The 144,179-nt window shown below is 43.7% G+C and overlaps 5 protein-coding genes across 9 annotated transcripts in view; 1 reads left to right on the top strand and 4 right to left on the bottom strand.

The window, feature by feature from the left end:
• LOC110531237 (low-density lipoprotein receptor-related protein 1) overlaps positions 1-14,366 on the bottom strand; it is a 247,203-nt gene extending 232,837 nt beyond the window's left edge. For all 3 annotated transcript variants that reach the window (XM_036988705.2, XM_036988706.2, XM_090185209.1), the window contains exon 1: positions 13,692-14,366. In XM_036988705.2, the coding sequence (XP_036844600.2) occupies positions 13,692-13,869 (178 nt within the window). In that variant the 5' untranslated portion in view covers positions 13,870-14,366. The remainder of the gene's footprint in view (positions 1-13,691) is intronic.
• A 32,781-nt stretch (positions 14,367-47,147) lies between these two features.
• On the top strand, positions 47,148-87,815 carry LOC110532684 (RNA-binding motif, single-stranded-interacting protein 2). 2 transcript variants are annotated; one of them, XM_036988703.2, is made up of 13 exons: positions 47,148-47,775; positions 58,776-58,948; positions 75,422-75,480; positions 75,978-76,069; positions 79,116-79,273; positions 79,647-79,726; positions 79,841-79,950; positions 80,410-80,456; positions 80,575-80,668; positions 84,537-84,590; positions 84,797-84,907; positions 85,086-85,166; positions 85,271-87,815. In XM_036988703.2, the coding sequence occupies exons 1-13, from the start codon at positions 47,704-47,706 to the stop codon at positions 85,325-85,327; spliced, it is 1,188 nt and encodes a 395-aa protein (XP_036844598.2). In that variant the 5' UTR covers positions 47,148-47,703; the 3' UTR covers positions 85,328-87,815. The 2 variants fall into 2 exon arrangements, with proteins under 2 accessions (XP_036844598.2, XP_090041334.1); XM_090185208.1 differs by having other exon boundaries at positions 85,250-87,815.
• Positions 87,816-90,281: 2,466 nt separating this feature from the next.
• Positions 90,282-106,512, bottom strand: LOC110532682 (sentrin-specific protease 1). 2 transcript variants are annotated; one of them, XM_021616775.3, is made up of 17 exons: positions 105,873-106,512; positions 105,375-105,439; positions 105,014-105,237; positions 104,665-104,746; positions 104,385-104,580; positions 103,993-104,143; positions 103,624-103,742; positions 99,404-99,681; positions 99,107-99,170; positions 98,976-99,014; positions 98,705-98,789; positions 98,336-98,479; positions 97,705-97,836; positions 92,906-93,109; positions 92,503-92,667; positions 92,294-92,389; positions 90,282-91,734 (listed from the first exon to the last, which is right to left on the bottom strand). In XM_021616775.3, the coding sequence occupies exons 1-17, from the start codon at positions 106,013-106,015 to the stop codon at positions 91,672-91,674; spliced, it is 2,250 nt and encodes a 749-aa protein (XP_021472450.3). In that variant the 5' UTR covers positions 106,016-106,512; the 3' UTR covers positions 90,282-91,671. The 2 variants fall into 2 exon arrangements, with proteins under 2 accessions (XP_021472450.3, XP_021472449.3); XM_021616774.3 differs by having other exon boundaries at positions 104,385-104,746.
• A 186-nt stretch (positions 106,513-106,698) lies between these two features.
• LOC110532681 (protein lifeguard 2-like) lies at positions 106,699-122,689 on the bottom strand. The gene is made up of 12 exons (XM_021616773.3): positions 121,122-122,689; positions 119,979-120,099; positions 119,755-119,861; positions 115,928-115,992; positions 114,866-114,919; positions 114,726-114,776; positions 114,564-114,603; positions 114,360-114,397; positions 113,765-113,852; positions 113,515-113,610; positions 113,203-113,256; positions 106,699-111,564 (listed from the first exon to the last, which is right to left on the bottom strand). Exons 1-12 carry the CDS (start codon positions 121,134-121,136, stop codon positions 111,412-111,414), a joined length of 882 nt encoding a protein of 293 aa, XP_021472448.2. The 5' UTR covers positions 121,137-122,689; the 3' UTR covers positions 106,699-111,411.
• On the bottom strand, positions 121,934-133,198 carry LOC110532679 (solute carrier family 61 member 1). Its single transcript, XM_036988699.2, has 3 exons — positions 133,047-133,198; positions 127,071-127,462; positions 121,934-125,703 (listed from the first exon to the last, which is right to left on the bottom strand). The coding sequence occupies exons 2-3, from the start codon at positions 127,380-127,382 to the stop codon at positions 124,564-124,566; spliced, it is 1,452 nt and encodes a 483-aa protein (XP_036844594.2). The 5' UTR covers positions 127,383-127,462; positions 133,047-133,198; the 3' UTR covers positions 121,934-124,563.
• Between the last annotated feature and the right edge of the window lie 10,981 nt (positions 133,199-144,179).

Below are 144,179 nucleotides of genomic sequence, written 5' to 3'. Positions count from 1 at the left end.
AAATTAAACTCAAAGACACTCACTGCAACACACCGTACATACTAAGACTTATATCCACACTCTGTGACAAGCAGACACACAAGCACGCACGCACGCACACGCACACTACCCAACCCTCGGTCCCAACTTATTCAATGGAGGCTCTGTGCAGTGCCCATCCAACAGGAACGGCCCCTTAGCTTTGTGCTAAAGAAGCTGAGAAACCTCTGGCCATGCAGTACCTGACTGCAGCTATCTAGCTAGCAGAATTAACCAGTTTACTGCCCCCAGACAATATCCATGGGTCATTCAAGCTCATTCTAATGCCTAACAGCAGGCATTTTTCAAAGTAGTTGAACATGCATACAAACAACAGCTGGGGGGAGAGAGAGGGAGGGACAGGGAGAGAAATAGAAATAGATAAGGAAATTGATAGACATACAGAGAGGAGCTGTCAACGATTACGAGTTGCTGTCAACTCACTCTGTCCAGCAGCCCCTGCATACGTAACACAACACAGCAGGCTACATACACTTCACTACACTGCCTTCCACATGGGGAAAGCCAACCAAGGTTCAGCTGTTATGAAAACAGAACATGGGAGCCACAAAATGAACCAACTCTAGACCACATAAATGGAACTGAGGCATTCATTCATTGCAGCTCTACAAAAGCCATAAACAAAAGCCTCGCTGCATGGCTTCTGAAACCAAATCAGCAAACAAAGACTGTGGGAGGAATTATATAGTAAATCTTTTAGAAATACACTACCGTTCAAAAGTTTGGGGTCACTAAGAAATGTCCTTGTTTTTGAAAGAAAAGCGCATTTTTTGTCCATTAAAATAACATCAAATTGATCAGAAATACAGTGTAGACATTGTTAATGTTGTAAATGACTATTGCAGTTCGTAACGGCTGATTTTTAATGAACTATCTACATAGGCGTACAGAGGCCTGTTATCAGCAACCATCACTCCTGTGTTCCAATGGCATGTTGTGTTAGCTAATCCAAGTTTATCATTTTAAAAGGCTAATTGATCATTAGAAAACCCTTTTGCAATTATGTTACCACAGCTGAAAACTGTTGCGCTGATTAAAGAAGCAATACAACTGGACTTCTTTAGACTAGTTCAGTATCTGGAGCATCAGCATTTGTGGGTTCACTTACAGGCTCAAAATGGCCAGAAACAAAGACCTTTGATGTTATTTTAATGGACAAAAAAATGCGCTTTTCTTTCAAAAACAAGGACATTTCTATGTGGCTCCAGACTTTTTGTCACGTTCGTAATAAGGGCGGGACCAAGGCGCAGCGTGGGTTGAGTTCCACATCTTTATTTGCAGTGAAACTTCTCAAAAACCAATAAACAAGCAACGAAACGTAACCTCAGTGGTGCTACAAGCACATACACAAACAATATCCCACAACCCAGGTGGGAACAATGGAGAATTTAAATATGATCCCCAATTAGAGGCAACAATAATCAGCTGCCTCTAATTGGGAACCATACCAAGCACACCAACATAGAAATAGGAAAACTAGAACACCCCCATAGTCACGCCCTGACCGACAATACCATAGAGAACCAAGGGCTCTCTATGATCAGGGCGTGACACTTTTGAACGGTAGTGTATGTTTAAAAAAACAAGAGAACTTATTTCAGTTCAAAGGATTCTCTTTGTATTCAAGGTTTATATTGTTTAATGTGTAGGGATCTCTCTGGATCTCTGCTAGCCCAAACCACTCAGAATCACATTAAAGTGGTGTAGGTTGAGAGGAGTGAGTGTGTCTGGCTCAATAATAGCCAGGAATGAACCATAAACAATGTATAAATGGGCTGCAACCTACATTTAAATAGATATTCTTCTTTCCCTTGGTTAAATACAAAGACTTGCTTTGTAAAGATGAAAAAGTCACTGACAAAGTTGTCTGACAAAGTGTATCTGCACATGCATGCCCAGTCAAGGATATCTAAACAAAAAGCTTTTAAAAGGCAGGAATCACCTCTGTGAAGTCTACATTGCCCACCACCTCCTCATCAAAGAGCTCAGTACTGGGATAGTGATTCATTTTGATCCTAATGTGTGCCACATGCATAGCCAGCCAAGCCTCTTATCACAGAGTGGTTAAGTCCCGAATGGAACCATATTCCCCATAGGGCTCTGGTCAGGGTCAAAAGTAGTGCATTAGATAGGGGAAGGGGGGCCATTTCGGACACATCATGAATCTGAGTTCAACAGCTGTGACTAACAAAAGCAGACAGGTTTGAAACATGGCAGCAGTCACATCAGCTACCTCTCTCCTCATCTGGCCAAGTGTGAAAGCAGGCAGCAGAGTGGAGGAACTTGGGGCCTCCTGTTAAATTGATTCTCCAATTGAGCGCAAACACACACACACACCCAGCCTTGGAACAGCCTAGGTGTTTCTGGAGGTGGAACTAAGACTGCAAAACTGGAAGACTGGAAGAGTGCTCAGAGTAACGTCACCAGAGATCAACGTGGTCCAGCGGCCTGTCTGCCTCACCGAACCCCCCGGGCCAGCTCCAGAACCAGCTCCTGCACTAGGTGCAAAGTTCTCCATCAGAGATAGTAAAACTACAAGACAATGTTCAGTCACAAAGCCAGGATTCACACGTTTGTGTCGAATGTCAGGCAAACGTTACGACCAGTTATGCTTAATTACTCCTTGTGTAAAATGCATGGAAAAGACAGATAAGCATTTCATTTATCTGAATTAGGAAGCATTGGGTTGTATACTTGTTTACATGTCTAGCTCTAGCGTTTTTTTCTGGGAACTCAAATCAAGTGTGCGTCAATTTAAAAAGAACTGCCTGAGAATGTTGCTATTTGTGGTTTAGGCAATGATGAAGCATACCACAACTGACAACCAAAACAGTGAGGCAGAAAGAAAAAGAGAGACAAAGCCTAGTTTCTATAACCTAAAGAGATATCCAAGACATCTTCTATCCTTCCCTTCCACATCAACACCCACACAGATGTTACCCCCATTCTGTTCAATAAACCGATCTGCTCCCTTCCAGGTCTTATAGGAGCTAAATAGAGTAAACAGTTGTGTAGCTGCTACCAGAAAACACCAATTAGAACACACCCCTTCTACTCACCATCAACAAACACTCATCTGTGAGCCTCAAGCTTTCGTACGGGGAGATAGTAGTGCATTATGGCAGTGCCACTTGGGAAACACCCTGCCTCTAGCCTCCAGTCTCAGCTCAGGCTGAATCTACAATGCTATAGAGGAAAGGATTTTATAAAGTTATTGTCAAGGCTGTCTCCACATTATTATTTCACTAACAGTTCTGTTAATGTTCAAGCTGCATTGTCTCCTGAAAGGAAGTATTAGTTAACACCCACCGCCATAAGCTCTTTATTACAAGCTATTCAAAGGCTAAACTGCTACTTTGTGAAAACATGGAGACCTGTTTGCATGTTAGTTCCAAAGGGCACAGCTCCACTTCCCTACACTTCACATACAGTACTTAAATTGGAATTATACATCACTTTTTCTCAAATCTCACTACAGAGAAAATTATTGCAGAGAACTTGGTGTGCCACCTGAGAGAGTGTAAAAGCTGACTAACTAAATGCTTCAGTTGGCAGCTGCTGCAGGCCAGGCAGCATCACAATCAATGGCCATTCCTATGTGACTGTATCAGTGCACATGTCCCTCCCACCTGAGGATCTGTTTTCTTTCAGACATCTATTTCCTGTGTTTGATGGGTGCAAAATCGACTTGTCACTTAAATCTCGCGGGATTGATTGCTTTCATTTTACACTTGTGACTCTTTCATAATCTTGCTTGTGTCTTCTGGTTTTTCCCTTTAACATTACCACCAAGGAAATGTTAGCAATGACCTGTCAAACACCCCTTTAATGGCGGAAAGGGGCTCAGTGGAATAAATTGTCTTTCCGCGGCATCTATAAGACTGCTAAAGCGTAATCTGGAATTTAACGCTTCACAAGAAAGAGAAGAAAGATAACTTTAGTTTGATGGGTGTATTAATGCAAATGTGGCACATATAATTGTCTTTCTTACAAAATATTTTGTAAATACTTGATATCATTACAAAATTATATCGCAATTCAATGGCTCAAGATCTACAGACAATCCCGGATTACAAAAAGAAAACCAGCTCCGTCGCGGACATCGACGTCTTGCTTCCAGACAAATGAAACAATTTCTTTGCGTGCATTGAGGACAATACAGTGCCACCGACGCGGCCCGTACCAAAGACTGTGAGCTCTTCTTCTCTGTGGCCAACGTGAGTAAAACATTTAAATGTGTTAAGCCTCGCAAGGCTGCCGGCCCAAACGGCATCCCTAGCCGCAGACCAATTGACCGGTGTGTTTACGGACATATTCAATCAATCCCTATCCCAGTCTGTTGTCCCCACATGATTCGAGATGGCCACCATTGTTCCTGTTCCCAAAAAAGCTAAGGTAACTGAACTAAATGACTATCTCCGCGTAGCACTCACTTCTGTCATCATGAAGTGCTTTTAGAGACTAGTCAAGGATCATATCACCTCCACCTTACCTGTCATTCTAGACCCACTCGAACTTGCTTACTGGCCCAATAGGTCCACAGACTATGCAATCGCCATCACACTGCACACTGCCCTATCCCATCTGGACAAGAGGAATGCCTATGTAAGAATGGTGTTAATTGACTACAGCTCAGCATTCCACACCATGGTACCCTCCAAAACTCATCATTAAGCTTGAGACCCTGGGTCTCAACCCGCCCTGTGAAACTGGGTCCTGGACTTCTTGACGGCCGCCCCCAGGTGGTGAAGGTAGGAAACAACATCTCCACTTCGCTGATCCTCAATACTGGGGCCCCAAAAGGGTGCGTTCTCAGCCCTCTCCTGTACTCCCTGTTCACCTACGATTGCGTGGCCATGCACGCCTCCAACTCAATCATTAAGTTTGCAGACGACACTACAGTGGTAGACTTGATTACCAACAACGACGAGACAGCCTACAGGTCGGAATGTGGTGTCAGGAAAATAACCTCTCACTCAATGTCAGCAAAACAAAAGAGATGATCATGGACTTCAGGAAACAGCAAAGGGAGCACCCTCCTATCCACATCGACAGGACAGCAGTGGAGAAGGTAGAAAGTTTTAAGTTCCTCGGTGTACATATCACCGACAAACTGAAATTGTCCACGCACACAGACAGTGTGGTGAAGAAGGCGCAACAGCGAGGCTGAAAAAATGTGGCTTGTCACCAAAAACCCTCACTAACTTTTAGAGGTGCACAATTGAGAGCATCCTGTTGTGCTGTATCACCGCCTGGTACAGCAACTGCTCCTCCCACAACCACAGGTCTCTCCAGAGGGTGGTCCGGTCTGCACAACGCATCACCGGGGGCAACCTACCTGCCCTCCAGGACACCTACAACACCCGATGTCACAGGAAGGCAGAAAATATAATCAAGGACAATAACCACCCGAGCCACTGCCTGTTCACCCCGCTATCATCCAGAAGGCGAGGTCAGTACAGGTGCATCAGAGCTGGGACAGAGAGATTGAAAAACAGCTTCTATCTCAATGCCATCAGATTGTTAAACAGCCACCACTAGCAGTGAGAAGCGGCTGCCTACCTACAGACTTGATATCATTGTACACTTTAATAAATGGAACACCAGTCACTTTAATAATGTTTACATATCTCACAATACTCATCTCATATGTATATAATGTATCCTTCACTATCTATTCTTCCTATCTATTGCATATTAGCCGCTCTGTCACTACTGATCCATATATTTTATACTTATATATTCTTATCCCATTCCTTTACTAGCTTGTGTGTATTAGGTTTTGCTGTGGAATTTGTTAGATATTACGTGTAGAGGTCGACCGATTAATCAGAATGGCCGATTAATTAGGGCCGATATCAAGTTTTCATTACAATCGGTAATCTGTATTTTTGGACACCGATTTGCAGATTTTTTTTTTTTTTACACCTTTATTTAACGAGGCAAGTCAGTTAAGAACACATTCTTATTTTCAATGACGGCCTAGGAACGGTGGGTTAACTGCCTTGTTCAGGGGCAGAACAACAGATTTTTGCCTTGTCAGTTCGGGAATTCGTTTTTGCAACCTTCCACTTACTAGTCCATTGCTCTAACCACCTGCCTTACATTGCACTCCACGAGGAGCCTGCGTGGCAGGCTGACTACCTGTTACGCGAAGGCAGCAAGAAGCCAAGGTAAGTTGCTAGCTAGCATTAAAAAACAATCATTCTTAACATAATCACTAGTTAACTACACATGGTTGATGATATTACTAGTTTATCTAGTGTGTCCTGCATTGCATATAATCGATGCGGTGCCTGTTAATTTCTCATTGAATCACAGGCGATTTCCACAAACTGGTGATGATTTAACAAGCTCATTTGTGAAAAAAGCACTGTCGTTGCACCAATGTACAGGTATATATACACTTTTATTTACAATAAATTGAATACCTGAATTCCCCACCATAATTTGCAAATAAATTCATTAAAAATCCTACAATGTGATTTTCTGGATTTTGTTTTCTCATTTTGTCTGTCATAGTTGAAGTGTACCTATGATGAAAATTACAGGCCTCTCTCATCTTTTAATGTGGGAGAACTTGCACAATTGGTGGCTGACTAAATACTTTTTTGCCCCACTGTATATGTACACTTTTATTTACGATAAATTGAATACCTGATTTCCCCAAAAAATCCCTAAATCCATTCATTATTTATCAAAATAAAATAAAATTGTATTTTGTCACATAGACCTTACAGTGAAATGCTTACTTACAAGCCCTTAACCAACAAATCATTTTGAAGAAGAAAAAAATATAAGTTTTAAGTACAAAATAGATATGTAAAAACTTTTAAAAATAAAAGTACAAAATAATTGAAGAGCAGCAGTAAAATAACAATAACGAGGCGATATAAAGGGGGTACCGGTACAGAGTCAATGTGAGGGGGTACCGGTTAGTCGAGTTAATTGAGGTAATATGTACATGTAGGTAGAGTTAAAGTGACCATACATAGATAATAAACCGAGAGTAGCAGCAGCGTAAAAGAGGGGGGGGAATGCAAACAGTCTGGGTAGACATTTGATTAGCTGTTCAGGAGTCTTATGGCTTGGGGGTAGAAGCTGTTAAGAAGTCTCTTGGACCTAGACTTGGTGCTCCGGTACCGCTTGCCCTGCGGTAGCAGAGAGAACAGTTTATGACTAGGGTGGTTGGAGTCGTTGACAATTTTTAGAGCCTTCCTCTGGCCCCGCCTGGAATAGAGGTCCTGGATGGCAGGAAGCTTGGCCCCAGTGATGTACTGGGCCGTACGCACTACCCTATGTAGTGCCTTGCGGTCGGAGGCCGAGCAGTTGCCGGTCCAGGCAGTGATGCAACCGGTCAGGATGCTCTCCATGGTGCAGCTGTAGAACTTTTTGAGGATCAGAGGACCCAAATCTTTTCAGTATCCTGAGGGGGAATACGCGTTGTCGTGCCCTCTTCACGACTGTCTTGGTGTGTTTGAACCTGCTCCACTACAGCCCCGTCGATGAGAATGGGGGCGTGCTTGGTCCTCCTTCTCCTGTAGTCTCCTTAGTCTTGATCACGTTTAGGGAGAGGTTATTGTCCTGGCACCACACGGCCAGGTCTCTGACCTCCTCCCTTATAGGCTGTCTCATCGTTGTCGGTGAACACTGTTGTGTCATCGGCAAACTTAATGACGGTGATGGAGTCGTGCCTGGCCATGCAGTCATGGGTGAACAGGGAGTACAGGAAGGGACTGAGCCTGCACCCCTGAGGGGCCCCGTGTTGAGGATCAGCATGGCGAATGTGTTGTTACCTACCCTTACCACCTGGAGGCAGCCCATCAGGAAGTCCAGGATCTAGTTGCAGAGGGAGGTGTTAAGTCCCAGGATCCTTAGCTTAGTGATGAGCTTTGAGGGCACTATGGCGTTGAACGCTGAGCTGTAGTCAATGAATAGAATTCTCACATAGTTGTTCCTTTTATCAAGGTGGGAAAGGGCAGTGTGGAGTGCAATAGAGATTGCATCATCTGAGGATCTGTTGGGGCAGTATGCAAATTGGAGTGGGTCTAGGGCTTCTGGGATAATGGTGTTGATGTGAGCCATGACCAGCCTTTCAAAGCACTTCATGGCTACAGACGTGAGTGCTATGGGTCTGTAGTCATTTAGGCAGGTTACCTTAGTGTTATTGGGCACAGGGACTATGGTCTGCTTGAAACATGTTAGTATTACAGACTCAGTCAAGAATAGGTTGTCAGTGGGTCAGCGCATGCTCGGAGTACACGTCCTGGTAATCAGCCTTGTGAATATTGATCTGTTTAAAGGTCTTACTCACGTCGGCTACGGAGAGCGTGATCACACCGTCGTCCGGAACAGCTGATGCTCTCGTGCATGTTTCAGTGTTACTTGCCTCGAAGCGAGCATAGAAGTTATTTTGTCTGGTAGGCTTGTGCCACTGGGCAGCTCGCAGCTGTGCTTCCCTTTGTAGTCTGTAATACTTTGTAAACCCTGCCACATCTGAAGAGCGTCGGAGCCGGTGTAGTACGATTCAATCTTAATCCCGTATTGACACTTTGCCTGATTGATGGTTCGTCGAAGGGCATAGCAGGATTTCTTATTAGATTCCGGGTTAGAGTCCTGCTCCTTGAAAGCGGCAGCTCTACCCTTTAGCACAGTGCGCATGTTGCCTGTAATACATGGCTTCTGGTTGGGGAATATACGTACAGTCACTGTGGGGGCGACATCATCGATGCCCTTATTGATGAAGCCAGTGACTGATGTGGTATACTCCTCAATACCATTGGTAGAATCCCAGAACATATTCCAGTCCATGCCAGTAAAATGTTTTATGTGCTATAATTCTGTCAATATCTGGATTAAAAAAACTGAAAACGTTTGGATAATCTTCATCAATTGTCCAACTGATTAGAATGATTTTTATTAGAAAAACCTTTTAACAATTTTGATGACCATTGCTAGTGATAGGCTAGCCTTGGCAGAGATAACCTGGTCCCAGATGTCTTTGTGATCTTGCCAACTCCATTGCTGTCATTGCCCAGACAAACATGACAATTCCATAAGGAGAGGGAGGGTAAGAGAGCAGAAACAAAATGGCATCCAGGCTAAGATAGAGTCTAAAGAGAGTAATGTAAAAATATATGACCTGTTGAATGTGTGTGGAGGATGCAGAATGTTCTAGAATGTTCCTGGTAGATGTTTCCAGTGCTGGTTATGAATGTTCTGAGGAGCGGCCATGAAACAGGGCCCATTTCAGGGTCAGGAAAACAGAGTCTAGGCACCTCTGGAATTCACCCTCTCTCTTCACCTCCTGACCCACAGAAAACATCAAAAGAAAATAACCGTGGATGATCATAGGGACCTTAGGACCTTTTCTTCTTATCTTTTTTACTACAAAACATAGACAATCAAAGGTTTTAAAAGTGTAGAGAAAATCGCATCTCCACTATTATGGTGCTGGAGATAAGCAATATAATGTAAAAAAAAAATGGTGAAGTGCCCCTTTAAAGGCTTGGGTATACAGACGTCTCTGGAATTTACCCTCGCTCTTCACCTTGTGAACCAAGTCTCCACAGCTGACCAATAGTTGGCTGAGCTGAGCCTTTACCTTTGTTGTGGTCAAGTAAGTCTGCTCAATGTCAAAGGGACATAGAAATACTGTACATCCTACACATGATGGGTTGATCTGTAGGAGGCATCCCATCTGTATATTTTTCTGTAAGATATGAGTCATACAGTACGAGGACTGCTATGTGTTTTTAGTGGTGGTGAAATGAACTAGAAACACACAGAGAAGAACACTACACATAGGCTACCGTATATCCTCTCCCTTAATAACATACGGGATCAAATGTAACATGATACAATTGCTATTTGCTAAAACCGTTAGCCACGATTACAACATTAACATGTGATCATCAAGTGTCCAATGTTTCTGGATTTGCATCTTTGATATCTAAACAGAGTTGTTTGACTGTGCAGCTAAAGATAGATACACCATCTCCAGCTAGCCAGGATAGTCCTGGAACAGAACAACTAAAGATAAATCATCTCCAGCTAGCCAGGATCGTCCTGGAACAGAACAACTAAAGATAAATCATCTCCAGCTAGCCAGGATCGTCCTGGAACATAACAACTAAAGATAAATCATCTCCAGCTAGCCAGGATCGTCCTGGAACAGAACAACTAAAGATAAATCATCTCCAGCTAGCCAGGATCGTCCTGGAACAGAACAACTAAAGATAAATAATCTCCAGCTAGCCAGGATCGTCCTGGAACAGAACAACTAAAGATAAATCATCTCCAGCTAGCCAGGATCGTCCTGGAACAGAACAACTAAAGATAAATAATCTCCAGCTAGCCAGGATCGTCCTGGAACAGAACAACTAAAGATAAATAATCTCCAGCTAGCCAGGATCGTCCTGGAACAGAACAACTAAAAATAAATCATCTCCAGACCAGAACAGTGGTTAGCCCTAAACTCTGACCTCTGACCTTGGCTTCCTCAATCTCCTCTTTTCCTAAATCCTTAATTCACGCTGCATCCAGCCAGCCGAGCCCAGTGGTGATCCGTATTGTGTTTCAGCTTAAGTGCCTGACCCTGGCCTCTAGCATAGTAGCATAGCAGCATAACTCTCTCACTCACACACTCATCTCCTTCCTCCTGTCTCCTCTGGACTCTAGCATAGCATCCACTCACTTACTTACTCACTTACTCCCTCACCCCCCCACCCCCCTCCCTCCCTCCCTTCTCTCTGCCCTGGACTCTAGCATAGCATCCACTCACTTACTCACCCCCCCCTCCCTCCCTTCTCTCTGCCCTGGACTCTAGCATAGCATCCACTCACTTACTCACCCCCCCCCCCCTTCCCTCCCTTCTCTCTGCCCTGGACTCTAGCATAGCATCCACTCACTTACTGTGCCATTGGTCATCATCATGCTGCTTGCAACATGAGATCAGATTATGTCCCCAACATTTCCCATCATTGCTCTGGTCGTACATACTGTTACCCAAACATCAACGGAGATTGATTCCTGCTGCTAATGTTTGTTTAGTATTTCTAAGATCAGATGCTGTACTGTCCTGTGATTGTCCAGTGTCTCCCAACATTTCACCATCACTGGTCTGGCCGTACATAATGTTACCTGAACCTCATGTGGAGACTCACAAGGGTCTCCAGACGGATTGATTCCTGCTGGTCAGTGGTGTAAAGCACTTATGAAAAAAATACTTTAAAGTACTACTTAAGTAGTTTTTGGGGTATCTGTACTTTACTTTACTATTTATATTTTTGGCAACTTTTACTTTTACTTCACTACATTCTGAAATAAAATAATGTACTTTTTACTCCATAAATTTTCCATGGCAGCCAAAAGTACGGGTTAGATTTTGACAGGAAAATTGTCAAATTCACACACTTATCAAGAGAACATCCCTGGTCATCCCTACTGCATCTGATTTGGCGGACTCACTAAACACAAATACTTTGTCTATGGTGTTGGATTGTGCCCCTGGCAAAAAAAAAAGCATACAACTGGTGCAGTCTGGTTTGCTTAATATAAGGAATTTTAAATGATTTACACTTCATCTTTTACTTTTGATAATTAAGTATATTTAAAACCAAATACTTTTAGACTTTTACTCAAGTAGTATGTTACTGGGTGACTTTCACTTTTACTTGAGTCATTTTCTATTAACGTATCTTTACTTTTACTCAAGTATGACAATTGAGTACTTTGTCCACCTCTGCTGCTGGTAAAGTGTGCATTTCCCCATCAGTGGCGAGTGCTAGCAACACGATCAGCTGCTGTACTGTTTAGTACTGTCCAATGTTTCCCAACAGTCCCCAAATTGTGAGCCTGCACTGATTGACTGAAGTATTGTCTCTTTCTTTAATGTTCATACCAGAGCATCATTGTTAGCTTCTACTATGGAGTAGTCTACATTTGAACAATATGGATTATATGGAGGATTATGAAGGTGAATAGAAGGAAACCTACTGCTATCTCAGTATCCCTAGTTTCAAGAACTAAATGAGTGGATGTAGGCCAACTGTATTATTCAAATTGGTTGCTAGGGACCTTTATAAACATGCCTTCAATGCCTTGGAAACCCAAAGCATTATTTATGAGCATCACTAAAAATCATTTGGGGTATTTTTGCAATAGTGGGTTGTTTAGTAAGAGTGTATTTTGTAACGCACATTGTGCTGCCTTACTACTGCACTATTGAGTGACATTAGGTTTTAAAACACCAAAACAAGTAAAGTCCATCTCTCTATCACAACAAAATGTTCATGAGGAAAACTATTCAGTCCAATATCTGGTTGTGGCTTTAGATATGCATAGCCAATGTGGTATGAGTTATCTATAATACAAGAGCAGCCTATTCATTCCCTTTAAGTCAAATGAACTATGACAGTGACACTATATGACAAATGCTGGTCTATTTGACACTGTATAGCAACAATGTTGCCAGACGTTTCAAATCATTGTCTACAATGTTCTCGCTCTGAAAGTGCATGGCCATAATGTCGCACGAGATAGTATAACTGTTGCAAGAATGCACTTTAGAATGTAGCTGATCATTATAGTCAATTACTCGAAAATTACTCGATTATTTAAAGCAGTTCTCTATAGGCTATATGATGTTGTGATGAATGCATAGTTTCCAATACATTCTAAACTTAGCTGCTCGTCCGGACAAGTCACGACAATAGCCTATATTTATAAAGATTACAACTGACCAACCGCAACATAGTTGTTTTTACATTCTAAGCGCATGCAGCTCAAAACAAACATGAAAATTGATATTTCAATAGGATTTGGTTTGAAGTGAACCCGCGAAGGTGTAACCTGATCACCGCAAAAAAAACTCCTTAGCCTACAGCCATATAGATTCTGACCCATAAATCAGTCACACGCATAAATACGCCATAGTCATATTGATCGGGTCCGTATTAGCCTACTGATCGATCCAAGGAAAAGTGTACTGCCGTGTCTGTCTAGCCTACCTAGAACTGGGGACACGCAGGCCTTTCCCTTTCACGGATGTGCTGTGATATATGTATCGTCTACCTGCTGAATAACCTTACAAGACAACATTGAACGAGCATGTCAACAACAGCACAAGAACAAAGGGCATACAGTATTTCGAATCATTCGTGGGGCTACATCTCATCTGTGAATGGGAATCAAACCGAGTAGCTGGCATTACAACACTGTCCGTGTAGCCATGCATGGCTTTGACTCCCCTTTGATTTAAGAAAAAATGAACCCATATGAAGCTCAACACATCTGTAGTTTAGTTGACAGTTGTTTTATGTCAATAACACCCTAAATGAATCAGGTATGCCAGGCTATAGACAGGTGGTTATGAAATGCTCATTTGACAAAAGGTGAGCAGGCAAGATAGCCTATATCCTATGAAGTCTGTCTCACAAACATGGCACCTATATGATCAGCCCTATTGTTCATATCGATCACTAGCAGACTGGTTGAGTCTAAAGCCTATAGGTGTTATGAAGACATTTGTCCTGGGCCAATAGTAGGCTATGTGGTGAATAGACTACATTCCATGTTAGACCTATATTGCTAAAGAGTGGGCATGCAGTTTCACAAAGCAATAGGCTACAACACACTAGACTGTCACTTACCATCAATAGATGCTGTAGGAGATAGGATCTCCAAACTGAGCAAGAATCCCACGAAGAACAACCTCATTGCCAACACCTTTGCAATGCCAGATGTCATTGCTTTTTTAAATATATATAAAATACTGGATATAACGCTGGCTAGAATTCTAAGATCAAAAAATATATTCAAACACCTCATCCAAACACCCCGAATGGTCCGGTGCGATTGTCCGTTCTCTTTGCGCCCTGCAACCACGCACTGAGAATAGCTAAGGTAGCTTCACTGGCAGAAGTAGGCAATGGATACAAATGTAGAAACATTGAAAGGCTTGCTACAACCTAGTGAGCCTACGAGTTGTTCTCATGCAGTCATGTATATGTTTTATACAGTATCAGCATGCGTGATCCATATAAGCCCACACACTATTTTTCAAAGGAAAATATATTGTGAACACCATTCATCTAGAAATGTCCCACTAGTTCACAATCTCCTCGGATTTCCGTCACTGCAGCAGTGTTGAAAATAACCCATGCCATAAAATAAAAAATAAAAGCGCCTTTTTCTTTGGGAGCTCCACCGCTCTGTTACTGGTGGTTACAACACGTTGAGTGGATGGCGGTGAGTGTGAAGCGCCGACACACACAGCACTCTGGAACCAGTGGATGACGTCACCAATTCAATTCTTACAGAAAACCGAAAAACTACGCGGCAAGCTCCCTTTGCGCAAGCGCGGAGACGCTTTTCTGCGCATTAAACTGGCGCCCATACACCAACCATATTGGCACAAGGACAGTTGTTTTCTGCAGTTTCAATTTGATTGACAAGTGTACACCCTCAAATCTGTCTGTCATTAGAGTTGAACAGGTCCGAAATATTATAACACATTGGCCTACTGTACATAACACAGAATTTATTTAACGTTTATTTAATATTTTAAAACTTTTTAAAGAATGCCACACTGGGTCTTCCAACACTGGAAGCTTTTCCCTAGCTTTGTGCACACACAGCTACTTTTAACTTCAGCACTGATAGGTATGCATGGTAGAGCTCCCAAGAATCATACCAGTATGCTTCTATGTTACTATGATGACAGATGAGATCATGGGAACCCTGTTCCAGCCAGGGTTCCAGAGAGGAAGGATGTGCTATATTCAAAACAGGTTTTTGGACTTTCTATGACATCCCGCTCAGAGAACATTCTCTGACTCAGACCGATGATGTATCTAAACCCTTGATTGCTGATGCTATGTTTGTGCCATTGAGAAGTTTTGAAGCCACTGGTCGGCCATATTGGCAGTGGCACTCCCCTGTAGGAGCAGTACTCCATAGGAATGAATGGAATTCTATAGTATTTCAATTAAATGTAGTACAACCCACTACAACAACAAAAAATACTTAAATAATGTTGTCCTTTAATTGAAATAAAATAGAATTCCATCAATTCCTATGGAGGACTTTGCATACTCTCAAATGCCAATATATGGCATCAGTAATTGAGGGTTTATATACATAATTGAACCCAGTCCACTGCATTTCTCAGGAGAGAACCTCCTCTTGTGGTAAATGAAGGACATGGCATATAAACTCAACAGTAGTAGCACAGAGTTTTCCTAGTAGGCACATTGCAATAGTCTAACATGGCAACATCTCATAATAACTGTAGAGTATATGGGCTGGGGGGGAAATGAATGCAAAAAAATAAATACAGCATTTTAGGCAAATGTACTGAACAATAACTTTAAGCAATGCAATTCATATGCACAGAATAGCCCATGAGTTAGGCTATAAAATAGTTACACATTTCATTGACCTTAGACAAAGTCAATGAAAGACCCAGCCATAGCCAAACTGCACGTAACAAATGGACTCTGGACTTTGACATGAAACCTGACTTCATGATCAAATCATCTGTGACATATGGATTCTGATCCTATGAATGTCAGCTCAGTTCACAATGCTGCATAGTAAAAAGCTCTGTTTTCTCCCCAAAGCAGCGGAGTTGTATTATAGCTTTGTTTCCAAAGTGAGTCCCAAATGGCACCCTATTTCCTATAGTGCACTGCTTTTGACCAGTTCTTTGTCACAGGGATTCCTATCATAAGGATATCTTAGGGCCCTGGTCAAATGTAGTGCAATACGGTACATAGGGAATAGGGTGCTAGTTGGGAAGCAGACAAGGCTGGGGGTAGTAAGATGTTTTTCATCTGGAGCAGTAAGACAATGAAACTGTCTGTGACCCCTCAGAGAGGGACAGAGATTTGAGGATGGCTTAAATCTCTCTTAAATCTCCCCTCTCTCTTAAATCTCTCTCTCTTTCCTGCCTCTCTCTCTCGCCCTCTCTCCGTACTCCCTCCCCCTCGCTCCCTCAGTCTAGTGTGAAGACTGATACTTAAGAAGAATGTGAGTGACATAGTCAGGGGGAGGGTCCTCTAGCTTTCTCATCCAATGGGTTTTGAGAAGGAGACGAGGAGCGAGGACGCGAGGAGTATGCAATTAAGATTCTCCCTATGAGTCTAAAACACATAGACGGTTTGTCAAAACGTATATCGATCTAACAAACTTTGGCCCATTCATAATCCATTATCACGGACTTAGAAAACATAGAGAGGGATTTGGTGTGGTTTCAAGGCCTGAGGAGAGGGGAAGTCCGAGTACAAACAAAGATCCTATCTAGATCTCCCTCTGAGAGAATTCCCTATATAGTGCTCTGGTCAAAAGTAGTGAACTATGTAGGGAATAAGGAGCCATTTGGGAAGCAGACAATATAAGGCTGATTCCTACTGTTGTAAGTAATAAGCAACTATTACAAATATGGAGTGGGGGGATTTGGATAGCACAGTACATTCAACCCAGAGAGGCATACAAAGGACAGATCATTCACAACACACATCTTTTATATGCCTTCAGTGATGACTTCTGTGCACAGGGATTGACCTGGCTTGTTGCTATAGTCAAACTACAATATGAAACTTCGAAAGTACATGACTCAAAAAGGTACTTCTATCGCGACCTTACATGATATCATGCCTTCTGTTGGATTTTAGATAGACAGCTTATAGTAGTTGATTTTAGAATGAAAACCAGAAACTAAAATGATCTAACCCTTCCAGACCTGTAGAGGGCACTGAACACTGAACATGGTGTAAATTGAATGCTTGTTGTAGTATAGAGTTAGACTTTCAATGTACTGTATATCAAGTATCAACCATCAAGATAAACTCAGCAAAAAAGGAAAGGTCCCTTTTTCAGGACACTGTCTTTCAAAGATAATTAGTAAAAATCCAAATGACTTCACAGATCTTCATTGTAAAGGGTTTAAACACTGTTTCCCATGCTTGTTCAATGAACCATAAACAATTAATCAACATGCACCTGTGGAACGGTCGTTAAGACTCTAACAGCTTACAGACGGTAGGCAATTAAGGTCACAGTTATGAAAACTTAGGACACTAAAGAGGCCTTTCTACTGACTCTGAAAAACACCAAAAGAAAGATGCCCAGGGTCCCTGCTCATCTGCATGAATGTGCCTTAGGCATGCTGCAAGGAGCAATGTGGACTGTAGATGTGGCCAGGGCAATAAATTGCAATGTCTGTACTGTGAGACGCCTAAGACAGCGCTACAGGGAGACAGGACGGACAGCTGATCGTCCTCACAGTGGCAGACCACGTGTAACAACACCTGCACAGGATCAGTACATCCAAACATCACACCTGCGGGACAGTTACAGGATGGCAACAACAACTGCCCGAGTTACACCAGGAACGCACAATCCCTCCATCAGTGCTCAGACTGTCCGCAATAGGCTGAGAAAGGCTGGACTGAGGGCTTGTAGGCCTGTTGTAAGGCAGGTCCTCATTACTGACGAGTCGCAGTTTTGTCTCACCAGGGGTGATTGTTGGATTTGCGTTTATCGTTGAAGGAATGAGCGTTACACCGAGGCCTGTACTCTGGAGCGGGATCGATTTGGAGGTGGAGGGTCCATCATGGTCTGGGGCGGTGTGTCACAGCATCATCGGACTGAGCTTGTTGTCATTGCAGACAATCTCAACACTGTACGTTACAGGGTAGACATCCTTCTCTCTCATGTGGTACCCTTCCTGCAGGCTCATCCTGACATGACCCTCCAGCACGACAATGCCACCAGCCATACTGCTCATTCTGTGCGTGATTTCCTGCAAGACAGGAATCAGTGTTCTGCCATGGCCAGCGAAGAGCCCGGATCTCAATCCCATTGAGAACGTCTGGGACCTGTTGGATCGGAGGGTGAGGGCTAGGGCCATTCCCCCCAGAAATGTCTGAGAATTTGCAGATGCCTTGGTGGAAGTGTGGAGTAACATCTCACAGCAAGAACTGGCAAATCTGGTGCAGTCCATGAGGAGGAGATGCACTGCAGTACTTAATGCAGCTGATGGCCACACCAGACTGTTACTTTTGATTTTGACCCCCCTTTGTTCAGGGACACATTATTCAATTTCTGTTAGTCACATGTCTGTGGAACTTGTTCAGTTTATGTCTCATTTGTTGAATCTTGTTATGTTCATACAAATATTTACACATGTTAAGTTTACTGAAAATAAACGCAGTTGACAGTGAGAGGACGTTTCTTTTTTTGCTGAGTGTATATAGGATAAATTATTATTGTTGACAAATTATTATTAACTAATATTTAGACATCTTATGTTTACTGGGGTTATTTCATTTAAAAGCACAATAACCATTTAATCATTGTAATAATAGCAAAGATTCATTTTAAAAGATTGAATATTGAATAAGTAATTGCTGCAGCTTTCAAATGTTACATTTCAGCTTACTATCACAACCAAAAGCTGCAGGGTACGGATGTTAGTTTTCAGTGTTTGGTTCAGAAAACACCCCAGCCTGCAGAAGTCTTCCGACATACACTCTTAGAAAAACCACACTAACTAGAACATAAAAAGGGTTAGGGTTATTTCACTGTCCCCATAGGATAACCCTTTATGGTTCCAGGTAGAACCCTTTTGGGTTTCATCTTGATCCCTTCCACAGAGTTTTTTTTAACATGTTTTTATTTATCCATTATTTAACCAGGTAAGTTGACTGAGAACACATTCTCATTCACAGCAACGACCTGGGGAATAGTTACAGGGGAGAGGAGGGGTATGGATGTGCCAATTGTAAACTGGGGATTATTAGGTGACCATGATGGTTTGAGGGCCAGATTGGGAATTTATCCAGGACACCAGGGCTAACACCACTACTCTTACAATAAGTGCCATGGGATCTTTAATGACTTCACAGAGTCAGGACACCTGTTTACCATCCCATCCGAAAGACGGCACCCTACACAGGGCAGTGTCCCCAATCACTGCCCTGCGGAATTGGGATATTTCTTAGACCATAGGAAAGAGTGCCTCCTACTGGCCCTCCAACACCACTTCCAGCAGCATGTGGTCCCTCATCCACGGACTGACCAGGAGCAACCCTGCTTAGCTTCAGAAGCAAGCCAGCAGTGGTATGCAGGGTGGTGTGCTGCTGGTTCTACCTGGAAACAAAAAGGGTTCTCCTATGGGTACAGCCAAAGAACCCCTTAGGAACACTTTTTTTCGGAGAGTGTAGATGTTTGTTAAGAGACAGAAGCATAGAATGGTAGAATGTAATGTCGTGGAGAATCTGTGAAAAACAGCGTCTGGGTATCCCTAGACACCAGCAGAATGTCTAGACAATCACTCCTCAGCCCTTAGCTGAGAATTAACAAGGTTGGGTAAATTGAAGTGGATGAACCTCATTACAAAGCAATATATCTGACTGGATTTTATGTTCAGTTTTGTATATACTTGAATTACTTTTAGAGACATAGAATCTTATTAAGTATGAATTTGTTCTGTCAATACAATTAATCATCAATTATACTTGGTAACAACTCAACCTGATAATCTCAACCTGAAATTCTCATCCTGATAATCCCCCTAGAGGAAGTAGACAGGGTGTTCAGCCATTGCTAGTACTGTGAATCTGGCATGGACACATCATGGTGTGTGGGAGACAGTCTGAAAGGGTGCCAGGGTAAATAGTCCATGACCACATGTTATCCCAGGCAAGGCAACCTGGCCTCTCTCCAGACTGTACATCTGCAGCAGCACACAGTCAATCCCCCTGCTTTACTGACCCAGCCAAGGGGAGTGGACAGGGGAGGACATGAAAGTAGAGAGGGAGGGAGTCTAGGGGGGATGGTCTAGGCATGGAGGGAGTCTAGGGGGGATGGTCTAGGCATGGAGGGAGTCTAGGGGGGATGGTCTAGGCATGGAGCGAGTCTAGGGGGATGGTCTAGACATGGAGGGAGTCTAGGGGGGATGGTCTAGACATGGAGGGAGTCTAGGGGGGATGGTCTAGACATGGAGGCAGTCTAGGGGGGATGGTCTAGGCATGGAGGGAGTATAGGGGGGATGGTCTAGGCATGGAGGGATGTCTAGGGGGGATGGTCTAGGCATGGAGGGATGTCTAGGGGGGATGGTCTAGGCATGGAGGGAGTCTAGGGGGGATGGTCTAGGCATGGAGGGAGTCTAGGGGGGATGATCTAGGCATGGAGGGAGTCTAGGGGGGATGGTCTAGGCATGGAGGGAGTCTAGGGGGGATGGTCTAAGCATGGAGGGAGTCTAGGGGGGATGGTATAGGCATGGAGGGAGTCTAGGGGGGATGGTCTAGGCATGGAGGGAGTCTAGGGGGGATGGTCTAGGCATGGAGCGAGTCTAGGGGGATGGTCTAGACATGGAGGGAGTCTAGGGGGGATGGTCTAGACATGGAGGGAGTCTAGGGGGGATGGTCTAGACATGGAGGCAGTCTAGGGGGGATGGTCTAGGCATGGAGGGAGTATAGGGGGGATGGTCTAGGCATGGAGGGATGTCTAGGGGGGATGGTCTAGGCATGGAGGGATGTCTAGGGGGGATGGTCTAGGCATGGAGGGAGTCTAGGGGGGATGGTCTAGGCATGGAGGGAGTCTAGGGGGGATGATCTAGGCATGGAGGGAGTCTAGGGGGGATGGTCTAGGCATGGAGGGAGTCTAGGGGGGATGGTCTAAGCATGGAGGGAGTCTAGGGGGGATGGTATAGGCATGGAGGGAGTCTAGGGGGGATGGTCTAGGCATGGAGGGAGTCTAGGGGGGATGGTCTAGGCATGGAGGCAGTCTAGGGGGGATGGTCTAGGCATGGAGGGAGTATAGGGGGGATGGTCTAGGCATGGAGGGATGTCTAGGGGGGATGGTCTAGGCATGGAGGGATGTCTAGGGGGGATGGTCTAGGCATGGAGGGAGTCTAGGGGGGATGGTCTAGGCATGGAGGGAGTCTAGGGGGGATGGTCTAGGCATGGAGGGAGTCTAGGGGGGATGGTCTAGGCATGGAGGGATGTCTAGGCATGGAGGGAGTCTAGGGGGGATGGTCTAGGCCTGGAGGGAGTCTAGGGGGGATGGTCTAGGCATGGAGGGAGTCTAGGGGGGATGGTCTAGGCATGGAGGGAGTCTAGGGAGGATGGTCTAGGCATGGAGGGAGTCTAGGGGGATGGTCTAGGCATGGAGGGAGTCTAGGGGGGATGGTCTAGACATGGAGGGAGTCTAGGGGGATGGTCTAGACATGGAGGGAGTCTAGGGGGGATGGTCTAGACATGGAGGGAGTCTAGGGGGATGGTCTAGGCATGGAGGGAGTCTAGGGGGGTTGGTCTAGGCATGGAGGGAGTCTAGGGGGATGGTCTAGGCATGGAGGGAGTCTAGGGGGGATGGTCTAGGCATGAAGGGAGTCTAGGGGGGATGGTCTAGAAATGGAGGGAGTCTAGGGGGGATGGTCTAGACATGAGGGAGTCTAGGGGGGATGGTCTAGGCATGGAGGGAGTCTAGGGGGGATGGTCTAGGCATGGAGGGAGTCTAGGGGGGATGGTCTAGGTATGGAGGGAGTATAGGGGGGATGGTCTAGGCATGGAGGGATGTCTAGGGGATGGTCTAGACATGGAGGGAGTCTAGGGGGGATGGTCTAGGCATGGAGGGAGTCTAGGGGGGATGGTCTAGGCATGGAGGGAGTCTAGGGGGGGTGGTCTAGGCATGGAGGGAGTCTAGGGGGGATGGTCTAGACATGGAGGGAGTCTAGGGGGGATGGTCTAGACATGGAGGGATGTCTAGGCATGAAGGGAGTCTAGGGGGGGATGGTCTAGACATGGAGGGAGTCTAGGGGGGATGGTCTAGGCATGGAGGGAGTCTAGGGGGGTGGTCTAGGCATGGAGGGAGTCTAGGGGGGATGGTCTAGACATGGAGGGAGTCTAGGGGGGATGGTCTAGACATGGAGGGATGTCTAGGCATGAAGGGAGTCTAGGGGGGATGGTCTAGGCCTGGAGGGAGTCTAGGGGGGATGGTCTAGGCATGGAGGGAGTCTATGGGGGATGGTGTAGGCATGGAGGGAGTCTAGGGGGGATGGTCTAGGCATGGAGGGAGTCTAGGGGGGATTGTCTAGGCATGGAGGGAGTCTAGGGGGGATTGTCTAGGCATGGAGGGAGTCTAGGGGGGGTGGTCTAGGCATGGAGGGAGTCTAGGGGGGATGGTCTAGACATGGAGGGAGTCTAGGGGGGGTGGTCTAGACATGGAGGGAGTCTAGGGGGGATGGTCTAGGCATGGAGGGAGTCTAGGGGGGATGGTCTAGACATGAGGGAGTCTAGGGGGGATGGTCTAGGCATGGAGGGAGTCTAGGGGCGATGGTCTAGGCATGGAGGGAGTCTAGGGGGAATGGTCTAGGCATGGAGGGAGTATAGGGGGGATGGTCTAGGCATGGAGGGATGTCTAGGGGATGGTCTAGACATGGAGGGAGTCTAGGGGGGATGGTCTAGGCATGGAGGGAGTCTAGGGGGGATGGTCTAGGCATGGAGGGAGTCTAGGGGGGGTGGTCTAGGCATGGAGGGAGTCTAGGGGGGATGGTCTAGACATGGAGGGAGTCTAGGGGGGATGGTCTAGACATGGAGGGATGTCTAGGCATGAAGGGAGTCTAGGGGGGATGGTCTAGGCCTGGAGGGAGTCTAGGGGGGATGGTCTAGGCATGGAGGGAGTCTAGGGGGGATGGTCTAGGCATGGAGGGAGTCTAGGTGGGATGGTCTAGGCATGGAGGGAGTCTAGGGGGGATGGTCTAGGCATGGAGGGAGTCTAGGGGGGATGGTCTAGGCATGGAGGGAGTCTAGGGGGGGTGGTCTAGGCATGGAGGGAGTCTAGGGAGGATGGTCTAGACATGGAGGGAGTCTAGGGGGGATGGTCTAGACATGGAGGGAGTCTAGGGGGGATGGTCTAGACATGGAGGAAGTCTAGGGGGGATGGTCTAGACATGGAGGGTGTCTAGGGGGGATGGTCTAGGCATGGAGGGAGTCTAGGGGGGATGGTCTAGACATGGAGGGAGTCTAGGGGGGATGGTCTAGGCATGGAGCGAGTCTAGGGGGATGGTCTAGACATGGAGGGAGTCTAGGGGGGATGGTCTAGACATGGAGGGAGTCTAGGGGGGATGGTTTAGGCATGGAGGGAGTCTAGGGGGGATGGTCTAGGCATGGAGGGAGTCTAGGGGGATGGTCTAGACATGGAGGGAGTCTAGGGGGGATGGTCTAGGCATGGATGGAGTCTAGGGGGGATGGTCTAGGTATGGAGGGAGTCTAGGGGGATGGTCTAGGCATGGAGGGAGTCTAGGGGGTATGGTCTAGACATGGAGGGAGTCTAGGGGGATGGTCTAGACATTGAGGGAGTCTAGGGGGGATGGTCTAGACATGGAGGGAGTCTAGGGGGGGGATGGTCTAGGCATGGAGGGAGTCTAGGGGGATGGTCTAGGCATGGAGGGAGTCTAGGGGGGGGATGGTCTAGGCATGGAGGGAGTCTAGGGGGATGGTCTAGGCATGGAGGGAGTCTAGGGGGGATGGTCTAGGCATGGAGGGAGTCTAGGAGGGATGGTCTAGAAATGGAGGGAGTCTAGGGGGGATGGTCTAGGCATGGAGGGAGTATAGGGGGGATGGTCTAGGCATGGAGGGATGTCTAGGGGGATGGTCTAGACATGGAGGGAGTCTAGGGGGGATGGTCTAGACATGGAGGGAGTCTAGGGGGGATGGTCTAGACATGGAGGGAGTCTAGGGGGATGGTCTAGACATGGAGGGAGTCTAGGGGGGATGGTCTAGACATGGAGGGAGTCTAGGGGGGATGGTCTAGACATGGAGGGAGTTGGCATGGTGCTTGCAACACCAGGAGAGTGTGTTTGACTCCCTGGACCAACCATATGAAAAGAATGTATGCACGCATGACTGTAAATCGCCTTGGATAAAAGCGTCTGTGCCTTCAGAAATTATTCATACCCCTTGACTCATTCCATGTTATGTTGTGTTACAGCCTGAATTCAAAATTAATTACATTTTAAAAAATCTCACCCATCTACACAACACACCCCATAATGACAAAGTGAAAACATGTTTTTAGATTTTTTTGCAAATGTTGGGAAAACAAAATACAAAAACACCTCTACTTGCGTTTGCTGGATGGAACACTAGTCACTTTAATAATGTTTAGATATTTTGCATTACTCATCTCATATGTATATACTGTATCCTATTCTATTGAAATATTCTGCTTTTACAAACTGTTATGCTGTTTTCAAATGAAACACAATACCTTGCTCTTGTTAAAGCTTTTAGAATGTATTAGTTTTTGTATCTCTGTATCTTAGTCTCTGACATTGCTCGTTCATATATTTATATATTCTTAATTCCATTCATTTTCTTAGACTTGTGTGTATTGTGTATATGTTGTGAAATTGTTAGATATTACTTGTTAGATATTACTGCACTGTTGGAGCTAGAAACACAAGCATTTTGCTACACCTGCAATAACATCTGCTAAACATGTGTATGTGACCAATATGATTTGATTTCTACTTCTATCCACATTATTCTTTTTTAAATTCTTTATGCTCTGTCAAGTTGGTTGTTGATCATTGCTAGACAGCCATGTTTAAGTCTTGCCATAGATTTTCAAGCCAATTTAAGTAAAACTGTAACTAGGCCACTCAGGAACATTCAGGGTTGTCTCTTGGTAAGCAACTCCACTGTATATTTGGCCTTGTGTTTTAGGTTATTGTCCTGCTGAAATATTAATTTGTCTCTCCCAGTGTCTGTTGGAAAGCAGGTTTTTCTCTAGGATTTTGCCTGTGCTTAGCTCAATTCCGTTTCTTTTTATCCTAAAAAACTCCCTTGTCCTTGCCGATGACAAGCATACCCATAACATGATGCAGCCACCACCATGCTTGAAAATATGAGCGGTACTTAATAATGTGTTGTTTTGGATTTGCCCCAAACAATGGTTTGTATTCAGGACATTTTATTGCCATATTTATAGCAGTTTTACTTTAAAGCCTTATTGCAAACAGGATGCATGTTTTGGAATATTTTTTATTCTGCACAGGCAACCTTCTTTTCACAGTCATTTAAGTTTGTATGGTGGAGTAACTACAATCTTGTTGAACCATCTTCAGTTTTCTCCTATCACTGCCATTAAACTTTTAAAGTTAACTTTGGTGTCATGGTGAAATCCCTGAGTGGTTTCCTTCCTCCACAGCAAGAGGTAGTGGCAGAGGCGACCCATCAGTTTGTGGGTCTGTTTGCATGTTATTTTGGCATTAATACGTGTCACATATAAGTTCGCAAACAATGTTAAAACAAATCATTTAGTTAATAAAACCGCATACAAACATTATGCTTTTTGCTTTCTTGGGCAAGGCAGCTCCAAAATGCAGGTGTTTCAGCCTAGCTCAGTGCTATCTGTGGTGGTGGGGCAGCCAGTGTAAAATACAACGTGTAGGGGTTGGTAACGTTCTCAAGTTGTGCGGTGATTGGCTCAGTGTTCTGTCACTCATGGGGACACAACGTCGCTGAAAAATCTACCGGGTGTATAAGAAAATTCAAGTCCATTGGGTGCTGCCATAGATTTATATTAGAAGTGCCTATCCAAGAAGACTCAAGGTCATTGGCCACAGATAAAATTACTTAAAATCACGTTATATCTACCGTTGCTTTGATTGGACTGATGTCAACATCATATTTTCAAAATCTTAGCTAGCAAGTTAGACAAGCAGTCATCATCATGAATCAAGTCGACAATCTACGAGCAAATCCTTTTCAATCCTTGTCATATGAAGAGAAATTATAGATAGAACTATAATAATAGAGAGTTGCTCATCAGCCATTGGACAATAACATTACACATCACAGAACAAATTAACAGGATGTAGTTTATAACCCAGCCCTAGCCTGTGGTTGACCAATTAGAATTCTTTGCAATAAAACTGTGCCAATGGCCAAATAACACGCATCCTATTTCAGACTCAATATATAGACACATTCCTCCCATGTCTCTGCATTAATCCCCTATTACAGAGGAAACACTATTTCCATTGATGGTTAGTACTCCATTGACTTTTAGTCTTCTGTCTCTGCGTTGTGTATTTATCTTCAAAAAATTCTTATACTCCCCCTAGACCATTTTAAAAATAAATATACTTAAAACATATTTTTAGAGAACAATTGAAAACATAAAAAAATAGACAGTCTAAAAAACATTAGCAGTAAGCATAAAATAATTCTATAAAACACAAAGGGCATATTCTACTTGCTTTTACAATAAGAAATATTTGTCAAACAAAGTTATAGAAAATAAGTATTAACAGGTGTAATAATGATGTCCCTTACAGTACCTACCACATCCTGTATTAGGAGGAAGCTCACAAAAAAAATGAAAGTGACCAGCTCCTCCACATCAGTATCAGTCTCATATAGATAACTATTAGAAATTATGTTCTGACAGTCTGCCAGTAGTGAGGAATTCTTCCGTTCCACTGGTTGCACTTCACCGGTGATCTTGTGTCGTTTCAGGTACAGTCCTTGAATCGAAGGATATTGCTTCAGCTTCAGACTGTAGATTCTCATAACCTGTAACGAAGGAAACAAACAAGTGAACGCAACATGTCCTGGTTTCAAGAGAAATTGACATTTCACATAGATTTCCCTAAGTAAGCATGTCCTAATTTTCAGGAAAAAGTTGGACATTTCACCTAGATATCCATAATATGATGACTGCAATGTACAACATAGAAACTTATCAGGTTCTGATCATCTTACTATGCTTCTTCACCTGAGATTGGCCCCCGATTGCTAATCAATCAGTTCTTTATTCTCCAGGCTCTGCTTTGTCATCAAAATGGGCAACCTTGCAAACATGTATCCATCGTGATTTTCCCCTGACTTCTACTGCTGACCTCGTTATGAGCAAAACTTGATAAGGACCTTCCCATTTTGTCCCTAATGTGTCTGTTACATATTTTTTACCATCACCGACTTTCCTGGTACTACGTCATGTCCCCTCTCGGGACTTATTTCCCTGGCCTCTTTTACTTATCTGTCTGCTTCCCCTACTGCATTAGTGAGTTGATTGCAATAGTTAAACATTGTGTGTCACTCATAAAGTGAACGTCTGCTTTTCTCAAGTGTAACGTATCTGGTAGTGGCATTGCTCGACCTGTGACAATCTCAAACGGACTCAATCCTGTGGTTGTATTATGTGTTGTCCGTATAATACATAATATGGTAGGCAATGCATCTGGCCATGCCATCCCTTCTTGATGCATCTTTGAAAGTCTCTCTTTCAAAACTAAATTGGTGCTTTCTACCTGTCCACTAGATTGAGGATGATAAGGGCAATGTAGTTGCCAGTCTATGTTCAGAAGATGAGCTACATCCTGATTGTGAAATGAGTGCCTTGGTCGGAATCTACTTGTTCCGGAAATCCCCATCGGGGAATGATTTCTCGAATCAGAATTTTAGCTGTGTGTTGTGCAGTTTCTTTCTTAGTAGGGTAGGCTTCAACCCATCATGAGAAACTATTAAAATAAACTATTCATGTAAAGGACATCTTGATTTCCTTTACATTTGGGCAGCATGATGTAATCAAGCTGTAGATGTCTGAAGGGTCCTCGTGGGGCAGGCGCTCGTCGTGTCCGTACTTTCACTAGTCCCTTGGTGTTGTTTTCCATACAAATGTTGCAATTCACCTCAACAGCCTTAGCCTCTTTCCGCACACTTGGATTCCACCATTTGCCCACAAAACTATAAACTATCTTGTCCACACCAATGTGTCCCAAAGAGTGGATCTGTGTCACCAAGTAGGGTAAGAGTGCATTTGGTGCTACACATCTCAGGTTGTATTTCCACACACCTTCTTGACTGAGTTTGCATCCTGCAGCCATCCATTCCCACACTTCATCTTTTGGTGCACTGCTTTGCATATCTCTAATGTGTTGCAATCTGTCCAAGTGGTATCTCCTAATCAGTTTAGGTGACAGTGTTCTCTTGGCAGCCGCATTGGCAGCTCTGTCAGCCAAATCATTACCTTTAGTCTCGTCTGTAAAGATTCTTCCATGTGCTTCCATTTTCAAAATTGCAACTTGTCCAGGTAACTGGAGAGCATTCAGTAGAGCCATCACCTCTGGTCCATTCTTCACAGGAGCTTCCAGTTATGATATGAATCCTCTGTTTTTCCATATTTTTTCCAAAATCATGGGTAACACCAAAAGCATACCTTGAGTCTGTGTAGATATTATCTGTTTTTCCTTCAGCTTATTTACATGCTTCTGTCAAAGCCACCAATTCTGCAAACCTGTGCTGATGTTCCTGCAGATAACGTGCCTGTCACTATCACATTGTCCATTGTAGCAACTGCCCAGCCTGCCATCCTCACACCCCTCTCTAAAATGCTTGAACCCTCTGTGTAAAAGATAAACTCAGGGTTTTCCAATGGATGACTCTTAATAAACCCATCAGATCCAAAACCAACTCACAACAGTCGTGTTCAAGTAATGTGGTATCTGTAGGAAGCATCAGAGTAGCTGGATTACATGGTGTGCCACGTTGTATAATGATGTAAGGAGCCTCCACTACTTTAGTAGCAGCCATAGCTTTCTTTGCTAGCACACTGGTTCCATATCCAAAGTTCCACACTCATTTTTCTGTGTAATCCAAATAACATCAAAGCCTAAAATAGGTTGTTCAAATGAACCTATCCACACCCCTGCACCAGTCTTCATTGGACAAATAGAAATTGATAAAGGTTTGGTTTGTTTCATACACCCCCCCCCCCCCCCCCCCCCCCCCACCACTCTTGTTGCTCTCATCTTCTTGCCGTGTGCTGAGAACATATATGTTTTGCATTAGATATGGGCAATACAGCACCCGTAGATACTACATAATATACTGAAAAGTTGTTAACCATCATGTTCACATATATTTCATCCAATTTCATATTTACACCAGCTGAGATGGGACGTAAGAGGGGGTCTACTAGTTTCCCTCCACAGAATCCAGCAAACTGGATGCTGAGCCGCAGAGAGCTTCTTAAATTTCTGCATCAACATTGTGTCATTGGGGGGCCCCCCGGGTGGCGCAGTGGTCTAGGGCACTGCATCACAGTGCCAACTGTACCACCAGAGACTCTGGTTTTGAGCCCAGGCTCTGTTGCAGCCGGCCGTGACCGGGAGGTCCACAATTGGCCTAGCGTTGTCCGGGTTAGGGAGGGTTTGGCCGGTAGGGTTTGTCTCATTTGTCTCTAGCAACTCCTGTGGCGGGCCGGGCGCAGTGCGTGGTAACCAGGTTGCCAGGTGCACTGTGTTTCCTCCGACACATTAGTGCGGCTGGCTTCCGGGTTGGATGTGCGCTGTGTTAAGAAGCAGTGCGGCTTGGTTGGGTTGTGTTTCGGAGGACGCATGGCTTTCGACCTTCGTCTCTCCTGAGCCCGTACGGGAGTTGTAGCGATGAGACAAGATAGTAGCTACCAAAACAATTGGATACCACGAAATTGGGGAGAAAAGAGGGTAAAATAAAAAATAAAAAACATTGTGTTGGCTGTTGTCTTGATTCTATTTTCCCTTAGACGGACCTTGCTTCTCCTGGCCATTCCTCACAAGAACACGTTTTATTTTCCAACATTCTTGTTGCCAGTGACCAGAAATCCCGCAATAGTGACAAACACCAGGTTTCTCTTGTGCTGAATGAATAATGTTGTTGGTTTCACTCGGAACCTCTGATAACAGCCGGTTTATTATGTTGATTGATGTCTCTGTCCAGTAGTGACAACCTGTCGATGATGTTGCCGTAGTTTTGTCTCTCCCAGTCATTAGTTGTGGAAACAAAAGTTTTTCGCAAATCATCATGTATGGATTGCATCAGCTGATGAGTGATTGCCCCCTTTTTGGAGGAATTGAGTGTATCTTCATCTTCCATGTCAGGTAACCCACTGTGTCTAACCACCTCTGCTTTCTACCTTTCTTCAAATTCAACAAACGGTTTGTTTGGTTTTTCTCTCCCCAATTGGTCGGACCCTTAATGAAAACATGTATGGCTCTCCATCCATCGGCCACATCTTGCTCTTCTCCACCCACGGCTCTATAAACCTTTTCTTCAAGTACACCATGTTCACGGTTGTTCAAAACAATGGCTAAGAACTGTAACCCATCATAAGGATGGAGATTGTAGAGTTTCTTATAACACTTCAAATGGTCCCATGTTTTCATACCCACTTTTCAGGGATGTTTCAAAGTTTTCGATCATCCAACTGTTTTGGAGATGCTGAATTATTATGTGTGATTACTGTCACCGGTGGGTTTGTCTTTACCACATTTTACAGCCAGTGTTGTGGTTGGCCTAAGACATCGTTCGTCACCGCTGTCAGTATCTGTTGACTCAAAGCTAGGCAGTGCTGACCAGATGCTTGAAACCCGATCATCCTTGAGCAACTCAGCCTGAGGGTGGATTGAAGGAACAAAGGGTCCTCCACATGTTGGAGCCAAGTCTGGTTTTATGACCCTTGCCTGTAATTGTTGAATTTCTTCTTTCAAGGTTTTGATCTGTCCACCAAGAGTTTCCAAACTTTCTTTATCTCTCTGCAGTGTCCTATCATGATTCTCCAGAAATAATTTCTCATCCCGGTTTCTTACTTCGGCTAATACAGTTAAAGACCTTTGTGTCTTTGTCAAGGAATTAGACATTCTCTGTACTTTTCCCCAAGCTTTTTATATATCAGAATAAAAATAAAATAAAAATGTTACCTTTATTTATTCAGGTTTTTTCTCATTGAGATAATATCTCTTTTATAAGAGAGACCTGGTCCAATAGCAGCAGGGGGAACAACGTTTCAGACAAAACAACTTACATACACTAACACAACATTAAACAAAACTATAAACACACATACAGTACAACAATTACATATTACATTAAAAACACAAACATCTTAACTAAAAATAGCTGGCTTAAAAACAATTACACTATTCTATGATATATACATCGATCAAGTGTTTAAACTCCACCAATTAAACTAGATCATCACATTTTTGTAACGAATGTCGTCGGGAGAAGGAGAAGAGGACCAAGGTGCAGCGTGGTAATTATTCATCATGCATTTAATAAATATGAACAATTGACCAAAAATAACAAACAAACAGTTCTGCAAGGTACAAAACAGAAAACAACTACCCACAAACACAGGTGGGAACAGACTACTTATGTATGGTTCTCAATCAGAGACAACGATTGACAGCTGCCTCTGATTGGGAACCATACCAGGCCAAACACATAGAAATACAACACACAGAACAAAACATAGAAATGAAAAACATAGAATGCCCACCCCAACCAAAATAGAAACATAAAAAAGGAACTAAGGTCAGGACGTGACAATTTTAAAATGTTCAGGAGAGAATTCCAGGACCATGGTGCTAAAACTAAAACTATTTCTACCATGACCTGTTCTAATTTTTGGTACTTTTAGAAGCAAATCAGAATGGGACCGTAACTGATATTTATTTACTGACCTGACTAAAAAAGAACAGAGATAAAATGGCATTTTTAACCAAAATGGCCTTATAAATCAGTGTATACCAGTGTTTAAGCCTACACAAGGTCAATGATGACCAGCCGACAGTAATGTACATCGTACCAGCTCCTTCCTGGCCATAAAAGAAAAACAAGCCTTATGCCGGTAATAAAATCCTATTTTCAGCTTGAGCTTCCTTATCATGTTCTCTACATGCACAGTGAAGCTCAGCTTATCATCAACCCACACACCCAAATATTTGTACACTTTAACTTGCTCTATAGTATGTCCAGCTAATGTAACAATGATTTGTAACATGCCTGGCATTGGAAAGCACCATGCATTTTGTTTTACCCGAATTTAGAATCATACAAATTCTGTTGTAAGATGTTAAATCTTACATGATAATCTTACGATATGATTGATGTCAAGGCTTTGTGATGGCCACTCCAATACCTTGACTTTGTTGTCCTTAAGACATTTTGCCACAGCTTTGGAAGTATGCTTGGGATTGTTGTCCTTTTGGAAGATCCATTTGCGACCAAGCTTTAACTTCCTGACTGATGTCTCTAGATGTTGCTTCAATATAGCCACATTATTTTCCTCTCTCATGATGCCACCTATTTTGTGAAGTGCACCTGTAAAATGATGCTGCCACCCACATGCTTCACGGTTGGGATGGTGTTCTTCGGCTTGCAAGCCTCCCCCTTTTTCCTCCATGGTCATTATGGCCAAACAGTTCTATTTTTGTTTCATCAGACCAGAGGCCATTTCTCCATAAAGTACGATCTTTGTCCCCATGTGCAGTTGCAAACCGTAGTCTGGCGTTTTTATGGCAGTTTTGGAGCAGTGGCTTCTTCCTTGCTGAGCGGCCTTTCAAGTTATGTCGATTTAGGACTCGTTTTACTGTGGATATAGATACTTTGTACCGGTTTCCTCCAGCATCTTCACAAGGGCCTTTGCTGTTGTTCTGGGATTGATTTGCACTTTTTGCACCAAAGTACGTTCATCTCTAGGAGACAGAACGCGTCTCCTTCCTGAGCGGTATGACGACTGCGTGGTCCCATGGTGTTTATACTTACGTACTACTGTTTGTACAGATGAACGTGGTACCTTCAGGCGTTTGGAAATTGCTCCCAAGGATGAACCAGACTTGTGGAGGTCTACAAAATGTTTTCTGAGGTCTTGGCTGATTTCTTTTGATTTTCCCATGATGTCAAACAAAGAGGCACTGAGTTTGAAGGTAGGCCTTGAAATACATCCACAGGGACACCTCCAATTGACTCAAATTATGTCAAGTCGCCTATTAGAAGATACTAAAGCCATGACATCGTTTTCTGGAATTTTCCAAGCTGTTTAAAGGCACAGTTAACTTAGTGTATGTAAACTTCTGACCCACTGGAATTGTGATACAGTGAATTATATGTGAAATAATCTGTCTGTAAACAATTGTTGGAAAAATTACTTTAAAAATTAAGTCCTAACCGACTTGCCAAACCTATAGTTTGTTCACAAGAAATTTGTGGAGTGGTTGAAAAACGAGTATATATAAACCTTTTTCAACCAGTCCAAATTTGTGGAGTGGTTGAAAAACTAGTATATATAAACATTTTAATAGAGAACTTGAACCCCTATAATAGAGAACAAATAAAACAGTGGACTCTAACCTTATACATCACTGGATTTAACAAAAGGACTCAACCCTTATATAGAGGACTCAAACCCCTATACATCACTGGATTTAACAAAAGGACTCAACCCTTATATAGAGGACTCAAACCCCTATACATCACTGGATTTAACAAAAGGACTCAACCCTTATATAGAGGACTCAAACCCTTATACATCACTGGATTTTACAAAAGGACTCAACCCTTATATAGAGGACTCAAACCCCTATACATCACTGGATTTAACAAAAGGACTCAACCCTTATATAGAGGACTCAAACCCCTATACATCACTGGATTTAACAAAAGGACTCAACCCTTATATAGAGGACTCAAACCCCTATACATCACTGGATTTATCAAAATGACTCAACCCTTATATAGAGGACTCAAACCTTATATAGAGGACTCAAACCTTATATAGAGGACTCAAACCTTATATAGAGGACTCAAACCTTATATAGAGGACTCAAACCCCTATACATCACTGGATTTTACAAAAGGACTCAACCCTTATATAGAGGACTCAAACCCCTATACATCACTGGATTTAACAAAAGGACTCAACCCTTATATAGAGGACTCAAACCCCTATACATCACTGGATTTAACAAAAGGACTCAACCCTTATATAGAGGACTCAAACCCCTATACATCACTGGATTTATCAAAATGACTCAACCCTTATATAGAGGACTCAAACCTTATATAGAGGACTCAAACCTTATATAGAGGACTCAAACCTTATATAGAGGACTCAAACCCCTATACATCACTGGATTTAACAAAAGGACTCAACCCTTATATAGAGGACTCAAACCCCTATACATCACTGGATTTTACAAAAGGACTCAACCCTTATATAGAGGACTCAAACCCCTATACATCACTGGATTTTACAAAAGGACTCAACCCTTATATAGAGGACTCAAACCCCTATACATCACTGGATTTAACAAAAGGACTCAACCCTTATATAGAGGACTCAAACCCCTATACATCACTGGATTTAACAAAAGGACTCAACCCTTATATAGAGGACTCAAACCCCTATACATCACTGGATTTAACAAAAGGACTCAACCCTTATATAGAGGACTCAAACCCCTATACATCACTGGATTTAACAAAAGGACTCAACCCTTATATAGAGGACTCAAACCCCTATACATCACTGGATTTAACAAAAGGACTCAACCCTTATATAGAGGACTCAAACCCCTATACATCACTGGATTTAACAAAAGGACTCAACCCTTATATAGAGGACTCAAACCCCTATACATCACAGATACCTATCACTTATTCCATGCATATATTTTAACCTAATTTGGATATTTTAAACTTATATTGGTCTAGACTCACCCAGCACTTCTGCCATCAATCAGGAGATTAAGAGTTGACTCTCCCAAGGTGGGTTGTGCTCAGCCTTCACTCTTTCTTCTGGATCAACACACCGTTGGGTTTTTCTTGTTGTTCAGACCAATTCACACGGTCACGACACCAAATGTTAGCAGCTGATGTTATTCTTTTATTACACTGACCCCAAAGCAAATCAGGAGGAGGAAAATTGGTTTATTCAAATACGATAAATCAAAGATATTATGCTGAGAGGTAGATGGCAGATGTTCATGTTCCCCTGTCCTCAGTGATTCTCCCCACAGAACAAATGAACAGGATGTAGTTTATAACCCAGCCCTAGCCTGTGGTTGACCAATTAGAATTCCATGCAATAAAACTGTGCCAATGGCCAAATAACACGCATCCTATTTCAAACTCAATATATAGACACATTCCTCCCATGTCTCTGCATTAATCCCCTATTACAGAGGAAACACTATTTCCATTGATGGTTAGTACTCCATTGACTTTTAGTCTTCTGTCTCTGCGTTGTGTATTTATCTTCAAAATATTCTTATAAGTGCAACACGATGGGCCAGAAAATGTTGAATACAATGACCATGGGGGGGGGGGGGGGGTACTGTCACGCCCTGACCTTAGAGAGCCTCTTTATGTCTCTATTTGGTTTGGTCAGGGTGTGATTTGGGTGGGCATTCTATGTTCTATATTTCTAGGTTTTGTATTTCTATGTTTTGGCTGGGTATGGTTCTCAATCAGGGACAGCTGTCTATCGTTGTCTCTGATTGAGAATCATACTTAGGCAGCCTTTCCCACCTGTGTTTGTGGGTGATTATTTTCTGTTTTGTGTTTCTGCACCTGACAGAACTGTTCATTGTCGTTTTGCTCTGTGTTATTTTGTTCAAGTGTTTTGACAATAAATCATGAACTCTTTGGTCCACTTCTTCCACTGACGACAAGAGTCGTGACAGCAGTACAATACCAGTCAGATGTTTGGACACACCTACTCATTGGCAGCCCTGCTGGTTAAGTGTGCCTTGAATTCTAAATAAATCACAGACAGTGTCACCAGCAAAGCACCCCCAAACCATCACACCACCTCCTCCGTGCTTCACGGTGGGAACCACAAATGTGAAGATCATCCGTTCACCTTCTCTGCGTCTCACAAAGACACGGCTATTGGAAACAAATATCTCAAATTTGGACTCATCAGACAAAACAACAAATTTCCTCCATGTAATGTCCAATGCTCATGTTTCTTGGCCCAAGCAAGTCTCTTCTTCTCATTGATTACCTTTAGTAGTGGTTCTTTGCAGCAATTCGACCATGAAGGCCTGATTCCTCTGAACAGTTGAGATGGGTCTGTTACTTGAACTCCGTGAAACATTTATTTGGAGGTGGGGGGATGCCAGTGTAGAGGAGGTGCAGGGATGCAGGTGGAAGGGGGGGGGGGGGTTGAATATAGGGGGGAGACAGTGGAGAGAGGTGTGGAGGGGGGAGAGGGGGGGGGTTATAGGGTGGTAGGGAGAAGTCTTTCTGCTGGTGGGTGCATGCTCTACATTCCTCAGGTGTTGTCAGCCTGCTAAATAATTACCTCAGTGATAACAGCAGACTCCCTTTACCAGGCTAGATACCTGCAAGACAAACACGCATTCTCACACACACACACACACACACACACACACACACACACACACACACACACACACACACACACACACACACACACACACACACACACACACACACACACACACACACACACACACACACACACACACACACACACACACACACACACACACACACACGACTCCTTTCACTAGCTATAGCTACCTGGAAGGCAGCCTAGCAGAAGCAGCTCAGGAGATATAAAATATAAACGCAGCATGTAAGGTGTTGGTCCCATGTTTCATGAGCTGAAATAAAAGATCCCAGAAATGTTCCATATGCACAAAATACGTATTTCTCTCCAATTTTGTGCATAAATTTGTTTACATCCCTGTTATTGAACATTTCTCCTTTGCCAAGATAATCCATCCACCTGACAGGTGTGGCATATCTAGTAGCTGATCAAACAGCATGATCATTATACAGGTGCACCTTGTGCTGGGGACAGTAAAGGCTACAGATGTCTCAAGTTTTGAGGGAGCGCGCAATTGGCATGCTGAATGCAGGAAACTCCACCAGAGCTGTTGCCAGAGAATTGAATGTACATTTTTCTACCCTAAGCCGCCTCCAACATTGTTTTAGAGAATTTGACAGTACTCTCACAACCACAGACCATGTGTAACCACACCAGCCCAGGACCTCCACATCTGGCTTCTTCACCTGCGGGATCATCTGAAAGCATCCGGACAGGTGATAAACCTGAGGAGTATTTAAGTCTGTAATACATCCCCTTTGTAATACATCACCTTCTCTCCCCCTACACTGGTATCCCTCGACCTCCTCTCCCCTACAGTGGTATCCCTCCACCTCCTCTCCCCTACAGTGGTATCCCTCCACCTCCTCTCCCCTTACACTGGTATCCCTCCACCTCCTCTCCCCTACATTGGTATCCCTCTACCTCCTCTCCCATTACACTGGTATCCCTCCACCTCCTCTCCCCTTACACTGGTATCCCTCCACCTCCTCTCCTCTACACTGGTATCCCTCCGCCTCCTTTTCTCTACACTGGCATCCCTCCACCTCCTCTCCCCCTACACAGGTATCCCTCCACCTCCTCTCCCCTACACTGGTATCCCTCCACCTCCTTTTCACTACACTGTTATCCCTCCACCTCCTTTTCACTACACTGGTATCCCTCCACCTCCTTTTCACTACACTGGTATCCCTCCATCTCCTTTTCACTACACTGGTATCCCTCCACCTCCTCTCCCCCTACATTGGTATCCCTCCACCTCTCCCCGACACTGGTATCCCTCCACCTCCTCTCCCCTACACTGGTATCCCTCCACTTCCTTTTTACTATACTGTTATCTCTCCACCTCCTTTTCACTACAATGGTATCCCACCACTTCCTTTTCACTGCACTGGTATCCCTCCACCTCCTTTTCACTACACTGGTATCCCTCCACCTCCTCTCCTGCTACACTGGTATCCCTCCATCTTCTTTTCAATACACTGGTATCCCTCCACCTCCTTTTCACTTCACTGGTATCCCTCCACCTCCTTTTCACTACACTGGTATCCCTCCATCTCCTTTTCACTACACTGGTATCCCTCCACCTCCTCTCCTCCTACACTGGTACCCCTCCACCTCCTCTCCCCTTACACTGGTATCCCTCCACCTCCTTTTCTCTACACTGGCATCCCTCCACCTCCTCTCCCCCTACACTGGTATCCCTCCACCTCCTCTCCCCTACACTGGTACCCCTCCACCTCCTCTCCTCCTACACTGGTACCCCTCCACCTCCTCTCCCCTTACACTGGTATCCCTCCACCTCCTTTTCTCTACACTGGCATCCCTCCACCTCCTCTCCCCTTACACTGGTATCCCTCCACTTCCTTTTTACTATACTGTTATCCCTCCAACTCCTTTTTACTACACTGGTATCCCTCCACTTCCTTTTCACTGCACTGTTATCCCTTCCACCTCCTCTCCCCCTACACCGGCATCCCTCCACCTCCTCTCCCCTACACTGGTATCCCTCTCCCTCCTCTCCCCTACAATTGGTATCCCTCCAACTCCTCCCATCCTACACTGGTATCCCTCTCCCTCCTCTCCCCTACACTGGTATCCCTCCAACTCTTCCCATCCTACATTGGTATCCCTCCACCTCCTTTCATCCTACACTGGTACCCCTCCACCTCCTCTCCCCTACACTGGTACCCCTCCACCTCCTCTCCCCCTACACTGGTACCCCTCCACCTCCTCTTCCCCTACACTGGTATCCCTCCACCTCCTCTCATCCTACACTGGTAGCCCTCCACCTCCTCTCCCCCTACACTGGTATCCCTCCACCTCCTCTCCCCCTACACTGGTATCCCTCCACCTCCTCTACCTTACACTGGTACCCCTCCACCTCCTCTCCCCCTACACTGGTATCCCTCCACCTCCTCTCCCCTACACTGGTACCCCTCCACCTCCTCTCCCCCTACACTGGTAACCCTCCACCTCCTGTCCCCTACACTGGTACCGCTCCACCTCCTCTCCCTTACACTGGTACCCTTCCACTCCTCTCCCAAAAACACTGGTACCCCTCCACCTCCTCTCCCCTTACACTGGTATCCCTCCACCTCCTCTCACCTACACTGGTACCCTTCCACCTCCTCTCCCCTTACACTGGTATCCCTCCACCTACTTTTCACTACACTAGTATCCATCCACCTCCTATCCATCTACACTGGTATCCCTCCACCTCCTCTTCCCCTACACTGGTATCCCTCCATCTCCTTTTCACTACACTGGTATCCCTCCACCTCCTCTCCTCCTACAATGGTACCCCTCCACCTCCTCTCCCCTTACACTGGTATCCCTCCACCTCCTTTTCTCTACACTGGCATCCCTCCACCTCCTCTCCCCCTACACTGGTATCCCTCCACCTCCTCTCCCCTACACTGGTATCCCTCCACCTCCTCTCCCCTACACTGGTATCCCTCCACCTCCTTTTCACTGCACTGGTATCCTTTCACCTCCTCTCCCCCTACACTAGTACCCCGCCACCTCCTCTCCCCTACACTGGTATCCCTCCACTTCCTTTTTACTATACTGTTATTCCTCCACCTCCTTTTCTCTACACTGGCATCCCTCCACCTCCTCTCCCCCTACACTGGTATCCCTCCACCTCCTCTCCCCTACACTGGTATCCCTCCACCTCCTTTTCTCTACACTGGTATCCCTCCACCTCCTCTCCCCTACACTGGTATCCCTCCACCTCCTTTTCACTACACTGGCATCCTTTCACCTCCTTTCCCCCTACACTAGTACCTCGCCACCTCCTCTCCCCTTACACTGGTATCCCTCCACTTTCTTATTACTATACTGTTATCCCTTCAACTCCTTTTTACTACACTGGTATCCCTCCACCTCCTTTTCACTACACTGGTATCCCTCCACTTCCTTTTCACTGCACTGGTATCCCTCCACCTCCTTTTCTCTACACTGGTATGCCTCCACCTCCTCTCCCCTACACTGGTATCCCTCTACCTCCTCTCCCCCTACACCGGCATCCCTCCACCTCCTCTCCCCTACACTGGTATCCCTCTCCCTCCTCTACCCTACACTGGTATCCCTCCAACTCCCCCCATCCTAGACTGGTATCCCTCCACCTCCTCTCCCCTACACTGGTATCCCTCTCCCTCCTCTCCCCTACACTGGTATCCATCCAACTCCTCCCATCCTACACTGGTATCCCTCCACCTCCTCTCCCCTACACTGGTATCCCTCTACCTCCTCTCCCCTACACTGGTACCCTTCCACCTCCTCTCCCCTTACACTGGTATCCCTCCACCTACTTTTCACTACACTAGTATCCATCCACCTCCTATCCATCTACACTGGTATCCCTCCACCTCCTCTCATCCTACTCTGGTATACCTCCAGCTCATCTTCCCCTACACTGGTATCCCTCCATCTCCTTTTCACTACACTGGTATCCCTCCACCTCCTCTCCTCCTACACTGGTACCCCTCCACCTCCTCTCCCCTTACACTGGTATCCCTCCACCTCCTTTTCTCTACACTGGTATCCCTCCACCTCCTCTCATCCTACACTGGTATCCCTCCACCTCCTTTTCTCTACACTGGTACCCCTCCACCTCCTCTCCCCTTACACTAGTATCCCTCCACCTCCTTTTCTCTACACTGGTATCCCTCCACCTCCTCTCCCCTTACACTGGTATCCCTCCACCTCCTCTCCCCTACACTGGTATCCCTCCACCTCCTCTCCCCTTACACTGGTATCCCTCCACCTCCTTTTCTCTACACTGGTATCCCTCCACCTCCTCTCCCCTTACACTGGTATCCCTCCACCTCCTTTTTACTATACTGTTATCCCTCCACCTCCTCTCCCCTTACACTGGTATCCCTCCACCTCCTCTCCCCCTACACTGGTATCCCTCCACCTCCTCTCCCCCTACACTGGTATCCCTCCACCTCCTTTTCACTACACTGGTATCCCTCCACCTCCTCTCATCCTACACTGGTAACCCTCCACCTCCTCTCCCCTTACACTGGTACCCCTCCACCTCCTCTCCCCCTACACTGGTATCCCTCCACCTCCTCTCCCCCTACACTGGTATCCCTCCACCTCCTTTTCACTACACTGGTATCCCTCCACCTCCTCTCATCCTACACTGGTAACCCTCCACCTCCTCTCCCCTTACACTGGTACCCCTCCACCTCCTCTCCCCCTACACTGGTATCCCTCCACCTCCTCTCATCCTACACTGGTATCCCTCCACCTCCATTTCAATACACTGATATCCCTCCACCTCCTCTCCTGCTACACTGGTATCCCTCCATCTCCTTTTCACTACACTGGTATCCCTCCACCTCCTTTTCACTACACTGGTATCCCTCCACCTCCTTTTCACTACACTGGTATCCCTCCATCTCCTTTTCACTACACTGGTATCCCTCCACCTCCTCTCCTCCTACACTGGTACCCCTCCACCTCCTCTCCCCTTACACTGGTATCCCTCCACCTCCTTTTCTCTACACTGGCATCCCTCCACCTCCTCTCCCCCTACACTGTTATCCCTCCACCTCCTCTCCTCTACACTGGTATCCCTCCACCTCCTTTTCTCTACACTGGTATCCATCCACCTCCTCTCCCCTACACTTGTATCCCTCCACATCCTTTTCACTACACTGGTATCCTTTCACCTCCTTTTCTCTACACTGGTATCCATCCACCTCCTCTCCCCTTACACTGGTATCCCTCCACCTCCTTTTCTCTACACTGGTATCCCTCCACCTCCTCTCCCCTACACTGGTATCCCTCCACCTCCTTTTCACTACACTGGTATTCTTTCACCTCCTCTCCCCCTACACTAGTACCCCGCCACCTCCTCTCCCCTTACACTGGTATCCCTCCAACTCCTTTTTACTACACTGGTATCCCTCCAACTCCTTTTTACTACACTGGTATCCCTCCACCTCCTTTTCACTGCACTGGTATCCCTCCACTTCCTTTTCACTGCACTGGTATCCCTCCAACTCCTTTTCACTACACTGGTACCCTTCCACCTCCTCTCCCCTTACACTGGTATCCCTCCACCTACTTTTCACTACACTTGTATCCATCCACCTCCTCTCATCCTACACTGGTATCCCTCCACCTCCATTTCAATACACTGGTACCCTTCCACCTCCTCTCCCCGTACACTGGTACCCTTCCACCTCCTCTCCCCTTACACTGGTATCCCTCCACCTACTTTTCACTACACTTGTATCCATCCACCTCCTCTCATCCTACACTGGTATCCCTCCACCTCCATTTCAATACACTGATATCCCTCCACCTCCTCTCCTGCTACACTGGTATCCCTCCATCTCCTTTTCACTACATTGGTATCCCTCCACCTCCTTTTCACTACACTGGTATCCCTGCACCTCCTTTTCACTACACTGGTATCCCTCCACTTCCTTTTCACTACACTGGTATCCCTCCAACTCCTCCCATCCTACATTGGTATCCCTCCACCTCTTCTCATCCTACACTGGTACCCCTCCACCCCCTCTCCCCTACACTGGTACCCCTCCACCTCCTCTCCCCCTACACTGGTACCCCTCCTCCTCCTCTCCCCCTACACTGGTATCCCTCCACCTCCTCTCATCCTACACTGGTAGCCCTCCACCTCCTCTCATCCTACACTGGTAGCCCTCCACCTCCTCTCCCCCTACACTGGTATCCCTCCACCTCCTCTCCCCCTACACTGGTATCCCTCCACCTCCTCTCCCTTACACTGGTACCCCTCCACCTCCTCCCCCTACACTGGTATCCCTCCACCTCCTCTCCCCTACACTGGTACCCCTCCACCTCCTCTCCCCCTACACTGGTATCCCTCCACCTCCTCTCCCCCTACACTGGTACCCCTCCACCTCCTGTCCCCTACACTGGTACCCCTCCACCTCCTCTCCCTTACAATGGTACCCCTCCACCTCCTCTCCCCCTACACTGGTACCCCTCCACCTCCTCTCCCCTTACACTGGTATCCCTCCACCTCCTCTCCCATACACTGGTATCCCTCCATCTCCTTTTCACTACACTGGTATCCCTCCACCTCCTCTCCTCCTACACTGCTACCCCTCCACCTCCTCTCCCCTTACACTGGTATCCCTCCACCTCCTTTTCTCTACACTGGCATCCCTCCACCTCCTCTCCCCCTACACTGGTACCCCTCCACCTCCTTTTCTCTACACTGGCATCCCTCCACCTCCTCTCCCCCTACACTGGTATCCCTCCACCTCCTCTCCCCTACACTGGTATCCCTCCACCTCCTCTCCCCTACACTGGTATCCCTCCACCTCCTTTTCTCTACACTGGCATCCCTCCACCTCCTCTCCCCCTACACGGGTATCCCTCCACCTCCTCTCCCCTACACTGGTATCCCTCCACCTCCTCTCCCCCTACACTGGTATCCCTCCACCTCCTGTCCCCTACACTGGTATCCCTCCACCTCCTCTCCCCCTACACTGGTATCCCTCCACCTCCTCTCCCCTACACTGGTATCCCTCCACCTCCTTTTCTCTACACTGGTACCCCTCCACCTCCTCTCCCCTACACTGGTATCCCTCCACCTCCTTTTCTCTACACTGGTATCCCTCCACCTCCTCTCCCCTACACTGGTATCCCTCCACCTCCTCTCCCCTACACTGGTATCCCTCCACCTCTTTTTCTCTACACTGGCATCCCTCCACCTCCTCTCCTCCTACACTGCTACCCCTCCACCTCCTCTCCCCTTACACTGGTATCCCTCCACCTCCTTTTCTCTACACTGGCATCCCTCCACCTCCTCTCCCCCTACACTGGTATCCCTCCACCTCCTCTCCCCTACACTGGTATCCCTCCACCTCCTCTCCCCTACACTGGTATCCCTCCACCTCCTTTTCTCTACACTGGCATCCCTCCACCTCCTCTCCCCCTACACGGGTATCCCTCCACCTCCTCTCCCCTACACTGGTATCCCTCCACCTCCTCTCCCCCTACACTGGTATCCCTCCACCTCCTGTCCCCTACACTGGTATCCCTCCACCTCCTCTCCCCCTACACTGGTATCCCTCCACCTCCTCTCCCCTACACTGGTATCCCTCCACCTCCTTTTCTCTACACTGGTACCCCTCCACCTCCTCTCCCCTACACTGGTATCCCTCCACCTCCTTTTCTCTACACTGGTATCCCTCCACCTCCTCTCCCCTACACTGGTATCCCTCCACCTCCTCTCCCCTACACTGGTATCCCTCCACCTCTTTTTCTCTACACTGGCATCCCTCCACCTCCTCTCCCCTACACTGGTATCCCTCCACCTCCTCTCCCCTACACTGGTATCCCTCCACCTCCTTTTCACTACACTGGTATCCTTTCACCTCCTCTCCCCCTACACTAGTACCCCGCCACCTCCTCTCCCCTTACACTGGTATCCCTCCACTTCCTTTTTACTATACTGTTATCCCTCCAACTCCTTTTTACTACACTGGTATCCCTCCAACTCCTTTTTACTACACTGTTATCCCTCCAACTCCTTTTTACTACACTGTTATCCCTCCAACTCCTTTTTACTACACTGTTATCCCTCCAACTCCTTTTTACTACACTGTTATCCCTCCACCTCCTTTTTACTACACTGGTATCCCTCCAACTCCTTTTTACTACACTGGTATCCCTCCACTTCCTTTTCACTACACTGGTATCCCTCCACCTCATTTCACTACACTCAACCTTTTTTCCCTCCCTACACTCACCCCCTCACTTCCTCCCCGCTACACTCTCCCCCCTTTCCCTACCTCTCTCAACCCCTCCTCGACACTCTGTTCGCTTTCACAGAATTCATAGATTACCTGTAAAATACACAAAACTTGTTGGTACATGTAATGACATTACTTTGGTACAAGTCTGAATGGAATGTGTTTGGGGCAAAGACAAAATTGTATATTGAGGGGTGAATGTAAAAAGTACATCATTGCACAACACAACAGAGTTTTTCCCAAAGACTGAAAAACATTTTTTATGAATAAGTCTGCGTCTGGAATTTGTGTCCTAATCTTTACCCTCCATCCTGACCTCAGTCACTGTAGCTAGGCCCCTTTCTTGAATACGTTCCCGTTACTGATGATGAGGACACTTCTGCTGAAGTCACAGGTTGTGTCCCAAATGGTACCCAGAGCTCTGTAGGCCCTGTAGGCTCTGGTCAAAAGTAGTGCCCTATATAGAGAATAGGGTGCCTTTTGGAACCATACCCAGTGTGGGCTGTATGCTGGCCCTGACACAAACTGACTGAGTCACTCTACAAATTGTTCTTGGGCAGAAGGAAACACACCCTGTCTGGCCAGGACTGAACATCGACACTGCAGGTCCACTTTTTTCTCACTTTACAACAAGTGTCCAAACCTACAGTTCTGGTCCCACTTTACAACAAGTGTCCAAACCTACAGTTCTGGACTAACTTTACAACAAGTGTCCAAACCTACAGTTCTGGACTAACTTTACAACAAGTGTCCAAACCTACAGTTCTGGTCTCACTTTACAACAAGTGTCCAAACCTACAGTTCTGGACTAACTTTACAACAAGTGTCCAAACCTACAGTTCTGGACTAACTTTACAACAAGTGTCCAAACCTACAGTTCTGGACTAACTTTACAACAAGTGTCCAAACCTACAGTTCTGGACTAACTTTACAACAAGTGTCCAAACCTACAGTTCTGGTCCCACTTTACAACAAGTGTCCAAACCTACAGTTCTGGACTAACTTTACAACAAGTGTCCAAACCTACAGTTCTGGACTAACTTTACAACAAGTGTCCAAACCTACAGTTCTGGTCCCACTTTACAACAAGTGTCCAAACCTACAGTTCTGGACTAACTTTACAACAAGTGTCCAAACCTACAGTTCTGGACTCACTTTACAACAAGTGTCCAAACCTACAGTTCTGGTCTCACTTTACAACAAGTGTCCAAACCTACAGTTCTGGTCCCACTTTACAACAAGTGTCCAAACCTACAGTTCTGGACTCACTTTACAACAAGTGTCCAAACCTACAGTTCTGGCCTCACTTTACAACAAGTGTCCAAACCTACAGTTCTGGACTCACTTTACAACAAGTGTCCAAACCTACAGTTCTGGACTCACTTTACAACAAGTGTCCAAACCTACAGTTCTGGTCCCACTTTACAACAAGTGTCCAAACCTACAGTTCTGGACTAACTTTACAACAAGTGTCCAAACCTACAGTTCTGGACTCACTTTACAACAAGTGTCCAAACCTACAGTTCTGGACTAACTTTACAACAAGTGTCCAAACCTACAGTTCTGGACTAACTTTACAACAAGTGTCCAAACCTACAGTTCTGGACTAACTTTACAACAAGTGTCCAAACCTACAGTTCTGGTCTCACTTTACAACAAGTGTCCAAACCTACAGTTCTGGTCCCACTTTACAACAAGTGTCCAAACCTACAGTTCTGGTCTCACTTTACAACAAGTGTCCAAACCTACAGTTCTGGTCTCACTTTACAACAAGTGTCCAAACCTACAGTTCTGGCCCCTCTTCAGCTCACAACAGGTGTCAAAAACCTGTGTATTCACATGGTTGCCGGTAGTTACAATTTAACAACCATAGATATCGAACATTGTTATATTGTCTGTGGAAATAACATTGTAGGTACATACATTAGTCTGCTTACAATTGTTATTGCCTACATGTCCCCCCATGAAAATAAAACAATATAATCTAAAATATGTTCAATATTCCTGTGTTAATTCAAGTCCAAACTATAACTCAGATCAAACTGCAATGCTCCTGCACCCATCCGGTAACAACATTTCCTTGATTTGGTATAAGTCACTTTACTCACACTGTCCTGGAACTTTACAGACGGAACACAATTATTATACATTCCGCTCTGCTTCTACTCTGTCTGACTAGACACTATGATGAAATCTGGGTGAAATCCCAGTTTTCCTAATATGTCAATGAGATAAATGGGAGCCTATTTCTGTGTTCTGCCTAGTCCAAACTGGCCTAAACTGGCCTTTAAAGGAGTTTTTAACTGTCATTTGTTGCGGTGCATTTCAGTATCTGAAAGAACATTTGCAGTTGAATCTGTCATGTGAATGAATTCATTGTGTTTACTATCTAATCCGAATGCCGCAACCGAAGTTCTCTCTGGAAAAAATCGAGGTATTCTATTTGATTTGATTCTGCTCTGTTCTATTCACACTTATACTACTATGTAGATGAGAGTGAACACTTGCATACACATGTTGTGCACCCTTGAGGGCTAATCAGGGTAGATACACAAGGAGCAAAGGCAGAGAGAGGGTTGAGGGACTGACTGTGTTGCCAAGCGACTTGCAGTTGACTATAAAAACACTGTCATTACATAATTATAAGAGCCATCCAAATACATCAGTGTCCTGAACATGACATGAGGTTTAGAGATCATTCATGACCCACTGCCATACTTTATAGTGATTGTGATGGTGTAATGCCTTGCGCCTTTGGTAAAATATCAGTTGGGCCATGGTCAATATTAGTAACCTATAGGCCTATTAGACTTTTAGTCCAAATGTTAGATATCATTTAATGATATGTATTTATAGTGTATAATATTTTTGAGGACTATACAAGCCTTTATACAATACCAATGAAAGTGAAATGTGTGTACAGACAATAGGAACATTAAAAAGTTATTACGTCTAAAGCCTACATGTTATCTGTCTGGTGGTGTCCAGGTTTACTAAATAGCCATACATGGAAAAAGGAACACAGAAAGCGCGCTCTTCAACGCACATATACATAGGCTGCCGCTACACCAATGGCTGAGAGCTGGGAGAGCGCCACTCAAATCACAACCCCAGTCAGTTTCCAATCTGAATTTCCTTGGCTGACGTCAGCTGATGACTGCCTGCTTGGCTGTGCTCTCCGCTCCGGACACAGTGCTGTAAAATGCTGCTCTCTGTGCCGCCAAGGACAGGATTCAACCCATACAACGGCTATACCAGCAGACTTAGTAAAAAGGTAAAGCGATACTGTATTATATTTACTCCATCTGAATGTTATGCCAATGGTAGTGTATAGTATATGCCGCTATCATTCCTGGATCGGCTTTGGCAGTTAGGTTGCTCGGCTATAAACTGCAGTGTCCTTGAAAGTGGACCATATAGAAATTAACTGTAGGCTATTTTGTAGATTTAACATTGTTTTGAACTGTTTTCTATCCTCCAAATAAGATTGGGAAAAGATAATAGAATAGGATACCGGTATAATTAATTAATTATAGTCTATGTGTCGGGGGCGATCCGAACGTTAGTGTTCTTCCTCTCTTTATCCATAGGCACAGAGAAAGTCAATGCACGGATTAAATTTGCGCTGCGAATATCCCAGAGATCATTTTGCGCTCATTCTCTCGTTTAATACAAAAGGCTAATTGTAAACCCAACGACCAATTGTTGGATGTGTCAAATCAGTTTTACATATTGATGAGAATAAGGTCTCTCTTTGAAAAGATCGCAACGTAAGTTAACCAAATATAATAGCTTTCTTTATTTGCCCCACCCCTTGAAATGGCTGGGAACGTTGGCTTTGTTTTCCTAATATAAAACAGTTACTCTTACAGATATAGAAATGCTGAATATATACCGAACAAAAATATAAATGCAACATTCAACAATTTCGATGATTTTACTGAGTTACAGTTCATATGAGGAAATCAGCCAATTGAAATACATTCATTAGGCCATAATCTATGGATTTCACATGACTGGGTAGGGGCACAGTTTCATCAGCTGTCCGGGTGGCTGGTCTCAGATGATCCCGCAGATGAAGAAGCCGGATGTGGAGGTCCTGGGCTGGCGTGGTTACAAGTGGTCTGCGGTTGTGAGACCGGTTGTATGTAATGCCAAATTCTCTTAAACTACATTGGAGGTGGCTTATGGTAGAGAAATGAACATACTATTCTCTGGCAACAGCTCTGGTGGACATTCCTGCAATCAATGGTGGACATTCCTGCAATCAGCATGCCAATTGCACGCTCCCTCAAAATTTGAGACATCTGTGGCATTGTGCTGTGTGACAAAACTGCACATTTTAGAGTGGCCTTTTATTGTCCCCAGCACAAGGTGCAACTGTGTAATGATTATGCTGTTTAATCAGCTTCTTGATATGCAACACCTGTCAGGTGGATGGATTATCTTGGCAAGGGAAAAATGCTCACTAACAGAAGTAAACAAATTTGTGCACAGAATTTGAGAGAAATAAGCTTTTTGTGTGTATGGAACATTTCTGGGGTCTTTTATTTCAGTTAATGAAACATGGAAACAACACTTTACGTGTTGCATTTATATTTTTGAATCAATATACACTACTGGTCTAAAGTTTTAGAACACCTACTCATTCAAGGGTTTTTCTTTATTTTTACTATTTTCTACATTGTAGAATAATAGTGAAGACATCAAAACTATGAAATAACACATATGGAATCATGTAGTAACCAAAGAAGTGTTAAACAAATCAAAATATATTTTAGATTGGCGGTTGGAACGAAAAATCTCTAATTTGGACTCCAGACCAAAGGACAAATTTCCACCGCTCTTGATGGTTTTTGCGACAGCACTTGAAGAAACTTTCAAAGTTCTTTACATTTTCCGTATTGACTGACCTTCATATCTTAAAGGGATGATGGACTGTCGTTTCTCTTTACTTATCTAAGCTGTTCTTGCCATAATATGGACTTGGTCTTTTACCAAATAGCCCTACCTTGTCACAACACAACTGATTGGCTCAAATGCATTCAGAAGGAAAGAAATTCCACAAATGCACCTTTAACAAGGCATACCTGTTAATTGTAATGCATTCCAGGTGACTACTTCATGAAGCTGGTTGAGAGAATGCCAAGAGTGTACAAAGCTGTCATCAAGGCAAAGGGTGGCTATTTGAAGAATTTCAAATATAAAATATATTTTGATTTGTTTACCCTTTTTTGGTTACTACATGATTCCATATGTGTTATTTCATAGTTTTGATGTCTTCACTAATTTTCTACAATATAGAAAATAGTAAAAATAAAGAAAAACCCTTGAATGAGTAGGTGTTCTAAAACATTTGACCGGTAGTGTATATAGATCTACTATTGGCATTAGTAACCAATAATTATCTAATGTTGCATCCACATTAGAGTTGTCTGAATGTAAAATGCTAGTGCACAGCTGTAAATACTGTAGCCTACTGAACTAGTTCAATTGAATATGCTGATGGATTATTATGTAACATATTTGCAACAGTTGAAGCAGTTTGTAATGATACTGATGTTGATTGGTAGTTGATAAGATGTATTTTATTTTAAAATTAACCATTTAAAAGTGCAATCTGCAGGTGCTACATCCAATTCTTGACTTATAAATTAATTATATATACCCATTGATTCTTGAAGTATAAATGCCTCATGAGCTTAATTCAACTGTCGTACCCCATCAGAACACAAAATGTAAGCTTGTTTTACTCCAATGTTTGTAAACAAAGTAAATGTAAACAAACACTGTACAGCCTCAAAACATGATTTAAACTATCCTTTTGATATCATGGATGGTCCGTCCTTGCATCCATAGCTCTGTCTGTCTATGAATTTGACGGTGGTTACATTTCTCCAGCCTCATCGGCCGTCTTTTTACAGAAATAGTGGCGGGGAAGACGCTTTGTTATTGTTTCATCTGCTGATTGCCACTTTAAAGACGTACTCTGATGATTTTGCTATGGAACATCCAAAGAACAGAATATAATGCTGAAGTTGAATATGGGGTGTTAGATGGTGAGGTATTAAGGGAATTTTAATGAAGAAACTATAAAGCATATGTTTTTCCACAGATAGTTGTACAATTCAGAATTAGAATGAACTTTTTTGTGATCCTAGTTTTCATCCTGATGTTTTCACATGTTACTTGTTTCTGAACATTGCTGAAACAGGCCTAGGTAGTGTTTAACTTTCGTGAAACATAACACTAGCTCCCTCCTCCCGGGCTGTGTTATTCCTTTCCCTGCCTCATGGTTGGCAGGAATTCAGATTGCTCAGATTAATGACCTGGAATTCATGGAATTCTGTTTATGTCCCAAATGGCACCCTATTCCCTGTAGTGCACTACTTTTGACCAGAGTGCTATGGGCCTTGGTCAAAAGCAGTGCACTACATAGGAAGTAGGGTGCCATTTGGGACGCTCACTCTGGTTTCAAACAATGTGCTCATTTCAGGATAGAAGGGGTGTCTGTTACTCTGCTTTTGCAAACTCAAGCCTTTTTTTGCCAGGAAAACGTTTAGTCTCATTGTGAGAGCTCAAAAGTTACTGGGGGAAAACTTGTAAAACCAACGTCAAGTGGTAAACTCTGCTCTGTGTCTTTTTACTACGAGAAAAAAGGGTCCAGCAAAGAGAAGAATTCACAGATTTTTTCTCTTTCTTTCTCCTGCTTTTGATTACAATCCCTTCCCCTTCTCTCTTCTCCCATTTTCTTCTTTTTTTCCACACTCTGTTTTACATACCTTGACTTCTTTGGCTGTCAGTGGTTCTGTTCCCATGCACAAGGGAGCCAGCAAATATTTCCTTTCTCTGTACAGACTGAAGTTAACCCCTTTTCTCAAACCCTGGGTGTTCCTCTTTCTTCACTGTCTTTTTTTGCATATCTAAAACAACAGTTTGCTGGTTTAGGTTTTTTGCACTTTTGAATGTAGAACTAGATTGACTCAGAGAGGGAGAGAAGAATGAAGCCTCACCAGTTGTCTCTAAGTTGTTGGTGAGGTTGCAGGTTGCAGTAGAAGTATCAGAAGGCTGCCATCGCTATTTTTCCACCATCTTTTGTTTTTCCCAAAACCTTTTCTGCACACTGTAGCAGAATACAGTACCAGGCAGCAAATAGAGAGCTTGTGTATTTTCATAAACATTATATTTTGTACAGTGCCTCTGAAAATCACTTGTGCCAAGCAGGTAACCCTTTGCTTTTTCAGATAGAAGTCTAAGATAAAACAATTGAATACTTTTTGCAGAATTTGAATAGATGTGCAATGTTTAATTTATTTGTGCCAAATGTGCAATGTTGACAGATTTAGAAAGTGTGTTTTATTGAGAACTGCGTATAAATGATACTAGGATCGTTTCACTCCTTGGATCTTCTTCTCAAAGGCTTTCCTTGCTTCCCTATGAAGCTTTGAGGAGGCAAGGAGAGTGGATTCGAGGAATCGAGAAAAGTACTTTTGAGATTCACCTCATGTGCGAGTTGTGTGAGCAAAACTACATCATGTGCAGCCGTACAGTTACATACTGTACATTGTGGACACAGACACATGCCAGGTCAGGAATGTTTTCATCTCTTTTTCATGGGAGCCCTGCTGTACTGTGTGTCAGAAGATAACACCTGTAACTGGCAGGCAGGCAGGCAGGCAGGCAGGCAGGCAGGCAGGCAGGCAGGCAGGCAGCAAGCAGGCAGGCAACAGGCAGGGTTGGGGCAGGTGGGAGCCTAGTGGGTATGGATCCATCTGATTCTCTGCCATCTTCCTTTTCTCAGAATGAACAGAGCATAGCAGAGCAGCCTTAATGAGTCAGTACCTTCTGACCGGAGAGCACATGAGAGGGATTAGCGCCTTCCACTAACCAGCTCACATCTCCAATTAGACAGGCCTCAATGGCCCACGCCCATCCATCCAGACAGGCTTCCCCCAGCAACACATAGATCCAGACAGGTCTCAATAGCCCACGCCCATCCATCCAGCCCCATCCAGACAGGCCTCATCCAGCAGCACACAGCTCTATTCAGCACCAAGCCCAGGCTCCATCCTCTGTCAAGCATCACACAAATCCTATAGGCAGGCCGATGCCCATCTATCCACCCCCATCATCCAACCAACAGACAAATCCAGACAGGCCTCATCTAGGCTTAGGCTCCTTCCAGCATACAGATTATATAACTATTAAACATACAATTCCTGTCCACCACCAGGCTCCATACATCTCCATCCAAGTATCATACAGATTCTATAGCCATCCCCAGTCCCAGCTCCCATTCACCAGCCATGTACAGATCCTATCTACCCAGTACCCAGGCAGCTGCATCCCTCCTGATAGGGTCTCCAGACAGGAAGAGGTTGTGATTGTAGGAAACAAACAATGCACTGCTTACTATTGATGCTGAAGAGAGGCAGATTAGAGATGTAGAATGGGCATGGTGAAAGAAGGGGCTCTGAGAGAGTAACAGTGATAAATGAAGGGGTGGTAAAACTCCTCTGATTTATGGAGGGGTTCAAGGCTCGGTGCTGCTGGATATTTTGAAGGCCATGTTGAATACAAAACTGAGTGAAGACAGAAAGGTAGAGGAGTAGAAAGACAGGATAAATATTATTCTGGCCCAGAGAGACAGGAAACACAGGGATAAATACACTGGCCCAGAGAGACAGGAACCACAGGGATAAATACACTGGCCCAGAGAGACAGGAAACACAGGGATAAATACACTGGCCCAGAGAGACAGGAAACACGGGGATAAATACACTGGCACAGAGAGACAGGAAACACGGGGATAAATACACTGGCCCAGGGAGACAGGAAACACGGGGATAAATACACTGGCCCAGAGAGACAGGAAACACAGGGATAAATACACTGGCCCAGAGAGACAGGAAACACAGGGATAAATACACTGGCCCAGAGAGACAGGAAACACAGGGATAAATTCACTGGCCCAGAGAGACAGGAAACACAGGGATAAATACACTGGCCCAGAGAGACAGGAAACACAGGGATAAATACACTGGCCCAGAGAGACAGGAAACACAGGGATAAATACACTGGCACAGACAGGAAACACAGGGATAAATACACTGGCACAGAGAGACAGGAAACACAGGGATAAATACACTGGCACAGAGAGACAGGAAACACAGGGATAAATACACTGGCACAGAGAGACAGGAACCACAGGGATAAATACACTGGCCCAGGGAGACAGGAAACACAGGGATAAATACACTGGCACAGAGAGACAGGAAACACAGGGATAAATACACTGGCACAGAGAGACAGGAAACACAGGGATAAATACACTGGCACAGAGAGACAGGAAACACAGGGATAAATACACTGGCACAGAGAGACAGGAAACACAGGGATAAATACACTGGCACAGAGAGACAGGAAACACAGGGATAAATACACTGGCACAGAGAGACAGGAAACACAGGGATAAATACACTGGCACAGAGAGACAGGAACCACAGGGATAAATACACTGGCCCAGGGAGACAGGAAACACAGGGATAAATACACTGGCACAGAGAGACAGGAAACACAGGGATAAATACACTGGCACAGAGAGACAGGAAACACAGGGATAAATACACTGGCACAGAGAGACAGGAAACACAGGGATAAATACACTGGCACAGAGAGACAGGAAACACAGGGATAAATACACTGGCACAGAGAGACAGGAAACACAGGGATAAATACACTGGCCCAGAGAGACAGGAAACACAGGGATAAATACACTGGCCCAGAGAGACAGGAAACACAGGGATAAATACACTGGCACAGAGAGACAGGAAACACAGGGATAAATACACTGGCACAGACATGAAACACAGGGATAAATACACTGGCCCAGAGAGACAGGAAACACAGGGATAAATACACTGGCACAGAGAGACAGGAAACACAGGGATAAATACACTGGCACAGAGAGACAGGAAACACAGGGATAAATACACTGGCCCAGAGAGACAGGAAACACAGGGATAAATACACTGGCCCAGAGAGACAGGAAACACAGGGATAAATTCACTGGCCCAGAGAGACAGGAAACACAGGGATAAATACACTGGCACAGAGAGACAGGAACCACAGGGATAAATGCACTGGCCCAGGGAGACAGGAAAGACAGGGATAAATACACTGGCACAGAGAGACAGGAAACACAGGGATAAATACACTGGCCCAGAGAGACAGGAAACACAGGGATAAATACACTGGCACAGACAGGAAACACAGGGATAAATACACTGGCCCAGAGAGACAGGAAACACAGGGATAAATACACTGGCACAGAGAGACAGGAAACACAGGGATAAATACACTGGCACAGAGAGACAGGAAACACAGGGATAAATACACTGGCCCAGAGAGACAGGAAACACAGGGATAAATACACTGGCACAGAGAGACAGGAAACACAGGGATAAATACACTGGCACAGAGAGACAGGAAACACAGGGATAAATACACTGGGGAAATCAAGCGACACCTGGAGGGGTGGAGACAATCACAAGGACAGGTGAAACAGATCAGGGTGTGACAAGAACAGTGGTTTGGGGAAGGATGTAAGTTGTTAGAGAAAGAGGAGAAGGAGGAGGAGGAGGGTGAGAGGAGGAGGAGGAGGAATTGTTTCATTAGAGCAGGTCACCAATCACGAGCAAAGGAAACAACGGTCCCAGCTAGTTGGACACCACAAGGTCAGTACTGAAGCAGAGTGGAGCTGGGGGTTATTAACAGAGTGGGAGGTGACTACAGAGGGCTGGAATGAAGCTCATTAGGCTAACTGAGCTTCATCCATTTTGAGACACACTGCTTGCTTTCACCTTCTACTGTATCTAATATGTGCAATCTCTTTTTCCACCAAATTGACAGCATTGATTCACAATGGCCTGTCATTGGTTGGAACAGTAACTGATTTCCACTCCAAAGCTCAGTATTGATATAAATTGACTTGATGCTATAGCAGCCGTGTAAAGTGCTGACTCAACTGAAATATAATTAATGTGATTAATGTGAAGAGTTCTCTGTCTAGAAGTGTATCTACGGTCTGGTGATTTATAGGTCAAGATGGTAATGTTTATGTTAATATTGCCCTATTAGCAGATCAGGGTATTCCTATACTGAAAGCCTATCTAGCAGATATTTAAGTACACTGAAAGCCTATCTAGCAAACAGTTAACTACACTGAAAGCCCATCTAGCAGACATTTAAGTACACTGAAAGCCTATCTAGCAGATATTTAAGTACACTGAAAGCCTATCTAGCAAACAGTTAACTACACTGAAAGCCCATCTAACAGACATTTAAGTACACTGAAAGCCTATCTAGCAGGCAGTGTAGTTAGATTACAAAAACTGTTTTATTGTCACATACACCAGATAGGTGCAGTGGAATGTGTTGTTTTACAAGGTCAGCCATAGTAGCACGGCGCCCCTGGAAAACATTAGGGTGAAGTGCCTTGCTCAAGGGCACGTCGACATATGTTTCACCTTGTCAGCTCAGGTATTCGAACTAATGATCATTTGATTAGTGGCCCAACACTCTTAACTGCTAGGCTACCTACCACCCTAAGCAAATTGCTATTGATTTGTCAGCCCTGACCCCAGATCTGTAGGGTACCATTTTGAAATGTTGCCTTTTTGCTAATTGTTTTCTTCATTGATTTGTGTAAATTAGGCTACACTCAGTGGGGCCATGAGAAGCCTGGGGCCTCATTCGTCAATCATGCATAGACACAAATCTATGTGTAAACCATGCGTGGGATCCTTTCCACGCAAAGTGTGAGGTTTATCAAGATGAACGTTTGCTTGAGAGTGTGGTAAATTTACACACAGACATGACTATGCGTACACACAGTATCAAGTGGTGAAATAAGGGAACTGCAAGAGTAGAATGGGGAAAATACTGTATATATTGAAAATGTGTGAAATTGTGAGAGCAATGATACATCAGAATGTTTCAGTTCATTGTATTTCCATTGTGAATTGATGCAACATATTGACATGCTATATAATCTGACCAAATCAGTTCATTTGTTATGATAATAATCCATATCATTTACAGTCATTTGTTAAATTAAAGGTATGTGTGAAAGTGAAACCATTGTTGAAATACTATAAAAGTCTGAGAAAATGAGAAATCGAATGAGATGTCTGATCTTGCTCTGTTGTTAGATTTGGCACATGCTGCATTTCACAGAGAACGTTTTTTTTAGAGACAGGTGGGACTTTTTTTGCAGAAAGTACAGATTGGCTCATCAGATATTGTTTCCCAAAACCAATCTCATAAGATTTTGTCGGGTCGCCCGAAAAAAGTTGCATATTGCAGCTTTAAGACCTACTTTAAAAAGGTGAACACATGCCATTCCGGTGCACATCCAAGTCCTATCCACCCTCTGGTGTTTGGCAACTGGCACGTTTCAGTGGGAGCTTGTCCATCGGCATCTCACAGCCCTCAATGAGCCAAAGTTTTGGACAATCATCAGCTCCAGAGTGGTGCAGCGCTCTAAGGCACTATATCTCAGTGCAAGAGGCATCACTATAGTACCTGGTTCTAATTCAGGCTGTATCACACCCGGGCGTGATGGGGAGTCCCATAGGGCAGCGCCCAATTGGCCCAGTGCCGTCCAGGTTTGGCCGGAGTAGGCCGTCATTGTAAATAAGAATTTGTCCTTAACTGACTTGCCTAGTTAAAATACATTTTAAAAATCAGCTAAACGAACAGTAGCACATACAATTTCCATACACCATTGAACAACAGGGGTTCCAAGAGGGGTTTCTTTACCATGATGCCATCAATGGGTCCCCAAATACAAATGGCCCCCACGTTGCCATAAAATCACCATTCCAAAACGATTTCAACTATGTGAACAGAAAAGGCCTCTACACTTAATGTGTAGGTGATAGGTTATGCGATGTGCAAAAGACACTGCTGAATGTGGTGGCCAGGGTGGAATGCCCAACTCAATCATTCTGCAGAACAGCAATGTTGGCCTATAGTCCTACAGGAGGGAGTGGATGAGTGTTACCTACTCGTTTTAAAGCATCTTTAGTTGTCCTAATGGTCATCTCTTTGTAGCTATGTTTTTTTACCGGTCAAGCCACAACTGAGTGAGACAAATATAACCTTCTGGTTGTACTCAATCTCTGACACTAGCACGTCTAGTTCAGTCTCTGAAACTGTTTTTCCTCTCTTAGCGCCATTGTATTTCATGACACAGCATTGTATATTCCAGCCACGTCACCTGTGATACAAGTCAGCATTCGACGTCCATCCATGTCTAAGGATGTCAGGCGATGACGTGGAAACCGGCCACTAGAAGCAATAGTGAGCACTGTTACCTTCATGTTGGTTTCAGTTTTGTGGACCGGGATGGGCGTAAGCATCTGCCCCTGATTCCAAAGGTTGCAAGTTCAATTCCTGCAATAGAAAGTTGTTTTTGATATTTTTCTTATAAGCCTATTCCAAACCTTAACACTTATCTTAACCATTTAGAGTTAATGCCTAACCTTAAGAATTTGGAGTTAAAGCCTGAACTTAAACTCTTCCAAATTTAACGTGTAGAATATCTTCGAAATTTGACATTTGAGATACATGGATGAACATCTAATTCTGATGTAGACTGTGAGAGCCGGTAGTCATATTCCCCACAGGTTTTAAAGAGATGATTTTGACCATACAGTATATGGATAGTTAGGGGTGTTTCGAAATGCAAACAGCAAAGGTCGTGCACAAGAACTGAGGCTGAGAACAATTGGTATTTACCAATGATTATCTCCTAGCGGTGTGTGTATGACGCTCGTAGGATTTTTTGATAAATTACACTTTGTATGACCATTCTAAATTCCATTCATAAGTAGTATTTTTAAATAGTTTCTATGCAATATTGATAAATGAGGCCCCTGGAGAGTTGACTGATAACAGCACTGACTTTATCTAATGCTTGTGCCTTTTCAAGATGGTGGACTGCAGGATTGCACTGTGACAGTTTGGCATTTAAATCTGTCTCCTGCACATCTTAGCCTTCTGTGCTAAAGCCTATAGGCATAAAATCTCAACTCAAGCAAGGTTAACCTACTCTACACGCAAATTTGTTTTACCAAACTCCCCTATTACGTTACCACCAAATATCTAATCTCACCCAGAACCACATCTCCCGTAACATGCTGTCCAGCTACTACCCAATGTCATCATATCATGTTGCTGATGTCATATCCTGTCTCTGTCTTGCCCCAGCCGACGTATGTGTCCTCCAGCCACCAGATGGCTCCACCCAGCCCCAACCACACCACCACCAGCAGCAGCAGTAGCGGCAGCCTCAGTGGAGAGCAGCTGAGCAAAACTAACCTCTACATCCGCGGCCTCCACCCGGGAACCACAGATCAGGACCTGGCCAAACTGTGTCAGCCGTGAGTAGCTCATCAACAAACTACTCTTCCACCACACAACACCTCACAATAAATCTATGGATCTGTGTGATATAAATTAACTAAACTAGAAGAGGATAGTGATTGAGGAAATTGTGTTAATGGGGGCCTGAAATAATGCTTAATCTGAAAAGAGCAAGAAGTGGGTGCACAAGTATGTCACCAGTCTGTGGCCTGTGGAAAGATCAACAGGAGCTTGGGTTGCAACATCAAACCTTTCAGAGTGGCACCACTTCGTATTGTCCAAGGGCCTTACATGTTCTGTTTAGAGGCCAATTGTCTCTGGAAGCCAAAACAGACAAATACTCCATCTAAACATGAATCCATTCTCAACGGTTCTACAAACATAAACCCCTCTACTTTAATTTCACATCAAAATAATTTCACAAATGCAAAATCTACACTTACTGTAGACTGTTTTAACCGGTTTTAACACAGTTGCGGCCGACAGTATTTTTCAGTGACAACATGTTTGTGGCCTGCATCTGTCTTCTGTTTACACACAGGTGTTTTGTTTTTTGGAAATCATTTCTCACTGATATGAAAGATACGTTCCTTATGTTTCCAAAACCATACCAACCATACTAAAGGTAGTTAGCATCCCTGAATGGCTTGAATTGAGGGGAGACTTTCCAACAGCGAGCTTACTAAGCATGTTTTGTCTCTCTCCCTGTAGTTAGTAGATTGTAATGGGCTAATGTGCTGCAGGTCTAACTGTTACAGGATAGGTACTGTTTGGTGTAGCCCAGACAATTAATTAATTTGGTGATACATGTTTGGCCGAATCGAGAATGAAGATTGTATCTTCTAAAATGTCTGTGACCAGCTGCAGGAGGTTCGTTTGAATTTGGAAAATGCTCCGTTATTAAAATAAATACATGTTTTGCTCCATGAAGGAATCCAATGATGTGTGTGCCACCATGATGAAATAGACAAGATAGTGACGTACACATATTTGGATTCCTTCATGGAGCAAAACATTTATTTATTTTTTATAACTGAGCATTTTCTAAATTAAAAGGAACCACCTGCAACTGGACACAGACATCTGCTAGCTATTCTCCCTGGTGCTTCCTCTCTGTATGATGGTCCTGCCATCACCAGGGAATGGGCTCACTAAGCTTCCAGTGGCTGGACTGGTTGGTATCTCTGAATAATAAAACCCACATGACTGCAGTCAAACATGTGCTTTACCTTGATATATCAATATGCATTATACACACAACAGTGATAACAAGAACAGAATGCCAGAGTCACTTGGTCTGTGTTTGTTAGATATTCAGGGAAACAGAGGAAAGAGACCGTTGGGTGAAGATGAATGAGCTGGCTTCTGAAAACTGGAGCCTGGTGAGAAACAAAATGGTGGAAAGAGAGAGAAAAAGACATTGAGAGGAGAGAGATGGAAGGAAGGAGAGAGAGAGGGAAGGAAAGAGGGTGGAGGGGAGAATGAATGGAAAGTGAGATTTTTATATATATATGAGATGGGGAGGCGAGAGAGAGGGGGGAGGCGAGAGAGAATGAAGAAGAGCGAGAAAGGGTGGGAAGGAGAGCGCGAGAGACAGACAGAGGGGAGGTGAGAGTGGGGGAGGTGAGCGAGAGGGAGGGGGGAAGCAAGAGAGGGAGGCGAGAGAGAGAGGGGGGGGAGGTGCGAGAGTGACAGAGGGGAGGTGAGAGAGCGGGGAGGGCACAGGGAAGCGAGAGAGAGGGGGAGGTGAGAGTGAATGAAGGAGAACAAGAAAGGGTGGGGAGAGAGAGCGATAAAGGTTGGGAAGTAGAGAGAGGGAGAGAATAATTCAGAGAGAGAGTGGGGCAGGAGAGAAGGAAAGGGAGTGAGGCCTGCTATTTTACAGCTGTCTGGAAGATATGGCTCACATGAAGCTGCCCAACCCTACAGGAAACCCCGAGCCCAGGGGAAAAGGAAAGACAAACAAGACCAATGGCATGAAGAGGGAGGGAGGTGGGGGTGGAGGGAGAGAGGGCGGGATAATCAGACAGAGGAATATAGGGAGCTAAGGTTTTCTGTATCAGACTGGTGGTATGTGGGTAGTTAGGTCTCTACTGTGGTTTTTGCAGAGTAGATCAAATCACTGCATGAAATTTGTTTTTGAGTAGGGGAGAGCTTTAAAAAGTGTACAGTTTTGTGTACCATTACTGAGATGAAAATATGCTATGTTTAAAAAAGGCAATAAAACAGGAATGCATGTTGATAAGCAAAGTCTACTATACAGTGGGGCACAAAAGTATTTAGTCAGTCACCAATTGTGCAAGTTCTCCCACTTAAAAATATGAGAGAGGCCTGTAAATTTTCATCATAGGTACACTTCAATTATGACAGACAAAATGAGAAAAAAAATTCCTGAAAATCACATTGTAGGATTTTTTAAGAAATTTATTTGCAAATTATGGTGGAAAATAAGTATTTGGTCAATAACAAAAGTTTATCTCAATACTTTGTTATATACCCTTTGTTTGCAATGACAGAGGTCAAACGTTTTCTGTAAGTCTTCACAAGGTTTTCACACACTGTTGCTGGTATTTTGGCCCATTCCTCCATGCAGATCTCCTCTAGAGCAGTGATGTTTTGGGGCTGTTGCTGGGCAACACGGACTTTCAACTTCCTCCAAAGATTATCTATGGGGTTGAGATCTGGAGACTGGCTAGGCCACTCCAGGACCTTGAAATGCTTCTTATGAAGCCACTCCTTTGTTGCCCACAGTGTGTTTGGGATCATTGTCATGCTGAAAGACTCAGCCACGTTTCATCGTCAATGCCTTTGCTGATGGAAGGAGGATTTCACTCAAAATCTCACGATACATGGCCCCATTCATTCTTTCCTTTACACGGATCAGTCGTCCTGGTCCCTTTGCAGAAAAACAGCCCCAAAGCATGATGTTTCCACCCCCATGCTTCACAGTAGGTATGGTGTTCTTTGGATGCAACTCAGCATTCTTTGTCCTCCAAACACGATGAGTTGAGTTTTTACCAAAAAGTTATATTTTGGTTTCATCTGACCATATGACATTCTCCCAATCTTCTTCTGGATCATCCAAAAGCTCTCTAGCAAAATTCAGACGGGCCTGGACATGTACTGGCTTAAGCAGGGGGAAAGGTCTGGCACTGCAAGATTTGAGTCCCTGGCAGCGTAGTGTGTTACTGATGGTAGGCTTTAATACTTTGGTCCCAGCTCTCTACAGGTTATTCACTAGGTCCCCCCGTGTGGTTCTGGGATTTTTGCTCACCGTTCTTGTGATCATTTTGACCCCACGGGGTGAGATCTTGCGTGGAGCCCCAGATCGAGGGAGATTATCAGTGGTCTTGTGTGTCTTCCATTTCCTAATAATTGCTCCCACAGTTGATATCTTCAAACCAAGCTGCTTACCTATTGCAGATTCAGTCTTCCCAGCCTGGTGCAGGTCTACAATTTTGTTTCTGGTGTCCTTTGACAGCTCTTTGGTCTTGGTCATAGTGGAGTTTGGAGTGTGACTGTTTGAGGTTGTGGACAGGTGTCTTTTATACTGATAACAAGTTCAAACAGGTGCCATTAATACAGGTAAGTATGACTTTCAACTTGGCACCATCATAGGATGCCACCTTTCCAACAAGTCAGTTTGTCAAATTTTGGCCCTTCTAGAGCTGGTCTGGTCAACTCTAAGTGCTGTTATTGTGAAGTGGAAATGTCTAGGAGCAACAACGCGAAGTGGTAGCGCACACAATCTCACAGAATGGGACCGCCTTGTGCTGAAGTACGTAGTGCGTTAAAATAATTTGTCCTCGGTTGCAACACTCACTACCAAGTTCCAAGCGGCCTCTGGAAGCAACGTCAGCACAATAACTGTTTGTCAGGAGCTTCATGAAATGGGTTTCCATGGCTGAGCAGCCACACACAAGCCTAAGATCACTATGCAATGCCAAGCGTCGGCTGGAGTCGTGTAAAGCTCGCCGCCATTGGACCATCTGGAATGATGAATCACACTTTATTAGGCAGTCCGACGGACGAATATGGGTTTGGTGGATACCAGGAGAACGCTAACTGCCCAAATGCATAGTGCCAAAGTGTAAAGTTTGGTGGAGGAGGAATAATGGTCTGGGGCTGTTTTTTTAGAATAATAGTCAATACATAACAACTATGAAATAACAAATATGGAATCATGCAGTAACCAAAAAAGTGTTCAACAAATCTAAATATATTTTATATTTGAGATTCTTCAAAGTAGCCACCTTTTGCCTTGATTACAGTTTTGAACACTCTTGGCATTCTCTCAACCAAGTTAACCTTAAATGCTTTTCCAACAGTCTTGAAGGAGTTCCCACATATGATGAGCACTTGTTGGTTGCTTTTCCTTCACTCTGCTGTCCAACTCATCCCAAACCATCTCAATTGGGTTGAGGTCGGGTGATTGTGGAGGCCAGGTCATCTGATGCAGCACTCCATCACTCTCCTTCTTGGTCAAATAATATTGACTGACCTTCATGTCTTAAAGTAATGATGGACTGTTGTTTCTCTTTGCTTATTTGAGTTGTTCTTGCCATAATATGGACTTAGCCCTATTTGGTAAAAGACCATCTTCTGTATACCACCTCTACCTTGTCACAACACAAGTGATTGACTCAATTGCATTCAGAAGGAAAGAAATTCCACAAATTAACCTATAACAAGGCTCACCTGTTAATTGAAATTTATTCCAGGTGACTACCTCATGAAGCTGGTTGAGAGAATACCAAGAGTGTGCACAGCTGTCATCAAGGCAAAGGATGGCTATTTGAAGAATGTCAAATAAAAAATATATTTTGATTTGTTTAACACCTTTTTGGTTAGTACATGATTCCATATGTGTTATTTCATAGTTTCGATTTCTTCACTATTATTCTACAATGTAGAAAATAGTCAAAATAAAGAAAAACCCTTGAATGAGTTGGTGTTCTAAAACTTTTGACTGGTACTGTATGTTACTATAGAGAGCAGTAAGGTCTACTATGTATATGGTCTTTAGAGAGCAGTAAGGTCTACTATGTATATGGTCTTTAGAGAGCAGTAAGGTCTACTATGTATATGGACTTTAGAGAGCAGTAAGGTCTACTATGTATATGGTCTTTAGAGAGCAGTAAGGTCTACTATGTATATGGACTTTAGAGAGCAGTAAGGTCTACTATGTATATGGTCTTTAGAGAGCAGTAAGGTCTACTATGTATATGGACTTTAGAGAGCAGTAAGGTCTACTATGTATATGGTCTTTAGAGAGCAGTAAGGTCTACTATGTATATGGACTTTAGAGAGCAGTAAGGTCTACTATGTATATGGACTTTAGAGAGCAGTAAGGTCTACTATGTATATGGTCTATAGAGAGCAGTAAGGTCTACTATGTATATGGTCTTTAGAGAGCAGTAAGGTCTACTATGTATATGGTCTATAGAGAGCAGTAAGGTCTACTATGTATATGGACTTTAGAGAGCAGTAAGGTCTACTATGTATATGGACTTTAGAGAGCAGTAAGGTCTACTATGTATATGGTCTATAGAGAGCAGTAAGGTCTACTATGTATATGGTCTTTAGAGAGCAGTAAGGTCTACTATGTATATGGACTTTAGAGAGCAGTAAGGTCTACTATGTATATGGACTTCAGAGAGCAGTAAGGTCTACTATGTATATGGTCTATAGAGAGCAGTAAGGTCTACTATGTATATGGTCTTTAGAGAGCAGTAAGGTCTACTATGTATATGGTCTTTAGAGAGCAGTAAGGTCTACTATGTATATGGTCTTTAGAGAGCAGTAAGGTCTACTATGTATATGGTCTTTAGAGAGCAGTAAGGTCTACTATGTATATGGTCTTTAGAGAGCAGTAAGGTCTACTATGTATATGGTCTTTAGAGAGCAGTAAGGTCTACTATGTATATGGTCTTTAGAGAGCAGTAAGGTCTACTATGTATATGGACTTTAGAGAGCAGTAAGGTCTACTATGTATATGGTCTTTAGAGAGCAGTAAGGTCTACTATGTATATGGTCTATAGAGAGCAGTAAGGTCTACTGTATATATGTTAATATAGAGAGCAGTAAGGTCTACTGTATATATGTTAATATAGAGAGCAGTAAGGTCTACTGTATATACTGTATGTTACTATAGAGAGCAGTAAGGTCTACTATGTATATGGTCTATAGAGAGCAGTAAGGTCTACTGTATATATGTTAATATAGAGAGCAGTAAGGTCTACTGTATATATGTTAATATAGAGAGCAGTAAGGTCTACTGTATATACTGTATGTTACTATAGAGAGCAGTAAGGTCTACTATGTATATGGTCTTTAGAGAGCAGTAAGGTCTACTATGTATATGGTCTTTAGAGAGCAGTAAGGTCTACTATGTATATGGACTTTAGAGAGCAGTAAGGTCTACTATGTATATGGTCTTTAGAGAGCAGTAAGGTCTACTATGTATATGGACTTTAGAGAGCAGTAAGGTCTACTATGTATATGGTCTTTAGAGAGCAGTAAGGTCTACTATGTATATGGACTTTAGAGAGCAGTAAGGTCTACTATGTATATGGACTTTAGAGAGCAGTAAGGTCTACTATGTATATGGTCTATAGAGAGCAGTAAGGTCTACTATGTATATGGACTTTAGAGAGCAGTAAGGTCTACTATGTATATGGACTTTAGAGAGCAGTAAGGTCTACTATGTATATGGTCTTTAGAGAGCAGTAAGGTCTACTATGTATATGGTCTATAGAGAGCAGTAAGGTCTACTGTATATATGTTAATATAGAGAGCAGTAAGGTCTACTGTATATATGTTAATATAGAGAGCAGTAAGGTCTACTGTATATACTGTATGTTACTATAGAGAGCAGTAAGGTCTACTATGTATATGGTCTATAGAGAGCAGTAAGGTCTACTGTATATATGTTAATATAGAGAGCAGTAAGGTCTACTGTATATATGTTAATATAGAGAGCAGTAAGGTCTACTGTATATACTGTATGTTACTATAGAGAGCAGTAAGGTCTACTATGTATATGGTCTTTAGAGAGCAGTAAGGTCTACTATGTATATGGTCTTTAGAGAGCAGTAAGGTCTACTATGTATATGGTCTATAGAGAGCAGTAAGGTCTACTATGTATATGGTCTTTAGAGAGCAGTAAGGTCTACTATGTATATGGACTTTAGAGAGCAGTAAGGTCTACTATGTATATGGTCTTTAGAGAGCAGTAAGGTCTACTGTATATACTGTATGTTACTATAGAGAGCAGTAAGGTCTACTATGTATATGGTCTTTAGAGAGCAGTAAGGTCTACTATGTATATGGTCTTTAGAGAGCAGTAAGGTCTACTATGTATATGGTCTATAGAGAGCAGTAAGGTCTACTATGTATATGGTCTTTAGAGAGCAGTAAGGTCTACTATGTATATGGTCTTTAGAGAGCAGTAAGGTCTACTATGTATATGGTCTTTAGAGAGCAGTAAGGTCTACTATGTATATGGTCTTTAGAGAGCAGTAAGGTCTACTATGTATATGGACTTTAGAGAGCAGTAAGGTCTACTATGTATATGGACTTTAGAGAGCAGTAAGGTCTACTATGTATATGGTCTTTAGAGAGCAGTAAGGTCTACTATGTATATGGTCTTTAGAGAGCAGTAAGGTCTACTATGTATATGGTCTTTAGAGAGCAGTAAGGTCTACTATGTATATGGTCTATAGAGAGCAGTAAGGTCTACTATGTATATGGACTTTAGAGAGCAGTAAGGTCTACTATGTATATGGTCTTTAGAGAGCAGTAAGGTCTACTATGTATATGGTCTTTAGAGAGCAGTAAGGTCTACTATGTATATGGTCTTTAGAGAGCAGTAAGGTCTACTATGTATATGGTCTATAGAGAGCAGTAAGGTCTACTATGTATATGGACTTTAGAGAGCAGTAAGGTCTACTATGTATATGGACTTTAGAGAGCAGTAAGGTCTACTATGTATATGGTCTTTAGAGAGCAGTAAGGTCTACTATGTATATGGTCTTTAGAGAGCAGTAAGGTCTACTATGTATATGGTCTATAGAGAGCAGTAAGGTCTACTATGTATATGGACTTTAGAGAGCAGTAAGGTCTACTATGTATATGGACTTTAGAGAGCAGTAAGGTCTACTATGTATATGGTCTTTAGAGAGCAGTAAGGTCTACTATGTATATGGTCTTTAGAGAGCAGTAAGGTCTACTATGTATATGGTCTATAGAGAGCAGTAAGGTCTACTATGTATATGGACTTTAGAGAGCAGTAAGGTCTACTATGTATATGGACTTTAGAGAGCAGTAAGGTCTACTATGTATATGGACTTTAGAGAGCAGTAAGGTCTACTATGTATATGGACTTTAGAGAGCAGTAAGGTCTACTATGTATATGGTCTATAGAGAGCAGTAAGGTCTACTATGTATATGGACTTTAGAGAGCAGTAAGGTCTACTATGTATATGGACTTTAGAGAGCAGTAAGGTCTACTATGTATATGGTCTTTAGAGAGCAGTAAGGTCTACTATGTATATGGTCTATAGAGAGCAGTAAGGTCTACTATGTATATGGACTTCAGAGAGCAGTAAGGTCTACTATGTATATGGACTTTAGAGAGCAGTAAGGTCTACTGTATATATGTTAATATAGAGAGCAGTAAGGTCTACTGTATATATGTTACTATAGAGAGCAGTAAGGTCTATTATGTATATGGTCTTTAGAGAGCAGTAAGGTCTACTGTATATATGTTACTATAGAGAGCAGTAAGGTCTATTATGTATATGGTCTTTAGAGAGCAGTAAGGTCTACTGTATATATGTTACTATAGAGAGCAGTAAGGTCTACTATGTATATGGTCTTTAGAGAGCAGTAAGGTCTACTGTATATATGTTACTATAGAGAGCAGTAAGGTCTACTATGTATATGGTCTTTAGAGAGCAGTAAGGTCTACTGTATATATGTTACTATAGAGAGCAGTAAGGTCTACTATGTATATGGTCTTTAGAGAGCAGTAAGGTCTACTGTATATATGTTACTATAGAGAGCAGTAAGGTCTACTATGTATATGGTCTTTAGAGAGCAGTAAGGTCTACTGTATATATGTTACTATAGAGAGCAGTAAGGTCTACTATGTATATGGTCTTTAGAGAGCAGTAAGGTCTACTGTATATATGTTACTATAGAGAGCAGTAAGGTCTACTATGTATATGGTCTTTAGAGAGCAGTAAGGTCTACTGTATATATGTTACTATAGAGAGCAGTAAGGTCTACTATGTATATGGTCTTTAGAGAGCAGTAAGGTCTACTGTATATATGTTACTATAGAGAGCAGTAAGGTCTACTATGTATATGGTCTTTAGAGAGCAGTAAGGTCTACTGTATATATGTTACTATAGAGAGCAGTAAGGTCTACTGTATATATGTTACTATAGAGAGCAGTAAGGTCTACTATGTATATGGTCTTTAGAGAGCAGTAAGGTCTACTATGTATATGGTCTTTAGAGAGCAGTAAGGTCTACTGTATATACACTACTCCAGAAAATTAAGGGAACACTAAAATAACACATCCTAGATCTGAATGAATGAAATATTCTTATTAAATACCTTTTTCTTTACATAGTTGAATGTGCTGACAACAAAATCACACAACAATTATCAATGGAAATCAAATTTATCAACCCATGGAGGTCTGGATTTGGAGTCACACTCAAAATTAAAGTGGAAAACCACACTACAGGCTGATCCAACTTTGATGTAATGTCCTTAAAACAAGTCAAAATGAGTCTCAGTAGTGTGTGTGGCCTCCACGTGCCTGTATGACCTCCCTACAACGCCTGGGCATGCTCCTGATGAGGTGGTGGATGGTCTCCTGAGGGATCTCCTCCCAGACCTGGACTAAAGCATCCGCCAACTCCTGGACAGTCTGTGGTGCAACGTGGCGTTGGTGGATGGAGCGAGACATGATGTCCCAGATGTGCTCAATTGGATTCAGGTCTGGGGAACGGGCAGGCCAGTCCATAGCATCAATGCCTTGCTCTTGCAGGAACAGCTGACACACTCCAGCCACATGAGGTCTTGCATTAGGAGGAACCCACGTGCTCAGTGTGAACCTGCTTTCATCTGTGAAGAGCACAGGGCCAGTGGCGAATTTGCCAATCTTGGTGTTCTCTGGCAAATGCCAAACGTCCTGCACGGTGTTGGGCTGTAAGCACAAACCCCACCTGTGGACGTCGGGCCCTCATACCACCCTCATGAAGTCTGTTTCTGACCGTTTGAGCAGACACATGCACATTTGTGGCCTGCTGGAGGTCATTTTGCAGGGCTCTGGCAGTGCTCCTCCTGCTCCTCCTTGCACAAAGGCAGAGGTAGCGGTCCTGCTGCTGGGTTGTTGCCCTCCTACGGCCTCCTCCACATCTCTTGATGTACTGGCCTGTCTCCTGGTAGCGCCTCCATGCTCTAGACACTACGTTGACAGACACAGCAAACCTTCTTGCCACAGCTTGCATTGTTGTTCCATCCTGGATGAGCTGCACTACCTGAGCCACTTGTGTGGGTTGTAGTCTCATGCTACCACTAGAGTGAAAGCACCGCCAGCATTCAAAAGTGACCAAAACATCAGCCAGGAAGCATAGGACCTGAGAAGTGGTCTGTGGTCAACACCTGCAGAACCACTCCTTTATTGGGGGTGTCTTGCTAATTGCCTATCATTTCCACCTGTTGTCTATTCCATTTGCACAACAGCATGTGAAATTTATTGTCAATCAGTGTTGCTTCCTAAGTGGGCAGTTTGATTTCACAGAAGTGTGATTGACTTGGAGTTACATTGTGTTGTTTAAGTGTTCCCTTTATTTTTTTGAGCAGTGTATGTTAATATAGAGAGCCGTAAGGTCTACTGTATATATGTTAATATAGAGAGCAGTAAGGTCTACTGTATATATGTTAATATAGAGAGCAGTAAGGTCTACTGTATATATGTTAATATAGAGAGCAGTAAGGTCTACTGTATATACAGTATGTTCTATAGAGAGCAGTAAGGTCTACTGTATATATGTTAATATAGAGAGCAGTAAGGTCTACTGTATATATGTTAATATAGAGAGCAGTAAGGTCTACTGTATATATGTTAATATAGAGAGCAGTAAGGTCTACTGTATATATGTTAATATAGAGAGCAGTAAGGTCTACTGTATATATGTTAATATAGAGAGCAGTAAGGTCTACTGTATATATGTTAATATAGAGAGCAGTAAGGTCTACTGTATATATGTTAATATAGAGAGCTTGGTGATACAGGGAAGACCCTGAATAAAAGTCATGAAATGAATGATGAAGTGAAAACCACAGGAAACAGGGCTCACAGCTTATCAGGAGAAAGCACAGCCCTCTCCCCCAATGTGTAGCTGACATAACTCACTAACTGCCAGTTTCTCCATGCGAGGTAAAGCGCTCTGAGCTCTGATGGGGTAATCCTTACTTGCGCAATGGAGAGATGTCTGTCTACTATTGCATTCAGCTGGGAGGTCTGACTCCGTAGCTATATAATGTGGAGAGAGGGAGGTTGGAGGGGCAGGAGACTCAGCCATGTGTGAGAGAGCAGAGTACAGTGTCCAGTGTAGCACAGCGCCCATGGTCAGCTGGAGCCAGGCCAGAGCCAGTCAGCCACCAAAAGAAGCGCTCTGCGGGGGCTAGGGCAGAACTCCCAGAGCTGGGTTCAAACAGTATTTGTTTTCATCCAAATAATTTGAATGCGTGATTGCACATACCAATTCTGTGCCAGATGTGCACTTATGAGACTTCCATTGGTTCCATTGCACCAGGCCAGCCTAATTAAGCACAGAAAAAGTATTTAAAATATTTAAAATACTGTTTGAACCCAGCTCTGGGGGTTCTGCCTCCTGCAGAGCGCTTCTTTTGGTGGCTGACTGGCTCTGGCCCGGCTCAAATCAAATCAAATCAAATTTATTTATATAGCCCTTCGTACATCAGCTGATATCTCAAAGTGCTGTACAGAAACCCAGCCTAAAACTCCAAACAGCAAGCAATGCAGGTGTAGAAGCACGGTGGCTAGGAAAAACTCCCTAGAAAGGCCAAAACCTAGGAAGAAACCTAGAGAGGAACCAGGCTATGTGGGGTGGCCAGTCCTCTTCTGGCTGTGCCGGGTGGAGATTATAACAGAACATGGTCAAGATGTTCAAATGTTCATAAATGACCAGCATGGTCGAATAATAATAATAAGGCAGAGCAGTTGAAACTGGAGCAGCAGCACAGTCAGGTGGACTGGGGACAGCAAGGAGTCATCATGTCAGGTATTCCTGGGGCATGGTCCTAGGGCTCAAGTCCTCCGAGAGAGAAGCCAAAACAATAAATAGAATAAACGAACAACGGAACGTGACTACGTGGTGCACAAACGCAAAATAATATCCCACAAACACAGGTGGGAAAAATAGCTACTTAAATAGGATCCCCAATTAGACACAACGATTACCAGCTGCCTCTAATTGGGAATCATACAAAACACCAACATAGAAAATATAAACTAGAACACAACATAGAAATATTATAAACTAGAATACCCCTAGTCACGCCCTGACCTACTACACCATAGAGAAACAAGGGCTCTCTATGGTCAGGACGTGACACACATAGGTGTTCCTTTTGTCCAGGTGGGAAAGGGTAGTGTGGAGTGCAATAGAGTTTGCATCATCTGTGGATCTGTTGGTGCGGTATGCAAATTGGAGTGGGTCTAGGGTTTCTGGGGTATTGGCATTGATGTGAGCCATGACCAGCCTTTAACTTGCCACCATGCAGTTTTCTAAGTTTTTTTTCATGTGCACACAGAGCAATACTATCAATTGTTTTTAAAATGTTCTTAATTGACCTTTATTTAAATAGGCAAGTCAATTACAAACAAATTTTTATTTACAATGACAGACTACCAAGAGGCAAAATGCTTCCTGCATGAACAGGGGCTGGAATTAAAAAGGTATGTTTATCCATAAAGAACTAATGAACTAAATTATGTCACTAGAAAATAATGGATATGTTATGCCAAAGAATAATGTTACTGATGGCATCCTGCATAGATCAGGAAATGCAATGTCAAATAGTAATGTTACATTGGAGGTCAAATGTGCTATAAAACACAATACAGTATGGTGGAGAATGTTCTTTAGCCATTTCTCTAGAGTTGTTTGGAATTGTAGACACTGGGTTCATTCAATCAAACCACCATTGTAGTATATGCAGAATAGGATATTTTAGTAACATATTTAAAATATATGTGTGAGTGTGTGTGTATGTATGTATATATATATATATATATATATATATATATATATATATATATATATATATATATATATATATATATATATACAGTGCCTTGCGAAAGTATTCGGCCCCCTTGAACTTTGCGACCTTTTGCCACATTTCAGGCTTCAAACATAAAGATATAAAACTGTATTTTTTTGTGAAGAATCAACAACAAGTGGGACACAATCATGAAGTGGAACGACATTTATTGGATATTTCAAACTTTTTTAACAAATCAAAAACTGAAAAATTGGGCGTGCAAAATTATTCAGCCCCTTTACTTTCAGTGCAGCAAACTCTCTCCAGAAGTTCAGTGAGGATCTCTGAATGATCCAATGTTGACCTAAATGACTAATGATGATAAATACAATCCACCTGTGTGTAATCAAGTCTCCGTATCAATGCACCTGCACTGTGATAGTCTCAGAGGTCCGTTAAAAGCGCAGAGAGCATCATGAAGAACAAGGAACACACCAGGCAGGTCCGATATACTGTTGTGAAGAAGTTTAAAGCCGGATTTGGATACAAAAAGATTTCCCAAGCTTTAAACATCCCAAGGAGCACTGTGCAAGCGATAATATTGAAATGGATGGAGTATCAGACCACTGCAAATCTACCAAGACCTGGTCGTCCCTCTAAACTTTCAGCTCATACAAGGAGAAGACTGATCAGAGATGCAGCCAAGAGGCCCATGATCACTCTGGATGAACTGCAGAGATCTACAGCTGAGGTGGGAGACTCTGTCCATAGGACAACAATCAGTTGTATATTGCACAAATCTGGCCTTTATGGAAGAGTGGCAAGAAGAAAGCCATTTCTTAAAGATATCCATAAAAAGTGTCGTTTAAAGTTTGCCACAAGCCACCTGGGAGACACACCAAACATGTGGAAGAAGGTGCTCTGGTCAGATGAAACCAAAATTGAACTTTTTGGCAACAATGCAAAACGTTATGTTTGGCGTAAAAGCAACACAGCTGAACACACCATCCCCACTGTCAAACATGGTGGTGGCAGCATCATGGTTTGCGCCTGCTTTTCTTCAGCAGGGACAGGGAAGATGGTTAAAATTGATGGGAAGATGGATGGAGCCAAATACAGGACCATTCTGGAAGAAAACCTGATGGAGTCTGCAAAAGACCTGAGACTGGGACGGAGATTTGTCTTCCAACAAGACAATGATCCAAAACATAAAGCAAAATCTACAATGGAATGGTTCAAAAATAAACATATCCAGGTGTTAGAATGGCCAAGTCAAAGTCCAGACCTGAATCCAATCGAGAATCTGTGGAAAGAACTGAAAACTGCTGTTCACAAATGCTCTCCATCCAACCTCACTGAGCTCGAGCTGTTTTGCAAGGAGGAATGGGAAAAAATGTCAGTCTCTCAATGTGCAAACTGATGGAGACATACCCCAAGCGACTTACAGCTGTAATCGCAGCAAAAGGTGGCGCTACAAAGTATTAACTTAAGGGGGCTGAATAATTTTGCACGCCCAATTTTTCAGTTTTTGATTTGTTAAAAAAGTTTGAAATATCCAATAAATGTCGTTCCACTTCATGATTGTGTTCCACTTGTTGTTGATTCTTCACAAAAAAATAAGCCTTTGAAGCCTGAAATGTGGCAAAAGGTCGCAAAGTTCAAGGGGGCCGAATACTTTCGCAAGGCACTGTATATATATATATATATATATATATATATATATATATATATCAAATGCCTGTATACAGTTGGAGGAAAGTCTACATAAAAAGACAAGGGGGGCTCTACTTCCTGTTCTGCCTGGCTCTGTTAGCACAGTGCACGTTGAGAAACAATGAGAGGTTTGTTTCACAAGGATATCAACACCTGGGTTATCACACTCTCTCAAATGCTCTCAGGGACTATCACACTACTACCACTTGTTCTATTTTTCATAGATTCACTATATCAATCCTACAATAACATCATCAGCTATATGGATTTTCAAAAAACCTGTCTCCTTCTTAACAGGTATGATGTTCATTTTCTGTAGTAAAATCGGTGCTGAGAGAGAGCAAGGGTCGCCCTTACTCCTTTAGTTAATGTGTTGCTATACCCTTCAGTGGCACTCGGACAGCTATGCTAGGTAGATAGAGGGGCAGTAGGACCCAGAGACGAGGCTCTGTTCTGGCTGTTGTGTTGCCCAGAGAGAGTGTGGTTGTGGATCTCAGCCAGCCAGGGTTGCTTCTACAGCACATAACAACACAGCCAAGGCAAGGAGCGATATCAGGTACCAGAACAGCACAGCCAAGGCAAGGGGAGAGATATCAAGTTTCAGAACAGCACAGCCAAGACAAGGAGAGAGATATCAAGTTTTAGAACAGCACAGCCAAGGAAAGGAGAGAATGGTCGCGTTTCAGAACAGCACAGCCAAGGCAAGGAGAGAGGTACCAGAATAGCACAGCCAAGGCAAGGAGAGAGATACCATGTACCAGAACAGCACAGCCAAGGCAAGGGGAGAGATACCAGGTAACAGCACAGCCAAGGCAAGGAGAGAGATACCATGTACCAGAACAGCACAGCCAAGGCAAGGCAAGGAGAACATGAACATGCACATGTCTAGAGAGATGCAGGGAGCTTTCCCAACAGAGGGAAATCGTATGAGTTTATTTATATTCACAACTAAACAGTGTGTCATTGCTCATCTACAATTTCCATTCAGGACATGCAGTCCTGTGATTCTGTCTGAATCACAGGACTGCATGTCTGTTCATTTTTAGTACAACAACACTCCAATTCACTGTGTTCTCCATCTTGACATGACAGGTTTATGATGCACCTCATAGACATTGATGGAGTGATGTTGGATTTTATACAACGGGTGGGTCTAATCATGAATGCTGATGGGTTAAAACCGCATTCCAGTAGGATGTGGGATTCCTTAAGAGAATTAGTCCCCTGGTTCTACTCTCTACCACATTCCACCTCTCAAAACATTTATCTCCACAGATCGATTTGTTCAATTCACATCCCGTAATCACTTTGAACTAGATTACAACCCAAAGCCATTATAATACTTCAATCCTGTCAACGTTGCTAACATGATATGATGATAGTAATGAAAAAAATGTGTCAGTAGAGTAGAAGCCTTGTTTGGTCCCTAGAAACGCTGACCATCCATCCACCTTTGTGTTTTACAGGTATGGGAAAATTGTGTCCACAAAAGCCATCCTGGACAAGACCACTAACACATGCAAAGGTGAGGAGAGGTGTTTTGTGACAAACACCCACACTGCACCTACATGTCGCTGTATGTCACACAAAGCTCGAACATCCCAGAGAGCGCCTGTCTGTTTATTCTCAGCATGTGTGTCATGATGTAACCAGAACACCACTTTGGACAGCGGGAGCATTGGTTACATAACTCCACATCTGACCACGGTAGAGTTTTTCTGTTCTTCAACATGATCCCAAACCTGCCTGCGGTTTGACCTCCATTCAAAGCGTACTGTACATTACCTGGGTACATCACAGTAGTGCTTCCAGAAGTTGATGTCAGGCACAAGATAAGATAGTACTTTAAAGGGACAGGAGATTTTCATTATCGTGACCCTTCACCTGTCCAGGAACAACTCTGGGCACTAGCTACAGTCTAATTAGTGCCTGAAGTTTTCACAAAACTCCTGCCCCTAGACTGTTGCCACATTGTGTATTTCTCAGTGTCACAAATCAAATTATGTCTGTCTTTGTCTGCAGGCTATGGCTTTGTAGACTTTGACAGTCCATCAGCGGCACAGAAAGCAGTGACAGCACTGAAGGCTGGTGGAGTCCAGGCTCAGATGGCTAAGGTAAGACGTCTCCTCCTCCCTAACTCGTCTCCTGCCTATGAGTGTGTGTGTGAGGACTTTTGTATGTATGTGTGTGTGCACCGAGTGGTGTGTGTCTTAGAGAGGTGCTCGGGTAGTGTGTCCCAGGCAGGCAGCTACTGCTTCCTCAGCACCCTGTACAAAGGGATAGCCTGTTCTCCTTGGTGGTGAGGCAGGAGGCTGCGTCACTGTCTGAGCAGCTTTCTCCCCCAGCCTTCCCATCCCAGTCACCAGGGCCCAGCCATGAGCCACGGCCCACCGGCCAGCCCCTCGGCACAATCTCAAACCACACATTTGGCAACCATAAACTCTCACACACAGCTCCAACCTCAGCCTCAGTGCCACATCATCAACAACACACACCAGACACACACTTTAAAACCACACACATACTGTTCCAATCACCATCACCGTCACACGCCAAACCCCACAGAGAAGCTTGGGCTGGATCACTGACATTCACAAAAGGGTTCTCACTAGCATTGCAAAATTGCGGGAACTTCAATACATTCACTGATTTTCCAGAAATCCTGATTGGCGGATACCGGATGTCCTCCTTGTTCCGGCATTCCTTTTTTGCAACCATAGTTCTTGCATACCGAATAAATCACATGTATTATTTCAGTATGTTTGCCTGGCATTCATTGGGAGGTTTACAACCTCATTGTTCATTGGGAGGTTTACAACCTCATTGTTCATTGGGAGGTTTACAACCTCATTGTTCATTGGGAGGTTTACAACCTCATTGTTCATTGGGAGGTTTACAACCTCATTGTTCATTGGGAGGTTTACAACCTCATTGTTCATTGGGAGGTTTACAACTTCATTGTTCATTGGGAGAATTTACAACTTCATTGTTCATTGGGAGAATTTACAACCTCATTGTTCATTGGGAGGTTTACAACCTCATTGTTCATTGGGAGGTTTACAACTTTATTGTTCATTGGGAGAATTTACAACCTCATTGTTCATTGGGAGAATTTACAACTTCATTGTTCATTGGGAGGTTTACAACCTCATTGTTCATTGGGAGGTTTACAACCTCATTGTTCATTGGGAGGTTTACAACCTCATTGTTCATTGGGAGGTTTACAACCTAGTGAGTAATTTATTTTTTTGTACTTTTTACCCCTTTTTCTCACCAATTACGTGGTATCCAATTGGTAGTTAGTCTTGTCCCATCGCTGCAACTCCCGTATGGACTTGAGAGAGGCGAAGGTTGAGAGCCGTGCGTCCTCTGAAACACGACCCTGCCAAGCCGCCCTGCTGCTTGACACACTACTCGCTTAACCCGGAAGCCAATTTGTTGGAGGAAACACAACGTACACCTGGCGACCGTGTCAGCGTGCATGCAAACCATCCCCTAACCCGGACGATGCTGGGCCAAATGTGTGCCGCCTCATGGTTCTCTCAATCGTGGCCGGCTGCGACACAGGCTGGGATCGAATCCTGGGTCTGTAGTGACGCCTCTAACACTGTGATGCAGTGCCTTAGACCACTGCGCCACTGGGGAGGCCCTTGTGAGTCATTTCTGGTGAAATTATCCTCTGCTTTGTTCTGATCCTGTGGGCTGTGTGTGTGTGTGTGTGTGTTCCTCGTGGGCTGTGTGTGTGTGTTCCTCGTGGGCTGTGTGTGTGTGTTCCTCGTGGGCTGTGTGTGTGTGTGTGTGTTCCTCGTGGGAATCACCTTCAATACAGGTCACAGTGATTAAACTATACATAATTCATGATGTAGATTAATCTGAAATGCATTTTATAGTGTTTTATTCACATCGACACATTAATGAATATGCAAAACCGTTATGGTTGAGATTCAGATACGCTATCATACGGCTATCTTACTTTGCTGTTATTCCAATTCAGGTAGTTTTGGCAGGCAGGTAGAATATGGAGTAGAAGTGGAAAATCACTTGAATTAATCAAAAGCATCATTCAGGTATTTCAAGAAAAACTCAATTTTTCCGAGGACTTCTTGACTCTTTGAGTTTCAGATGGCATTTGTCATAGCTGAAGAGCGTTGGGCCAGTAACCATCATTTTACTGATATATGCAAGCCAGAAGAGCATATGAATTCAAGGTCAGGATTATGCATGTGACTGACACATTTTGTCATGCCCTGATCAGATCCCCATTGGGAATATGATGGTGTGTGGAGCCATAGAAATTAATCAGAAGGATTTCCAAAAGTCTGTAGATCTCCGGAAGATCTCTGTCAAAAGATAACACAATCATTGTAGAGAATATCTGTGGAGACTCAGAGCCCATTGCATAGCAATTATACTGTGATATGATATTACCTAACTGTCCTGTTAACACAGCTAGTCTAACACAATGGACCTGTTTTCTCTCTCCTCCGTGACTGGCTGTCTAATAACGTGTTGAGGATAGGGATAGGGGGGGCAGAGAGAGAGGGAGTGAGGCCGAGGGGTAGAGAGAGAGGGAGTGAGGCCGAGGGGTAGAGAGAGGGAGTGAGGCCGAGAGAGAGGGAGTGAGGCCGAGAGAGAGAGAGAGAACCCTCTCTTCAGTGAGGTCAGATGACGTCCAGCCAGACTGTCTTTCTCTAGATCTCCACTTCATCCCCCTCTTTTACCTCTACCCTGCTTCTATTGTCCCGTTTCCCTCCTTCAACTCCCATTTATCACCCACGTAGGAACCACACAGATAATATCTCACAATTGTTTCTGCCAGATATCTTATATAATTTCCTCAAGTATAGAAAGGCAACTGAATGCTGTAGCCTAGCCCTGCCTCAGGTGTGTATGCTGTTAAAGGCCTCTCACTCTCTTTCATCTCCCTGTCTGTAATCCAGCAACAGAAACAAGACCCCATGCACTAACCTGTACATCTCCAACCTGCCTGTCTCTATGGATGAGCAGATTTAACCCTGTTTCCCCCTCCCTGTCTCTCTCCACCCCCCCCCCCACAGCAACAGGACCCCACTAACCTGTACATCTCCAACCTGCCTGTGTATATGGACGAGCAGATTTAACCCTGTACCCCCCTCCCTTTCTCTCTCCCTCTCCCCACAGCAACAGGAGCAGGACCCCACTAACCTGTACATCTCCAACCTGCCTGTGTCTTTGGATGAGCAGGAGCTGGAGAATATGCTGAAGCCCTTCAGTCAGGTCATCTCTACACGCGTCCTCAGAGACGCCAATGGCACCAGCAGAGGAGTGGGCTTTGCCAGGTAAACAATTTCACAGCTATGTAGGAGAAGCATAAACAGACTCTCTCGTGCTGGGTAATGCGTACCTCCATATTTAAACAGTGACAAATGCAATGTTATGGATTCATATGCCTTTGTCAACGTGTGGCCACCCTCAGCGGGGTCGACAGAACCGGAAGCACCCGGTTTAGGGCAAAAGCATAGAGGAAGAGGCGGAGCCTGAGAACCTAATGCTTCCGGTTTCTGTAGACCCCGCTCAGATGTTTCTTTACGCCTGCTTCGTCAGGTTAAGGCAGGGCTGGCTTGCCAGGTGAACTCAGCTATCTGCTGGACCCTCTGCTGGTCATTGGCGATAGTACATCACATCCTCCTTTAAATTACACTTTCTTTTCAGGATGGAGTCAACAGAGAAATGTGAGACTATCATTCAACATTTCAACGGCAAATATATCAAGACTCCACCTGGAGTTCCAGGTGAGACATCTCTATCTGAACAGGTGTTATTTTTTTAATAAACAATATACACACAGAATAGCCCCTTCAGTGTTCCACAGTCACTCAACCCTCTCCCTCTCCTCCACAACACAGTGCCCTCGGAACCCCTGTTATGTAAGTTTGCAGACGGAGGACAGAAGAAGAGACAGAGCCAGGGAAAGTACCTGCAGCACGGCCGTCCCTGGACAAGAGATGGAGAAACGGTGAGTTCTCATGGAGACAGTAAACAGTCTGCTATGGTCCCCGTAGCCTCTCATTGAGACAGTAAACAGTCTGCTATGGTCCCCGTAGCCTCTCATTGAGACAGTAAACAGTCTGCTATGGTCCCCGTAGCCTCTCATTGAGACAGTAAACAGTCTGCTATGGTCCCCGTAGCCTCTCATTGAGACAGTAAACAGTCTGCTATGGTCCCCGTAGCCTCTCATTGAGACAGTAAACAGTCTGCTATGGTCCCCGTAGCCTCTCATGGAGACAGTAAACAGTCTGCTATGGTCCCCGTAGCCTCTCATTGAGACAGTAAACAGTCTGCTATGGTCCCCGTAGCCTCTCATTGAGACAGTAAACAGTCTGCTAACTTGCCTAGTTAAATAAAGGTTAAAGAAAAAAAAATATATCATGTAATAATGTATGTGTGCTTACTGCATGTATCTGTTTGACCACAGGGAGGAATGACACTGACCTATGACCCCACCACAGCCTTACAGAATGGGTGAGTTCAGATACTCCACTAAACCTCAGAGAGATAATCCTAGACATATGTACTGCAGGGGAAGCAGTATGTGTTGGATACTGATGGGTTTCTTCTCTCTGTCTGTGTGTGTCTCCAGGTTCTACTCAGCTCCCTACAGTATGGCCCCTAACAGAATGATCGCTCAGACCTCCCTCCCCCCCTACATGCACTCTCCTGTTAATACCTACCAGGTCAGGACAGTCTGTTGTATCTCTCCTGTTAATACCTACCAGGTCAGGACAGTCTGTTGTATCTCTCCTGTTAATACCTACCAGGTCAGGACAGTCTGTTGTATCTCTCCTGTTAATACCTACCAGGTCAGGACAGTCTGTTGTATCTCTCCTGTTAATACCTACCAGGTCAGGACAGTCTGTTGTATCTCTCCTGTTAATACCTACCAGGTCAGGACAGTCTGTTGTATCTCTCCTGTAAATACTGTATCTACCAGGTCAGGACAGTCTGTTGTATCTCTCCTGTAAATACTGTATCTACCAGGTCAGTACACTGTCAGTTGTCCCATGTGTCTCAGTTGGTAGAGCATGGTGCTTTCAATGCTAAGGTTGTGGGTTTGATTCCCACGGGGGACCAGTACAAAAAAGTATGAAAATGTATGGACTCACAACTGTAAGTTGCTCTAGATAAGAGTGTCTACTAAATGAATAAAATGTGTATGTATTTCCCCTATAAATACGTAAAAGCTCAGTACACCATCTGTTTTGGGGAGGGAAGCAGCTAACTTCATGTAATCTTACACATTTTTCCATGGGTCTGGGTCAAAGAGAAAAATGTGCTGTTTTATAGCAAATCTCATGCTATTCTACATATTTTTACATGAGACTGAGAGAAAATGTTGTTTTAACCTAATTTTCTGCTATTCTACACATTTTTACATGAGACTGAGAGAAAATGTAGCATTTGTAAAGCTAATTAAAGCTTAAATATAGGTGTGTTGACTGTGATAAAGGCACTGGATCATGAACTGTCTTGTTTGCTAAATGAACAACTGAAGTAGTCAGTGGCATGGTGCAGATAGCAATAGAAGCACAGTGACATATGTCTCAGTGTGGTCATATTAGTGGCTATTATGGGTGTGGCTTTCAGTTAGTTATTTTTGGCAACCAATCCCGTGAAAGTGAATGTCATTCCAGTTCAACTGTTCTGTTATATTTAATCATATCTGACCAACCCAGTGCCGTGCTTGCTAGGAATCGGTCTGATGGTGTTTGCATGTTTAGGTAAAACACTGAGCATTTTTTATGCTTTTTATTTGTCAATCTGATTGGGTGGGCCTGGCTCCCCAGTGGTGGGTGTGGCTACGCCCCTGACAGAGTCTATTGTATTTCTCCTGTAAATACCTACCTGGTCAGTACATGGTCTATTGTATTTCTCCTGTAAATACCTACCTGGTCAGTACATGGTCTATTGTATTTCTCCTGTAAATACCTACCTGGTCAGTACATGGTCTATTGTATTTCTCCTGTAAATACCTACCTGGTCAGTACATGGTCTATTGTATTTCTCCTGTAAATACCTACCTGGTCAGTACATGGTCTATTGTATTTCTCCTGTAAATACCTACCTGGTCAGTACATGGTCTATTGTATTTCTCCTGTAAATACCTACCTGGTCAGTACATGGTCTATTGTATTTCTCCTGTAAATACCTACCTGGTCAGTACACGGTCTATTGTATTTCTCCTGTAAATACCTACCTGGTCAGTACATGGTCTATTGTATTTCTCCTGTAAATACCTACCTGGTCAGTACACGGTCTATTGTATTTCTCCTGTAAATACCTACCTGGTCAGTACACGGTCTATTGTATTTCTCCTGTAAATACCTACCTGGTCAGTACACAGTCTATTGTATTTCTCCTGTAAATACCTACCTGGTCAGTACATGGTCTATTGTATTTCTCCTGTAAATACCTACCTGGTCAGTACATGGTCTATTGTATTTCTCCTGTAAATACCTACCTGGTCAGTACATGGTCTATTGTATTTCTCCTGTAAATACCTACCTGGTCAGTACATGGTCTATTGTATTTCTCCTGTAAATACCTACCTGGTCAGTACATGGTCTATTGTATTTCTCCTGTAAATACCTACGTGGTCAGTACACGGTCTATTGTATTTCTCCTGTAAATACCTACCTGGTCAGTACACGGTCTATTGTATTTCTCCTGTAAATACCTACCTGGTCAGTACACGGTCTATTGTATTTCTCCTGTAAATACCTACCTGGTCAGTACACGGTCTATTGTATTTCTCCTGTAAATACCTACCTGGTCAGTACATGGTCTATTGTATTTCTCCTGTAAATACCTACCTGGTCAGTACACGGTCTATTGTATTTCTCCTGTAAATACCTACCTGGTCAGTACATGGTCTATTGTATTTCTCCTGTAAATACCTACCTGGTCAGTACACGGTCTATTGTATTTCTCCTGTATATACCTACCTGGTCAGTACATGGTCTATTGTATTTCTCCTGTAAATACCTACCTGGTCAGTACACGGTCTATTGTATTTCTCCTGTAAATACCTACCTGGTCAGTACACGGTCTATTGTATTTCTCCTGTAAATACCTACCTGGTCAGTACATGGTCTATTGTATTTCTCCTGTAAATACCTACCTGGTCAGTACACGGTCTATTGTATTTCTCCTGTAAATACCTACCTGGTCAGTACACGGTCTATTGTATTTCTCCTGTAAATACCTACCTGGTCAGTACATGGTCTATTGTATTTCTCCTGTAAATACCTACCTGGTCAGTACATGGTCTATTGTATTTCTCCTGTAAATACCTACCTGGTCAGTACATGGTCTATTGTATTTCTCCTGTAAATACCTACCTGGTCAGTACACGGTCTATTGTATTTCTCCTGTAAATACCTACCTGGTCAGTACACGGTCTATTGTATTTCTCCTGTAAATACCTACCTGGTCAGTACACGGTCTATTGTATTTCTCCTGTAAATACCTACCTGGTCAGTACATGGTCTATTGTATTTCTCCTGTAAATACCTACCTGGTCAGTACATGGTCTATTGTATTTCTCCTGTAAATACCTACCTGGTCAGTACATGGTCTATTGTATTTCTCCTGTAAATACCTACCTGGTCAGTACATGGTCTATTGTATTTCTCCTGTAAATACCTACCTGGTCAGTACACGGTCTATTGTATTTCTCCTGTAAATACCTACCTGGTCAGTACACGGTCTATTGTATTTCTCCTGTAAATACCTACCTGGTCAGTACATGGTCTATTGTATTTCTCCTGTAAATACCTACCTGGTCAGTACATGGTCTATTGTATTTCTCCTGTAAATACCTACCTGGTCAGTACACGGTCTATTGTATTTCTCCTGTAAATACCTACCTGGTCAGTACATGGTCTATTGTATTTCTCCTGTAAATACCTACCTGGTCAGTACATGGTCTATTGTATTTCTCCTGTAAATACCTACCTGGTCAGTACACGGTCTATTGTATTTCTCCTGTAAATACCTACCTGGTCAGTACATGGTCTATTGTATTTCTCCTGTAAATACCTACCTGGTCAGTACACGGTCTATTGTATTTCTCCTGTAAATACCTACCTGGTCAGTACATGGTCTATTGTATTTCTCCTGTAAATACCTACCTGGTCAGTACATGGTCTATTGTATTTCTCCTGTAAATACCTACCTGGTCAGTACACGGTCTATTGTATTTCTCCTGTAAATACCTACCTGGTCAGTACACGGTCTATTGTATTTCTCCTGTAAATACCTACCTGGTCAGTACACGGTCTATTGTATTTCTCCTGTAAATACCTACCTGGTCAGTACACGGTCTATTGTATTTCTCCTGTAAATACCTACCTGGTCAGTACATGGTCTATTGTATTTCTCCTGTAAATACCTACCTGGTCAGTACATGGTCTATTGTATTTCTCCTGTAAATACATACCTGGTCAGTACACGGTCTATTGTGTTACTGTGTAAAGAGGATGTATTTCCTATTTTGAAAATCTGCAAAAATCAATCTTATGTTGTGTCTTCACTCTGCTGCAGATCCACAGTCCACAGTCCTGGATGCATCATCAGTCGTACCTCATGCAGACCTCAGTAAGTTGTACCCACCGCTACTGTTATTGTGGGTCTGTTACTGCCTATTAGTGAATCAGTGTGATCCGTCTCTGTGTGAGAGAGACACACCTGTTTAGGATAAACAAATGCTCTCTGTGATGTTTGAGCTGAGACACCTGTGTGTATGTGCATACATGCATTTCTGTTTGACTGTGTGTATGACAACTCTCTGTGTGTGTCCTTAGGGCCAACTCCTGACACAGGGCATGGACCACACCATGTCTATCCAGCCCACCTCTATGATGGGGCCTCCCACACAGCAGCTCAGCCACCTCTCTATGGGCAGCAGTGGCACGGTCAGTCCCCACAGAACACAACTATAGACACATAGATGCATACATTGGACAAAGACATTGTGTTTGCAGTGTAATTCCTAATGCCAATTTCCATCCCCCCATAAAGACAGTTTTATTCAGACACATGAATAGATTCTAAAATGATTACTTTCTAAGATGTTTCTCCTCTCTATTTTAGTACATGCCGGCAAACACATCAATGCAAGGGACCTACATCCCTCAGTACACCCAAGTGCCTCAAAGCAACGTTTCAGTCGAGGTAAGAAACGTCCTCCTACACAGTCACTTCACTGACGGTTCAATGACCAATTGATCCTCCTCACCTCTTCAATATATTAACAGGAACTTGCCGTCCTACAACAGGTTGCCCTGGAGACGCCCACAGAACACCCAGACTACTCCTACCAGCACAGCAAGTGAAGAGGAGACACTGGTGGGTTTACTAGAGTCTGTCTCCTGGGCAACCTGCCGCCCATACAGCTCAGCTCATAGTGACTCTGGGCAGTACACACCAGACAGGCGGAGGAATACGGACCAGACTGTCACACTAAAGACAAAAGGATATTTTCAAATCAGAGGTTATGGTAAACTGTTGGACACGTGGAACATCTATTTTGATAACAGAACATGACTCTTTTGTCGAAGAAAGAGAAAAACACACCACACACACACACTATTTTCTGTGCACGTATTAACAAATGATTTTTCACACTATTCTGGGGAGAATGAAAACCAGCAATATAAGTTACACCACCATGTGTCATTTTAGAGTCGTCCTTTAGTTTTAGTTTGACATTTTTTTGGTCATGTTATTTTTAAGCTTTTCATCCGTTTGTTTTTGTTGCACAGATTCAAAAAGTAAGTGATCAATGATTTGTTTCTTAATTTCACAATGCCATTGTTGTTTTTGTTCACTTCACGCTGCTTGTTTTAATTGTGTAATTGTTTGAAGAGAGAAGGCTGAACAAACTGCTCAAGTTACTTAGATGTGTGTCATCTGGTGGTATCAACTGTTTTCTCTCTAAAGGGACAAGTATTGCAGGAGAATGAAACATTATTGGAAGTGGTCTTACTGTTTTTAGCACTTGGGTCCCTAGTTAAAACTGTCACAATTTAAATAGATGTTTAGAAAGAACGCTTAAGACAATCAAATATATTGAAATGATTATTTCCAGATTCTGGCTAATTATAATAAAAGTATACAGGGAAAATGAAAAATATACGCACAATAAAATTGAGTAATTTAGTTGTTGGTTATATTTTGTGAATGTATTGCTCCAATGCTACCCAACAACATAAATAAGTCCTTCAATCTGGTTTTAGTGGGTTAAGCTGCTACCGTTTAAACAGACCCAAAGTTGTTCTTAGGAGTTCATATCATTGAGTGTTGAGCTAGTAGTTTAAAGAAGTAAATTAGAGATCCAAAAAGTATGGCCAGTACTGAGATACTTTGCCGTGTCTTTTTGATTCCAGCTTTCTCTCTGTCTGTTGATTCCTCTGTTTTTGTTTTGATTATGAGTGAACATTTTGTTTATTTAAAAAAGTTTTCTTGATTTAAAAAAAAAAAAAAATATTCAATTTAGTACTTTTAAGATTGATCAATGTTATTTTTGGTAGTGTGCATTGAGTAGGTACTTGTTTCTTTGGACAGTAGATTCAAGTAAAAAATACATCTTTGTTGTCTTTTTCTTTTGAAATAGTGTCTACCATTACTGTCATTTGTGTTTTGGGTTGTGACTGCAGGGAATACAGCTACGTCCAGAATTGTCATAGCAGCTTAGAACATTTTAGCTAACCCCTAACCCCAACCCTAACATTAACCCTAACCCTTTTCCTATCCTAACCCTAACATTAACCCTAACCCTTTTCCTATCCTAACCCTAACATTAACCCTAACCCTTTTCCTAACATTAACCTGCCACGATAATGATCCTAACTTGCTTTGTAAATTCTCCTAACCTGATACGAAGAAGGCACTTCCAGTCATAGCAGTACTCCTGCTAGTGAGAACTGTGTGTTTGATTTTCTCCATCTCTGGTTTTATTTTCAATCACATGGAAAAGGCTTTAAATGTTTGAGATTTCCAATCCATCTGTGTCAACGGGTTTTGGCAATTTCACACTGGTGTGCTTACTGCTCATCAGTCCAAGATAATTATGTGTTATACCTCTTACAAATAATTTCTGAAATGTGTCCCAAATTGTAATCATTCAGTCAGTGGTTAGGGAATGCAGTGTCTGAAAAGTTATATTACCTCCTAGAGCAATGTACAACCTTGCACAATGTTAATGTGCAAGGTTCTGAGATGTTTTATGAGGTCACAACTTCCATGGTTCTCAAGGCGGCTCTCACAGTCACAGCAGGTACTGTGTCCATATCTTCACTCTTCTGTCCTATGTTCAGAAACTAGGCCACCATCCAAGGTCAAACCTCTAATCCGACTGTTATTTCTCAAAATGGCCAGTGATCTATGCAATTAATTTATTGTCTACAATAATGCAATACTTATATTTCAGGTGACAACAATGGACTGTTTGTCAATAGTGACTTTTGAAACACAAATGTATCATTCTGCTATCAGTGGCTTTCATTTGAGTTGAACTTAATCCAAAACCTCTAGTTGTACGACTATCAGCCTCATTGTTCATCTAATGACAGTAAGATGGCTGCATAAAAGGGAATGGTTCATGAGATTGGAGCAAATCCCTCAGCTATCTTGCAAAAGGCCTCACACCATCTAACAATGGGATACAGACTACCTTATCCATCCAGATAGGGTCCTTATTGTTGTTGGTTAACCAAATATTGGTAGATTTATTTTGTTTGTTACCAAAGACGACTTCCGGTAGGCATTTGAACATTTCTTCTAAGTGATCAATGCTGTAGAATAAATCTGTCATTTGTTTTATCTTGTTCCTTTCCATTGATTTGTTGACACTAGTAATAATCTCTATGAATCATTAATTCATTTGTGGTAGGAAGTAAGAATCACAGAAATGCCTTAGATTTCATCAAGAGGGGATTTAAAGAGTGCTACACACTACATTGCTATCTGGAAACATTCAGCCATTGTCTGCAAATGTTTGACAAACAGGACTACTTTTCTTAGATTAGTATCAGTTTTAGGAAACCACAATTCAATGTTTGATACACTATCCATCATATTTATTTTTTATTTTTATTTTTATCATATTCATTCCAGATTGTTGTTCAACTCATATAAAATGTTAAGCCTTAGTTTGAAATGTCAAAATGCTCTTTTCCATAGTTCAGATATTCATTCAGGGGTGTCAGTGTCACTCCATGAAGGGCCTAGTAGCGTCTGCTGGTTTTCCTTTCAATTAAGACCTACAGTGCATTCAGAAAGTATTCAGACCGCTTCACTTTTCAACATTGTTACATTACAGCCTTATTCTAAAATGGATTCATTAACATGTTTTCCTTATCTACACACAATACCCCATAATGACAAAGTGAATAAAGTTTAGAAGAAAAATGTATTTACATAAGTATTCAGACACTTTGCTATGAGACTAAAAATTGAGCTCAGGTGCACCCTGTTTCCATTGATTATCCTTTATGTTTCTACAACCGGATTGGAGTCCATCTGTGGTAAATTCAATTGATTAGACATGATCTGGAAAGGCACACACCTGTCTATATCAGGTCCCACAGTTGACGTTTTTTGCTCTATCATGCACTAAGCCATGAGGTCAAAGGAATTGTCTGTAGAGCTCCAAGACAGGATTGTGTCAAGGCACAGACCTGGGGAAGGGTACCAAAACATTTCTGCAGCATTGAAGGTCCCAAAGAACACAGTGGCCTCCATCATTCTTAAAATGGAAGAAATTTGAAACCTGGCCAAACTGAACAATTAAGGGAGAAGGGCCTTGGTCAGGGAGGTGACCAAGAACCCAATGGTGTATCTGACAGAGCTCCAGAGTTCCTCTGTGATGAGAGCACCTTCCAGAAGGACAACCATGTCTGCAGCACTCCATCAATCAGGCCTTTATGGTAGTGGCCAGACGGAAGCCACTCCTCATTAAAAGGCACATGACAGCCCGCTTGGAATTTGCCAAAAGGCACCTAAAGGATTCTCAGACCATGAGAAACAAGATTGAACTCTTTGGCCTGAATGCCAAGCTTCACATCTGGAGGAACCCTGGCACCATCCCTACGGTGAAGCATGGTGGTGGCAGTATCATGCTTTGGGGATGTTTTTCAGCAGCAGGGACTGGGAGACTAGTCAGGATCGAGGGAAAGATGAACGTAGCAAAGTACATCCTAGTGGTTAGAGCGTTGGACTAGTAACCGGAAGGTTGCAAGTCCAAATCCCCGAGCTGACAAGGTACAAATCTGTCGTTCTGCCCCTGAACAGGCAGTTAACCCACTGTTCCTAGGCCGTCATTGAAAATAAGAATTTGTTCTTAACAGACTTGCCTAGTTAAATAAAGGTAAAATAAAAATAGAGATCCTTGACGAAAACCTGCTCCTGAGCGCTCAGAACCTCAGACTGGAGCGAATGTTCACCTTCCTACAGGACAATGACCCTAGGCACACAGCCAATACCACACAGGAGTGGCTTTGGGACAAGTCTCTGAATGTCCTTGAGTGGCCCAGCCAGAGCCCGGACTTAAACACGATTGAACATCTGGAGAGACCTGAAAATAGCTGTGCAGCGACGCTCCCAATCCAACCTGACAGAGCTTGAGAGGATTTGCAGAGAAGAATGGGAGAAACTCACCAAATACAGGTGTGCCAAGCTTGTAGCGTCATACCCAAGAAGACTCGAGGCTGTAATTGCTGCCAAAGGTGCTTTAACAAAGTACTGAGTAAAGGGTCTGAAGACTTTTGTAAATACATTTTCAAAAATGTCTAAAAACCCATCATTATGGGGTATTGTGTGTAGATTAACAAGGAAAAAATCTATTTCAGAATAAGGCTGAAACATAAAATGTGGAAAAAAGGGTAGTGGTCTGAATACTTTCCAAATGACAACCAGGTCAGGAGTTACTTACTAATCAGTGACCTTATTTCATCAATCAAGTTGGAAGAGCGGAAAAAAAACAGATTCTCTGCCCTCCGTGGAATGAGTGACACATGATTCACATGAAGAGTCCACTTGAATCATCTTGCAGCAATTTAGGATTTGAAGGTTTGCAGAGAAGTGGGTTCTAGTGATTGTACTTTTATTCACGTATGTGCCACACTAGCAGGTCTTAATTGTCCTGTTCTAGACAAACACAGCTTTAAGAGTTTTTTTTGGTTTGATGTTTTTGAACTTGGTGCTTTTTTTAAATAAATTGTTTTTGTCCATGTGCCTTTTATTACTTTGTTTGGAAAGGTGTACTGTACAAGAACATACAGAGGCATATACACAATACTTGATTTATTTCAAAAAAATATTGATCGAGGTACAAACTGTATATTAAATACATTATCCAAGAAACTGTACGTACATTGTTGAAAATATCCTGACGAAAGCCCTAAACTGTTTTTTTGCTTTGCTTACTTAAACAAAATAGACTAAACTTCAAGTTACAATTTAGTTGTGGAACTGTAGGTCTCTTGAACAAGGAAGCATCACTGCAGCTTATCTGTTTTGGGGTCCAATTACCAATGAAGATATTACTGTCACCTCAAGTATGGGGCTCCCGAGTGGCACAAGGCACTACATCTCAGTACTAGAGTCGTCACTAGACACCCTGGTTCGAATCCAGGCGGTATCACATCCGGCCGTGATTGGGAGTCTCATAGGGCAGCGCACAATTTGGCCCAGCATCGTCCATCATTGTAAATAAGAAATTATTAACTAACTTATCTAGTTAAATAAAAGTACAATACAACAGCAACCCCTTTACAAATTATACTCTGAGGTAATGGTACACGTACCGTAATCAGTTGCATATTTTCAATTTAGCTAAAAACAATCAAATGTGGGTGTCCAGATATAAATCAAAGAATGTCACCGCATCTGTGTTCTCTGACTGAACCAGTTTATTGAACCAGGTATGGGTGTGAACCATGAACCAGGTATGGGTGTGAACCATGAACCAGGTATGGGTGTGAACCATGAACCAGGTATGGGTGTGAACCATGAACCAGGTATGGGTGTGAACCATGAACCAGGTATGGGTGTGAACCATGAACCAGGTATGGGTGTGAACCATGAACCAGGTATGGGTGTGAACCATGAACCAGGTATGGGTGTGAACCATGAACCAGGTATGGGTGTTAACCATGAACCAGGTATGGGTGTGAACCATACACTAGAAAAATAAGGTGTCAGCGTCAGAACACCAAACTTTCTTTGAGCTGTACTTAAGTAGTTTACAAAAATATCAGTGACAAAATACTGGTTGGTCCAACTTCACTAGACAGAAGTTCTGATGAGTATGTTTTGTTATTGAAAACAACACCAATTCAAACTTTGCTGGGTGATACAAAATGACCCCAGACTTCCCAACTTGTGACAGTGGACCACAACATAAAACACTGAGATGAGGTAGTGCTTTTCCATTCCATTCCTCCTTTCAAGTCAAATCCTCTCCTGGATTGGATTCGTGGGTGGGGCCTCAGAGCTCCACCAGATTAAGGTCATAGGTCCGTGTTCTGAGTCTCTTTCCCACCCAGGAGCGGACCAGCTGAATCCTCCTCCCTGAATCCTCCTTAACAGCCACAGCGTCTTAGGCACCAGCATCATTGCAGACACCTCCCCTTGAGCAAACTGTAGCTATCAGTTCAAAAATCTCTCCATGATTTCATCACAACAGTTTCCGATTCAATATCTCCCAGACCATGCGTCTCCTGAAGTAGGGCATGTGTTTCTGTCAATTGGAGGGAAGGGAAATATTGAGTTAGTTACTCATAGTCAAGTCATTGGATTGTAGGACATTCCTGTACTGGCAGGACTGCTCATGCTTACCGTAACACTTCCATTAAACCCAGAGTCTCCAGCACGTCGCGGTCTCATAGTGACCGGCCATCGCTTCACATTTGAGCAACTAAACAGCAGTCTCTTACAAGTGCCGGGTGTAAAACGATGCGTGCCCGCTTTAGGCCAGTCTGCTCCAGTAGAATTTCACAGAATCTCTACCTCACGCTAAATTATTGATCCATGCTTGTCAAAACGCAAGTCTGTCCATGTAGCCAGTGAAAAGTACTAATCAATTCATCCCGTTTGAAACAGATGCAGTGTATTCCATACAGTGTTCTGAATATCAAACAGGGCTATTGGTGATAGAACATTAAACTGAATCATAACAGGGTGACCCGGGCTTTGCACACAGACTGTATTAAACACTGGCCTCCAATACAAGCCTGTCACTAACAGACACAGGGGCAGCTTGGCTCCTGGGATATTTATTGAAGTTTTACAGTACTTACTTGTGTGAATGTGATTGGCTTGTCTTTGGTGACGTACTCTGCATATTTACATGTGAACATTCCACAGTCATTTCCGTTCATCTGCTGAGGAATCTCCTAATGGGAGAAATATTTTGGAGATAAATGTTAAAAGATGGCAACATCCGTCAGTGATGTGTTAAGGAATGTTGGTTGAGTTGACCGAGATCCCTGTTAGATATAACACTCACATGGCGTTTCTTACTCTGCACAGTCCATTCTGTGGTATCCAGGTCTTTGGCCTTCTTGTCCTTGCTTTCCTGCTGCAGATATTGCAGCAGTATCCTGCAGGCTTCGTCATTGTTCCCTCCCATTGAATCAAAGTATGTGATACTCTTCTTACGGAGATCCACTACCTGCGAAGAGAAGGACGTTAAAATACACATCACACTTCAGATAGTGTGATTCACACTACAGGGCCGAACTGAACCACACTGTCCTGGCTCTGATCATTTGTTTTGACACCGTCCTTTCCAGAAAGGTTCCTGGCCAGCCCAGTACAGCTCGGCTCTTTAGATGGAATCAGGCATCGCTGACTGGAGGAGAGTTGCAGTATAATAGTTAGTTATAACAGGGCTGCTGTTCAGTACTCACAGAGAGGCACCAGTGCACCCCCAGGTGGACAGGCACCAGTATGACGTCCATTGAGAAGATGTCCATCTTTTTGGTCCAGCGGCGTACGGCAGAGTAGCCTGCGCTGCGTAGCTTGGGGAAAAAGAAGGTGTTGAAGGTGTGGACCGTCGGCAGGCTGGGATCCTTACTGCGCTCCACCAGCAGGTTCATGTAGAAGTTGATCACCTGCAGAGTAAAAAGGAGAGGCAACGGATGAAGAAAATACAACATAGGTAGACCACTGCGTACACATCCTGTCCAGTACACCACTGCATACACATCCTGTCCAGTACACCACTGCAGTGGTTCTCAACTGTTTTTTCCTCAAAACCCAAATTGAACCAGGTTCTCTGTCACGACCCAACTCACATTTCGAAAAAGAATCACCAAAATACAATCTGGAAAACAATTTAATGCTTTATTGATAGTAAATGTATAAATTATATGGTTAGTTTTTCATTTGTCAATAATATAATTGTTCCCATATTCTTGATGAAGTATGTGTGGTCTCACTGGCTTGAGACCACAAAACAACCATACAGAATGCTGCTAATCTCTCTATATTGAATATATTAAATAAATCAGGAGGTTCAAATATTTTAAATGTAAATTCATTATCATTTCTACCTGGTTTAAGTCGTTTTCATTAAAACAATATATATATATATATTTTACGCAGACACTTGCAACCCACTGGTTGAGATTCTCTACACACCTGTCCAGCACACTATAGACTAGAGGTTGACCGATTTAAAATCAGGGCCGATTTCAAGATTTCATAACAATCGGTAATCAGCATTTTTGGAGGCACTCCACGATTGCACTCCACGAGGAGACTGCGTGGCAGGCTGACTACCTGTTATGCGAGTGCAGCAAGGAGCCAAGGTAAGGTGCTAGCATTAAACTTATCTTATAAAAAAACAATCAATCTTCACATAATCACTAGTTAACCTAGTAATATCAACAACCATGTGTAGTTAACTACCTTGTCCTGCGTTACATATAATCAATGCGTTGCCCGTTAATTTATCATCGAATCACAGACTACTTCGCCAAAGGGGTGATGATTTAACAAAAGCGCGTTCGCAATGTACCTAACCATAAACATCAATGCCTTTCTTAAAAACACAGAAGTATTTTTTTAAAAACCTGCATATTTAGTTAACATTAATTTATTTGATCAGGCAATATTAACTAGGGAAATTGTGTCATTTCTCTTGCGTTCATTGCACGCAGAGTCAGGGTATATGCAGCAGTTTGGGCCGCCTGGCTCGTTGCAAACTACTTTGACAGAGTTTTACATAATTATGACATAACATTGAAGGCTGTGCAATGTAACAGTAATATTGAGACTTATGGTTGCCACCCGTTAGATAAAATACAGAAAGGTTCTGTATTTTACTGAAAGAATACACGTTTTGTTTTCGAAATGATAGTTTCCGGATTTTACCATACTAATGACCAAAGGCTCGTATTTCTGTGTTTATTATATTATAATTAAGTCTATGATTTGATAGAGCAGTCTGACAGAGGTGGTAGGCAGCAGCAGGCTCATAAGCATCCATTAAACTTTACTGCGTTTGCCAGCAGCTCTTAGCAATGCTTGATTCACTGCGCTGTTTATGACTTCAAGCCTATCAACTCCCTAGATTAGGCTGGCAATACTAAAGTGCCTATTAGAACATCCAACAGTCAAAGGTATAAGAAATACAAATGGTATAGAGAGAAATAGTCGACGCGTCATAATTCCTATAACTACAACCTAAAACTTCTTACCTGGGAGTATTGAACAACAAGCTTTCATATGTTCTAAGCAAGATACTGAAACGTTAGCTTTTTTACAATGCCACATATTGCACCTTTGCTTTCTTCTCCAACACTGTGTTTTTGCATTATTTAAACCAAATTGAGCATATTTCATTATTTATTTGAGACTAAATAGATTATGTATATTAACTTATATTAAGTTATAATAAAAAACTGACATTGTTCATTCAGTATTGTTGTAATTGTCATTATTACACATACAGTGGGGCAAAAAAAGTATTTACTCAGCCACCAATTGTGCAAGTTCTCCCACTTAAAAAGATGAGGCCTGTAATTTTCATCATAGGTACACTTCAACTATGACAGACAAAATGAGAAAAAAAATCCAGAAAATCACATTGTAGGATTTTGAATGAATTCGTTTGCAAATTATGGTGGAAAATAAGTATTTGGTCAATAACAAAAGTTTCTCAATACTTTGTTATATACCCTTTGTTGGCAATGACAGAGGTCAAACGTTTTCTGTAAGTCTTCACAAGGTTTTCACACACTGTTGCTGGTACTTTGGCCCATTCCTCCATGCAGATCTCCTCTACAGCAGTGATGTTTTGGGGCTGTTGCTGGGCAACATGGACTTTCAACTCCCTCCAAAGAGTATCTATGGGGTTGAGATCTGGAGACTGGCTAGGCCACTCCAGGACCTTGAAATACTTCTTACGAAGCCACTCCTTCGTTGCCCAGGCGGTGTGTTTGGGATCATTGTCATGCTGAAAGACCCAGCCACGTTTAATCTTCAATGCCCTTGCTGATGGAAGGTGGTTTTCACTCAACATCTCACGATATATGGCCCCATTCATTCTTTCCTTTACACGGATCAGTCGTCCTGGTCCCTTTGCAGAAAAACAGCCCCAAAGCATGATGTTTCCACCCCCATGCTTCACAGTAGGTATGGTGTTTCTTCCATTTCCTAATAATTGCTCCCACATTTGATTTCTACAGACCAAGCAGCTTACCAGTCTTCCCAGCCTGGTGCAGGTCTACAATTTTGTTTCTGGTGTCCTTTGACAGCTCTTTGGTCTTGGCCATAGTGGAGTTTGGAGTGTGACTGTTTGAGGTTGTGGACAGGTGTCTTTTATACTGATAACAAGTTCAAACAGGTGCCATTAATACAGGTAACGAGTGGAGGACAGAGGACCCTCTTAAAGAAGAAGTTACAGGTCTGTGAGATCCAGAAATCTTGCTTGTTTGTAGGTGACCAAATACTTATTTTCCACCATAATTTGCAAATAAATTCATTAAAAATCCTACAATGTGATTTTCTGGATTTTCTTTTCTCATTTTGTCTGTCATATTTGAGGTGTACCTATGATGAAAATTACAGGCCTCTCATCTTTTTAAGTGGGAGAACTTCCACAATTGGTGGCTGACTAAATACTTTTTAGCCCCACTGTACATACAGTTGAAGTTGGAAGTTTACATACACTTCGGTTGGAGTCATTAAAACTTGTTTTTCAACAACTCCACAAATTTCTTGTTAACAAACTATAGTTTTGGCAAGTCGGATAGGACATCTACTTTGTGCATGAAGTAATTTTTTCAACAATTGTTTACAGATTATTTCACTTATAAAATCACTAATCACAATTTCAGTGGGTCAGAAGTTGACATACACTAAGTTGACTGTGCCTTTAAACAGCTTGGAAAATTCCAGAAATTTATGTCATGGATAATTGACATCATTTGAGTCATTTGGAGGTGTACCTGTGGATGTATTTCAAGGCCTACCTTCAAACTCAGTGCCTCTTTGCTTGACATCATGGGAAAATCAATAGAAATCAGCCAACACCTCAGAAAACATTTTGTAGACCTCCACAAGTCTGGTTCATCCTTGGGAGCAATTTCCAAACACCTGAAGGTACCATGTTCATCTGTACAATCAATAGTGCGCAAGTATAAACACCATGGGACCACACAGCCGTCATACCGCTCAGGAAGGAGACGCGTTCTGTCTCCTAGAGATGAACGTACTTTTGTGCGAAAAGTGCAAATCAATCCCAGAGCAACAGCAAAGGACCTTGTGAAGATGCTGGAGGAAACAGATGGCATCATGAGGGAGGAAAGCCCTGACCTCAATCCCATAGAAATTTTGTGGGCAGAACTGAAAAAGCGTGGGGGAGCAAGGAGGCCTACAAACCTGACTCAGTTTTACACCAGCTCTGTCAGGAGGAATGGGACAAAATTCACCCAAATTATTGTGGGAAGCTTGCGGAAGGCTACCCGACACGTTTGACCCAAGTTAAACGAAAAGATAATGCTACCAAATACTAACTGAGTGTATGTAAACTTCTGACCCAGTGGGAATGTGATGAAATAAATAAAAGCTGAAATAAATCTACTATTATTCTGACATTTCACTTTCTTAAAATCAAGTGGTGATCCTAAATGGCCTAAGACAGGGAAGTTTTACTAGGATTAAATGTCAGGAATTGTGAAAAACTGAGTTTAAATGTCTTTGGCTAAGGTGTATGTAAACTTCTGACTTCCAACTGTATGCATACATAGACACACAAAAATAAATAAAAATAATTGGTAGATTAATCAGTATTGGCTTTTTTTGGTCCTCCAATAATCGGTATCGGAGTTGAAAAATCAGAATCGGTCGACCTCTACGCTAGACACGTGTCCAGTACACGCTAGACACGTGTCCAGTACACGCTAGACACGTGTCCAGTACACGCTAGACACGTGTCCAGTACACGCTAGACACGTGTCCAGTACACGCTAGACACGTGTCCAGTACACGCTAGACACGTGTCCAGTACACGCTAGACACGTGTCCAGTACACGCTAGACACGTGTCCAGTACACGCTAGACACGTGTCCAGTACACGCTAGACACGTGTCCAGTACACTCAATTGTCACTCACACACTAAAATAAGAACAACTCACATTAGGCACAGAAAAATGAGCAGGCAGCAGCATGACAAGCAGAAGCAGTGTGATGAGCTCTCACCTCATCGTTGAGCCAGTTGAGGTGGCTGAGGGTCTGGAGGTCTTTGCGTGTGATGGTGAGTCTGAAGCCTTCACTCAGCACCTCGTCCTGGCTGCCTACCGTCAGCGCCCGGCCCACCTCCCCCTCCATATCCTGGTTGGCACGGACAAACAAACAAGACGGCTGAGCTAAAGGCTAAATGGCATATATCACTCCTCACCTCCTGATAGTGGATGTGTGGTGAACGTTCTGGCACAGAAATGGTCACTGTGGTGGATGAGGTGAATTTTCCCCTGCTATGTAAAGAGCTTTGAGTACCAGTATCCAGGCTGTATCACATCCTGCTGTGATGGAGAGTCCCATAGGGCGGCGCACAATTGGCCCAGTGTCGTCCGGGTTTGGCCGTCATTGTAAATAAGAATTTGTTCTTAACTGACTTGCCTAGTTAAATTAAATAAAAACCTCAGTTGGTAGAAAAGTGCTATATAAATCCAATCGATTATTATTATGTACATTCCTGATGCGCACAGCGATCAAATCATTTTCATTGATTTAAACTACAGTTAAAACACCTCAATGTACTTAACAATAATGCATTTTATTGGCAATGCTCTTTCGCACAATAGACAAAACTAAAAGACAGTGAATGTACCTCAGTGAGCTCAGGGAACTCTGGTTTCTCCTCTGTGGGTTTGGGTTCCTCTATGAAGGGAGCCAGAGGAACCTCTTTCTCCAGAGGGACTCTAACATGCAGCTCCACGGCCCTGTGGCCCAGCTGGCTGTCATCTGAGATACGCTGGACCCCCAGACCACAGCAGAAGAAGGTTAGGTTCAGAGCTATCGCCACAGAGGTGAATGTTTATTTCAGTGGTAAAAGAGCATCTCATTTCATATTCGTATGCAATGATGAATAAAGCCTAGAGGGAGAAGTTATTTCTGTGGACCATGGCTGAGGTATGTGTAGGACTATGTATTGAAATGACGAGCGACATCAGACCAATGAGAAGGACAGAGAAAGTACCTGTCGCAGCAGCTGAGCAGTTAGGGCCTCCTGCCCCTCTATCTGCCTCCGTCTCTCCCGGGCACGGAAGTCGTACATGCTAGACCTGGGAAACACAGACACTCAAATTGACTTGAGGAAAGGACTTCTGTAATGGGTTAGAAGAGGGTTTCATTTTTATTTCTACGTAGCATCTAGTATGCACTGGTGCATGGCGATATACAGCTAACCATGAATCTATCAAGAAACAAAAACGGTACCAATCATGAGTGTAAGGAATCAGGGAACTTACAATTCTTTGATCCAGAGCTCAGCTTGGAAGCATGGTACACTGCAGAGACAGAGATATAAAGTAACCAGGCTAGATGGGGACAACAAACCACAACACACCCACAATAGAAACAAACCATTCAAAATGCTTACCTTGAACTGTCTGGCCTTTTGCCCTTCTGCTCTTTCACAATGATTACGGAGTCCCCATCATGAGCTGTACAGAACAAGACAAGAGGTGACCACAACTACATGATGGTGAGGAGAGACAAACAGGTAGGCTTTAATTGAAACATGACACAACACACTAAATTGGTTCTACAGCATCCAACCATCAATTCAATAAACGTTATTCATTCCCTACGAGCAATTGAAAGGGATGAACTAAGTTAATATGAATCGAATTGAATCACCTTGGAGGAAGTGAAAAATGATTGTCTCATGCATTACCTGATGATTGTGAGTCCTGAGAAAAGGTGTCCAGTATGGTAACTGGGGAAGGGGCAGACTGTACTGGCTCTTGTCCCCTGGGGCTGAGGTCTGAGTCAGAGGCACATGGCTGGTTCCCTGCCCCACTGGAGCCCTCCCCTGGGCTGGGGACGTTGCTGTACCCCTGGCTGGACTCTGGACAGGGGCTTGGGGGTCCACTGGGGCCCCGTGAGGCATCTCCTGACCCGGCAGGGGACGAACACTGGAGCAGACGTCTGCTGGTATTCAGGAAGCTGGTGCTGAGAGTGAGTGAGGGCGAGAGACGAACACAGGTCAGAACTAAGAAAAAGGGGAGGAGAATACTAGAATGGAGCACCAGTACACAAAAATGTATGGACTAAATGTAGGATTATAAACCCCAAGGAGAGGTAGAAAACATGTGCACTTGCATCAACTTGCCAGTACATGTCATTGAGTATGACTAAAGAAACTCAAACAGGAAATAACCATGCTAACGTCTATTCAATGCTGATCTGACCAATCAGAATCCATGCTTCAAGATTTGTTTTGATCACGCAAACTGGGATATTTTCCGGGTAGCCTCGGATAATAACATTGGACTGTGGGTGCTTGTTCTCCATGGCTGACGTGAGTAAGACAGTTAAGCGCTTTAACCCTCGCAAGGCTGCCGGTATTGCTAGCCGCGTCCTCAGAGCATGCGCAGACCGGCAGGCTGGTGTGTTTATGGACATATTCAATCTCTCCCTATTAGAGGTCGACCGATTAATCGGAATGGCCGATTAATTAGGGCCGATTTCAAGTATACATAACAATCGGAAATCGGTATTTTTGGGCACCGATTTGCCAAATTATTTTTTTATACCTTTATTTAACTAGGCAAGTCAGTTAAAGAACACATTCTTATTTTCAATGACTGCCTAGGAACTGTGGGTTAACTGCCTCGTTCAGGGGCAGAATGACAGATTTTCACCTTGTCAGCTCGGGGGATCCAGTCTTGCAACCTTACAGTTAACTAGTCCAACACAATAATGACCTGCCTCTCTCTCGTTGCACTCCACAAGGAGACTGCCTGTTACGCGAATGCAGTAAGCCAAGGTAATATGCTAGCTAGCATTAGACTTAGACTAATTAGACTAATCAATCATAATCACTAGTTAACTACACATGGTTGATGATATTACTAGACATTATCTAGCGTGTCCTGCATTGCATAGAATCTGACTGAGCATACAAGCATCTAAGTATCTGACTGAGCGGTGGTAGGCAGAAGCAGGCGCGTAAACATTTGTTCAAACAGCACTTTCGTGCGTTTTGCCAGCAGCTCTTCATTGTGCCTCAAGCATTGTGCTGTTTATGACTTCAAGCCTATCAACTCCCGAGATGAGGCTGGTGTAACCGAAGTGAAATGGCTAGCTAGTTAGCGCGCTAATAGCGTTTCAAACATCACTCGCTCTGAGCCTTCTAGTAGTTGTTCCCCTTGCTCTGCATGGGTAAAGCTGCTTCGATGGTGGCTGTTGTCGATGTGTTCCTGGTTCAAGCCCAGGTAGGGGCGAGGAGAGGGACGGAAGCTATACTGTTACACTGGCAATACTAAAGTGCCTATAAGAACATCTAATAGTCAAAGGTATATGAAATACAAATGGTATAGAGATAAATAGTCCTATAATTCCTATAATAACTACAACCTAAAACTTCTTACCTGGGAATATTGAAGACTCATGTTAAGAGGAACCACCAGCTTTCATATGTTCTCATGTTCTGAGCAAGGAACTGAAACGTTAGCTTTCTTACATGGCACATATTGCACTTTTACTTTCTTCTCCACTTTGTCGTTGCATTATTTAAACCAAATTGAACATGTTTCATTATTTATTTGAGGCTAAATTGATTTTATTGATCTATTATATTAAGTTAAAATAAGTGTTCATTCAGTATTGTTGTAATTGTCATTATTACGAATACATTTATAAAAAATTTAAAACCAGCCAATTAATCGGTATCGGCTTTTTTGGTCCTCCAATAACCGGTATCGGTGTTGAAAAATCCTAAATCGGTCAACCTCTACAACCTCAGGAGGCTGAAGAAATTTGGCTTGGGCCCTAAGACCCTCACAAACTCTTACAAATGCACCATTGAGAGCATCCTGTCATGCTAGATCACAGACTGGTACAGCAACTGCACCGCCCGCAACCGGAGGGCTCTCCAGAGGGTGGTGCGGTCCGCCCAACACATCACCGGGGCACACTGCCTGCCCTCCAGGACACCTACAGCACCCAATGTCACAGGAAGGCCAACAAGATCATCAAGGACATCTACCACCCGAGCCACTGCCTGTTCACATCGCTACCATCCAGAAGGTGAGGTCAGTACAGGTGTATCCTGCCGTCATCCAGCTGGTTTAGTATGGAGCGCGAGGAGTGTCACCCCTTCTCTATTGGCGCTGTGATTTTGTCGCCTGTCAATCTGGAGATGTCACGTTATAGTAACAATCTTATTATACATAGCAGTCCAAATCTGGAAGCTAATTGAAGTCAATTTTGATCTTAGACCAATAGCATTCATGCTTCCTGTTGCGAGGAATCCCTCCTTTGCCACCGCTAACCTTGATAACACCTTTGAGCGACAGGGAGAGCTAGGGATAAATACCATAGGGGATCTATATATATAGAAGGGACCTTTGCTGAAGGAAACTTATACTCTTCCCAGAAGTAACTTTTTCAGATACCTACAGATTAGAGACTAAGTTAGAAAACACCTCCCGACATTTGGGAATGCTAAACCTTCCATGTTTGACGGATGCATAAAAATATGCCCCACCTCAGACAAACTGATATCTGGTCAATATGACACTCTTCAATCTGTTAGCACACCTTCTACAGATGCCATTAAGGCAAAATGGGAGGAAGAACTAGGGACATTTCTGTGGCAGACTGGGAAGATAGATTGGAGTATATCCACACCTGCTCCATTAACTCCAGACATCGTCTCATACAATTCAAGGTATTACACAGATGACACTATTCCAAAACTAAACTGAATAGGATATTTCCTGATACATCCCCTATGTGTGATAAATGTCAGGCTGCGCAGGGTACACTACTCCACTGCTTTGCCTTATGCTCTAACTTGTATGGTTATTGGTGTGGAATTCTTAGGATCCTCTCTGAAGTTCTAGACTTCAATAGACCCAGACCCGCTTTGATAATCCTGGGAGTGTCTGATTCCCAAAACGGATGAACCAAACCCCCAAAACAACTCTTCACTTAAAACCTTTTTTGACGAAATGAGACTATCTTGCTGTTTTGGAAAAGGAGGGAAGCTCCCTCTACCAAATTATGGCTCAGCGAATTGGCAAACACTGCACACTTACAAAGAATTAGATATATTCTGAACAATAAATGATCAACATTTGATCAAATCTGGCAGCCTTGCCTCTCTTACTTGGACCAGTCGGCGCTGTGAATTTGTACATTTTAAAGCACTCTCAATTGTAATATTTGAATCTACCTTTAGGCAGCATGTGCTGGCCCCGGCACCCGAGCAGTTGGGGGGGGGGGGGGGGCAACATCTACCCTCTTTCTTTCTACATGTCCTTGTTCTGCATGTCTTGTTTTGTATTATTTGTTTTGTACCTAGAACTCTTGTTGTTTCTGTCCGCTCTTTCATGTTTAGATAAGAATTGCATACTTGTCTTTTGTTCAATAAAAAAATATTAGAACGAAGTACAGGTGCATCAAAGCTGGGACTGAGAGAATGAAAAACAGCATCTATCTCAAGGCCTCAGATTGTTAAATAGCCATCACTAGCTGGCTACCTCCCAGTTACTCAACCCTGCACCTTAGATGCTGGTGCCCCATATACATGGAATCACTGGTCACTTTAATGAAACACTAGTCACTTTAATAATGTTTACATACTGCTTTACTCATCTCATATGTATATACTGTATTCTATTTCTACTGTAATTTAGAATATGCCACTCCGACATTGCTTGTCCTAATATTTATATATTTCTTAATTCTATTATTTTACTTTTAGATCTGTATATCGTTGTGAGTTGTTAGATATTACTGCACTGTTGGAGCTAGGAACACAAGCATTTCACTACACCATCTGTTAAAAATGTGTATATGTGACCAATAAACATTGGATTTGAATTGTCTGTGTCGACTGGGGAAGTGAGAGGACTGTAGTCTTGGCTTTGTGGTTGTTGTACTCACAAGTCTCTGTGTGAGTGCGGAAAGCCATGGGAGCTGCCGTTGTGACACGAGGAGGACTGTCCACCTGAGACCATGGCCAGTAGCTGTCTGTACACCTCCTTCTCCTCCTCACGGACAGACTGGAGACACCCAGAGGACCCAACACTATATTATAAATGGGGCTTTGATATGGAAAAGATGCAACATTACATCTTAACCAAACTTCCCTCTGGGGGAAAATTATTATATTGTATCTATTCAGGTTTATCTTGGCTGACAAGCAGAATAATAATAATATAACAACGTTCATCCAAAACAGCCCAATAGCAAAAGTTCAGCAAACGGTGCAGCGAGTGGGATCCATAAAAATACTGGTAGGTGGTATCTGACCTCTTGTGCAGTGCAGCGAGCCCTGGCTCTGAGGAGGCGGTAGGAGGAGCTGCCGTGTGAAGGACTCTGCACCACGCGGATAGGGAAGGTCTTCTCATAGATGCTGGTGATGGAGCCGCTTCCTGTACCTAACCCTGCTGAGGTAAACCGTCTGCGGACAGACAGAGAATTCAACTAGATTATTGTGAATGGAGCACTATCACGCACAGAAAATAAAGCACTTTTAAGCACTTTTTCAAATCAAACACTTTCACAACCTTGAAATGGTACGGTTCAAAATCAATCTAATTTGAGGTTTTCAAGCACCCATACAATGCTTGATTAATTAATAGCAGAATTAACTTTTATCATTGAGAAATTAAGGCCTATATCTATTGGCAATATGAGCATACCTATTTGATGTAGGTGTTCTGAAGTGGGTCCTTCCCGGGTGGGGAGAGGGACATGGCTTAGAGGTGCTGCTGGAGGAAGGAGGCTGACTGACAGAGTGCCCATTTGTTTTGGGTGCTTCACGATGTGTAAGAGCCATGCAAACTTTCCGTCTGCAGACCGTCGATCCCACCATCGACTTCTCAATGCTATAGGACTCTGCAGTGAAAAAAGGAGGAAAAAGAGTGTCCATTTCCAGCCGGCAAAGACATTCAGAGTTTAGAAAATGTACAATAGTCTTGCCTGATTTAGAGCTTTTCCATTTCAGAGTTGTTGAAGGAGCAACAGTCCCATCCAGAGGAGTAGAGTTCCTCACCTCGAGGACCTGAAAACACCACCATTAAAACACAGGATATTAATGTTCAATATGAATATAACAAAGTTCTGGACTGCAGTAAACTGGAGTAATGAATGCGTAGAAATCTACTACTAGGCCTATATTAAAAAAGTATATTAAGAGAAGGAGTGCTGATCTAGGATCAGGTCCCCGCTCGTATTTATAATGTTTTAAAAGTCAAAGCCAATCCAAGATCAGCACACCCTACTCCGAGATGGTTTGCAAATTATGGGCCCTGAAACAGAGCTCCAATACCTCAGTTTCTTCCCAGACAGTTGAGGGAGGGGGTGCAAAGGTTGAGGGCTCCAGTAGGGGCTCTTCTGGAGGCTCTTCCCCTGGGTGTTCTTCTAGAGGGCCAGGGGAAGCAGGCAGTATGTTCCTCAAGGTAGGGGTCACACTGTTCCGTACCCACGAAGCCACATCGGCACTATGGCTCTTCACCCCTTCAGCCGCAGTCTTTACGGTATCAACAAGATCCCCTGTAAGACATACATGCAGTCTAAGACAGGGAGCCATGGTTTGTTTATAGATCACAGTATACACAGTGCCAAGAACATGTTAGACAACACAAGATATATGCTTATGACTGCATGGCCATGGCTGTAGCAAAGCTTACCCATCCGGAATTTCTTCACTGCTAGGGCTTGGTCATCATGGTCAACAGCCTCTCCGTCCTCCAAACTTTGAGAAAAAGGGGAAAACATTCAAAATGAGAATAAGCCAGAGACCCAGTCAGTGATAGCGGGTATTGTCATTAGAACTCTCATAGCTAGTTAACTACATTCACTTTAGACAGCGACCTGTTACAATCCACTCCATACATAGGGGTTGTTGAGTAAGCAAGTTTGATTGCTCAACACCCCACTCACACATGTCAGACAAAGTGTGCCATACCTGCTAGCATCTCACCACAATTTCTAATGAACTAGACAGCAAATTTACAACTCAGACATAACTAACAGACAACTAGTTATGTCATAAAACAAACTGACTGGTCATCCCTTGTCACCACCAACTAAAACTAAGCGAAATTATTTAACTAACTTTCTAAACAACAAATATAATAACAGATAACGTTAGTCAGCTATTATAGCTAATATTAACCTTAACTTACCAGTCGATAGGTCTTTTTCTCCTGATCGGACGCCGTTGTTGTATTCCGTGTGTATCAACGTTATCCTGTTGGTCCGGAGCTGGCAGTCCGTAGCGGAGATTAGCGAAGCCCGTTCCAATCCATTCGTAAAATTTATTGAACATGTTTAGCTAGAGAAGTTTAAAACCTCCCGCCCGCGAAAAAAAGGTATCCCTATGGTTGCTTCCAACCTGCCTGCCAGCGCAGCCAAAAGCACATAAAGCCACCCAACGTCATTCGGCCGGGTCAAGTAAATCGTAGCTAGTTGACCAACACTACTAATCAGGTTACCTTCCCCCTTCCTTCCCATGAAATGAGTTAGTTATTTAGCTCGCACAGCTAACAAGCTTGAAAACTGGTTAGCTAAACTAGCTAGCTAACAAGCTTGTTGTATGTGGCTTTAGCTATTAGGATTTTAATCCGCACTTGACTGAGTTTAATCACTGATACAACATTCTACAATGCAATTGATGTTCCTTAAATAACCAAGGGGCCAAAAATAACCCAATGTAATACTTCAAATACAAAAATACGGTGTATAAACTCACTAAACGATAACCTCTCCCGCTTCTTCCTCATTCAAAACCACAACATGGCTGAGCTCGAAGTTGTACCATGAAACGTTTTCATTGGATGAGCATCTCGAGTAGATCAAAGTATTCTGAAACGTGATTGGCTGATTGGAGTGCTTTTTTTCTGGCGCTACTTTGATGTTCACATATTTCGACACGCATATTATATTCTACACGGATTTTTCTGTTGTATTCTATTTAGTGTCTGAGATACAAAAAAATGGAAGATTGGTGAGTCCATTTTTTAAATTTTATTTTAGAAGTAAATGCAATAAACATTCACATTCCCGTTCTAATAAATAAATGTATTATGTACAGCAAGAATTGTAAAAAAAAAAAAAAAAAACATTTTTTAAAAATTCTAACACATTCATATGGAATAACACGCAATGCACTTAGCCAAGAGGTGCATATTTACACCTGCAAATTCATTACAATTTGTTCAGATAAGACTATTCCAAGGCCACACATTTCATACACATATGAACCGTTCAGGGTGTTACGTAAGCAAATACAGTACCTGTCAAAAGTTTGGACACACCTACTAATTCCAGGGTTTTTCTTAATGTTTTACTATTTTCTATATTGTAGAATAATAGGGAAGACATCAAAGCTATGAAGTAACACATATGGAATCATGTAGTAACCAAAAAAGTGTTAAACAAATCAAAATATATGTTATATTTGAAATTCTTCAAAGTAGCCACCCTTCACCTTGATGACAGCTTTGCACACTCTTGGCATTTTCTCAACCAGCTTCATGAGGTAGTCAACTGAAATACATTTCAATTAACAGGTGTGCCTTGTAAAAAGTTAATTTGTAGAATTTCTTTCCTTCTTAATGTGTTTGAGCCAATCAGTTGTGTTGTGACAAGGTAGGGGTGGTATACAGAAGATAACTTTTACCAAATAGGGCTAACTGCACCTCAGATTGCAGCCCAAATAAATGCTTCACAGAGTTCAACAGACACATCTCAACATCAACTGTTCAGAGGAGACTGCGTGAATCAGGTCTTCATGGTTGAATTGCTGCAAAACCAACCATTCTGCTACGATACGGAATCCCATCTGGTTTGCCCTTAGGGGGTATATCATTTGTTTTTCAACAGGACAATGACCCAACACAGCTCCAGGCTGTGTATTTTAACAAGAAGGAGGGTGATGGAGTACTGCATCAGATGACCTGGCCTCCACAATCACCTGACCTCAACCCAATTGAGATGGTTTGGAATGAGTTGGACCGCAGAGTGGAGGAAAAGCAGCCAACAAGTGCTCAGCACATGTGGGAACTCCTTCTATAATGTTGAAAAATCATTTAGGTGAAGCTGGTTGAGTTAATGCCAAGAGTGTGCAAAGTTGTCATCAAGGCAAAAGGTGGCTTCTTTGAAGAATCTAAAATATATTTTGATTTGTTGAACACTTTTTTGGTTACTACATGACTCCATATGTGTTATTTCAGAGTTTTGATGTCTTAACAATTATTCTACAGTGTAGAAAATAGTAAAAAATAAAGAAAAACCCTTGAATGAGTAGGTGTGTCCAACATTTTGACTGGTACTGTATGTTTCCTATTTTTCAGGTCGAATACAATATGCTATTATTTTTGTCATGTACATATCAGACATGTTGCAAGCTTGACTAACTATTTTTAGTTACAATATTCAAAACGATGAACTTTTACAATAATTAAAATGTTTTGATTTTACAAAATATAACAACTATTTCGGTCTCTATAAAAACAGTAACAACCACCAAGTTCAGTCATGAACATATAACATCTGGAGCAAATACATTTACCACAAACCTACATTTTAAAAGTTGTCCAGATTGACCCCCAAAACATGCTCAGCAAATAATGGGTATGAAGTCATTGGTTTAGACCATCTGTAAATAAATTAGGGTTGAGTGGTGAAACCCCTACTGACATCATTGGACTATGGCTCATCATATAGACAGGATTGCATCTCCAGTTTAAGTGCAACTTGATTTAAAGCAGCCATGGAAAACCAAGCAATTAGCCCACATGCACATTTATTCAGAATTGGATTCAATTGCCTGCATACTCTGGATCTTATGTTCGTTTGAGATTTAAACCAGTAGGCTAAGAGCTGACAGACCGGAGGACAGGCATTAGAAAACAACAAACCACAGACATACTGTGCACAGGTGCCAGTTTGCTGCAGCAGTAAAATAATCCTGCAGCAACAGGAAATGTGAATTATTATGTGGATTATAATTAATGGACATTTCTGTAGGAGTTGATTAATTTTTAAATGAAAAACTCCCAAATACATTTTAAAACTTAAACACACTATAAGTTTAACATTTTCTGCATTGCCGGAAAGTTCTCCTGCAACAGAGTGATCAAATTAAGTTCCTACATCTGTACTCGAAGTGCTCCCAAGTGGTGCAGTGGTCTATGGCACTGCATCTCAGTGTAAGAGGTGTCACGACAGTCTCTGGTTCCACTCTACTATGTAAAGACCTTTGAGTACCAGTATCCAGGCTGTATCACATCTGGCCGTGATTGGGAGTCCCATAGGGCAGCGCACAATTGGCTCAGCGTTGTCTGGGTTTGGCCAGGGTGTGCCATCATTGTAGATAAGAATTTGTTCTTAACTGACTTGCTTAGTTAAATAAAGGTTACATGTAAATTGAATAACACTGATGTAGGGTGTGTTTGTAAATTGACTCTGGAGTATGGAACGCCGTTTGGGTCTTTATGTGTCAAAAAATATACATGGTCAAATAAGCTTTTAATTTGACACTTCAAATAACACAATTCCATTATGGAATGTTGTGTGTGCTGAATTTGCACGTGCAAGCCAAGCGCCACCATTACGATCACTGTCAAAGCTGTACAATACTGTGTTGGTAATAAGGCATTATTTGTTCGACCGAATGGGAAAACGTCTGTGTGAGCATTTTAAATGAGATTAGAATCAAAAATGTTTGCAAATATCTTTGATACAGCTGTTATTAGAGACTTCTGGGGTAGCTAGCTAGCTTTAGCTTGGTACCTAGCTAGCACCAATGCAATAGTATTATTTGACACCTTTGACGTGTATCTTTTTTGACATGCAAAGACTCAAATGGAATTCCATCCTGGAGTGCCAGAGAACGCTCAAACCATTAGTATTAGTTCTGAAAATCAAATTCAACAATAGCAATACTGTTTTCATTTCGACTTTTGCTTTAAAAAGCAGCTCAAACAAAACATGTAAAATTAAATATAGCCATTGAATTCTGCCATGCAAATATACTGTGCATTATAGGGAAATAATGCACACTCTAGAATGCCCTTCAAGCCAATCGGAAAGGAGACTTATCACCACCATTTTACTGAATCAAATCCTGGGTATATTTAAATGTAGTTGGCGAATAAAGATGATTCTGATATTCATGTGTTCAGGAGTGATAAGAGGGGATCTCCTTTAGAGCAGTGTCATAGATGACTGTTGTTGTTAAAAGATAGGAGAACACAAGGACATCACATCTGCATGACACAAACACCTACGGTCAGTTATAGATTTTAGACTCAGTATTTTTGCATGTTATTTTTTCTTTCACATCTGTCTACTGCGAGCAATGTAAATCTATAGATCTGTGGCCCCATGGGTGAAAACTGCTGTACATTAGTGCTGAGATCAACAGCTTAATAGACAAGCTAAAAACTCAATACTGGTACAGTAGTATAGGTCCATATCATGCTAGAGGAGGTGGTGGATCAAGGATCAATGGGTTCTGTACAGTACATAATGATGGTGAGATCAAAGCCTGCATTTATAGCTGATAGTGCTGATCTAGGATCAGATCCTCCTGTATATAATATTATGATACTTTGTGGGCTATACTCGGCCTTGTCTCAGGATGGTGGTTGAAGATATCCCTCTAGTGGTGTGGGGGCTGTGCTTTGGCAAAGTGGATGGGGTTATATCCTGCCTGTTTTGCCCTGTCCGGGGGTATCATTGGATGGGGCCACAGTGTTTCCTGACCGTTCCTGTCTCAGCCTCCAGTATTTATGCTGCAGTAGTTTATGTGTCGGGGGGCTAGGGTCAGTCTGTTATATTTGGTGTACTTCACCTGTCTTATCCTGTGTCCTGTGTGAATTTGAGTATGCTCCCTCTAATTATCTCTTTCTTTCTCTCTCTTGGAGAACCTGAGCCCTAGGACCATGCCTCAGGACTACCTGGCATGATGACTCCTTGCTGTCCCCAGTTTACCTGGCCGTGCTGCTGCTCCAGTTTCAACTGTTCTGTCTGCGGCTATGGAACCCTGACCTGTTCCCCGGACGTGCTACCTGTCCCAGACCTGCTGTTTTCAACTCTCTGGACAGCAGGAGCGGTAGAGATACTCTTAATGATCGGCTATGAAAAGCCAACTGACATTTACTCCTGAGGTGCTGACTTGTTGCACCCTCGACAACTACTGTGATTATTATTATTTGACCATGCTGGTCATTTATGAACATTGAACATCTTGGCCATGTTCTGTTATCTCCACCCGGCACAGCCAGAAGAGGACTGGCCACCCCTCATAGCCTGGTTCCTCTCTAGGTTTCTTCCTAGGTTTTGGCCTTTCTAGGGAGTTTTTCCTAGTCACCGTGCTTCTACACCTGCATTGCTAGCTGTTTGGGGTTTTAGGCTGTGTTTCTGTACAGCACTTTGAGATATCAGCTGATGTTAGAAGGGCTATATAAATACATTTGATTTGATGATCTAAATGGCAAATCCTTGATCAACACTACTACTCTGAGGCTGCAGCCCAATTCAGACCTTTCTCCACTAATTGGTATTTTGACCAATCACATCTGATCTTTTCACATCAGACATTTTTTAGAGCTGATCTGATTGGTCAAAATAATCTGAATTTGGCTACATGTGTAAATGCAGTTTGAGACTATGAATCCTGTGTAGATGGTGATCTGCGATGCTGGCCTGGATGTGGATTCAGTTTGTTCTCTCTGTTCCAAACAGGGACAGGAAGAAGGAGAAGATGTAGATAATATCTAGGTAGATGTTGAGAGTGGCAAAGACGTATTCCTCTGGACTTATTGTGTAGCGCTTGTTCCCCATCAGTAGCTGTGTGTCAAACGCCAAAAACTAAACAGAGAATCAAACAATTGAAGCGTTAGTACAGTCGTGGCCAAATGTTTTGAGAATGAAATAAATATAAATTTCCACAAAGTTTGCTGCTTCAGTGTCTTTAGATATTTTAGTCAGATGTTACTATGGAATACTGAAGTATAATTACAAGCATTTCATAAGTGTCAAAGGCTTTTATTGACAATTACAGGAAGTTGATGCAAAGAGTCAATATTTGCAGTGTTGACCCTTCTATTTCAAGACCTCTGCAATCCGCCCTGGAATGCTGTCAAATTAACTTCTGGACCACATCCCGACTGATGGCAGCCCATTCTTGCATAATCAATGCTTGGAGTTTGTCAGAATTTGTGGGTTTTGTTTGTCCACCCACCTCTTGAGGACTGACCTCAAGTTCTCAATGGGATTAAGGCCTGGGAAGTTTCCTGGCCATGAACCCAAAATATCAATGTTTTGTTCCCCACGCCACTTAGTTATCAATTTTGCCTTTTGGCAAGGTGCTCCATCATGCTGGAAAAGGCATTGTTCGTCACCAAACTGTTCCTGGATGGTTGGGAGAAGTTGCTCTCGGAGGATGTGTTGGTACCATCTTTATTCATGGCTGTGTTCTTAGACAAAATTGTGAGTGAGCCCACTCCCTTGGTTGAGAAGCAACCCCACACATGAATGGTCTCAGGATGCTTTACTGTTGGCATGACACAGGACTGATGGTAGCGCCCACCTTGTCTTCTCCGGACAAGCTTTTTTCCGGATGCCCCAAACAATCAGAAAGGGGATTCATCAGAGAAAATGACTTTAACCCAGTCCTCAGCAGTCCAATCCCTGTACCTTTTGCAGAATATCAGTCTGTCCCTGATGTTTTTTCTGGAGAAAAGTGGCTTCTTTGCTGCCCTTCTTGACACCAGGCCATCCTCAAAGTCTTGGCCTCACTGTGCGTGCAGATGCACTCACACCTGCCTGCTGCCATTCCTGAGCAAGCTCTGTACTGGTGGTGCCCCGATCCCGCAGCTGAATCAACTTTAGGAGACGGTCCTGGCGCTTGCTGGACTTTCTTGGGTGCCCTGAAGCCTTCTTCACAACAATTGAACCGCTCTCCTTGAAGTTCTTGATGATCCAATAAATGGTTGATTTAGATGCAATCTTACTGGCAGCAATATCCTTGCCTGTGAAGCCCTTTTTGTACAAAGCAATGATGACGGCTCGCAGGTAACCATGGTTGACAGAGGAAGAACAATGATTCCAAGCACCACCCTCCTTTTGAACCTTCCAGTCTGTTATTCAAACTCAACCAGCCTTGTCCTCGTCAACACTCACACCTGTGTTAACGAGAAAATCACTGACATGATGTCAGCTGATCCTTTTGTGGCAGGGCTGAAATACAGTGGAAATGTTTTTGGGTGATTCAGTTAATTTGCATGGCAAAGAGGGACTTTGCAATTAATTGCAATTCATCTGATCACTCTTCATAACATTCTGGAGTATATGCAAATTGCCGTCATACAAACTGAGGCAGCAGACTTTGTGAAAATTAATATTTGTGTCATTCTCAAAACGTTTGGCCACAACTGTACATCTCTCTTTGATAGTTGTCATTGATAGACTGTGTAGTAAATCAGACTATATCGGTTTTACACTTACCATGGTAAACAGTAACGCTCCCAAGACACCATAGACACCATGCACCCAGGGCACCTGCAGCACATGACATGTGATATTATATCTATGAAATATCATATCCAACACATTCAAATAGATCTGACCCAGCTATAGGCTTGGTAGAGACCTCTGTCTAGTTCCTCATGTTAGTCTCCATCTGCATTCATTTATTAATCTAATTCATTATATAGGTTCTGATTAGGGTAGTTTAACTTCGTACTATGTATAGCACTTTGATTAGCAGTCTTCCTGTATGACAATGTGCTCTACAAAGAAAGTGTATTATTATCTTACATATCCGTAGGGCAGGGCGATGGCCAAGACCAGTCCAGACACCATCATGACCATGCAGAAGGAAAACAATACGCCTTGGCATGAGGTCACGTCAAACTGAATAGGACAGAAGGGAAGATAGGAGAGAAAAGAGAAGGTAACTTGATCACGAGTTAAAAATAACAACTTAGAACAATTTGTCATTCATAGTATCTGTCTTTTAAATTGTAGAAGTTCCTTTTTCACTGGAGGAACGTTCAGGCAGACTGACCTTAGTTTGGAAGCTGACGAGAGTGACCGTAAGACAGACCATAGCAGTAATACCCAGACACATCACCACTGACTTGGTGTTATAATAACTATTAAAGGGGAAATATATGTTAGACAAATGAGTTGACAAGTATACTAAGTTACTAAGAAATTACATACTAAAATGGTTATCATACAGTTATAACATTTGAATGACTTATTTTGGTAAATACACAGTAACAAAGCAAAGCTAAAATCTACAACAGTGCAACAGTGATATGTTGACGTATGGTAAGTCCCTGTTAGTAAGACCATGTATACCTTTGGCATAACTGATTGACACTGACACAGTTTCATGCATGGCTGCCTAACCCTCTTCCTGGAGATCTACATTCCTTTCAGTACAACCCTAATTTAGCATACCTGATTAACTCACCAAGACCTTGACTAGCTGGATTTAATATTACATGAGCAGTTTACCTGGCTGCAAAAAACATCATTCTAGCCATGTCAGTCTGAAGAAGCAGGCATTCATAGCATAGTGGACGAGACAGACACAGTGAGAAGTAAGACAACAGAGGCAAACCAACTGTAGACACAGCTATGAAAGACTGTACCTGGATAGCATCCCTGTCATATAGGAGAGAGAGAGGGTCTGCAACAGGAGAGATTACAAAGTAAAGAGACATTACTGAGAAAACCTATTGTAGGTTACACTCAAAGGAAAAGCATGTGAGTCTGAATTATGTGAGGTATTGTCTTTAGACAATGTGTATCAATGTGTATAAATGTTATTGTTTCAAACACTACATGATACTTACAAAGACGGCTAGCAGGATCAGATTCCATGGAAACTGTCTCCTATCGGAAATAAAAAATAAACATAGTAAGTACTGTCGTTACGTTCTGCTAAAATGATACATTCTCTATTATCGTAATAACTGAAGTTGCGTTAACCACACACATTAAAGTGTTAAACCCACCTTGGTCCAGGACAGCAGACAAGTGTAATGTATGTGACAAAGAATACAGCACTGTGTAAAGAAATAAAACATATATTTTAGTACTTTCAGAATGAAATCAACATAGTAATGATGTACGCAAGATCAAAGCTGTGACTTACTAAGAAGCCCAGTACCATCCAGGGTTGGACTGAATGTAGATCTTCACTGGTTCACTGATGAAGGAAGCACAAAGAATTGTTAATATGGGATGTTTGTCCATTTCCTTCAAAGTATTTGGTATATGTGTTTTCTTCCTTTTATATTAAACGTTCCATATGAGTCATCTCAAAACTTGCAACTTCCTATCTAGTTCCTGTGAATGGTTCATGTCTGGTTCACAGAGTGATGGAGTATTACTGATTGGTTAATGTCTGGTTCACAGAGTGATGGAGTGTTCTGAATGGTTAATGTCTGGTTCACAGAGTGATGAAGTGTTCTGAGTGGTTCATGTCTGGTTCACAGAGTGATGGAGTGTTCTGAATGGTTCATGTCTGGTTCACAGAGTGATGGAGTGTTCTGAATGGTTCATGTCTGGTTCACAGAGTGATGGAGTATTACTGAATGGTTCACGTCTGGTTCACAGAGTGATGGAGTGTTCTGAATGGTTCATGTCTGGTTCACAGAGTGATGGAGTGTTCTGAATGGTTCATGTCTGGTTCACAGAGTGATGGAGTATTATTGAATGGTTCTTGTCTGGTTCACAGAGTGGTGGAGTATTACTGAATGGTTAATGTCTGGTTCACAGAGTGATGGAGTGTTCTGAATGGTTCATGTCTGGTTCACAGAGTGATGGAGTGTTCTGAATGGTTCATGTCTGGTTCACAGAGTGATGGAGTATTATTGAATGGTTCATGTCTGGTTCACAGAGTGATGGAGTATTACTGAATGGTTCATGTCTGGTTCACAGAGTGATGGAGTGTTCTGAGTGGTTCATGTCTGGTTCACAGAGTGATGGAGTGTTCTGAATGGGTCATGTCTGGTTCACAGAGTGATGGAGTATTACTGAATGGTTAATGTCTGGTTCACAGAGTGATGGAGCATTACTGAATGGTTAATGTCTGGTTCACAGAGTGATGGAGCATTACTGTATCAAAGTATAGGACTTCTGACCAGGCCTGACCAGATATAACTATTGAAGGGTGAAAAGTAGCATCCATATTCAGAGGTATTAGAAGACTTACCAGAATGTGAAGAGAGCCACTATGGAAAGAGTGACAAGAAGTTGGATCATCAAGATGGAGTAAACCTAAAAGGAGGCCCCAAAAAAACACAACTGTGGTAAAAGCTGAAGGATGGGTCTGGAGAAATGTAACCACTATGACAGTCATAGACAGAGCTATGGATGCAAGGACTGACCATGCAAGATATCATAATGATAGTTTTAAGCATATTTTGAGGTTTTATAGTAGTTGTTCACATTTACAATACTTATAAATGTTGGAGTAAAACAAGCTTATATATTGGGCTCTGATGGGGTGTTAAACAGTTAAACTAAGCTCATGAGGCATTGATAAGTTATATTCTTGAAGAGTCAATAGGTAGACAGTACCAGTCAAAAGTTTAGATACACCTACTCATTCAAGGGTTTTCTTTATTTTTACTATTTTCTACATTGTAGAATAATAGTGAAGACATCAAAACCATTAAATAACACATATGGAATCATGTAATAACCAAAAAAGTGTTAAACAAATCAAAAGATATTTCATATTTTAGATTCTCCAAAGTAACCGCCTTAATGACAGCTTTGCACAATCTTGGCATTCTCTCAACCAGATTCACATGGAATGCTTTTTCAACAGTCTTGAAGGAGTTCCCACATATGCTGAACACTTGTTGGCTGCTTTTCCTTCACGCTGGGGTCCAACTCATCCCAAACCATCTCAATTGGGTTGAGATCAGGTGATTGTGGAGGCGAGGTCATCTGATGCAGCACTCCTTACACAGCCTTGAGGTGTGTTGGGTCATTCTGCAGTTGAAACACAAATGATAGTCCTACTAAGCGCAACCCAGATGGGATGGCGTATCGCTGCAGAATGGTGTGGATGCCATGCTTATTAAGTGTAAGTTGAATCCTAAATAAATCACTGACACTGTCATCAGTAAAGCACCCCCAGACCATCACACCTCCTCCTCCATGCTTCATGGTGGGATCCACACATGCAGAGATCATCCGTTCACCTACTCTGCGTCTCACAAAGACACGGCGGTTGGAACCAAAAATCTCAAATTTGGACTCATCAGACCAAAGGACCGATTTCCACCGGTCTAATGTCCATTGCTCTTGTTTCTTGGCCCAAGCAAGTCACTTCTTATTGCTGTCCTTTAGTAGTGTTTTTTTTGCAGCATTTCGACCATGAAGGCCTGATTCACACAGTCTCCTCTGAACAGTTGATGTTGAGATGTGTCTGTTACTTGAACTCTGTGAAGCATTTATTTGGGCTGCAATCTGAGGGGCAGTTAACTCTAATGAATTTATCGTCTACAGCAGAGGTACTTCTGGGTCTTCTTTTCCTGTGGCGGTCCTCATGAGAGCCAGTTTCACCATAGCGCTTGATGGTTTTTGAGACTGCACATGATGGAACTTTCAAAGTTCTTGATATTTTCCAGATTGACTGACCTTCATGTCTTAAAGTAATGATGGACTGTCTTTTCTCTGCATATTTGAGCTGTTTTTTCCGTAATATGGGCTTGGTCTCTTACCAAACAGGGCTATCTTCTGTATATTGGTAGTAATTTGGTAGTAATAGCTTTAATTATCGCCTACCTTGCGGATAATGATCCGCCGGATGTTTTTATCACTCAAGCTGAATTCTGTTAGCATCTCCTCGTCACTAGGACCACCCCTACCTTGTCACAACACAACTGATTGGCTCAATTGCATTAAGGAAATAAATTCCACAAGTTAACTTTTAACAAGGCACACGTGTTAATTGAAATGCATTCCAGGTGACTACCCCATGAAGCTGGTTGAGAGAATGCCAAGAGTGTGCAAAGAAATTAATTTATTAATGACTGCACTCTATTTTGACATGTTTATTCTATTACAGACACCTTAATGCATACGTTTAAATTACAGTGCCTTGCAAAAGTATTCGGCCCCCTTGAACTTTGCGACCTTTTGCCACATTTCAGGCTTCAAACATAAAGATATAAAACTGTATTTTTTTGTGAAGAATCAATAACAAGTGGGACACAATCATGAAGTGGAACGACATTTATTGGATATTTCAAACTTTTTTAACAAATCAAAAACTGAAAAATTGGGCGTGCAAAATTATTCAGCCCCCTTAAGTTAATACTTTGTAGCACCACCTTTTGCTGCGATTACAGCTGTAAGTCGCTTGGGGTATGTCTCTATCAGTTTTGCACATCGAGAGACTGACATTTTTTCCCATTCCTCCTTGCAAAACAGCTCGAGCTCAGTGAGGTTGGATGGAGAGCATTTGTGAACAGCAGTTTTCAGTTCTTTCCACAGATTCTCGATTGGATTCAGGTCTGGACTTTGACTTGGCCATTCTAACACCTGGATATGTTTATTTTTGAACCATTCCATTGTAGATTTTGCTTTATGTTTTGGATCATTGTCTTGTTGGAAGACAAATCTCCATCCCAGTCTCAGGTCTTTTGCAGACTCCATCAGGTTTTCTTCCAGAATGGTCCTGTATTTGGCTCCATCCATCTTCCCATCAATTTTAACCATCTTCCCTGTCCCTGCTGAAGAAAAGCAGGCCCAAACCATGATGCTGCCACCACCATGTTTGACAGTGGGGATGGTGTGTTCAGCTGTGTTGCTTTTACGCCAAACATAACGTTTTGCATTGTTGCCAAAAAGTTCAATTTTGGTTTCATCTGACCAGAGCACCTTTTGCCACATGTTTGGTGTGTCTCCCAGGTGGCTTGTGGCAAACTTTAAACAACACTTTTTATGGACATCTTTAAGAAATGTCTTTCTTCTTGCCACTCTTCCATAAAGGCCAGATTTGTGCAATATACGACTGATTGTTGTCCTATGGACAGAGTCTCCCACCTCAGCTGTAGATCTCTGCAGTTCATCCAGAGTGATCATGGGCCTCTTGGCTGCATCTCTGATCAGTCTTCTCCTTGTATGAGCTGAAAGTTTAGAGGGACGGCCAGGTCTTGGTAGATTTTCAGTGGTCTGATACTCCTTCCATTTCAATATTATGCACAGTGCTCCTTGGGATGTTTAAAGCTTGGGAAATCTTTTTGTATCCAAATCCGGCTTTAAACTTCTTCACAACAGTATCTCGGACCTGCCTGGTGTGTTCCTTGTTCTTCATGATGCTCTCTGCACTTTTACCGGACCTCTGAGACCATCACAGTGCAGGTGCATTTATACGGAGACTTGATTACACACAGGTGGATTGTATTTATCATCATTAGTCATTTAGGTCAACATTGGATCATTCAGAGATCCTCACTGAACTTCTGGAGAGAGTTTGCTGCACTGAAAGTGAAGGGGCTGAATAATTTTGCACGCCCAATTTTTCAGTTTTTGATTTGTTAAAAAAGTTTGAAATATCCAATAAATGTCGTTCCACTTCATGATTGTGTCCCACTTGTTGTTGATTCTTCACAAAAAAATACAGTTTTATATCTTTATGTTTGAAGCCTGAAATGTGGCAAAAGGTCGCAAAGTTCAAGGGGGCCGAATACTTTCGCAAGGCACTGTATATTATGCGAGCTAAACATACAAAAATCAAATGAAAAAATATATACAAACATACATTTTCCTTAAAGTATTTATTTTTAGAGAGTACTAATGCTACTGTCCACATTAGAACAAAACAGTACTTAAATACATGTCATTTTGTCCTTCAAACATGTAATTGAAATACTGTAGAATTCTATTCATTCCTATGGAGGACTGCTCCTACTAGGATGTGCCAATATGGCCAACCGGTGGCTAATACATAGCATCAGCAATCCAGGGTTTATATACGTCTTTGGTAGTAATGTGGTAGTAATAGCTTTAATTATCGCCTACCTTGCGGATAAAGATCCGCCGGATGTTTTTATCACTCCAGCTGAATTCTGTTAGCATCTCCTCGTCACTAGGACAAGCCCCACCGTAACAGGGGCTGCCGCTGAGGCCTGCCGACAAGATCAACACACACACACACACACACAGTAAATGGGCAGTTATTTTTCTCGCTTTCATTGATAGAGAGGGGTGGTGATACGGCGGTTGTTTTTGCGACACAAACATACCTTTCTCACTTGTGCCAGTGGCCTCCTCATAGGTGGGAGGGGCAGGTGGCCCTCCTGATTCTCCACTTGAGGTCCCATACTGCTTCTCTCCTGCTTCAGCAGCTTTGTTTGCGACTGAAATCTGGGGGTAAATAACATAAGATCCCCAATCAGGACTTAATAGCTGTCTGTAAATACTTTTTAATAATTGTCAGAGAATTCTTATGAGCCAATCTAACCAACTAAGAAGTGATACTTGATCTGAAATTAGCCCCAACTTGTGAATCCAAGTTCATTGAATTTGCTTTGAAAATGTACATTTTTTAACAACAAAAACAATCTACATTTTAAGCAGAAAACACAAATAATTTGCATTCACAATTTGAGGTGAATTTGAAATTGTATCTGATTCTCTGATTGCTGACTGTAAGATGTGGACTGAGATCAGTTCTTAGACGAGCCCTCTGCTGTAGCATAGCTCCAGAACCCCAGACTGTTCCAGAATCAGCGAATTAGACATGACACAACTGTCCAGATGGCCTATCTGGCCCTGAGCTAATGTACCAAAGAATATGAATATCCATCTTCTGTCTCTCTGTACCTCCATATTTCCTGCATATAAATACAATTAGCAGTCTTATGAGCTAATTTACAGTAATTGGTTTAAGTGGGCTAAATATATTTCTATCATTTCATCAGCCTCCAGTCAATGCATAACAGCAACATTTCAGATTTGACATTTAGCACTTGGCTGTGAGAGAAATAGCAACGTGAGAAAGAGGAGTAGTACGTGTCTGGAGTGAAGGCAGTGACGCAGGCTAAAGACTACCTTTGTCTCTATCGCCATTCAATCTAGTTTATAGCTGTTATTTTATTTTCCTCTATTCATTCTCTGATGACAATACTATTATCTGCTGCGGAACAGACTTTGCACCATTACTGAGCAACACAATGAGATGAGCTCCTGAATAGAGGCACATGCGAGGATGGCAGACACACAGCCTGTGTACATGCTGCCACAATGACGACGGAAGACTCGGGACCAAACACATTAAAAAGGAAAGAAGCCAAGAAACTTATTTTACTATATTTTTGCAGCAGAATGAGCATGTAATGAATAGAGCATAGAATGAGATATGTAGGATGTGTCTGTAAGGCCCTTACCTTGCCCTGGGTCATAATGGCTGTGTTTGGTGTCTGCAGCAGATACTACAATGGTTTATTTATCTCTCTGCTCCAGTCAAAGAAGCTCTGCTTTCCTTTTGTTATTGTATCCTCTTATATGTATCCTTGTTGCCCAGTCGTACTTGCAGTCAAAATAAAAGGACTGACACTAGGTCGCTCTCTGCTGTTGCTTCTCTTATATTAAACCCTTTCTGATGCTGCAGCTTCTTAATCCAACAGCCACGCAGTTAGGATTCTCACAGACCCCCCCCCCCCCTACCCAAAAAGGAACATTCTAGCAACATCCAGGTGAAGCAGCAGTGCTGTGGGAAGATTGGACTGTACCAATACGCTTGGCAAAAAGGGGGGGGGGGGGGGGGGGGGTACTGATGTATCATTGTGCGAGTCAAGTGAGGAAAGGGCCAGAGAGAACTGGAATATTTGGTCTGCAGTACAAAAAAATATATATAGGATGACGTAGATGGTATTACATGTTCTGAAAGTTGTGTTTACCCTCTACATCCTTGTCAGAAGCAGTTAGGCTATAAATAAAAACAGCATTCATATTTTTTTGCAGTAAATTAAGAGCAAGAAAAAACAAAGTTTAAAATGGTCTATTTTTAGGTAATGCAATAATTCAGCACTCTACATTTCATTCCTGAACGACTACTACATTCATGAAAATACTAGAATCTCCTACATGTAAAACATTCATGTAAGACTGTAGAATATGTATTGATGTCATCTATGTGGAGTATGACAAATCAGTCTAACAACATCAACACTGCAATTCAAAGGACCACAAAATGTCAGAGGGTATTAAAATCTTATTTATTAGATATTTACAACATGTCCTGTTTTACTGAAGGTCCTGGAGGACAAGGATTTAAGAATAAGGCAAGTACCAATGCCTCTCCAAGATGTATTCAGGTCTGACAAGCCCCATACAAGTTCTGTTTCTATAACAGCTATTGAAAAAAAAGGAAATTATGATGAAATTATCTGATATTGCTCCACAACAAACCATTCATAATATACACGGCTCAAAAAAATAAAGGAAACACTTAAACAACACAATGTAACTCCAAGTCAATCACACTTCTGTGAAATCAAACTGTCCACTTAGGAAGCAACACTGATTGACAATACATTTCACATGCTGTTGTGCAAATGGAATAGACAACAGGTGGAAATTATAGGCAATTAGGAAGACACCCCAATAAAGGAGTGGTTCTGCAGGTGGTGACCAGACCACTTCTCAGTTCCTTTGCTTCCTGGCTGATGTTTTGGTCACTTTTGAATGCTGGCAGTGCTTTCACTCTAGTGGTAGCATGAGACGGAGTCTACAACCCACACAATTGGCTCAGGTAGTGCAGCTCATCCAGAATGGCACATCAATGCGAGATGTGGCAAGAAGGTTTGCTGTGTCTGTCAGCGTAGTGTCCAGAGCATGGAGGCGCTACCAGGAGACAGGCCAGTACATCAGGAGACGTGGAGGAGGCCGTAGGAGGGCAACAACCCAGCAGCAGGACCGCTACCTCCGCCTTTGTGCAAGGAGGAGCACTGCCAGAGCCCTGCAAAATGACTTCCAGCAGGCCACAAATGCGCATGTGTCTGCTCAAACGGTCAGAAACAGACTCCATGAGGGTGGTATGAGGGCACGACGTCCACAGGTGGGGGTTGTGCTTACAGCCCCGTGCAGGACGTTTGGCATTTGCCAGAGAACACCAAGATTGGCAAATTCGCCACTGGCGCCCTGTGCTCTTCACAGATGAAAGCAGGTTCACACTGAGCACATGTGACAGACGTGACAGTCTGGAGACGCCGTGGAGAATGTTCTGCTGCCTGCAACATCCTCCAGCATGACCGGTTTGGCGGTGGGTCAGTCATGGTGTGGGGTGGCATTTCTTTGGGGGGGCCGCACAGCCTTCCATGTGCTCGCCAGAGGTAGCCTGACTGCCATTAGGTACCGAGATGAGATCCTCAGACCCCTTGTGAGACCATATGCTGGTGCGGTTGGCCCTGGGTTCCTCCTAATGCAAGACCTCATGTGGCTGGAGTGTGTCAGCAGTTCCTGCAAGAGGAAGGCATTGATGCTATGGACTGGCCCGCCCGTTCCCCAGACCTGAATCCAATTGAGCACATCTTGGACATCATGTCTCGCTTCATCCAACTGTCCAGGAGTTGGTGGATGCTTTAGTCCGGGTCTGGGAGGAGATCCCTCAGGAGACCATCCGCCACCTCATCAGGAGCATGCCCAGGCGTTGTAGGGAGGTTATACAGGCACGTGGAGGCCACACACACTACTGAGCCTCATTTTGACTTGTTTTAAGGACATCACATCAAAGTTGGATCAGCCTGTAGTGTGGTTTTCCACTTTAATTTTGAGTGTGACTCCAAATCCAGACCTCCATGGGTTGATACATTTGATTTCCATTGATCATTTTTGTGTGATTTTGTTGTCAGCACATTCAACTATGTAAAGAAAAAAGTATTTAATAAGAATATTTCATTCATTCAGATCTAGGATGTGTTATTAGTGTTCCCTTTATTTTTTTGAGCAGTGTATTTTCCTTACACTGACAATGTGTAATGTCAATTGATTGCAAAGTTACAGCTGAAACTGAATTGATACACTGAAGTACTTGTTATGTGATATTAGAGTGGGTGATATTTCTGCTGGAGCAAGCAGCTGTACTAGTGATGGAAGCCTTGTTCTGCCCTGGCTGAGAGGTACACCCTGAACAACGCTAGTGATGGAAGCCTTGTTCTGCCCTGGCTGAGAGGTACACCCTGAACAACGCTAGTGATGGAAGCCTTGTTCTGCCCTGGCTGAGAGGTACACCCTGAACAACGCTAGTGATGGAAGCCTTGTTCTGCCCTGGCTGAGAGGTATACCCTGAACAATGCAGTTGATAAACCCTATAACGTGGTCAGGCTGAGATATAAATAACATCCTGGAGCTACCAACTGGTGCAACATTAATACACAAGCAAGTGCGTCAGAGTGTGTGTGTGTGTGTGTTTAAAGAAATAAGTCAGTTGCACAACTGAATGCATTCAACCAAAGTGTATCTTCTGCATTTAACCCAACCCCTTGACAAGATGCAGACCGCCACATAGTAAATCCAAATAAACACATTTTCTTCATATACTCAACAATCTAACAAGATATTTGCTAGTCTTAACAAAATTAAAACAAATAAATATCAGGAAATCTTGCAACAAAAAATATATACCTTACCAACACCAGATTATTTTAAATCATTGTCTTATATTAGCAACTCCTATGTTGATTAAGCTTCAGTTTTCAGTCATACAAAAGTTGTTCAGTTCCCAAACAACTCTTCATCGCTGTAAACAAAGCAGTAAGTGTATTCCTAGTCCTCCTCCTCCATGGCATTGCCCAATGTTGGGACAGTTCAGTTTTCTGAATCTAAATGTCATATATCTCCCTCTCCTTTGGGTCCATCCAGTCTGAGATCCACATCGTTCCTTCCCAGTGTAAAGAGACTGACCACAGCCAAGAGTGCAGCTAGCATCAAAACAGCACAACCACCAAACATATGCCTGGTTCCACTACCGCCCTCACCCCCTCCGGTCCCCGACACCTCCCTGTGGAGCGCCAGCAGCCCCAGGCAGGCCAGAAGGTGCAGAGGCAGTCTGAACCAGGCCAGCACCCCGGCCCTCTTCTCCTCTGGGATCACCCTCCCATGGAGGAAGCTGACAGCAGGGAAGTAGAGGCCACTGGCCAGCTCCAGCAGCAGGAAGGCCAGCAGGGACTCGTGGGGTCTGGGCTGGCCCGGTGCAGTGGAGAAGATGAGCATGAAGAAGGAGAAAAAGGCGAGCAGCATGGAGAAGCAGAGGAGGTGCCCAGGCTGAAGGCGGTAGCGGGTGGAGGTGGCCAGGCGGTAGAGCAGGGACCCCGCCATACTGGCTGCCATCAGACAGGAGAAGACCATGCCCAGCGGAGGGCCATAGGGGTCCAGGACGGGGGTCCACAGGAAGATGAATATATAGAGGACACTCTCAAATAGAGCCTGGACTCCTCCTAGAAGCATCACCCGTCTGTCTGATAAGAGACAGCGGAGGCCTTCCTGACAGCTGCGCCAGAACCGGGCCCGTGCAGAAGCCCGGGCCAGAGGTGCTGAACTAGAAGGACTGAGCAAGGGCTTCTTGTTGTCCCCTTCCAGGCTTCCATCCTTCTCCTCCAGGCCCCAATCAGTCAGCACCACCCAGCCACAGGCCCCAAGACAGGGCACGGCCAGGAGGAAGGGCGCCACAGGCCCCAGGTGGAGCCACTCAGCCAACATGTTAGCCACCAGCCCAGCCCCCATCGCTAGCCCGTGGTTCCAGCTAGCAGCCTTGGTGAAGGTACTGGGGATCCATTCTTTAGGGAAGTCGTGGACGTCAACATGTCGGTGCACGTACCAGGCCTGGAAGGCTGTGGAGAGCAAAGAGGTGGACAGGCCTCCTAGCACGCGACCCAGGATCAGGACAAAGTAGTCACGGGACAGCTTGGTGAGGCAACAGGCTGAGTAGGCCACGCAGAAGAGCAGGCAGGTCCGTCTCCGCCCCAGGACCTGAATGAATTAATACACATTTTAAATACATAGAGTTACCTCAGTCGTAGCAGTTCAACAACATATACATTGTAAAAAATCTAACGCTGTGTTTCCCAATCCTGGTCCTGGGGACCCAAAGGGGTTCACATTATGGTTTTTGCCCTAGCACATACAAACTTGATTAAACTAATCATCAAGTCTTTGATTACTTGAATCAGGTGTGTTAGTGCTAGGGCAAAAACAATACTGCGTACCCCTTTGGGTCCCCAGGACCAGGATTGGGAAACAATGGTTTAAGGACTTATTTTTATTGGCTCTCGGATCATCGGTTCTTGGACTAACAGGCTCTGAGACAGCTTCTACCACCAGGCCATCAAACTGCTGAACGGCTAACGTTAGCTGTCTACCTGCTCAGACCTGCACCTTAAAGACTATTTACATGGACTCTCTACACAGCCAACCCTGACAAACAAGCGCACACACAGTCAACCCTGACACACAAGCGCACACACAGTCAACCCTGACACACAAGCGCACACACAGTCAACCCTGACACACAAGCGCACACACAGTCAACCCTGACACACAAGCGCACACACAGTCAACCCTGACACACAAGCGCACACACAGTCAACCCTGACAAACAATCGCACACACAGTCAACCCTGACAAACAAGCGCACACACAGTCAACCCTGACACACAAGCGCACACACAGTCAACCCTGACAAACAAGCGCGCACACAGTCAACCCTGACAAACAAGCGCGCACACAGTCAACCCTGACAAACAAGCACGCACACAGTCAACCCTGACACACAAGCGCGCACACAGTCAACCCTGACACACAAGCACACACACAGTCAACCCTGACACACAAGCGCGCACACAGTCAACCCTGACACACAAGCACACACAGTCAACCCTGACACACAAGCGCGCACACAGTCAACCCTGACACACAAGCACACACAGTCAACCCTGACACACAAGCGCACACAGTCAACCCTGACACACAAGCACACACAGTCAACCCTGACACACAAGCACACACAGTCAACTGTGCTGTTCTATTTATATACTATTTTACTCAATTGCCCACCCAAGACACCATTGATTTCATATTTCTAAATAGTCACACTTGACATAGCACATTCATAATTTATACTGTATCAGTTTTATTACTAAAATGCATACCACTTTCTTCTACTACTTGTTATTTTTTTTACATTTAAATTTGGATTATATTGACACTGCACTGTTGAGGGAGCTTGCAAGTAGGCATTACAATGCATCATTTATACCTGCAGTAAACGGTGTACTTGATGAATAAACTTAGATCATTTTAATTTGATTTATTTACATTGTGGTCCTGGTTATTGTTACCTGAGGAAGCCAGCTAGCCACGGGGGCAAACAGCACACAGGAGGCCAGGCCAACGACATACAGGATGGCTATCTGGGACTCCAGGAAGCTGTAATGGCGGTAGAGCTTGTAGAGGTATGGCCCCTGCAGCCAGTCAGCTGACAAGGCTAAGAGGTAGCCTCGGAGGAACACGGTCTGGAACCTACGGAAGGCAGGGTTGGTGCCCATGGCAGAGGGGGTGGGTTGAGGTGGGGTGAGGCGACGTGCCGTTAGCTCCAGACCGACACATAGCACCAATAGGACCACCATGGCCAGGTAGGCTGTCACCAACATGATGGGTTTGTCCAAGTGTGACTGTTAGGGGCAGGGAGGTCTCTTCACTCCTGTCTTATCCGTTGTGGCTCAGTCAAAGGCTGTGGAGACAGAGACTCCATTACTAACGGCACCATAAAGAGAGTTATTGTGAATATCTACCAACATAAATAACATAAAGCCAAGTTATGTAAACGTGGCGTCCATACTAGCTATCTTAAAGAAGATGTTTGCTTAGGGTTGTCATCTCATCTGGATGAGAGGACTACAAGTCAAATCAAAGTTTATTGGTCGTGTACACAGATTTGCAGGTGTTATGCCACCATTAAGTCATGTCGGAAACTCGGGACCTCGGAGTTCAAATGAATGTAAGTTATTTGCGTAGAGCTTCCCATTGGTTGATTCTGATACCACTCTCCCGCCAAGGTTAGCAAGTCAGAGATGTCAGAGTTTCCGACAAGACGTGAACGAGGCAGCAAAATACTTCCCTTGTTTGTTTCAAAGGCTTCAAATTAAACCAAAGATCTGGCAGGTAGCAACCTTCTTGGACACCAATGTACATTTTGTAAGTTTGCTTCCAAAAGATAGCTAAACAGCTAGCATAAGCTTGGCAGATAACATTAGTAGCTCTGGTCCAGGCCAATATGTCCGGATGATTTTCTTCAACAGCCTGCATCTTTCCATTCACCCCACGGAGGAATTTGTTACTAGAGTGCTAACTAAAAGCCGATTTATGCTTGTTCCGCGAAATGTGGTCCAGAGGCTCCTTAATTGTGACACAATTGCGGAGCCAGGGGCACACTCCAACATCATTTACAAATGAAGCATGCGTGTTTAGTGAGTCCACCAAATCAGAGTCAGTAGGGATTACCAGGGATGTTCTCTTGAGAAGTGTGTGAATTGGACACTTTTCCTGTCTTGCTAAGAATTCACAATGTAACGAGTACTTTTGGGTGTCACAGAAAATGTTGAGTAAAAAGTACATATTTTCTTTAGGAATGTCAAAGTAAAAGTTCTGAAAAATATAAATAATACAGTACAGATACCCATAAATACTACTTAAGTAGTACGTTAAAGTGTTTTTTACTGAAGTACTTGACACCACTGGCCCTGAATCACTATGACAGCGCCCTGAAGTGCAAGAAGTTTGAACGCTCTGACTTCTGCGGCGACCGCGTCGCTGTAAATGCTAGATGTTGGATTGACCATGAAATCGGCTAGAACATTTCTCTGTCTGCGCAAACTGTTGTTTCTCCAAAAGAAAAAATAATAGAGTTGAGCGTTGGATCTGCACCACGAGATGCCGCAATGAATGCCTCTTCCATTCTGGATGCATCCACGTGCATTTTGCATCTGACGCATATGTGACCTACAGCTATTCTAGCGGCATTCAGAGAAAAGTTAGTCAGCACTCCAGCAACATCTTTACTTTGGTGAGTAACAAAAGTATATTGAAGCCTGTTAACTAAACAAAATGGTGGAGAAAAAAGTCCTATATGGAGGGGTGAATAGAGCTCGCCAGCTTGTAGTCTTAAAACCCCTAAATGAGTTACCTCTGGTTCGTTCAGCCATCAGTATGAAGTGCTGAGTGATTAATAACAAAAAACAACAACTCAATGTTGGTTAAACAACTAATTGACCGACATCAGTTCAAGTACTCCATTTAGTTTTTAGTTTTTTTTGTGAGCCCAACGTGCCATTTCTCTAGAGAGAAATCTAATAATTGTTGACAGAAATCAAGTCAATAACTATGTGGGACTCTGGGCTGAAGGGAGCTGTAGGTTTCATTAAGCAAATATTCAACCTAGTTCAGCACAGAAACATAGTAATTAACTACAATGACCATAATCCATTGCACCTGTTTTTCCAGGCTTTTCCAGACCACATAAGATAGACATGTTCACAACGACAAGAGAGAGGGATAGAGACTGTTCGTGAAAGTAGATTTAGATTATTATTATTATTTCGTCAGACATCTTTGCAGCATGCTTGGGCAGGCAAGCCTAGCTAAATAGAATGACTAAAGACGGTACAGTATGGAAAACACAGAACGTTGTCTGGCTTCGACTGCCTCAGCAGAGATGACGACTTTAAGGAATTCAAAATAATAAAGTAATCAAATTAAAACTAAGTAAGATACACATCTGAAATATGATTATTTCGGTACAGTATGAAGCACAGCTCATCATAATGTCTGGAACCGCATCAAACCATGTGTTTGATACCATCCCACTGATTCTGCTGCAGCCATTACCACAAGCCCATCCTCCCCAATTAAGGTACCAAACCTGGTTTGAAGATAAGCTAAAACTGCTTCTCCAATATGGTGACGTTGGCTAGCTAAGCTCATGTGTAGAAACACATCGTCTCGCGCTGAACTGCGCATGTGCAGGCGGTCAAATCAAAGACACTCCTTCAATATAAAGTTGTTTTTGACGAAAATGAAAACATGTCAGTTTGTCACCTTCACGAGTTTGGAGTAACTGACTCATTGTCATAGAACAATGAGTCAGATAGATATATATCTATCTCCAAGAACACTAAGGTAACCTGTCTAAATGACTACCGCCCCGTAGCACTCACATCTGTAGCCATGAAGTGCTTTGAAAAGCTGGTCATGGCTCAAATCAACACCATTATCCCAGAAACCCTAGACCCACTCCAATTTGCATACTGCCCCAACAGATGATGCAATCTCTATTGCACTCCACAATGTCCTTTCCCACCTGGACAAAAGGAACACCTATGTCAGAATGCTATTCATTGACCACAGCTCATCGTTCAACACCATAGTGCACTCAAAGATCATCACTAAGCTTAGGACCCTGGGACTAAACATTTTCCTCTGCAACTGGATCCTGGACTTCCTGACGGGCCGCCCCCAGGTGGTAAGGGTAGGTAATAACACATCCGCCACGCTGATCCTCAACACAGGGGCCCCTCAGGGGTGCGTGCTCAGTCCCCTCCTGCACTCCCTGTTCACTCATGACTGCACAGCCAGGCACAACTCCAACACCATAATTACGTTTGCCGATGACAACAGTGGTAGTCCTGATCACCGACCAAGACGAGACAGCCTATAGGGAGGAGGTCAGAGATCTGGCCGTGTGGTGCCAGGACAACAACCTCTCCCTCAACATGATCACTGACAAAGGAGATGATTGTGGACTACAGGAAAAAGAGGACTGAGCACACCCCCATTCTCAGCGACGGGGCTGCAGTGGAGCAGGTTGAGAGCTTCAAGTTCCTTGATGTCCACATCACCAACAAACTAACATGGTCCAAGCACATCAAGACAGTCATGAAGAGGGAAATACAAAGGAGACTGAAAATATTTAGCATGGGTCCTCTGATCCTCAAAAGGTTCTACAGCTGCACCATCGAGAGCATCCTGACTGGTTGCATCACTGCCTGGTATGGCAACTGCTATGCCTCCGACCGCAAGGCATTACAGAGAGTAGTGCGAACAGCCCAGTACATCACTGGGGCCAAGCTTCCTGCCATCCAGGACCTCTATACTAGGCGGTGTCAGAGTAAGGCCCCCAAAAATTGCCAAAGACTCTAGCCACCCTAGTCATAAACCGTTCTCTCTGCTATCGCACGGCAAGTGGTATAGGAGTGCCAAGTCTAGGTCCAAGAGGCTTCTAAACAGCTTCTACCCCCAAGCAATAAGATGGAACACCTAATCAAATGTCTACCCAGACTATTTGCATGCCCCCCCCCCCCCTTTACACCACTGCTACTCTGTTGTTATCATCTATGCAAAGTCACTTTAATAACTCTATCTACATGTACATATTACCTCAACTAACCGGTGCCCCTGGCATGTTGACACTGTACCAGTACCCTGGCTGCCCCCCTTGTCCTGCCCACTATGACTCATTTGTGGCGCAAGACTCCAGGACTTTTGGATTCGACTCCAAATCCGACTCCTGTGATTGGAGTCGACTCCCAAAACACACAAACGGATGCGCACAAACATACACACCATCTCATTATTGCAATCCTATTAGGAAGACTACATTTGCATTCTAGAGGACTGATATGAGCACGAGGCTGCCCATTTTGTTTGAATATATAAGGTGATGTGTCGAAACTGGAATATTTCCGCTGTGTGCAGCCTTGACGGATCCCATGTGATGCGGCACACACTATTCTGATAAACCTATTCTTTGCCATGTTACAGCCCTATTGGACGGATATTACTACTAGGCATTGGTTTTGTAACTATTATCCAAGCATGTGCGTTATTCCAGAGGCCAATTCACACAGGATTAGTATTTCCAAACTGCCCCCTGTAATTGTTATTATTATTATTTCAAATGGACTCTTATGACGGGAGCCTGGAGGCTTTTATTGTAGACCTGCAGATATTTCGTTAATTTCAACGTCATGTCCACACGACAATACGCTACACTGATGACTCGTGCTTGGCTGCCAAATGTATAGGTCTCCCCATAATATTTAAATGTATAAAGTGTTATCATAAACATGATTTTAGCGATCCATCCATGTTAGACGTTATTCCCAATAACAATGTACCACATCCTGCTGATTTGAGTTACTCAACCGTATTTCCACTTGACTGTGTTTACGGATGAGAAAGTGAACTTGCCATTTCCAAAATGTTTAGCGGGGATGATATTTTGCGATCTACTGCCTAGGTAGGACAGGGCTCTCCAACCCTGATCGTAGAGAGCTACCATCATGTAGGGGTTCACTTCAAAACGAGTCTAGCGCATCTGATTTAATAATTAGCTGGTTTATAAACTTAATCGGGGTAGTTACAACTGGCGTTGGAGGAGAAGCCTACAGAAAGGAACAGGGTTGGAGAGCCTTGACCTAGGACATATATAGCTAGACAGGGTTTCATTAAATAAGATCATTTAGGCCCAATTCAACTGATGCATTTGGCTATGTTTGGCTAACTTCAATTCACCTGTTCCCCTTCGCTGGCACTATTAAGAATAGCTTAGCCATACTCATTTATAGCCTAATATATAGCCTACTTTAATATACTTTTGGATATACTTTTGGTGAATTTAGAAGGCATTGATTGATAGATGACCAAGATACAGACTATGAGCACGGTTCTGACTTTCTACCTGCTCCAAACCTCCTTCCCTCGCCTGCTCCCCTTTCTCTTCTCCATGAAAAACACTAGTGTGTCTTTGGTCTAATGCGTGTAGAATATCTCAGCCTTTTCATTGATAACCCCTACTTTAGTGAATTTGCGCGAGACATTACAAAGCCAGTAAATTGCGATAGCCTACCGTACATCTTTTGATAACCGATGCACGGTTCTGCCAGGTGGCAGACAGGCCAGGCTGTGCCCCTCCCATCTCTCTCCCTGTGAAAGATTCGAGAGTTTGTGTTCTCGAAGTAGTCTACGGAAAATAGTTTCATCCGTTGCAAAAATACAGAATCTTAGAAGTCGGAATAGAAGCTTGACACCCAGAAATAGAAGTCGAGGAATCGAATCTTTTGGAGTCGACTCTCCACCACTAGTTCCCATTGGAAACGAAATGCTGTGGTCTATATTGGGTTAATTCTAAAACATATATTTGCATATTTGCACTCAATGGACCAGAGCTAGACACACAGCTAGCTATCTCGCTCACCATAATCCTTTTTGTATTATGCTAGCTACCGAAACTTGTCAAACAACCTCACTGATATGCTTACCACCTTGTTTGATACATGCTCCATGACACTTTAAAATTAAAGTAGGGTTTAAAAGTTATTTAACTACGAGTAAGAAGAGCAGATAGCTCCGATAAACCGTGTCCTACAACGTCCTAATTTCACCACCTATTTCCGGGTTCTGATTTCAGTTTCACCACTTGGGGGCAGCCTTTCTTTTTCTATCCCGATTGTGCATGACTTCCATCTCTGCACTTGCAGTTGGGTCGTCATTAGTTACCACAGTCACAAAGTCGTAAACCTTTATACAATTCATCTTCTTAAACTGTGATATTTAAACCTAATCTTAACCACACTACTAACCTTATGGCTAACCCCCTATCCTTAAATTAAGTGTTAATAGCACATTTCTTTTCATGAATTTTTACGAGCAATTTAGACTTTATGGCTGTGGTAACTACTGGAAACCTTGCAGTTTCCCAATATTGGATTTAAGGAGCCTAACGTTCCACCTTCCAAGGACTTTCTTATATGTTCTGTTTAAAGGGTGAATTGTCTCTGGAAGCCAAAACAGCCAAATACTCCATCTAAACGTGAATCGATTATCAATTGCAGTACAGTTATAAAAACATAAATCCCTTTACTTTCATATCAAATCACAATCTTTTCACAAATGCAAAACAACATTTTACTGGACACTGTTTTAACTGGTTTTACCACAGTTGCAGCCAATGGTATTTTTCAGTGACATCAAGTTTGTGGCATCTGTCAGTGTTCAGAGAAGCAGATAGCTAATTCGCATAGGTAGTCTACTCTGCATTCTGTCTGTTTTCCGTGAACAAGCTCTGTAACATGGACATATGGCTGTGTGGGAACCCTATAAAGTTGTGTATCAATAAAACAAATCAATAATTTCTTGCTGATATGAAATATAAGGTCCTTATGCATAACTGCGGAAAGTAGGGGTGCTGAGGGTGCTGTAGCACCCCCTGAAAAATCAGATTACAAAAAATATATAGGTGTAACACTGGGCCTTTATTCGTATTAGCAGACCGATATAGACTTCTGTACCATTTTTTTTGCAGCATCTCTGCTTTTGCTAAAAAAGGTAGTAGTATAATTAAGAACAGTATCTTGCAGGATTCAATAGTTGTAATTGTAAGAATTGTTGCCCCTGTCTCTTTCTCTGTGATGTCATTCTAATGGAATCCAGAAAGAACCAAACCCTGTCACTTTCTCTGTGATGTCATTCTAATGGAATCCAGAAAGAACAAAACCCTGTCTCTTTCTCTGTGATGTCATTCTAATGGAATCCAGAAAGAACCAAACCCTGTCTCTTTCTCTGTGATCATCATTCTAATGGAATCCAGAAAGAACAAAACCCTGTCTCTTTCTCTGTGATCATCATTCTAATGGAATCCAGAAAGAACAAAACCCTGTCTCTTTCTCTGTGATCATCATTCTAATGGAATCCAGAAAGAACAAAACCCTGTCTCTTTCTCTGTGATCATCATTCTAATGGAATCCAGAAAGAACAAAACCCTGTCCCTTTCTCTGTGATCATCATTCTAATGGAATCCAGAAAGAACAAAACCCTGTCTCTTTCTCTGTGATCATCATTCTAATGGAATCCAGAAAGAACAAAACCCTGTCCCTTTCTCTGTGATCATCATTCTAATGGAATCCAGAAAGAACAAAACCCTGTCCCTTTCTCTGTGATCATCATTCTAATGGAATCCAGAAAGAACAAAACCCTGTCCCTTTCTCTGTGATCATCATTCTAATGGAATCCAGAAAGAACAAAACCCTGTCCCTTTCTCTGTGATCATCATTCTAATGGAATCCAGAAAGAACAAAACCCTGTCCCTTTCTCTGTGATCATCATTCTAATGGAATCCAGAAAGAACAAAACGCTGTCCCTTTCTCTGTGATCATCATTCTAATGGAATCCAGAAAGAACAAAACCCTGTCCCTTTCTCTGTGATCATCATTCTAATGGAATCCAGAAAGAACAAAACCCTGTCTCTTTCTCTGTGATCATCATTCTAATGGAATCCAGAAAGAACAAAACCCTGTCTCTTTCTCTGTGATCATCATTCTAATGGAATCCAGAAAGAACAAAACCCTGTCTCTTTCTCTGTGATGTCATTCTAATGGAATCCAGAAAGAACAAAAACCTGTCTCTTTCTCTGTGATCATCATTCTAATGGAATCCAGAAAGAACAAAACCCTGTCCCTTTCTCTGTGATCATCATTCTAATGGAATCCAGGACCAACAAAACCCTGTCCCTTTCTCTGTGATCATCATTCTAATGGAATCCAGAAAGAACAAAACCCTGTCTCTTTCTCTGTGATCATCGTTCTAATGGAATCCAGAAAGAACAAAACCCTGTCCCTTTCTCTGTGATCATCATTCTAATGGAATCCAGAAAGAACAAAACCCTGTCTCTTTCTCTGTGATCATCATTCTAATGGAATCCAGAAAGAACAAAACCCTGTCCCTTTCTCTGTGATGTCATTCTAATGGAATCCAGAAAGAACAAAACCCTGTCTCTTTCTCTGTGATCATCATTCTAATGGAATCCAGAAAGAACAAAACCCTGTCCCTTTCTCTGTGATCATCATTCTAATGGAATCCAGGACCAACAAAACCCTGTCTCTTTCTCTGTGATCATCATTCTAATGGAATCCAGAAAGAACAAAACCCTGTCTCTTTCTCTGTGATCATCATTCTAATGGAATCCAGAAAGAACAAAACCCTGTCTCTTTCTCTGTGATCATCATTCTAATGGAATCCAGAAAGAACAAAACCCTGTCTCTTTCTCTGTGATCATCATTCTAATGGAATCCAGAAAGAACAAAACCCTGTCTCTTTCTCTGTGATCATCATTCTAATGGAATCCAGAAAGAACAAAACCCTGTCTCTTTCTCTGTGATCATCATTCTAATGGAATCCAGAAAGAACAAAACCCTGTCTCTTTCTCTGTGATCATCATTCTAATGGAATCCAGAAAGAACAAAACCCTGTCTCTTTCTCTGTGATCATCATTCTAATGGAATCTAGAAAGAACAAAACCCTGTTCCTTTCTCTACAATCATCATTCTAATGGAATCCAGAAAGAACAAAACCCTGCCCCTTTCTCTGTGATCATCATTCTAATGGAATCCAGAAAGAACAAAACCCTGTCTCTTTCTCTGTGATCATCATTCTAATGGAATCCAGAAAGAACAAAACCCTGTCTCTTTCTCTGTGATCATCATTCTAATGGAATCCAGAAAGAACAAAACCCTGTCTCTTTCTCTGTGATCATCATTCTAATGGAATCTAGAAAGAACAAAACCCTGTCTCTTTCTCTGTGATCATCATTCTAATGGAATCTAGAAAGAACAAAACCCTGTTCCTTTCTCTACAATCATCATTCTAATGGAATCCAGAAAGAACAATACCCTGTCCCTTTCTCTGTGATCACCATTCTAATGGAATCCAGAAAGAACAAAACCCTGTCTCTTTCTCTGTGATCATCATTCTAATGGAATCCAGAAAGTGTCAGGTGCGTGAATGAGGACCCAAAAGCGAATTAACAAAACAGAGTTTCTTTAATGACGAAACACACGTAGGCTCAGATGGACAGGCAGATTCCGACAGGACAGGACAAGGTTAGATGAACAGGCAGATTCCGACAGGACAGGACAAGGTTGCAGCAAACACGACGATAGTCTGGTTCAGGCATGAGTAACACAAACGAGAATCCGACAAAGACAGAAGCAGAAACAGAGAGAGATATAGAGACCTAATCAGAGGGAAAAAGGGAACAGGTGGGAAAAGGGGTGAACGAGGTAGTTAGAGAAGACAAGGAACAGCTGGGGGAAAGAGGGGAAGAAAAGGTAACCTAATACGACCAGCAGAGGGAGACAGGGTGAAGAGTAAGAACAGGAACAGGACACAACATGACAATACATGACAGTACCCCCCCACTCACCGAGCACCTCCTGGCGCACTCGAGGAGGAAACCTGGCGGCAACGGAGGAAATCATCGATCAGCGAACGGTCCAGCACGTCCCGAGAGGGAACCCAACTCCTTTCCTCAGGACCGTACCCCTCCCAATCCACTAGGTACTGGTGACCACGGCCCAGAGGACGCATGTCCAAAATCTTACGGACCCTGTAGATAGGTGCGCCCTCGACAAGGATGGGGGGGGGAGACGAGCGGGGGCGCGAAGAACGGGCTTAACACAGGAGACATGGAAGACCGGGTGGACGCGACGAAGATATCGCGGAAGAAGAAGTCGCACTGCGACAGGATTAATGATCTGAGAAATACGGAACGGACCAATGAACCGTGGGGTCAACTTGCGAGAAGCTGTCTTAAGGGGAAGGTTCTGAGTGGAGAGCCAAACTCTCTGACCGCGACAATATCTAGGACTCTTAGTTCTACGCTTATTAGCAGCTCTCACAGTCTGCGCCCTATAACGGCAAAGTGCAGACCTGACCCTCTTCCAGGTGCGCTCGCAACATTGGACAAAAGCCTGAGCGGAGGGGACGCTGGACTCGGCGAACTGAGATGAGAACAGCGGAGGCTGGTACCCGAGGCTACTCTGAAAAGGAGATAGCCCGGTCGCAGACGAAGGAAGCGAGTTGTGGGCGCATTCTGCCCAGGGGAGCTGTTCTGACCAAGACGCAGGGTTGCGAAAAGAAAGACTGCGTAAGATGCGACCAATAGTCTGATTGGCCCGTTCTGCTTGACCGTTAGACTGGGGGTGAAAGCCGGAAGAGAGACTGACGGAAGCCCCAATCAAACGGCAAAACTCCCTCCAAAATTGAGACGTGAATTGCGGACCTCTGTCCGAAACGACGTCTGACGGAAGGCCATGAATTCTGAAAACATTCTCGATGATGATTTGTGCCGTCTCTTTAGCAGAAGGAAGCTTAGCAAGGGGAATAAAATGAGCCGCCTTAGAGAACCTATCGACAACCGTAAGAATAACAGTCTTCCCCGCTGACGAAGGCAGTCCGGTGACAAAATCTAAGGCGATGTGAGACCACGGTCGAGAGGGAATGGGAAGCGGCCTGAGACGGCCGGCAGGAGGGGAGTTACCGGACTTAGTCTGCGCGCAGACCGAACAAGCAGCCACAAAACGACGCGTGTCATGCTCCCGGGTGGGCCACCAAAAACGCTGGCGAATGGAAGCAAGCGTACCCCGAACGCCAGGGTGGCCGGCTAACTTGGCAGAGTGAGCCCACTGAAGAACGGCCAGACGAGTAGGAACGGGAACGAAAAGAAGGTTCCTAGGACAAGCGCGCGGCGACGGAGTGTGAGTGAGTGCTTGCTTTACCTGCCTCTCAATTCCCCAGACAGTCAACCCGACAACACGCCCCTCAGGGAGAATCCCCTCGGGGTCAGTGGAGGCTACTGAATAACTGAAGAGACGAGATAAAGCATCAGGCTTGGTGTTCTTAGAGCCCGGACGATAAGAAATCACGAACTCGAAACGAGCGAAAAACAGCGCCCAGCGCGCCTGACGCGCATTAAGTCGTTTGGCAGAACGGATGTACTCAAGGTTCCTATGGTCAGTCCAAACGGCAAAAGGAACGGTCGCCCCCTCCAACCACTGTCGCCATTCGCCTAGGGCTAAGCGGATGGCGAGCAGTTCGCGGTTTCCCACATCATAGTTACGTTCCGACGGCGACAGGCGATGAGAAAAATACGCGCAAGGGTGGACCTTGTCGTCAGAGAGGGAGCGCTGAGAAAGAATGGCTCCCACGCCCACCTCTGACGCGTCAACCTCGACAACGAACTGTCTAGAGACGTCAGGTGTAACAAGGATAGGTGCGGATGTAAAACGATTCTTGAGGAGATCAAAAGCTCCCTGGGCGGAAACGGACCACTTAAAGCACGTCTTGACAGAAGTAAGGGCTGTGAGAGGAGCTGCCACCTGACCGAAATTACGGATGAAACGACGATAGAAGTTCGCGAAGCCGAGAAAGCGCTGCAGCTCGACGCGTGACTTAGGGACGGGCCAATCAATGACAGCTTGGACCTTAGCGGGATCCATCTTAATGCCTTCAGCGGAAATAACAGAACCGAGAAATGTGACGGAGGAGGCATGAAAAGTGCACTTCTCAGCCTTCACAAAAAGACAATTCTCTAAAAGGCGCTGGAGGACACGTCGAACGTGCTGAACATGAATCTGGAGTGACGGTGAAAAAATCAGGATATCGTCAAGGTAAACGAAAACAAAGATGTTCAGCATGTCTCTCAGGACATCATTGACTAATGCCTGAAAGACAGCTGGAGCGTTAGCGAGGCCGAAAGGAAGAACCCGGTATTCAAAGTGCCCTAACGGAGTGTTAAACGCCGTCTTCCACTCGTCCCCCTCCCTGATGCGCACGAGATGGTAAGCGTTACGAAGGTCCAACTTAGTGAAAAACCTGGCTCCCTGCAGGATCTCGAAGGCTGAAGACATAAGAGGAAGCGGATAACGATTCTTCACTGTTATGTCATTCAGCCCTCGATAATCTATGCAGGGGCGCAGGGACCCGTCCTTCTTCTTAACAAAAAAAACCCCCGCTCCGGCGGGAGAGGAGGAGGGGACTATGGTACCGGCGGCAAGAGCTACAGACAAATAATCTTTGAGAGCCTTACGTTCGGGAGCCGACAGAGAGTATAGTCTACCCCAGGGGGGAGTGGTTCCCGGAAGGAGATCAATACTACAATCATACGACCGGTGTGGAGGAAGAGAGGTGGCCCTGGACCGACTGAACACCGTGCGCAGATCGTGATATTCCTCCGGCACCCCTGTCAAATCACCAGGCTCCTCCTGTGAAGAAGAGACAGAGGAAACAGGAGGGATAGCAGACATTAAACATTTCACATGACAAGAGACGTTCCAGGAGAGGATAGAATTACTAGACCAATTAATAGAAGGATTATGACAAACTAGCCAGGGATGGCCCAAAACAGCAGGTGTAAAAGGTGAACGAAAAATTAAAAAATAAATGGTTTCGCTATGATTACCAGAGACAGTGAGGGTTAAAGGTAGCGTCTCACGCTGAATCCTGGGGAGAGGACTACCATCCAAGGCGAACAAGGCCGTGGGCTCCCTTAACTGTCTGAGAGGAATGTCATGTTCCCGAGCCCAGGTCTCGTCCATAAAACAGCCCTCCGCCCCAGAGTCTATCAAGGCACTGCAGGAAGCTGACGAACCGGTCCAGCGTAGATGGACCGACAAGGTAGTGCAGGATCTTGAAGGAGAGACAGGAGTAGTAGCGCTCACCAGTAGCCCTCCGCTTACTGATGAGCTCTGGCTTTTACTGGACATGAAGTGACAAAATGACCAGCGGAACCGCAATAGAGACAGAGGCGGTTGGTGATTCTCCGTTCCCTCTCTTTAGTCGAGATGCGGATACCTCCCAGCTGCATAGGCTCAGCACCCGAGCCGGCAGAGGAAGATGGTAGTGATGCGGAGAGGGGGACAACGGAGAACGCGAGCTCCTTTCCACGAGCTCGGTGACGAAGATCAACCCGTCGCTCAATGCGAATAGCGAGTTCAATCAAGGAATCCACGCTGGAAGGAACCTCCCGGGAGAGAATCTCATCCTTTACCACTGCGCGGAGACCCTCCAGAAAACGAGCGAGCAAAGCCGGCTCGTTCCAGCCACTGGAGGCAGCAAGAGTGCGAAACTCAATAGAGTAGTCTGTTATGGATCGATTACCTTGACATAGGGAAGACAGGACCCTGGAAGCCTCCTCCCCAAAAACAGATCGATCAAAAACCCGTATCATCTCCTCCTTAAAGTCCTGATACTGGTTAGTACACTCAGCCCTTGCCTCCCAGATTGCCGTGCCCCACTCACGAGCCCGTCCAGTAAGGAGAGATATGACGTAGGCGATACGAGCAGTGCTCCTGGAGTAAGTGTTGGGCTGGAGAGAAAACACAATATCACACTGGGTGAGGAACGAGCGGCATTCAGTGGGCTCCCCAGAGTAACATGGCGGGTTATTGATTCTGGGCTCCGGAGATTCGAAAGCCCTGGAAGTGGCCGGTGGATCGAGGCGGAGATGGTGAACCTGTTCTGTGAGGTTGGAGACTTGGGTGGCCAGGGTCTCAACGGCATGTCGAGCAGCAGACAATTCCTGCTCGTGTCTGCCTAGCATCGCTCCCTGGATCTCGACGGCTGAGTGGAGAGGATCCGAAGTCGCTGGGTCCATTCTTGGTCGGATTCTTCTGTCAGGTGCGTGAATGAGGACCCAAAAGCGAATGAACAAAACAGAGTTTCTTTAATGACGAAACACACGTAGGCTCAGATGGACAGGCAGATTCCGACAGGACAGGACAAGGTTAGATGAACAGGCAGATTCCGACAGGACAGGACAAGGTTGCAGCAAACACAACGATAGTCTGGTTCAGGCATGAGTAACACAAACGAGAATCCGACAAAGACAGAAGCAGAAACAGAGAGAGATATAGAGACCTAATCAGAGGGAAAAAGGGAACAGGTGGGAAAAGGGGTGAACGAGGTAGTTAGAGAAGACAAGGAACAGCTGGGGGAAAGAGGGGAAGAAAAGGTAACCTAATACGACCAGCAGAGGGAGACAGGGTGAAGAGTAAGAACAGGAACAGGACACAACATGACAATACATGACAGTACCCCCCCACTCACCGAGCGCCTCCTGGCGCACTCGAGGAGGAAACCTGGCGGCAACGGAGGAAATCATCGATCAGCGAACGGTCCAGCACGTCCCGAGAGGGAACCCAACTCCTTTCCTCAGGACCGTACCCCTCCCAATCCACTAGGTACTGGTGACCACGGCCCCGAGGACGCATGTCCAAAATCTTACGGACCCTGTAGATAGGTGCGCCCTCGACAAGGATGGGGGGGGGAGACGAGCGGGGGCGCGAAGAACGGGCTTAACACAGGAGACATGGAAGACCGGGTGGACGCGACGAAGATATCGCGGAAGAAGAAGTCGCACTGCGACAGGATTAATGATCTGAGAAATACGGAACGGACCAATGAACCGTGGGGTCAACTTGCGAGAAGCTGTCTTAAGGGGAAGGTTCTGAGTGGAGAGCCAAACTCTCTGACCGCGACAATATCTAGGACTCTTAGTTCTACGCTTATTAGCAGCTCTCACAGTCTGCGCCCTATAACGGCAAAGTGCAGACCTGACCCTCTTCCAGGTGCGCTCGCAACATTGGACAAAAGCCTGAGCGGAGGGGACGCTGGACTCGGCGAACTGAGATGAGAACAGCGGAGGCTGGTACCCGAGGCTACTCTGAAAAGGAGATAGCCCGGTCGCAGACGAAGGAAGCGAGTTGTGGGCGCATTCTGCCCAGGGGAGCTGTTCTGACCAAGACGCAGGGTTGCGAAAAGAAAGACTGCGTAAGATGCGACCAATAGTCTGATTGGCCCGTTCTGCTTGACCGTTAGACTGGGGGTGAAAGCCGGAAGAGAGACTGACGGAAGCCCCAATCAAACGGCAAAACTCCCTCCAAAATTGAGACGTGAATTGCGGACCTCTGTCCGAAACGACGTCTGACGGAAGGCCATGAATTCTGAAAACATTCTCGATGATGATTTGTGCCGTCTCTTTAGCAGAAGGAAGCTTAGCAAGGGGAATAAAATGAGCCGCCTTAGAGAACCTATCGACAACCGTAAGAATAACAGTCTTCCCCGCTGACGAAGGCAGTCCGGTGACAAAATCTAAGGCGATGTGAGACCACGGTCGAGAGGGAATGGGAAGCGGCCTGAGACGGCCGGCAGGAGGGGAGTTACCGGACTTAGTCTGCGCGCAGACCGAACAAGCAGCCACAAAACGACGCGTGTCATGCTCCCGGGTGGGCCACCAAAAACGCTGGCGAATGGAAGCAAGCGTACCCCGAACGCCAGGGTGGCCGGCTAACTTGGCAGAGTGAGCCCACTGAAGAACGGCCAGACGAGTAGGAACGGGAACGAAAAGAAGGTTCCTAGGACAAGCGCGCGGCGACGGAGTGTGAGTGAGTGCTTGCTTTACCTGCCTCTCAATTCCCCAGACAGTCAACCCGACAACACGCCCCTCAGGGAGAATCCCCTCGGGGTCAGTGGAGGCTACTGAATAACTGAAGAGACGAGATAAAGCATCAGGCTTGGTGTTCTTAGAGCCCGGACGATAAGAAATCACGAACTCGAAACGAGCGAAAAACAGCGCCCAGCGCGCCTGACGCGCATTAAGTCGTTTGGCAGAACGGATGTACTCAAGGTTCCTATGGTCAGTCCAAACGGCAAAAGGAACGGTCGCCCCCTCCAACCACTGTCGCCATTCGCCTAGGGCTAAGCGGATGGCGAGCAGTTCGCGGTTTCCCACATCATAGTTACGTTCCGACGGCGACAGGCGATGAGAAAAATACGCGCAAGGGTGGACCTTGTCGTCAGAGAGGGAGCGCTGAGAAAGAATGGCTCCCACGCCCACCTCTGACGCGTCAACCTCGACAACGAACTGTCTAGAGACGTCAGGTGTAACAAGGATAGGTGCGGATGTAAAACGATTCTTGAGGAGATCAAAAGCTCCCTGGGCGGAAACGGACCACTTAAAGCACGTCTTGACAGAAGTAAGGGCTGTGAGAGGAGCTGCCACCTGACCGAAATTACGGATGAAACGACGATAGAAGTTCGCGAAGCCGAGAAAGCGCTGCAGCTCGACGCGTGACTTAGGGACGGGCCAATCAATGACAGCTTGGACCTTAGCGGGATCCATCTTAATGCCTTCAGCGGAAATAACAGAACCGAGAAATGTGACGGAGGAGGCATGAAAAGTGCACTTCTCAGCCTTCACAAAAAGACAATTCTCTAAAAGGCGCTGGAGGACACGTCGAACGTGCTGAACATGAATCTGGAGTGACGGTGAAAAAATCAGGATATCGTCAAGGTAAACGAAAACAAAGATGTTCAGCATGTCTCTCAGGACATCATTGACTAATGCCTGAAAGACAGCTGGAGCGTTAGCGAGGCCGAAAGGAAGAACCCGGTATTCAAAGTGCCCTAACGGAGTGTTAAACGCCGTCTTCCACTCGTCCCCCTCCCTGATGCGCACGAGATGGTAAGCGTTACGAAGGTCCAACTTAGTGAAAAACCTGGCTCCCTGCAGGATCTCGAAGGCTGAAGACATAAGAGGAAGCGGATAACGATTCTTCACT

This window comes from Oncorhynchus mykiss, chromosome 9, assembly GCF_057628025.1.
Source record: "Oncorhynchus mykiss isolate SJ-2025 chromosome 9, ASM5762802v1, whole genome shotgun sequence".
Lineage (NCBI taxonomy): Eukaryota > Metazoa > Chordata > Actinopteri > Salmoniformes > Salmonidae > Oncorhynchus > Oncorhynchus mykiss.
This window is presented reverse-complemented; position numbering and strand designations above follow the sequence as displayed.

Coding starts and splice junctions, on each gene's coding strand:
- LOC110532682 (XM_021616774.3), bottom strand. CDS start 106,015: ATGTTCAATAAATTTTACGAATGGATTGGAACGGGCTTCGCTAATCTC. Junction 99,682..103,623: donor CCGCACTCACACAGAGACTT/GTGAGTACAACA, acceptor ACTCACTCTCAG/CACCAGCTTCCTGAATACCA. Junction 93,110..97,704: donor TCAACTGGCTCAACGATGAG/GTGAGAGCTCAT, acceptor TTTACTCTGCAG/GTGATCAACTTCTACATGAA.
- LOC110532679 (XM_036988699.2), bottom strand. CDS start 127,382: ATGTTGGTGACAGCCTACCTGGCCATGGTGGTCCTATTGGTGCTATGT. Junction 125,704..127,070: donor TGGCTAGCTGGCTTCCTCAG/GTAACAATAACC, acceptor TAATTCATTCAG/GTCCTGGGGCGGAGACGGAC.
- LOC110532684 (XM_090185208.1), top strand. CDS start 47,704: ATGCTGCTCTCTGTGCCGCCAAGGACAGGATTCAACCCATACAACGGC. Junction 79,951..80,409: donor GGACAAGAGATGGAGAAACG/GTGAGTTCTCAT, acceptor GTTTGACCACAG/GGAGGAATGACACTGACCTA. Junction 84,908..85,085: donor CTATGGGCAGCAGTGGCACG/GTCAGTCCCCAC, acceptor TCTCTATTTTAG/TACATGCCGGCAAACACATC.
- LOC110532681 (XM_021616773.3), bottom strand. Junction 115,993..119,754: donor GGCGGATCTTTATCCGCAAG/GTAGGCGATAAT, acceptor GCCTCCTTTTAG/GTTTACTCCATCTTGATGAT. Junction 114,604..114,725: donor GTCTGCTGTCCTGGACCAAG/GTGGGTTTAACA, acceptor TATTTCCGATAG/GAGACAGTTTCCATGGAATC.